Here is a 144,179-nt window from a genome sequence, read left to right as displayed (position 1 = left end):
CCCCTCTCCATCCTCCTCCACCTCCATCTGTCTGTTTTCGTCTACCCCCCCCCCCCCCCCCCCCCTGTCTATGTGTATATGTGTGTGTGTGTGTGTGTGTCTGCATGCTGCTGATCAGCTGAATGATGCTGATGTTCTTCTTCCTCTGCAGTGAACGTGACCTGCAGGTCGCGCTGCAGGTCACACTGCATGCCAGCACGTCAGCTCTGTTCACACTGCAGGCTCTCAGGCTCGATCTGAGCCCGTTTCCTGTAAACTCTGTTCTGCTTTGTTTCCGCTGTGTTTTACAAACCACAGCATGTCAGAAACCTGCTGCGCTGTTACAGAAGCTCTGTCTCCTTTAGCTCTCAGCCTCGTATGATGCACAGCCAGCAGGCCCTGATCACATGACCTCAGGGACCTGATGGGGACTCTGAATTTAATGGAGCCAGTGCAGCTGGATCAGCAACAGAGTGACAGGAGAGAAGCTTTCTGAACAACCTGCAGACGTTCCAGTGAACAGCAATCCAAACATGAGATGATAAATGCATGAAGGATAATCTCCAGTTCAGAGCGTGACACAATGGGATTTAACTTAGCGATATTTTGAGTGATCCAGAGTGAAATCAGAGTCAAAACTTACCCCAAATTTGACAAGTGGGCCAAGAGTTTCCATGATCATTTTTATTATCATGATGGTGTGCTCCTGAAGCATTTGCAGGGCTGGAGCTGCCAGAATAAAGCGAGGAGGCAGCCCACACACTGCACTATTAGCTGTGATATTCTCACACGAGCACAACTGAACACAGACTTTGTACTCAGGAGCTGGCAGGCTGCAGACTCTCTAATAACTGATCATTTACACATAATGGGGCATCCATTCTGCTCATTCCCATATCCAGATTTTATTCTTGGACTCTGTTAAAGTAGCTTTACAAGATTCAACGTTCAACGTAATCCTCCGTCATCCCCTCGAACCGTTTCAGTTCCTCCCACTTTACTTTTCCTGTTTGAGATATTCTCGTCTATTTTAACTTTTTTCCTGCTGTAACGTGGGAATTTCCAAACTTCTGGGATAAATGAAATCTATTTTAACTTGTATAATAAGTTAATAAACACAGGTCGGATCAGCTCCACATGGAAATATTCTTCTTTGCAGCACTTTGTCGACACGCTTCCTGCTTCATCCGTGATTGTTGCTTTTATTATTCTAAGGAAGAACCACAAACGTGGATTCATCAGCTCCTCAGAAGTGCTGAAGTTGAGTAATTCACCCCCAGAATACGAGCAGTGGAATAAAAGCAGAACCATTTACATGTAAACTTCCTGTTGTTGCTTTAGCAGCTTCTGTGTGTGTGTGTGTGTGTGTGTGTGTGTGTGTGTGTGTGTGTGTGTGTGTGTGTGTGTGTGGGGTGCACACTGCTCTCTCAGCCTGACTGCAGGGTTTCTCCTCTGACGTGAGAGCAGGAAGCTTCAGTGTGAACAGACTGACTGAATCCAGCGGTTCAGTCTCACTGCGGGCGGTTCACACCGGCCTGCACTGACCTGCCGTCTCACAGCCAGCCTCCGCGCGCACGTTAACCGGCTCCGCCCTCACGAACTCCTTCGCTAACATGTTCTCGTCTGTGTCGCCCCCTCAGTGCCCACGGCCGGGATGACCCGGCTGGTTCGCTCCAGGACTCACTCGGCCTCCAGCGTGGGTTCCACAGACGGCGTCCGGAGCCGCGGCACCGCCAACGAGGGCGCCAACTGCGTTGGGCCTGAACTCGCTGCAGTGCACACCATCGAAATGACTACATAGGACTTCCTGTTTCCTCTTTCCCCTCGGTTCTCTCCTCCTCCACTCAGATCTTTTAGTTGTGAACGTTCTTCCTGAAAATAGAAAGCCCTGAAAAGCTTCACTTCCAGCCGCTCGCTCTCCAAATATCTTCCCCGTGAGTTTAGGGTTTAGATTTGAATGATGTCATAAATGTTTCGGTGTCAGCGGCTGCCATGTTGGCTCTGTGGGTGTAACTGCACATGGAGCTGAGGCGGTTCGTGTTCATACACAGCTGCTGGATTTCTTCACCGCTCTGGGCTTTTCCACATTTTCTCTTCTCCTCCTTCACTTGTTTTCTTCTATTATTACTCCTCTTATATAATCATTATTTTATCTTTGGTGGTGGTGTATGAAGCACGTTTCTTAAATGAACCCTTATCACATACCCGTTACAAAGTAGATGTTTCTGACCCAGATGTATTTTTATAACCACTCGAATCACATTGACAGAAGATCTGTGATGTGAGTCTGACCTGATTAACAACAGAAAGCAGCATCAGGACCTCTGAGTTTCCCAGTTTCCCCATTTCCCTCTGTGTTTCTGGGGTTTCATCTGTTTCCCCCTGTATTTCCTGTTTTTCCCTCTGCGTGCTGCATGAAGCTTGAATGTCAAGAATGACTCAAACACTGTTTTGGATAAAGGAGCCTTGAATCTGTTACAAATGCATTACGTGAGAGCGACACAGTGGGACTGATTGTGTGTGTGGGGTTAGGTTTTACTGGAGGATTCAGCTGAATTAAATCTAATAAACAGTAAAACATGTAAAAGTGTGACTGGACTGGGAGGATGTTTCAGACTTGCTGCCTTGCCTCATAAATCCTCTGATGCTGTTTTTCTGAAGTTAAAACAGGGCACGTCTCCCTCTGCTTTTTTTTTCTGTGGCCATGCAAATATTTGTGTCTGAACTCCAAGTGGAAAACCAATTTCCAGCGATCATTTTTTTCCGTGTAGTTTAGCGACACACCCTGAAGTCAGCCCGTTACCTCGATGGCTCCTCTTTTTGTTCCTGTACGCGGGGATCAAAGGAGGCGCCGGGTTCGTCCGGCCCGTCGACAGCATGCTCCTTGTAGAGTGTTGGCATGCAAACTGTGCCGTGGTGTCAGTGTAGTGAGTTATTCAGCTGTAAACCTGCTGCTCTCCACTCTGCTCAGGGCCTTGGTTTCTCTGGACTGAAGCTGGCAGCATGGGGGCGCTGCTGAGTCCACTGTAATGAGCTCAGACAAAATGGTTTGACTGGGTGAAGAGCAGGAGACATCCTTTTAACTAATAAAACTACAACCAGATACCACTTCGCTAACTGAACCTTTGCAAAACTTTCCTCAAAATTTCCAGAAAAGTTGCTGTTTCCAAGAAAGCCTGACATGATGTGGGGCAAATATTTGGGAAATGGAAAAGTTGGTAGATGCTGCAGATCCGTGGAAAATCGAGTAACTGAGTTTTCAAGAATGGAGAAAAAAAAAGTCCCTGGATTCAGATCAGATTTGTCTGACATGTTTTATGGAAGTTCTTTTTCTAAAAACAATGATAATTTTCACCACAAGGTGGCAGCACTTCAGAGTTTTAGTGAGTTTGTCCCTCAGGCCAGAATCCGTCTGCTGAGTATGATAGAAACATGAATTCTGTATAAACGTGGCACTTACAGTTAACAACAGGTCGTGTTTGGCTTTCTTGGATATGTCCCGGAGCTTTCAGCGGATTTTAAGGAAAGTTCTCTCGGAATACGATGGGAAATTCAGAAGCTGTGAGACGGACTCGTTTCCTGTGTTTGGCCGCAGTGACTCTGGTTGTAGTTGGTGCTGCTGCCCCCTGCTGGATGATTCAGAGCAGGAACTGAAAGCCGGTGTTTGTCAGCAGCGTTCACGCCGACTCTTCGGAAACATTCAGTTTACTGACGGGGGGGGCAGCAGGGTCGACCCACAAACTGTTCACTTCCTTCCTTCCTTCTCTATATTCTGACTGTGATTCTGTCCTCGGTGGTATTTATTACTTATTTGTGTATTATTACTTTGGAGATTTCTACTGAAGCTTTGGTAGCTGTTGTGTTACAGAGGTTTGTATTCACTGGCTGTTGTTCCACGATATGATCAAAGTTTGTAATGAAATAAAGGTTATTATCCAGAGACACGAGTCCCAGCTGAGTACTTCAGGAGATGGTGGGAAAATCCCAGTTTTCTTTAATGGGTAAATATTTAAGAAGTGAAATTAAGCTACATAACCCAGAAAGCAGCATCTGTTTGGCCCAGATGTGGTGATCTTTGACTCGAGCAGGGGTCTTTGTGGACTTCTGTGCTTGATCAGGTTTTCTCTGGGAGCTCCACTTCAAATAAGTCAGCACTACGAAGTCCAAGTCATGATCAGTAATCTGACATATTTCACAAAAATCCCACCTTTATTTTCCAGAACATCTCTCTACACCTCAAAACATACAAAATACTTCTGCTTGTCAGTGACACAAAAATAGACTTTTTAACAGCTTCTGAGGCCTGAATTTCAACCTTTAAGTCATTTTAAGATGTCCAGTTATCAAATAAACTGATCGAAAACTTGAAAACGAGTCTCACTGCTAAAAACCAGAAACCAACGAGCCCACGCTGCTCGAAGGTTTATTCCCGGTGAGGCAGCCTTAAGTTTCCCTGCATCATTTTGTAAGATTGTGTGAAGTGCTGTTGAAGTGTCGACTCTGTCAGCAGTGAACAGTCTGATTCTGAGCGGCGGCAGCAGCTTTGAGGCGGTTGCAGGTTCGTCGGGGTTTAGCTGGCCGCCGCGGGCGCCGTCTTGCTGCAGAGTCGCCCGAGCAGACCGGCCATCTGCAGCAGGGAGTTCACACCTTCAGCTATCCGCATGTGGGTGTAGCCGATCTCCTGCAGGAGACAAGCAGTGAAGCGGAGATGAGCCGATACAAATTCACATGTAAGGTCAGTGAGAATAGCAAGGAAGAGGTGCCAGCAAGCTGTATGGTAAAACACTTAATTACAGCCCCCCCCTCCCCAAAGGTGTAATGGCACCACATTCCTCATGTGTCCTCAGGGAGGAGTCCTAAAGCTCACTTCCTTTTCTGGGAGCTTTGCCATTAAATTTGATTGTTGCTGGAAAATGTTTCTGCAAACCAAAATGAAACATGAAAAAAATGAGACCAGGAATACACCACACACGACTGTGCCACATTCCCACTCTGGTTAATGTTTGCAGTTCCAGTAGATGCTTCAGGAGGCTGCAGAGTACACAGCTATGCCACTTTTCAGAGAATATGAATGACAATACAAAAATATTTCACTGATGGTTTGTGGATTCTGAGCCAAAGCAAAGGAATTATCCGAGGATCTTTGGGAACAGGATATAAAAAAGAGATCCAGGGAATCGGCACTGTTCAAACTCTAAGACATACAGGACTCGGGTGTGTGTGTGTGTGTGTGTGTGTGTGTGTGTGTGTGTGGCTGTTTCAAGATGCAGAATAAGGAGGCATTTGAAGAAGAATGAGCTGCATGGTCAAGTCATCAGAAGAAAGCTGTCACTGCACCGATGCCACAGAGCAGCCCGCTCACAGTAAGCCAAACAGCACAGAGACGAGCCTCAAAGCTTCTGCAACAAAGTTATTTGGAGTGACGAGACCAAAATTGAGATTTTTGGCCACAACTATAAATACTACATTTTGAGTGGAGAGGACCATCCCTGCTGTGATTGCTGATGTTTCCGGGATCTGTGAGCTGCAGGTTATAAAATATTGGCGCATAATTTGCACTCATCAGCCTGGAAGCTGCACACAGGACCCACTTGGATGTTCCAGCATGACAATGATCCAAAACACAAGGCCGAGTCAGCCTGTCATTGGCTACAGCAGAAAGAAGTGAAGGTTCTGGAGCGACCGTCTCAGTCTCCTGACCTCAGCAGCACTGAGATCTCAAACTTGCAGTTCATGCAACACAGACCAGAATTTACAGGAACTGGAGGCAACTTTAAAAATAAAAGCACCTCATCCACAACAAAAGCCTTCAGGCTGTCACTGATGTTAATACACGGTATTAAGAACAAGGACAACAGTATGAGGAGGGCGGGAAATCGGACACATAAATCTGAAGCTGTGCAAACGACGTAACAAAACTGGGTCAGACTTCCTACATCAAAGACATCCAGCTGGTTTCCCCAAAGTTAGAGAGAGGGTGGAGCTCAGGCATTCAGAGTTCAGCCACTGCTCCACCAAATACAGGCATCTGAGTGGGCAGCCCACCTGGACTCCTAGGTGAGGTGTTTCAGGCTGGTCCAGCTGGAAGGAGACTGTGAGGCAGAACCAGGACACGCTGGAGAGATGATGTCTCTCAGATGGATGTAAGGGTGTCTGAGTCACCAGTTTAACAGAAACTTATGGAATAAATGGTAAATGGACCCGTTCTTATACAGCGCTTTTCTACTCTGAGCACTCAAACGTGTTTACATTAACACATTCACACAAGCACTTCCATGAGTAACTAATCTAAGTGCTTTTATTGTCTAACATTCATGCTCCAACACTTGCGTCAGAGAGCAGCTTGGGTTTCAGTATCTTGCCCAAGGATACTTTGGCATACAACCCGGAGCAGCCAGGAATCAAACTGCCAACCTTCCGATCAATAGGCGACCTGCTCTACCTCCTGAGCTACAGCCACTTATGGTCAGAAAGAATAAGAAAGTAAATAAAAATAAATCCCAACAAAGCAAACCATTTAAAACATACAGATCAGCAGCAGCATTGTGGAGGGGGTGTCTCTTTGGGGCCGTCCTGTAATAAATAATGGAGCTGTATAACAGTCATGTTCAGCACTTTGTTAAAACTTTAGTTTGCTTGTTGGCCAGCACCAGAAATAAAATAGTTATTCATGTTTCACTCCGGAGTGCTGATAGTTGTCTGCAGCCGGCCACCGTCAGCCGAGGCTGCAGCCCTGCAGACAGCAGCATCGTCCTTCCTGTTTCTCCACGTGACAGGAAGCCATTAAGGAAGGCAGATGACAGCCGCTCTATCCAGCACAGTTGACAGTACTTTATTTTCTAAATTTAAACAGCTGTAGCTGAGCCCGTCACAGTAAATTGACATTTAACCGCTCGACTGGAGCAATGAGTAACCACATCCTGCATGGGCGTGGCATAGCAGCCGCTGACAGTCTGACAAATATTTGCATGTAATGACTCAACCTTACAAAAGGAAGCAGCTCTCAGTCAAAAGCTTTCTTCAGAGTTCACAGCAAACCTCCAGCGTGTTAACAGCGGTGTCAGTTCCCCACAGGCGAGTCCTCCAGCTCTCTCATCAGGAGAGGATTTAGAGACAGACCTCTCAATGAAGCTACGTCTGAGTTTACTCTGAGATCTTCGTCCAGCAGCCTGAAACTTTACTTCCTGTCCTCAAATCAGTTGTGGTAAAAACCTTTGGTTGCTTTCAGTTTGTCACCTACAGCCATAAAAAAAAAATTTAAAAAGCAGAAGGCTCAAGAACCTGAAACAAGCGTGAAAGGAGGAAGAAAGTGTTTCATTGGGGGTGGTTTAAAAATAAATGCCTGAGGTCAGCGTGTCCTCTGAGAAGCAGGCTGTGGTTTATGTCACATCAGATGTTAGTGGCGATTAATGAAACTGAGCTCTGATCTCTGAGCCACCACTGAGAGAGCAGTTCTCAGGCAGCAGGCCCTGATCACGTGACCTCAGAGACCTGCTGGGGATGTTTGGATGCTGGTGCTGGTCCATACAGAGCTCTAAAAGTCACACCAGACTCTGAAGTTAACGGGGAGCCAGTGTGACCGAATGTGGCCCGAGTACCTGGAAGACAGCGTTCTGGACAACCTGCAGATGTTCCAAGGAAGCTTTACAGTAATCCAGGCGTGATGAAATAAAGGCATGAATAACCGTTCCCAGTTCAGAGCGCAACACACCAGAACTTAATCTGGCAAAATTTCTTAAGTGATAAAATCAGAAACAAACCAGAAATTTAACGTGAGCATCCAAATAAAAGCTGAGTCAGAGGTTCCAAAGGTTCCTGAATGTTAACTGTGCCGCAGAGGGAGATAGAAATGACACAAGGCCCCAAACAGAACCCTGTGCCACAAGAAGTGGAAGAAGACCTGAATGTAGCAGCAGAGAAGGATCATCCAGTGTCTCAGCCCATCAAGCAAAATGTGCTGCTCAGCAGTATCAAAGGCAAATGTCCAACACAGACCTCCCCTACGAAGGTAAGTTCAAGACTAACCCTGGGTTTCTGGACTTCAAAGGTGGCTCATCATGGTAACTTATGCTGTAGACCTAACCTGCTCACTCATTCATGTGTCCAGACTTTTCACTGGTACTGTAACCTCTCCGGCTCAGGGACGAGTTCCTGCCCCAGGTGGAGGAGTTTAAGTATCTCGGGGTCTTGTTCACGAGTGACAGCAGAAGAGAGCGGGAGATCGACAGAGGGACCGGGGCTGCTGCACCGGTCTGTCGTGGTAAAGTAAAAGCATAAAAGTGAAGCTGTTGATTTACCGGTCGATCTACGTTCCTACCCTCTCCTATGGTCACGAGCTTTGGGTAGTGACCGAAAGAATAAGAGCGCGAATACAAGCGGCAGAAATGAGCTTCCTATGGAGGGTGGCTGGCCTCCCTTAGAGACAGGATGAGGAGTGCCGCCATTCGGGAGGGGCTCAGAGTCGAGCTGCTGCTCCTCCACATCGAGAGGAGCCAGTTGAGATGGCTCAGGCATCTGACTAGGATGCCTCCTGGGCACCTCTTGGGTGAGGTGTTCTGGGCATGTCCTGCAGGGAGGAGGCCCCGGGGTAGACCCAGGACACGCCGGGGAGAATATATCTCTTGTCTGTCCTGGAAACACCTTGAGGTTTCCATTAGATAATGTCTCTGGAGTAGGTGGCACTCATAGGGATCATTTTCTGTGAAATAAAAGTCATATGACCCATGAAACACCCCTTTTAGATTGGTCAGATGCTGCCAGGTCTTAAATGTGCTGCACATTCATTCCCTCGTTATTCTAACAGACCCGAGTTTACAGTCTGAGGTCAAACGGGACTCTGAGGAGCTGCTTTTGGTTTGACTTTCCTGCTGAAATAAAACAAAGGAGGAGATATTAGTCTTCAACTCTCCTGTTTATAAGAAGACCAGAAAGACAATTTCCAAAAGAGTCGCTGCTCAGTTCTTGCAGCTTCTCTCCCGATGAGTTTGGGTTCACTCGCTGATGTGGTGGTGGTGTACTGCTGGTTAAAAGCACAGAGTGAAACTGGACTGACGCCCCCCCCCCCCCCCCCCCACAGAATCTAAACGCCCTCAGACAGCGATGGGAAATACTCAAACTGACTTGGATAAGGAAGCAGAGGAGGGCTGTGTGACAGCAGCGATGTTCATCTCTGAAACTTAGTGGACGACATGTAACCATAAATGACGCTTTGAGCCACACGCTGGAAGCGGAGCTCTTTACAACACATGCAGAGGAATGTTCTCCTCGTTGCACTCGTTAAGCTGCAGCTGTATGACGTCACTACCCACACTGAAAACAAGCGGCCTAGAGTGTGGGGATGTTTATGGGTTTTTGTTTTTAAATAAATGATATTGATATAACAAGCTGCACGTCTTCATAGTGAGGGGTCCTTTAAAAACTAGCTCCGCTCGAACACCAGTAAAAAGCAGCTGCTGTGTGCTGGAACCAGAATCACAATCAGCTGATTTTAATCCGAGCCGTTCCTGTCCGGGTTCCCGGACTCACCTTGATGAACTCCAGTTTCAGGTACTCGGACATCTGGAAGGTCTTACAGACCCTGAAGATGTTCCCGATGATGTCCTCTGGAGAGTAGCCCAGCGCCCACAGCTGCTCCAGAACCTTGTAGGCCTCGTCGATGTTCCCGTCCACACAGTGTCCCAGCATGCTTTTCACTATCAGGGGGTGGGGCTCGTCGCACACCTTGAACACATTCTCGCTGTTGATGTAACCGAAGCCGGAGTTGGTCGACTGCAGGTTGTTCAGCGCCTGGGGAAAAAAGAGAAACCGGGTCAGCAAAACTATGGCCAAACTTTGAGGTGAGTGCCTGACTCTAAGCTCCGCCCCTCACCTGTCTCATGTCCCCCTGTGAAGTGAAGATGATGGCCTCCAGCCCATCATCAGACACCGAGAGGCGCTCCTTCTCCACCACCTCCTGCAGCCGGGCGAGGATCTGCCCGTCGGTCAGTTTGGAGTATCGCAGCACGGCGCAGCGAGACTGGATCGGCTCAATGATTTTATCAGAGGCGTTGCAGGCGAGAGCGAAACGCGTCGTCTTGGAGTAGATCTCCATGATCCTCCTCAGAGCCTGCTGAGCTCCGTCTGTCATGCTGGGAGGATGGAAAGATGGCAGGTGTGAAACTGCTCTCAGATCAGTGTTCACACAGGATTTACCTTTTTACTGTGACAGTCAGACACAGGTGCTGCAGTCTGAGTCACATGACAACCTGAGCAGGTAACTGTCAGCCACGGCTTCCTGCTGCATCTGCTCATCAGGTGTTAGTTTAAATTTAAATAAATATTAAAAGGAGAAGTCACAGGCGTTCTTTAATTTCAGGCTCGAGTCTTTGCAGAAATACAACGTAACCTACATAAGAGGCCGATATTGTTGTCGGCATTATTCCTTATAGTGAGACGTGACTGCTATTCTCTCACTGATAAATCCAAAGATTGTGGTGAAAAAAAAAAATAGCTGGAAATGCACTGGAGGAACCGACAGGGCTGAACAGACCAATCACAATCATTGTGGGCTGCGTCGAACCGACGTGGAGTTACATTTCTCGGGAGGTGCAGGTCAGGTTACGGTGCAGGGTTCAGATGGGTTTCCATCGTACCTGTTTTATCCTCAGAGTAGGGGGCACCCTCACCAAAGGAAAGAGACAACACGACCAGCATCTGAATAAAATCATTCTCTTCCTCCTCAGCTCAACAACAATAAGCAAACATAATGTCAGTTAATGTTAGGCTTCATTGTCCTTTAAAAACAAAACAACAATAAAAACTTTCCCTCTGATTAAACAGTTTGATTACCTTCTCACATCGTATGAGTTTATTTGTAAAGTATCCGAGTCCAACAATGTTTGATCCACTTCAAAGAAGCTTCACTAACAGCGGCAAAAACATCAGCGCTTCCTGGGAGAAAAGTTCAGGAAGTTCTCAACAACTCGCCTCAGTATCACCGTCGTCGGTCAGAATGAGCTTCACTGATTCATCGACTCGTTTCGGACTCCTTTCACAAAGTTTTCCAATCTCCTCCAGAATAAACAAACGGACGATTCTCAGCCTGAACTGAGAGCTGAGGTCAACAGCGGGCTGATAGCCTGCACACGGGAAAAACTCCACAGTGGATCCGGTCCAGAGTCACTTCACTATCTGAGTACGCTCACTACAGCTGAAGGGTGGCCAGAGGATTTGAGGTGAGTCAGAGGTAAAACACAAAATGTTGCCAAATATTTAAGTGACGCATCTGTTTTTTATTCCTGGTTTATTGCTCAGTGTTATTATTCACATCTATTAAAATGTCGTGTATCCAAAAATATTTTTTCACACAGTAGCAGAAACACACCGGCTGCAGTCCTAATGAGGTACGGTCCACATTTAAAGTTTTTGATCTCGCCTGGTTGTGTACAGCACGTTTGTCCTACAGCAGCCACCGTAGACAGGATGATGCATTAGAACGGTTAAGAAAACAGAACTCAGTTGACTGCAATCTACTGACATCTAGTGGTGAAAAATCATCTTTAGGAATTACCAACACATCCTTATTATTATTCCATACTTCATGTTACCTTTAGGTTTTTCCATAGGCCATCATGATCCAAAGTATTCTAATTTTCATGTTTTTAAGAATTAAAAGCGACCGCATGCCTCGCTGCCATCGTCTTACCTGTCAGCTTCATCTAGAATGATGATTTTGTGCCGTCCTTTGGGCAGTGTGACTTTCTGCTGAGCAAACATCTTGATCTTGTTCCTCACCACGTCGATCCCCCTGCGGACACAAAGCTCACGGTCAGCACCCAGCCTACTTTCACCAGACAACCAGCGGTCAGCTGCAGTCCTGAGCGACACCTCACCTGTCATTGGAGGCGTTCAGCTCCAGCACGGCATCCTTCATCGAGGCTCCCAGGAGAGCGCGGGCCAAACACAAGATGCTGGTGGTTTTTCCTGTGCCTGGAGGACCTAATCACAACATACACGACTCACTTTCTGTCTGACGTCAGTGATAAATCTGACGTGTTTGTTAATATGTTTTGAAGGCAGCTAAGCTACATCAAGTTCATCGTATCCAGGATAACTTTTCCTTATTCACTTAACCTAACTGGCTGGATATTTGGCCGCTCTTCTTCAGAATTAGTAGAGTTTATTTAAATCATCTGGTTTCCTGGTACAGATTAAACTTTTAAGTGTAATCCACAAATTTTCAACAGTGCTGAGGTCGGGGCTTAGGGAAGCCCATTGCAGAAGCTTAATGTTTGCTGGATTTATCCATTCCAAACCCAGTTTGTGTTTGGGATCATTGTCCTGTTGGAGCAGGCAGCTGTGCCAAAGTTCAAATATCTAGCTGTTGATCTGAGGTAAAATTGAATAATTTGGAGGTAGTCCTCCTTCATTATTAATCCACCACCGGCAGCAAAACAGCCCCACAGGGTGATGCTGCCACCACCAAGGCCTCACGTTTACTCCTTCAAACATACCTCTGTTCAGTGAGCGTATGCATATTTTTGATCCTGTACTTTTGACCCTATGTGGATCAGAGAAAATCCTAAATAAATTCAAACTTGTGCACCCAGTTCTTATTTTTTTGTTTTTTAAGCCGTTAAAGATGTATGCTGTGCAATAATTTCAGCCTGAATACAAAAAACTGTTAAATCATTAAAAGCCAAAGTTACTCTGACAGTCATTCATTCATGTGTATGTAAACCTCTGACCACAGCTGTTTTTAGGATCTAGTTTTATAGGTTTCTGTCTGAGCTCAAAGACAGTGATGAACCGCTGAAACGGTGTCTGAATATTATACGGATTCCCACTGTAGTCAAAGCAGCTGAAAGCAACATGTTCTCACGTTTGAATAAACTCCGTGTTCCGGTGTGATGTGGGAGCTTGAAGTCAGATTGTGTCAAAAAACTAATGTGTAAATATTCACTGCGGTGGGTTTTGCTCTGAATGAGGAGGTACGGGAGCCATTTTAAGAGTTTCTAACCGGGGAATCAAACTTTGTGGGTTCTTTCTGTGAGGTTTCTCCTCTTCCACAGAGGCGTCCCGTCCAGCCTGGCAGCAGTCTGGAGAAGGATATAACCCTCTGAATGTTCTCAGCCATTATATGAGCGGTTCCCACCGTGTGGAGGTCCTCACTGACCTGCTATGATGATGTTGGGGACGTTTCCTTCTCTGGCGAACACCTCCAGCCGGCTCACCGTCTCCTCGTTTCCCACTATCTCGTTCAGCTTCAGCGGCCGGTATTTCTCCACCCACGGCAGCTCGTAGGCACTCCCGGAGCCCTTGGAGGAGGACTCTCCGGCCTCCGTGTCCACCTTCGGTCCGCTTTCTGTCGGTTTGTGCTCACACTCAGCCTCCGCCATCTCTACCTCCATGATGCCTGACAGCCCGCGAACGGAGCTTTCCCTCCCTGACAACAGCGCCACAACAAACAGACTCCTCATTGGCTGAGCGTTAATGGGCGAAGGTCTTGATTGGTTGAGGAAGACCTCGCGATGTTTTACGTCCACGACAGTAGAAATGCGAGATGTCAACAAAAACAAAACAAAAAAATTCCTAAAAGCGAACTTATTTTTCATTTCAAGTGTAAATATTTTTTATTTTGTAGATAATCTATTTTAAGACAATATGAATGATTTATTTTAAAGCTGCAACAATTAATCAATAGTGTGAGAACAGATGTGTTCATTAACAATAAATAAAAATCTGGTTCTTCCTGCTTCTTTATTGTCAGGATTTTACGCTCTTCTTTTGTCATTGACCAAAAAAAATATATGTATATTTTTTTTATTTGGTCAAACAAAACAGCATCTTAAAACTTCAGAAATCCAAATTTCTCACGAAATCATCTTTAAATGTTGTTGTGAACAGCCGCAACTGGTTGTGTGGCAGTTGTCTTGGCTACAGCAGTGTGACGCTGACGCTGCGGACACACACCTGTTACAGGTGCAGCGCGTGCTCAGCAGCAACACTCAGGTACACTGGATCTAAACGATGCTCAGTCGGTACTAACAGGCCCAAAGTGTAATAGGAAAACATGTCCTACACATCACAGCAGCAGCAGCAACCTGACCCGCTGGGGTGGATCCGTGCTTTCAGGCCTTAATCTGAGTGTCGCAGCAGAAATCGAGACTCGATATCAGGCAGGAAATGTTTTCCAGTCTTATGTGGCCCAGCTTGGGTGCAAAAGTATGATGCTCAGCAGCGGTCCGTCATCAGCAGAAAGGAGCAGGTTATGTTCAGAGTTTCGGTTTAAACTGGCTGGAGGCGCCACATTTCCACTGATTCTTTCATTTACAGCCTGATTTAAACGCAGTATGGATCCTCTGCTGGGGGAACACGTTTTCTATGTGCAGCTGGTTCAGCCGCACCTTATTAAACCCCCTGAATGACGCAATAATATAAATGCATTCATTCATTTACAGGAATACAGGGGGGTCATCAGTGACTTTGTCGGGTGGTGTGAGAACAACACACTCCAAATCAACGCCAGCAAGACGAAGGAGATGGTCATAGACTTCAGGAGAAAGCCACCCCCTACAGCACCGGTGAACATCCAGGGAAAGGACATTGAGACAGTGGTCTCCTACAAGTACCTGGGTGTTCATCTCAGTAACAAGTTGGACTGGACTACAAACACAGACGTCCTGTATAAGAAGGGCCAGAGTCGACTCCACCTGCTGAGGAGACTGAGGTCCTTCGGTGTCTGCAGGACTCTGTTAAAGACCTTTTATGACTCAGTGGTAGCATCTGCCCTTTTCTATGCAGTGGCCTGCTGGGGGGGTGGATGCACCGTAAGGGACAGAAGCAGGATCGACAAACTGGTTCGGAGGTCGAGCTCTGTGTTGGGATGTCCTCTGGAGCCTGTGATGGTGATGGGTGAGAGGAGGATGTTAGCAAAGCTTACATCCATCATGGACCCCCCATCACCCTCTGCATGAGACCGTGGGTGAACTGAGCAGCTCCTTCAGTCAGAGACTGAAACATCCTCGCTGCAGGAAGGAGCGCTTTCACAGCTCATTCATCCCAACAGCAGTTAGACTGTACAACACACCATGATGTCTTGAGTCACTTGGACACTTTACCTCCTCTGCCATCACTTTATCCATACAGTCCAGATACATTTTATTTATTACACTCACCCATATAATGCATACCGTGTATGCTGTGTACCTTACCGGCTACAAATGTGTATAATATTTTGATATCTGTATATAGTGTTCTGATGTGTGTGTATATGTACATGTGTGTATTGACATTGATATATATATTTTATGTATATAGTGCTTATGTATATGTGTATAGTGTTTTTCTATTTTATTTTATTCTATTCTATTTTTTAGTTCATTTGTTTTTAACTCATCCTTTCCATTTTTCTCTGTACTGAGCTGCTGTAATGCGCAAATTTCCCCGTCGTGGGATCATTAAAGTTTTATCTTATCTTATCTTATCTTATTTATTTTAATTAACCTGTTTTGGTGGCGTGCCGCCCCCTCCTGGTCAATCGGCATAGTGCGCAGGTATGCCGCAGGAAGTCGTCATCGTCCGGGTCGGAGCCGTTTCCTACTTCCGCAAACAGAGCCGTGAGCTTCCCCGTTTATCGGCGGATCAATGTAGCGGCGGACTTCTGCTTCTCGTTTCCTGCCTCTCTTTAATATTTCCGACACCTCCGACATTTATGAGTGATTGATCGGCGTGATGACGGCCAACAGCCGCTGCTCCGCCGCGGAGCCGCCGGGCCTGGAGACCCAGCGACGGGAGATCGAGTCTCTGCTGCGGGAGTGTGAGCTCCGCGCTGGGGACAGCTGGTGAGAGTTCGCCCGCCGCCCCGCTCCCCCCTCCCCCTCCAAACACACACACACGGTGACACTGTTAGCTTCGCACGGCTAACGCTGCTTAACGGTGATTAACCGGTTTAACGGCGGAGTGAGGCCACCTCGGTGCCGCTGTCGGAGCCTTTCTGGGGTGGTTAAACGGCTCCGTGCTGCGCGTTAGCCGCATTAGCTTGCGCTAAGCGGGTAGACGTTGGTGGGATCGTTAGCCTGCGCTGCTAACGGTAACGGGCAGCTGAGGCGTTCAGGGTCGCCTCGAAGCCCCCGAGCAGTGTTTTTATTTACCTTCTGAACCGGTTTCACCCCTCAGGGCGACCCCCTGCTCATTCAGGAGGTAAAGCGCGGAGCTGGGCCGGAGCTGCGGATATTTTCAGTTTCATTTTCCCGTGAAAGCCGTTTAACTGGTACTTGGCTGAAAGTGTAAAATACAGTTTTACGACTACAAAAAGAAAAAAGTGACAGAAATGTTTTAATCGGGGACGATCTCTTTATTTATTTATTTATTATTTATTTGTGTTTCTTAAATCAAATCTGTCCGGTCTCATAGTGATTTGTGTCCTTGTATAGAAACTTATTATTTTGCACTTAGATTAAGTGGCTGAAGGGGAGGGTGGAGGAATACACACAGATGGGGTCAGGCAGGAGGCTGTGATCTGTAGTGGGAGCAGGTGGAGGAGAGCCTGGAGAGGTGGAGGGATGAAAGTCAACAGAAGAAGACAGAAGACGTGTGTGTGAATGAGACTGTGTGAAGAATAGTGTGTCAGGGATGATGTGTGATAGAAGAAGCAGCGAGTGAAAGCGGGGATAGAGGATGCAGTGAGACCTATTGTGATGGAGACGGTAGCGCTGAGGTCGTTTCATGCTTGTGTGTGGTACATTGTATGTTAATTGCCTTGTGGTTGTCTGTGTTTTACATGTGATGTCAGTCCAATAGAAACAAATGAAATGCGTCAATGCGATGCGTGTTTACATTTCCAGGGACGTACAGGTCAGGTTATGACGTAGGGTACTGCGTGGGATTCCCGCTGAAGCATCTGAAGCATAAATCCCCAGTAACAAAAAGACAGCAAGCAGAGCTGAAGATGCTCAGATCTTCACTGGGAGTGAGCAGGATGGACTGGATCAGAAATGAGTCCATCAGAGGGACAGCTCAGGCTGAGATGGTTTGGACACGTGCAGAGGAGAGACAGAGGATACACTGAACACATTTTTTCTGTCCAGTGTATCCACTATTTGCTGATGTATCTGTACATCCCTAATTACTAGCAAAGTGAACTTAACTGATCAAAAAGTAAAAGTGTTTGCTCGGCAGTGTTAAATGTGTTTTATTAATGAATTAAAGGTATTTATTGCAAATTTCTGTGACTTAAAACAGTTTAAAAGTCGGGATGTGAAGGAGTGTGTGTGTGTGTGTGTGAGTGCAGCCTTCATCAAACCCGGAAAAGCTCTAATTCCTGTTTCAAATGATCACCTGGGAAAAGTCTCATCAGGAAATACGTCGGCTCCAATTAATATTCATGTAACACTTTTCTTAATTAAGTAAAAGATTATTTAACAGAATTTTAAAAAATGATCCTTCCAAAAAAAAATAGTTGAAAAAACGCTGAAAATAGAACCAAGAAAATCAGAAATCAGACAAATAATGAGAAAACAAGACGGGATAAAAACACGAGAAACATTCATAGAAACCTGTCACTAAAATAATGCTTTAATAACCGACTTAATAGATAATAATAAAGACGTTTTCATTCTGAGCTCTTTGTTATTGAGACGTCACAACACACCCAGGTAAACTGCTGCCCCCTGCTGGTGAAAGGTCAATTCTGCTGGTATTGATTACAGAAAGTACCTTTAAAGGGAAACTCAGGTGTGTTTACAGCTGCAGCGAGCTGCTGATTAACTGAACTGTGGATCGGAAATGACTGCATTTAATCTGACGTGTGGCATGTTTGGAAAAAAAAAAAAAATCAAAAGGCGACTAAAACCTCTTCCTCAGCTCCCCCCATGCTTCACAAACTTCTTCAGGGTCTCTGCTCTTAACCACGGTCTGCAGCTTTCATCTGCTGCAGGTTATCAAACGTCACTGGGATTTACTTCCTGTTCAATATTAAAATGAATTGCAAAGCAGGTCAGCAGCCACTGCCACGTGATCCCATTACAGGTTTGTGGTGAGGTCATCCAGGGTTGGTTTTTACTGCTTGTCCCAGTTTGCTGTTTTGGTTTTGGGCTTTCGTCCACTGAGGAAAACACAAAAATGTTTATCCAAGCAAAAAAGTTTTTTCTTTTATGAGGTGTTAGAAGGCATGGTGATCGTTAGTGAGATGGAGGCAAAGCGTGTTTCTGTCAAACAGCAATAAAAGAATAACGAGGCCTCAAAAGCAGAGCGGGTTCAAAAATCACAGTGAAGGGCTTTTAAAGTGAAAATCTGCGATGCTTCCTGCTCTCGTGCTGTGGCTCCAGCGGGAACGTTTTTTTCCCTGCTGTCAGAAAGTCTCCACTTTTTTCCAAACTCCTGCAGCTTTGATCACAGAATAATGAAACCAGATTGTTAATGTGAGATTATGAAGTAATGAATGTTTTACACTCTGTTGTATTTTCCTGTTAAAACCATTCACCAACCGATTAATCACCGACACGATCACCATAATTTGGTTTATGTATTTATTTTAGCAAAAAGTCCCATGTTTGCTGTTTCTCAGCATGTAATATTGGCACTTTGTAATCTATTTGTGACAAAAACAATTAGCCTATTAATATTTAATGAAAGCTTATAATTTTCTAGGTTGTGCAGATTTTGGTGTCTTTTATTGCCAAACTGGATATTTTGATGACGTCAGTTTGCTTTTTTTTTATTGGCCATTTTTTTCTCTTTTCTATACCAGACATTTGTGGCTTAATTGAAAAATGAAGAAGATGAATAATGAATTTAATAATCATTACTGGAAACAAATAATTTCTGTTTCTCACCTGATCAGAAGTTAAACTGTTTTTTATTCTAAGGTAAAGTCACAAGCCTGAGGTTCAGGTGATCTATTAGCTCTTTCTGGTATTTTATGAGTGTGTCCTCAGAGAGCAGCATAATAGTGTGTGTGTGTGTGTTGCAGGTACGTGGTGGATCGCCGCTGGTTTGAACAATGGAAGGAGTTCGTGGAGACCGGAGACCAGAACTCGACGTCTTTTCCCGGTCAGATCGACAACACGGAGCTGTTCGAGGGTCAGTTAGCGCTCCGCTGCTTCAGCGAGAGCCAACACGACATTTTTTCAAAGATTCACTTCCTGCAGCTTCCGGATTCAGTGGATTGTTGTGTGCTGCTTTCAGACCTGGACTCGTACCACCTGAAGGACCGTCTGGTGGAGAACGAGGACTTTGTGTTGGTGCCGACTGAGGTGTGGCACAAGCTGCTGGCCTGGTACGGCATGGTGGACGATCAGCCGCCGCTGGAGCGCAAGGTAACATCACCGCGTGCCCCCGTGGCAGCGTGTTTGGGGTCCAGAATGGGAGGGGAGAGTTTTTGCTGGGTGTGGGAATAAAGTCTGATCGAAAAGTTTTCCACACATAAAAATCAAGAACCGTAGCTGATCTCAGTTTGGCTGATCTCCCCGTGAAGCTCGTCTCCTCGTGCAGGTCTGGCTGCCGTTTTTAGATCTCTTCCTGGACGTCCCGTTCGGGCCCTTTGCTTTTTGTGTCTGTTCCTCTGAGCCGAGCATCCTTTCAAACCAGCTCTTTCACTGAGGATCAGCTGTTGGTGAGAGCGACCTGGAGCGCCGCCTGAGGTGCGATCGTCACTTTTTCTTTTTTTTTTTTTTTTTTTTTTTCTTTTTTTTGCACCTTGAATTCGTTCCTCATGCTCCTCTGTTCTCAGATGTTCTCAGGAGTATGCAGTATGCAATAAAGTCGATCACAATCAAAGATCCAAAGGAAAAGTAAACACAGTTAAAGCAGCGGCACAAAGCCTGAACAGGGCCAGGAAAATAAATCACACATTAGAGGGAAAATAAAAACAGTTTTACTATGAAAAGCTCTCACAAACCTGCACACAGCTGTCTGGTGACAGGCTCATGTTTCCTGCACATCGTTTTTGTTTCACTTCCCCATAAATGAACGCACACGCAAACATTTGAAAATCACTACCGTCGGCCCCAACGCAAACATTCATCTGAGATTTTTCATCACAGTCTCGGTCATCCTTCAAGTTCACGTTGAAGGATCGTGTGTTTGAGGTTCGAGCTGTGACGGCAGGATTTCCAGAGCTGCAGGAGGAGACGACCTCGAGGGGAGATCAGCCAAACTGAAATCATGTGGTTTGGATTTATGGGCGGAGCCACTGAACTTTGATGACGTCGTGATGAGCTGTGTCTGACAAAAGGAAAAAGTCCCTGCGCTGTAACTCATTAACTTTTAGTGTGAAGAATCAGTTTAATGTCAGATCAAAGGGTAGGAGGCAGTGTTAGTAATGGTTACGGCTCAGATAGGTCACTGTAGTGTCCTCTGAAGTGATGGAACCACAACTGTGTGTACGTGTGTGTGTCTCTCAGGTGGTGGACCTACCCAGCACTCTGAAGGTGGAGGTTTATCCCGTTGAGATCTTCCTCTGCCTCCACAGCAACATGGAGAACGTCATCACTGCAAAGTTCAGCCGAGCCGACAGCATACGTGAGTGTCATCACTCCGTCCGCCTCCTGTCAAAAACGTGTGCGTGTGTGTTATTTCACGCTGTCCTGTAACGTGAACAGGGACTGCTGGCTCTTCGGTGGGGGCGTTAAATCAGTCTGAGCCGCTCACGCTGCTTTAGTGGGTTCATGTTGTTGGTTTTTGTGTACTTTTGCTGCAGTGTGATCAGTTTTCCTAAAAGCAACAAAGCGAGACAGAAATTTCTTCATAATCCGATTAATTTTTCAGCAAAATCTGTGAGCTGAATCTCCAGAAGTTAAAGCAGGACGTTGGTGCATGTTTGTATCCATGTTATCCAGACCGCCTGCACAGGAGCGGCCTCACACAATGTGACGCAACAGAAACACAAACAAAGGCGGTGGGCAGAGTGGCAATTCAGAAATGAGCGAGTAAATAACAGTCGGTGAGGCGACCGAACCTGTTTCGAAACGACTCGGCCGCTCCTCCATCGAGTCAGAGGCCACAGAAGCAGAGCGCTGCTGCTTCATCCACAGCTTCTGCTCAGCTTCTCACCTGTGCAGGTTCACCTGCTGGAAAGTCAGTCAGTCAGATTCAGTTTTAAAGCACATTTCACAGCTGTGAGGATCACAGTCAGCAATCACTGATTATCTAAAGCAGTGAGTATAATTAATGTATATTAAATCACAGTTATTCAGACTTCAGAAAAAATGTGACAAAAAAAAAACTTGTTTTTATTTAAGTGGATTTCCACAAACTAATAATAACTCAGCAGAATAAATGAAATAAATACATGTGAGCCTCATGTGGAGGGAATCTGGACTTTATTAAAAGGTTGGTTTCATTTTTTTGTTTAAAGAATTATGAAAAAAATACAGAAAAGGCTCAAATGGATTCATAAAACTGGTGCTAATATGACTGCAGCTGAGGGCAGATTCCTCTTTCAGCAGTCATCTTGAGGTTTTGGGCGGTTATTTTGAAGCATTATTTAAATGAATTTTAATGGTCCCTGAGACATAAAAACTGCATTTGTAGACTCAGCCAAGTTTGACTTCATGCACCGTGATTCTCCCGTAGGTTTCAGTGCAGTGAAGAAGGCAGCGTCCCGTCACGTGAGCCTCCTGCTTACTGCGGCGTTTATAAGAGTCTGTGTTAACAGGAAACGTATGTCGGGGCGCAATATGTGGCTCAAGGGCCGCTGTTTTCCAAACCTGAGTCAAACACTGTGTGTGTGTGTGTGTGCGCGCAGATTCGATCCAGGGGGCGATGTGTGAGGCCTTCTCGGTATCGCCGGGCTCAGAGTGCCGTCTGTGGATGAAGAGTTCGGACAGCAGCTGCGAGCGTCTCAGGAACGTCCACATGAGCGTGTTGGACGCCTGCTTGAGCTCAGGGATGGTGAGGACCCACTTTCACGCCAACGCCACAATCTTACTGTCACCGCATGTGTGGTGTTTCCAACTTCCTCATAGCACCACCTCTGTGTTAAAACAACAATCCGTCCACCTCAGAGATGAGCTGCAACATGCCTCTGTCTGTGCGTGTGTGTCTGTGTGTGTGTGCGTGTGTGTGTGTGCATGTGTCAGACGGTGATCATGGAGACGAGGAATGCCGACGGCACCTGGCCGAGCTCCAGGCCTCAGATAACGTAAGAGCCCACACCCTCTTATTGCTGGTTCCTGCTGTGTGTGTGTGTGTGTGCTTTGTGTGTGTGTAGGCGTGTGTGTCTTTGTGCTCTGTGTGTGTCTTTGTGCTCTGTGTGTGTGTGTGTGTGTGTGTGTAGGCGTGTGTAGGCGTGTGTCTTTGTGCTCTGTGTGTGTGTGTGTGTCCGTGCTCCGCCTGTTTCTTTGTCTCTTGCCTTCGTCTGCTCAGTTTTTTTCTCTCTCGTGATCTCGTTGTTTTTTCTCGTTCCTGCTTTCCTTTCGTTTCCCCTTCGAGGTCGCCTCTTCCTGTTTGGAGACGTTGCTCTGATGGTTTGTGGTGATGTTGTCTGCTCTACATCCAAGTCATCTGTCGCTCTCTTTGGAGGAAATGTTTCCTTGAATAGAGGATGAACTGATGAGAATCTGCTGGTTATGATTGCATGTTGGATAAAATGATGAAGTGATGGCATTTAATATAAAAATCATTGAGGGGGATCCATCTTTTCTAATGAAATCCAATAGTTTCTAATTATATGAGAACAAAGATTCACTCTGATCAAAGGACATCAAATACAAAACATCTAAATGCAGTTAATTTGCATCATTTGGAGTAAAAAATGACCAAAAACTGTGAAGAGCTCAGGTGCTGCAGCAGGTCTGCAGTGTTAGCTGCTTATTGGGATGAGTTATGTGACCTGAGCCTCAGTCCAACACAGAAGTGTTGAAAGTGGAACCTTCCCACCTTGCAGATAAAAATATTACATGTTGATGAGGACTAAAATCGCTGCTGGTCACAAACCTGAGTGTGTGTCTGAGATTTCAGACGTTTGGGATTTAAACGGCACGATCACACACCAGCGGCTGTAAACAGAAACTGAGTTTTGCTAAAATGAATGAAACGGTGATGATTCTGAAATGAAAGACTGCAAAGTAGATGAGTATGAAAGTTCTAACTTTAGACTTTATTGTTCAGCTGTTAGAAATTTTTTTCTCTTTAAGCTCAGTCAAAGGCCTGAGGGTCTGAGGGTGTTTGAATCAGGCAGGAAATGGACGGCTTTCCCGCATCTTTGATTAGCTGGCTTTTGTTTTTTCCTCTTCTTTCTGTGACGCGGCTCACATGTTGTAAATATTGTGCATTCTTGATTGCAGGAGGAACTCTGTGGAGGAGCAGGACTCGTACAGAGGGCAGCCGGGGGTCTGCGGCCTCACCAACCTGGGAAACACCTGCTTCATGAACTCCGCTTTACAGGTTTAAACCGATTTCTTTACTTTGGTAACGAAGGCATGGATCATACAGACAGAGCAGTGTCAGATTGTGCCTGGCACAGGTGATAATTAATGTTGGTGTACTAAATCGGGCTGCACGTCCTGATTTATTACAGGACATTAAATATGAATAGCACATATTGGAAACATACAGTAGAAATACAAACCCTGAAAATGGAGGAACGTGGCATAAATTTAAAAACAGAACACAATGATTTGGAAATCCCATGAACCATATTTTATTCTCAGCAGAACACAGAAAATATGTCAAAGGTTTAAACTAAGACGTTTTTACTATTTCATGAAAAATATCAGATGATTTTGAATTTGGTGGCAACAGCAGCAGCAGGTCACAGAAAAGTTGGGATGGAGCAGCAGCATCTACAATACATAATATCATCAAGAGATTCTGGAGAGACTTCGAGGCTCCAATCATTATTTGATGTTTGTGATCTTCGGGCAGCAGTGAAAACAGGCCTGAGTCTGTCTGAAATCACGGGCTCGGGAACACTCCAAGAGGGATGGCCCCTTCCTGTTCCAACATGACTGCACACCAGTGCACAAAGCAGCTCCATAAAGACATGGATGAGCCAGTTTGGTGTGGAAGAACTTGACTGTCCTGCACAGAGTCCTGACCTCAGCCTGATAGAACACCTTTGGGATGGATTAGAGTGGAGACTGTGAGCCAGGCCTTCTCTCCAACATCAGTGTCTGACCTCACAGATGTGCTTCTGGAAGAATGGTCAGAAATTCCCTTAAACACTCCTAAACCTGTGGAAAGACTTCCCAGAAGAGCTGAAGCTGTTACAGCTGCAGAGGGTGGGCCCACATCATATTAAACCCTCTGGATTAAGAATGGACATTACTCAAGTTCATGTGTGTGAAGGCAGACGAGCGAATCCTTTTGGCAGCATCATGTATGTTTGACTGACTCATTGCTGTGCTTTGTAGAGCTCAGGTTGGCTTCTCCAGATGTCACTTTTCAAATAATAATTCTTCAGGAATCGCTGGTTCATCAGAAAATAAACGTCTCTAATGAGGAGCAGGAGGTTTCTGACGTTTCTGCGTCCTTGAAGTTCTCTAATGGGACTTTAGCAGGTTTTCAGTGTTACAGCGTGTCAGGAAACCTGCTCGTTGCATAATTAACACCTGTTTGGTGTCAGTGTTGCTCCTCAGATTTCTACACAGCTGCTTCACTGAACGCATTTAAGATTCAGCTTAAAAACATCACTTCATCCATCAGAGGCATTAAACACATTAAATCAGGCATTTTTCATACGCCCCCCCCCCCCCCCCCCCCCCCCCATCCCTATATGTTTTCACTATTGTTTCAGTCTTTTTAACGGCAGCGCCTCCAGAAGAGGGGCAGCATGGCCACAGTTCACCTATCTCCCCAAACTGAAGCAGTTTTGCACGATTCACAGTTCAGCTTAATAAAATGAATTCCTGGTGCAACCCCTCAGTTCATCCTTTTTCTTTAAGCGATCTCTTTTAGCACCTCCCCTTTAAGCAAACTGTTTTCTGATTGGCCGCCCCTCACAAACAGAGAGTTATTACCTGGTTAACTTATGGTCCCTTATTTGAAGCCGTTCCAGAAATCTTTAACTCACCGGCTGCTCCCGTAAACATTCAGAAAAGTTCTGACAGCTTTCTCTCTTGTCTCTCTGCAGTGTCTGAGTAACACTCCCCCCCTGACGGAGTACTTCCTGCGGAACGCTTACGTGGATGAGCTGAACTTCACCAACCCTCTGGGGATGAAGGGAGAGATCGCCGAGGCCTACGCTGACGTCGTCAAGCAGATGTGGTCTGGGAGGCATTACTCTGTGGTGCCGCGCGTTTTTAAGGTAGCCACGTGTTAAACTGACAGGTGTCTCGTTACACTCACCTGTGGCAGGAAACCAAAAAAAACACACTAACATATATTAAAGCTCAAGGCTGCTGCTCATAGTCCAGAAGTAGGGCTGTGGAGCCTGAGCTTGTGGCTCATAGTGCAGCTGATACCCACTTAATCTAACATAAACATAAAACTAATTAAAATTCAATGCAAAAATTAAATCAACATCTATATTAGATAGTTGTAGTGTTTTCTTCTTACAATAAAAGGAAAATTCCTCTCAAGCGTCCTCTACCAGAGGAGTGTTCCTTTGTCTTCCACCTCATTTTCACCCATTTTGCAACTTCTCGATGTTGTGCCGTATTGCAACGTTGGGTCAGCTTGGTCATTTCCAGCCTCTTCTTCCTGTCATCCATGGTAAAGGTGGCTCCCTTCTGTAACCTCACTCACCGAGCTGCTATGTTAGCCAGGAGTTCAGTTAGCTTCTTTCCTACTTGGTACTTATTATAAATAATATATTTCATCCCCAATAATAATGTGGGGATGATGAATGATGATGATGAATATTTGCATCCATAATTTCCTGGTGCAGAAAGCTGCAAACATAGAAATACTTCAATAAGTACATTAAAACTGTACTTGAGTAAATGTACTAAGTTACATGCAGTGGTCTGGGGCATTGTACAATTAACAGTGCTGTAGCCCAAAGGCATTAGCGAGAGGCTACGAGGAGGGCCAATCATATTTGAGTGAGGCCTGACCCTCCCCTCCCCACACCCCTGCCACTGTAATCTTGCTGTCATTGATTGATTTAACTTCCTGATAACTGCACAGATTTTCAGGAAGACAAACAGTGAGATATTACAGGGTCAGTGGGCGGAGTCTGATGGATAGGACAGAAGCTTCGGGCTGATAGAAACTGAAGTGACGCGTTTCCTGCTTCCTGTTTGTGTGCAGACGAAGGTGGGCCATTTTGCGTCTCAGTTTCTGGGTTACCAGCAGCACGACAGTCAGGAGCTGCTGTCCTTCCTGCTGGACGGGCTGCACGAAGACCTGAACAGGGTCAAAAACAAAGAGTATATCGAACTGCGGGACGCCGACGGCCGACCAGACCAGGTGAGCTGCTCTGGATGCACCCGAGCGATGACTGATATTAAATATCTAACATTTTAGCCTTTTAATAACTTTCTAAAATTCAAAGTGAAGCTTTGTTGGTTTTAGCAACTTTTGATTGAGCTCATGTTTAACTCCACAGGAAGTGGCTGAGGAGGCGTGGCGTAATCACCTTCGGCGGAATGACTCTGTCATCGTCGACACGTTCCATGGCCTCTTCAAGTCCACGCTGGTCTGTCCCGAGTGCCACAAGGTCTCTGTGACCTTTGACCCCTTCTGCTACTTGAGCGTCCCACTTCCTGTCAGCAGGGAGCGTGTCATGGAGGTGTTCTTCGTCTCTCTGGACCCGTACGCCAAACCCGTCCAGGTAACTGTTTTTTAGTTCTCCTCTCTGCAGATAATCTGGGACAAAATAATCCCATAAATGTGTGTGTAAAATTAAATATCAAATGTTTTCGTGTGTGTGTGTGTGTGTGTGTGTGTGTGTAGCATCGTGTCCTGGTTCCTAAAGCGGGAAAAGTGTCCGACCTCTGCTCTGCGCTGTCAGACATGACCAGCGTACCGCCCACAGAGGTCAGTGTGCATGTAATGAGCTGTTAGCATGATTCATGATTGAATCACACAGAATAGAAACCAACGCAGGCACAGGGAAAACATGCAGACTCCCCCAGGAACTCCCCCCCCACTCGGGCTGTAGTGTTCTCTGAGTTTCAGCTGGACACGTTGAGTCGCTTAAACTCAGTAAAATTGTTTCATCCTCATTTCAGAAACGCTGAAATCTGACTGAAGCTGAAATATTGATGCTTACAGTTAATTTTTAATCAGCGTTTGCTTGGGTCATGCTAACTTTGCACTGTCGGCCTCGATTGTTGGACGTCCATTTGTCGCACGAGCAACAAAAAATGTTCCCAGAAGAATCTGAAACACAGAATTTAGCCGTCCAGTGACGAGTATCTGGGAAGACTACAGCAGGCTGGAGGAAAAAGAAAAAAATCAGACCATCCTGTGTTTCAGATGGTGGTGGCTGATGTCTTCAATCATCGTTTCTATAAGATCTACAACATGGATGAATCTCTGAGCTGCATACTCGACCGAGACGACATCTTTGTGTAAGAAAATAAAAAATAATTAACTTTCCACCAAACAGAAAATGTCTGACTCACCTGCTGAGCTTGTGTTCAGGTACCAGCTGAGCGTGCTGGAGGAGCAGCCGGAGGAGCAGGTGCTGCTGGCGCTCTACCTGAGGGAGCGCTCGCACTACAGAGACTACGGCTCAGGCGGCAGCTCGTACGGCACGTCGCTGTTCGGACACCCGCTGCTGCTCAACGTGCCGCGCAGCAGCTGCAGCCAGGAGGCGCTCTACAACCTGTTCCTGCAGAGACTGGCGTGAGCAGAGCGCACTCGCCCACACATCCAGGAATCGAAGCAGACTTTCTCAGTGTTTTTTTATCTTGAGTTTTACTCGGGCGACTCTGCTCTGTGTGCAGGCGCTACGTCAGACTGCCTGATCCCTCCGAGGAGTTGGAGGAAGAGGAGGAAGATGATGATGAAGAGGAACTATACAAGACTCAGACCAATGGCATCAGTGATGGTATGAATTGGATTTTTTCTGGTTTAAGGTTCTAAGATGTGAGGATTTGCCGCCTCCTCCTCGTTTGTTGTCATAAATATATTTGGCTTTTGCAAAGTTTATTAAACAAAATTTTTTTTGTTTTATTTTTTCTAAAGCAAATAATTTAGAAAAAGCACTTAAAGGGAAATCTTTGCTTAGTTGTGTGGCTTTTACACATCTTGAGTTCTCGCCTGCTGAGTGAGGTCTGCTGATGGTTTCTGTGCCGTTTCTCAGAGGAAGAGCAGGAGGACGTGGAGAGTGCTGGACCCCCCCAGACAGAACCCCCCCAGACAGAACCCTCCTGTGGTGACGCATCCCCCAACAGCCAATCAGATGGCAACGCCACAACTGGGCCGCAGGCTGATCTGAACCACGCTCAGCCCTTGCTGGACCATGGGGATGCAGAGGCCAGTAACGGTTCAGTGAGCCAGACTGAGCCCGTCTGCAGCGCAGACACCAACAGCACCGACGACATGGAGCCCTGCGAGCACTCGGACGGCCCCGCAGAAGCCGATGGCGCCTCAGAACTGCCGGCGCAGCAGCCCTGCGAGACGGCAGAAGAAGAAAATGAAGAAGACAAGCAGGAGGAGGCGTGCTCTCCCAGCCCGTCAGCCAATGAGCATCCGGCTAAGAGGAGGGCGTGTCACGTGAGGAGGAAATGTCTGTTCAGCATTCAGGCGGTCAACTCCAACGGGACGACCGAGAGGGGGATGGGAGAGGGAGGAAGTGCCGTGTCCTTCAGCTGTGAGTGTAAACGCACAAGTAAACACAACAGCAGGTCTCTGCTCTGATTTCTGTTCCTCATCAGAACCATGACGGGAGTCGGTGACCACAGTCAGGCTGTGAGTCCGAAGGTGATGAGGGACAGACGTCTCAGCAGACAGTTGGTAAAACTTTTTCCAGGGCCTTTAACAACCTGCCCTGCTGTAAATAAACTCGTGATCATAAACTCTTCAAACATGTTCAGAAAACAATAGGCAGGAAATCTTTCTGGTTCCTTTCTTCTGGGAAAAGAGAACCAAAGATCAGAATAATTTCAGTGCAGGTTTGTGTGATTCTCAGTACAATCTAAGCCTTCTTTGTACTTCACTAGTCCTGTTAGCTGCCCCATCGTTCTGCCTTTAAGTAAACTTTCTTCTGATTGGCTACCCCTCCCAAACTGTAGGTTGGAACAGCAAACAGATGGAGCTTCTCTCAAGCAGAATAGGTCCACTCAGAACACATCTTGTTGTAGTGCATCGTAATATAAGCCGTTGTGTGGCTCCATCAGTGTAGTTCAGGTGTCTTCTGTATGTGCTCTCTGCAGCTCAGCCCTACGTGGCCATCGACTGGGACCCCGACATGAAGAAGAAATTCTACAACGAGAACGAGGCCGAGGTCAGCGCCAACATTTAAGTCATTTACGCTCCACGCAGCATAGACTGTATGTAATGTGCTCACAGGGCATGTTCTGAAGCTCATACAGTAACTGATAATGTTTAAATCAATAATCCATTCAGTCTGTCACAAAAACACACAACATCACATCCTTTGGTTTCATTAAGAACATTAAGATTTTGGTATATTTGTTCTTATGCATCAGCCAACAAAAGCTGATATTGTAGGGAATTATCTGGCCTGTGTTCACAGCACGGAAAGTTTGAGGTTCTGTGAACGTCCAAGGTGCAATAACAGGGTTCCAGTAACAGTTTAACAGAGGGGAACCGAAGACTGCGGGGGTTCGAGAACTTGGGCAAAGTCATAATGTGACAGTGAAGTGTAACCTCTCAGGTGTAAATAGAGCGATTCTGTGTGGCAACCTGAATGACAGAGAAACTGCAGGAACAGGACAAATACAGCCACAAACGATAGTTTCCCTCTGACATCCACGCCTGTCGCTCCTCCTGCTCTGTAGAAGTACGTGAAACATGCCAGCATGGAGGTCCCTCAGCAGCAGATGACCGTTCAGCTGCAGGAGTGCATCGAGCTGTTCACCACCGTGGAAACGCTGGAGGAGGAGAACCCATGGTAACACACACACACACAGCCTGACTGGAACAGGAACAAGCTCGATTTGATTAGACTGTTTGTAGCCTCTGAGGTTTTTACCGGTTTAAGACGCTAACCAACACGAAACATTTGTGGTTCTCTTTGTGGTTCTGCATCAACAATTCTGTTTTAGGCCCCTGTTAACCTGTTGTGAGTCCTTTCTTTAATAAATCATTAAGATGATTGTTTAGCTCTATCTGTCCTCTGCTTGTCCACCTCTACGATGTCCGGTTGGTTACCCGTCACCAGTTTGTCCGTCTGTATCTGGAAGTCCCACAGGATCTTAGCTCGGGCATTCTTTGATTCATGGTCTCGTCATCTTGGATTGAATCATGAAAAGTTTACACACTGCAAAGCTTCCTGTAACACAGCCTTATTGGAAACACACACATCCACTCCAGAGTTTGCCCTAATGGGAGGTGTGTGTGTTTGTTTCAGGTACTGTCCGGTGTGTAAGAAGCACCAGCTGGCCACGAAGAAGCTGGATCTCTGGTCCCTGCCAGAGGTTCTCATCATCCACCTCAAGAGGTTCTCCTACACCAAGTTCACCAGAGAGAAGCTTGACAGTATTGTGGAGTTCCCCCTCAGGTACACACACACACACACACACACACTCTGACAGCAGGGTCACACACTGAACTCTGACATGAGTTTGTGTTACAGAGACCTCGACTTCTCCGGCTTCCTCCTGAGGAAGACTCTCTCCAGTGAGGAGCCTCCGAGCCGCTATGACCTCATCGCTGTGTCCAATCACTATGGAGGACTCAGAGACGGACATTGTAAGGCGCGTTTGGTTCATGTCGCGGTCGTGTTTCCTTTTGTCACATGACTTTTACTTTTTTGCTTTAACCATCACGTGTCTCTGCAGACACCACCTACGCGAAGAATAAGGATAACGGTCAGTGGTATTACTTTGACGACAGCAAGGTGACCTACGCCAGAGAGGACCAGATCGTGGTCAGTAACACATGCTTGTGCACACACACACACACACACACACACACACACACACACACACACACACACACACACACACACAAATATGATAAAAATCAAACTGGTCTACAGGTTTAAAATCTTTGATATTTGAGGAAAAACAATTAGGAGGATGGAGCATTGTTTACAGGGTTTTTATTTAACGTTCTTCATATATTTTCATCACCATTTTCTCATCGTTGTCCGATGGCCTCTGCAGACCAACGCTGCCTACGTTTTGTTCTACCAACGACAAGACAAGATCAGAAAACCCACGCTGCCCGCCCCCAACACAAGCCCCGCCTCCTCAAGCCAGACAGCCAACGACATCACTTCCTGCAAAGACAACGAGGACGATGCGGGCTCGGGCGCTGCCGCCACCACCTCCTACATCACCATGGATACAGAATGAGTTGGATTTTTGGTAATTGGTTTCCTCATCAGAGCAGCATTTTTGTGGGTTTTTTTTTTTTTTTTTTAGATTTCCAATTTTATTTATTTTTTCAAATTTTTTTTTTTTGGTGACAACACTTGAACTTCCTTTAATGACTCTTTTTCATTCCGAGTTACCAAAAGCAGCAAAAAAGCACACTGACAGGCTGGAGCTCCCGGCTCCTTTTCTCCTCCTCTACCGTTTGCTGTTCGCTCGCTGAGGTGAACTGTTGATACTCAGGTAGTTTGGTGCACAGACACTGAAGGGGCCGTTTGCTGGAGGGAGGAGCTGAATACAGAAACTTCCCTCTTCAGGGAGGAAACGGAAAGTTTTTAATCCTCCGACTGTTCAGTTATAAGTTATGAGTGTTTGTAACTCTGCCACATTTACAGACTTTATTTTTATTTAGTTACCACATTCAAAAATTTCTAAAAAGCTGTTATACAAATTAAAATAATTTACATTTGAAGCGCTCACCCTGAGTAATTTCTCTAGAGCAGTCAGCCAATCAGCATCAGCTCTGTCAAAGTCAGCCGACCGACGAGCTGAGCAGAAACTGTGCGAGCGGCTGAATTCATTCACATCGTTGCGTTATAAATATTCAAACTGAGTGTTTAGTGCAATTATTCAGGCTGAGCAAATAAAGGCTGAACGTCTGCCGCTTGTAGCGGCCGCGTGTGGTAGTAATAAAATTATTTATATAAAGTTTCAGTAAACTGAGGCAAACTTTGCTGAAGTGTTTCTGGGACCTTTGAGTGTTTTGTGACGTCCTGCACAAACAGCTGCTGGCTGGAAAAAAAAGCTTTTAAATAAATTTTCCACCTTTTCCCGAAGCAGCATGTTGGAAGTGTTTCCATCTCATGCCGTGATTACAGAACAAAGGAAGCAGAATAATTAATCTGACTTTGAGATGTTAATTTAGTGATTTTTTATTATCAGATCCTGTAAAAACTACCCCCCCCCATTCATCCTGAAGCAGATATCAAATCCAGTGATCTGCCTTTAATTAAAAATCCAGCTCTGAACTACAGTTTCACTTCATTCTGAGAGGAATAAAAACTATCAAATACTAATCTATAAAGCATAATTTAACGTCTTCTGCTGGCAAAATTATTAACCAGTAAACTTATTTCTTCTTTTTGAATGAGCACACCAAGATTGTTCACTGAGGGGGATTATGGGTAATCAGAGGATGAACAAATCTGTCAGGGATGAGAAACGAATTTTTCTCTGTATATTTTAGTTGTTTTCTTTCTGGTATTTATTGTTTTAATGGAATAACTGCAGCTGTCACATGACTACAGGTGGGGCGGGACATTGAGAAGCTTATTTTTCGTATTTAATTCAGGCTGAAAGCAGACAGGATGGTGTGCACGTGGGCGCAGGGCGAGCTCCTCACTGATTTTTAAAACCAGCGCTGTGTACAGTATTTTTGTATTGTAAGTAACATGAGATTAATATGATCATTCCTGGGTGGAGCAGCAGGGAGGCTTGGGGTGATTTTTTTCTTTGGTCTTCCCTGTCAAATATCAGATGAATATTTTATTGTACTTCCAATCTTTTGATATGAATAAAAACCATGATTATTATCAGACACTGTTTGTTGTGCTTTGGGTTTCTGTCAGTATTTTAGCTTTAAGACGGGAAGGACACGTCTACGCTCAGAAACACACCCATCAGGGTTCCTGCACCATTTTTAAAATTCATTTAAAATCAGTGCTTTTTTTTTTTTTGTGTGACACACCTGGACAAAACAAAGCTGCATCACACACACCTGCTAATCAGTAACATCCAATCACATCCCAGAATCTCACTCAGCAAACTGGAGCTCCGCCTTCTTGGACGGTCTGTTAGTGTAATGACCACAGCAGCCACATTATTGGTCAGATAACTGCATTAAAAAAGGCTCCAACAGCACCAACACAGTCCAGTTCAGAGACTGCACTCTCTACTTTCCTCCTCCCGTGTGTGAAGCTGCACTGAATGTGCCCCCACCACCACTGAAACAGAGTCAGCTTACCGGGTTTCGAGGTAAAAGCAGAAAATAGAGGCCGGCAGACCTGGGGGGGGGGGGGGGTTTCATCCTGCTGGATGAAGAAAGGATGAGAGAAATGTGATCAGTTGTGGTGCCACCTTTATTTAACTCACTCCACACCTCACTACAGCGTACGCAGTACATCCAAAATGTCTTTCAGGATGAAAACACGAGACCTCCACCTGCTTCGTCCTGTTGAAAACGTCCTCACGTTATCGTGAACACAGCTTTGATTTCCTGCGCCGCTCAGGAGAAACGTTTAGGACCGTGTCCAGTCTGCTGGTTTGTGGAAAAGGATCAGCCGGGAAACCTTAAAGCAATTTTTCACCGATGATTTTAAAGACCTGAGCTGTGTCCAGAGCCCCCCCCAGCCATCATTACTACCCGTATAATGGATTAGGACTCAAACGCATCAATTAAATGTGAAAAGCCATAACTTAAACACCCACAAACATCAATTCAAAGTAAAATCAAGTTCTTTTAGATTTTTCTAAACTAAAAACCAACAACAGTGAAGATCAGGCTGGAAAACTCGAGGAAACGTTGAATTTGGAGGTTCGTACAAAAGCAGAGAGCGAGGCGTCCGAGGCAGCGAATGGATGATTTCAGAGGCAGCGCCATAAATATAATTCTCTTTTTTTAAATTCTATGTTGTGCAAAACTGTGTCCCAGAACCTTCAGGAGAGACTGAGGAGAGAGGAGGGGGTTCCTGTACGTCCTCGCCGTCCTAGAACCTGGTGGACGCGATGTCCTGGCTGAAGAAGCCTCCGAAGTTGAGGTCTTTGGACATCAGCTCGTCCTCCACATTCTCCAGCGCCCACTTATGTTCCACGATCTCCAGCGCCTCCCACTCGCTCTGGAACATAAACAGGAGACACGAGTCCCAAATTTAACCTCGTTCAGCCGGCCCGGCGGGTTTCTGAGCAGCTACAATAATTTTGGCTCAACAGATTTAAGATGAAGCGATCAGAGTTAAAAATATTCCACGTGTCTAAAGCTGAAAGCAGCGTTTTTGTGGAGCTGTGTAAAAGTCACCTTAAAGGCCTTGTTGGGGTCAGGGGGCATCGCCATGGCCGCGCCTGTCATCTGGTCCTGCATGATCCGTGACTGGTCGGCAGCTGAGAGGGAACGTCAGCGTTAATCCACGAAAGGAAAACGAGCTCAGCTTTAACGATGTTTTACTCGTGAACTGAAGCCTCACCGTTATCCTGACCCAGAATGAGGCTGTACATGCTCCTCAGCCCGAACACATTCAGGAAGTACCAGGACGCTGAGCTCACCCTGCAGCACCACATCGGATGGCAGGAAGTAAGTACAGAAGACATATCAGAGGAGACTTCAGGTTATTTTAACTGCTGCAGGTTTCACTGGAAAACAGTCTTTTATCAAACTGAACTTTAATCATATTCATTCACACTGAGGCAGCGTCCCAGCTAAGGGCCAGAGCAACAGACTGTAAATAAAAGATGGATGTTTGAGACCAGATAAAGCTGACCTGAACTGCTAATGAACGGTTTATAATATGCTGCGGATTATATCAGCCCAGCCATATAAAAAGGAGGCAGTGTTAAACGAGCGTATTTACCAGGAAGCGTCCAGCGACAGCAGGTCGATCCCTCTCTGCAACATCGGCTTGAACCTCAGCGTTAACGGGAACGGCACCTTAGCTGTAAAAAAAACAACAAATCAGAAACTAAATGATCAAACCTGCTTTGCTTACACATTTAAATTAATTTCTCTCATGTGTCGCGTATAAAACTGTAATCGTTGCTCATCCGGAAATGTATCTGTTTTATACAATATGATGTGGAAGAACTCACTTATGACGAATCCAGAGAAAGCCCAGTTGATCCATCCACCAATCAGAATCATGGGCAGGACATTGGTCAGGTTTCCCTTCATCATGTCTACCATCATGCTCGAGTCTGAAACACACAACACGCACACAGCTTAGAGCTTTTCCTTCCCACTGTCACCAACTGCAAGTACAATATAAAGTACAATATAAAGAGCCTTGAGGCGACTGTTTGGATGTTTCGCTAGATAAATAAAATTGAATTGAAAGATGTGCTGCTCGTGAACAGAGCTGATCAACAGACTGGTTAGTTTCTGGGGAACTTTTGTCTGTTCAGAAAAACCAGAGACATTAAAAAGGTGAGAACCTCGGCCAACGGAGGAGACACGTGGAACAGAAACAGGTCATTTACCATCTCCCACAGACTTTCTGTTAGTGAACACAGGCAGACCTGATTAAAGGTCACATTAAAGGTCACACAATGACTGCAGACGGTTCTGATGTCCTAAATCAAACACAGACCTGTCATGGGGTTCTTGGGGACAACCTTCCTCTTGACCTTCTTGAAAAAGCCAGTTTCTGCGTTGTTGAAGTAATGCTTCCTCATGGCGAAGGACTAAAACAGTGGAGACATTTCACTCAGCATGTTTTACACCATAAAAGCTTTACAGCACGCACTCACAGTCAGACTTAAACCAGCTGATGGAGGGAAGCTGAACATTACAGGAGGGCTGTTCATGTCTGTGACGGCTGGTTAGTTTACTCTGGAACAGTCAAACCCGCTCTCACTCAGAGGACAGTTATTTAATCAGAAGCAATAAGAGGATGGAAAAAATTATCCCTTACTTTGTAAATGAGAAAAAAAAAAAGGACACTAGCAGTACAATTTATAGAAAAATGACCTGCAGCATGAAAAATATGGAGAATGCACTTGAGAAAAATTAAAGATGGCTTTAATTAATTTGATTCTTTATACATGGGACACACGCATGCATTACCACGTGAGTATATAAGCAGGGTTAAAGGTCAAGCTGTACCTTAAACTGAAGGAGGACTCACCTGTTGGGGAATGTACTTTCCGTTCTCTCTGAGGATGCGGCTGCGCAGGAGCACCTGGCTGAATGGAAACATGAACACTGCTTTATGTTTGTGTTATTTAATGGGGGCTACAACTGAGATCAGCTGTGTGGTGCAGGTGAGGGGTCACTTTCATATAAATATGGGAGTAATACACATTAAAATGGTTCAAACACGTGTGAGGTTTTTATTACAGGATAATGTAAACACACATGGCTTTAGTTTTGTTATGGGTCCAAACTGAGCAGATTTACAGACTCTGTTAAAGTTTCTTAACTGGGTAAAAACTGGGTGAAAGGTGAAGAGCTGCAGTTTTCATGCAGAGCAGTTTATTAACGTGCTCCCAGCCTGTTCGACCGGCGAGCGCAGCGCCGAGTGCAGCAGATCTCAGCCCCGTCGCTCAGTTCATTATGTAATTGTTAGATTTTTGCTTTGCCGCGACCTCCACGAGAAACAACACAAGCTCACAGTAATTCGTCATCAACATACAAGCATCGAATTATCCCGTCATGTAAATGTTGTTCCCCTTTACACTCTGAGCCTGCAGAATGACACTGCCTCACATTACAGTTTTATACGTTATGATCTCTGCTGCCTGTATTGACTCACGCCGTTTTTCATGAATCACAGACGAGATTCAATCATAGCAAAAACTCTCTGAATGTGTCTGTGCTTAGAGTCAGTCTCACCTGTCAGAGACCTGCTCCAGGTTGACCTTCTTGTCGCTGTTGAGCAGCTGGGTGACGTAGTGACGGATGACCCCGACAAAGAAGGTGACAAAGACGATGGGCAGGACCACCCACATCCGAATGCTGGAGTCCAGCAGGAGCTCCGGCCCGGCCATCGCTCTCAGTTCAACCCACGGATCCGAGCGCAGACAGGGAGACGCTGTGGAAGGTGTACAGGAGGAATCTCTCAGTATTGACAGACTGTTTGCAAAATTATGAAAACCTGAACATCAGCATGCTAAAATGAAGAGTCTCCACAATAATGGACCATCGCTCACAGGCGCATCTGCACATTAAATTAAAGGTTCAACAGTTCCTGTTTTATCACCTGATCTATAACACAGGAAAATATTAAACCATCACTTTCAGAAGCTGCAATAAACTCATTTACAGACCTGTCGAGGAGGTTTCTACTTCATTTCAAAATAAGAGCCTGGAGTGAGCAGTTTTACCCTGTTAACACAGAAGGCCTGTGGACATCACAGCGCCTCCTGCTGATCTGATCTCACACTTTTACTAATAAACCTCCTCGTTGTTGGAGAATCACTGCATATTCACGCTGGTCCCCTGACTCAGAAATTAATGATATCAATTAAAACCCGCAGGTGAGCTGACGACTGAAACAGCACGACACCTGCTGCTTCCTGTGACGGCCCGTTACTGCCCCCTGACCCCTGCACCACCCAGCAGCTGCAGGTAGCATTAGCTGAGCCGGCTAACGCTGCTCGCTGCTGTGGTTAAATCTCCACCTTTAAACGAGCGTCTGTACAAACTGACAGCTTCAGAGGCGGCGCAGGCGGTTTGCAAAGGTCCGACAGGTCCCCAGCCGGCGAACGCCGCCTGTATCTGCTGTTTAAATGAACGAAACTCACCACATTTATGAACTTTCTCAAAGCAGCAGCGGAACACGCGCAGGAGTTTACCGAAGCACTTCCGGCTAAACGGAACCGGAAGTTCATTAAAAAAATGTGCAACGACATAAAATAAAATAACATCACATAAAAAAGACTGTTTCAAAAGCATCACATTGTATCGTTTTTTCAGTTTTTAATTAAAAACTTCCAAAAAATGAATAATTGTGAAAAAGGGAGCAGACTGGGCTATTTTTAGACTTAAAGGCTGCTGAAAAACTTTAAAGTGCATACTGCTCTCATTTATTCATTCATTAAAATAAAGGAACAGCTGAACAATATTTTCTTTGATTTTGAATCAAAGGAGGGTGATGCTGGTTTCCACTGAGCTGTTACAGCATTTTGTTCTCAACAGATGACACAGTGAATGTCTGCAACAATTGTCAGCGTGAATATTTCATTCATCAAGATCCAGTCTGTGATTTAAGTGTTCGCTTAATGGTCCCTTGTGGTCATTTTGATTCACAATACATCACAACACACATGGGTCCTTGGGGGGCAGGTGTGTCACCCAGTGGTTGATGGGTGAAGCCACTAAGGTGGACCCACTCGCATCGTCACTGCTCTGGCTCTGGGCGGTGTGGATGGGCACCACTGATCGGTGCTCATGTCTGTCATATCTGTCCCCTTTCACACAGTCATACACATCCTTTCCACATCACACACTCACATACACCAGCACATACACCCAACCTATCACTCCAAACACTGCAGAGTAGGGTGAGGGGTGTTTGGGTCTTCCCACTCCCCTGTTTCTTACCCTGCCCAGGGTTGCTGCTGGCTCTGGGGTGGTGTGCACACCTTCAAGGGAAAGGTTGATGAGGATGGGTGTGTCTTTCTACATCCTTGTATGATTGGTTTATATGGGTGTTTGTGTGTGTGGATATGTGGTCTGTGTGTTTGTGTTGGTGTGTGAGTGTGTATGTATGGCTGGGCCTGGGTCTGGGGCTTGTTCAGCTTTGGCCCCTGTGGGACATAGTTGTGGAGGGTGGGGGTTACCCCCCACCCCCCACACACATACACACACACACACACACACACACACACACACTGGTCATTGCTGCCTCCCCTGGGATGTGGGTACCTGTTGGTTCCGGGGTGCGTGACTGGATATCTTGGCGTGGTTGTTGGGCCTCAGGACCGTGTTCTCAGCTTGTGCTGGGGTGGCTGACCTCCTGCCGGGTGGGCTGCTTGTTGCCTCTGGCTCTTTGGGGCTCTTGCCCTTTGGCAGTGAGGGCTCTGCCATTGGCCTCCCTCCTCCCTCTTCTGGGGTGTGCACGCAGTTGCCATCAGGATGTGTGGCCTCATTTTTAATCTCTTTCAGGTGCTGTATGTATTTTTTTAACAGGTGCAGCAGTTGTTGAACTGTTGTGTGTTTTTACCTGTGGTCTGTCCCCTTATACTTATCTTTTTTACTTTCTCTCTTTTCTTTTTTCTTTCTTGCCCTTTTTTTCCTGCCTGTCAGCCCTGGCAATATATCACACACGCACTTGTGTAAATATTAATAGAAATAAATAAATCAAATATAAAGAAAAACACTAATAAGAGGAGTCTATTGAGAATTTATAGAACTCATCTTGGAAAAGCAAATGTGTTTGGCCCAACAGTGCACTCAGATCATTATTGCAGAAGCTGCCAGAAAGGACAGGCTTTAAAAATAGTTTAAAATCCTTCAAAATTATCGAGACAATGTGAGAAACAGCTTCTATGTTTCCATGTTCAAAAGATCTATGTGTTATGATGATCAGATATCGACATAATCCATACAGTGGTGGGTGGCCTAGACTGGTGGTTAGTTGTTCCACACAAAAAAGAGAAAACTGATTTTCCTCCCTCACAAATGTTGTTAATCTCCTCACCACTAATCACACATTTTGATGTGTCACACTGTAATAACTCCACCATCTGAAAACTGCCTAAATGAACGTGGGCTCCTCTTTAGAAGATAAAAATTTGACTCCATTTGCTGTAAAACAGGTTTCTAATGTGAGGCTCTGTTTTTACTGGACACTGGACATGTTTGAACTGTGTGAGCCGTTACCAGCAGCCAGTTTTCAAATCTATACGCAGGCAGATGTCAGGGGTGGGAACCCTGTAGGGCCACACGTCGTTTTTCTTTTTCTTCATTTGGATTCGCTTCCTACGAGTTAACAGTTACCTGGGAGACCATCACAGGTTGTATCCTGATGCTGACTTGAAAAGACTTCCACCCACGAATGTTCCCGAAGCACTGAGGAGACCCACAATGCATCTCTTTCCTTGCATTTCTATGAAACATTAGAAGTATAATTAACCATGAGCGCTTTAATTTCTTTCAGAGACAGCGGCCTTAAAGAGGGCGGAGCTGAAACAGCTGGTTCTGTCACAGTAGAGTAAAATAGGATGGTGAACACATCAGTCGCCCCATGATTGCATTTATTTTTCTTTTTTTTTTCACATTTGGTAATCGCCTTTCCATCAAAAGTGGTCACCCAGAGGATGAGCACACAACACCCTCTACCACTGGGTGAACACTTTTGATTGCAAGGCAATAGCGCTGGTTGGAGGACACTTGTCTCCAAATGTTGGTCCAACTCAGAGCAACTGCAATCACTCTCACACAGATTGGGGAACATTTGCAAATAATAACCTTCTAATTTATAAATGCAGACAGGCACAGAAACATTGCAATCAGAGTAAATCAGCACTGATGAGCACAACTCCTCTGCAACAGGAGACTTGCCTCAGTTGGTTGCATTCTGGCTATATTCCTATACGAAAGCAACGTTGCCATCCAGCAGCAACTACGTCACTATTTGTGGAGGAATTTCTGTTTCAGATTTATGAGGTTCTGGTTCATGTGAATTCATTTGTATTTAGGCAGCAGCAGATTTAAATTTCCTGCCTGTTTATCATAGTTAATCTCTGTATTACCACAAACACATTGCATGTAATTGCCAGCTTGACCCCATTCAGTCACAGACTGACAGCAGACCCAAGTGTGAGCGCAGCATCAGAGAGAGGATGTGCTCACTACATAACAGAAATAAGGATCATTTTGAGTTGGCATCATGCAAAGTTCCTTAAATAAAGGAATAAATAAAGCTAATAAATGTATTTCCTGAGTTTTTGATGAAGTTTCTTTAAGTTTTAACCAAAATAAGCTTCTTTATGATGCTTCTGAACTACTAAAGAGATCAAACTGTGATTTCGGCCCACTGTAATGCTGCACTGTAACAGGATGTGAATGAGAAATCAGCAAAACAAAGAGGACACGTGTTTCCATCCACATGAACAGATTTTTATATCTTTAGAGCAATAAATATTTCCACTTCTTCCATTTCTCTGCAATTTCAAAAACAAAGTACAAGTAATATATATTTATATACACAGCTAAAATTTTCCATACATAATTTTTAAAATAATGTCGTCTCTGTTGACACATATTTGACACTTTACTGATACAATTTTACAAGGACTATTCCAGTCTCTCTTTGCTCTACATTATAAACAAGAAATATTTTCTCTCCATGAAGCGGTCCAGCAACCGCCTGGCCAACACCACTGTATAGATACACACAACACAGACTGTCTTTACACAGGAACAGAAGCATCCGACATTTTTAAACGTGATTTGAAGCAGATCTGATGTGCTTTGAATTTTTAAAAATGTTCCCTGTTTTGTCTGCAGCAGTCAGACCAGATCTGCTTCTACTGGTGTTTAACAGAAATCAGAGCTTCCATTCCCGACGTAAACCCAGGCAGAGACAAACTGAGCAAAGTGGGTACTCGCATTGTTATTTTCATTTAACGACTGCTATGTACATTCATGTTTATAATACAGTTTCATTCAGTGCAGATACTGTAATAAATACCACATGCAAACCGATAGTGTAGAGCAGACCCGGGCAGAAAAAGAAAATACTTAATTTGAGCATTTAAAGGACCATACCTGGTGTTTTCTGCATGTCCATAAACTGCATTTACTGTAAAATACTTCCACAAGACTCCCAATTCAGTTTAGACAGATTTGTGTCCTCCCAGACCACCAGACGCTTAAACCCTGCTGCAGATAAGTAATCAGTGATTTTTGCCCTTATCTGTTGCGTTTGAGAATTGACAAAAACGTTGGATTCATGTGCTCCACAATCCCAGAATTAACAAATCAACAAACAAAAATAGTGACTTTGAAACATGAAAAGCAGTTTGGCCTCAAATGTGAGCGATTCCTTACTGTCCTCGGGCAGGTGAAGGTAAAGCAAACCCACAAATGATGTTTTAAGTGCTCATAGAAGAGCAACAGCTCATCAGGAGGCCAGTGTGTTTATCTGGTTCCTGCAGGCAGTCTTTGTCCACACAGACTAAATCAGGGGCTCCCAAAGTTTTGATGCCAGTTTCATGTTTCACAGTGCGAGTGTTACTTTTTTGTTAAGGTTTGAAACGTGCTGATTCAAAGGATGGTGATAATTAAATGTTTAATTACTTTCTAACCATTAGTTAGGTTGCTCTTACATTTCTTCACACCAGCCACATGTAGGAACTTTCTTATTTATTCCAGTTTTATGCTGCATGAAACATTGCTGAGGGTGGTGGGCCGCACACTGAGAACCATAGGGCAAAAAAAAAAAACACTAATTAAAAACGCAGCAAATACAATCCATTTCCATCACTGCTGGTACTTAATAAATGCTGACAGTGATGGATGACTTATCTGCAGCAAGTGTCGAGTTCTCTGCAAGTGAAGCTAAAGCCAAAGCGTGGACGTAGGAAGGTAACAAATCTAAACACCGTAGGGCTGTAACGTTAAATAAATGCAGTTTGTAGCTTATAAACATGCAAAAGCTGGGTATGGAGCTTCAAGATGGGAGTTTTACTGAGGATGTGTTTGGGCATGCACCGAGGCAAAGTGAAATGCTGTGTATTCCTTTACGAGGTAGGTTTGATCCAGTGCTCCTCGAGAACTATGTTTGGATTTCAATGGCGTTTAACTTTTTAGCCTGGAGTGGACGAGGTTACTGTAAGGCCTTTGCAAAGTGTTTCTGCAGGTGATTGTAGATGCATGCGGTGACCCTACGGTCCAAAAATTCCAAGCAGCTCAACATGAAGTGTTAATTTCAATGTTGTTTGGTAGCAGAGGTGTTGCTTGTTTCCATTAAAAGGTTGAAGAGAGGCTCTGTGATGATTCAGAGGTGTGCGGGCGTGTGTTTGCTTGAGCATGCTGTGGGTTGAGTCAAAGTAATTATCACAGTCTGTATTCAAAATATTAGAAGTTAGTCACAGAAAATCATTGTTGTTTGTTTTTTAAATATACTAAAATTAAAAAAGGATTTAATACTTCCATAAGATGCCCAAATCAGAAAAGAAAAAAAAAATCTCACATTGTAAGCACATAACAAAATTAAAAATGCTAAAAATACAAAACAGCCCAAGGAGTACTGTATGTTAGTAGAAGCTTGTCACACAACAATATTGATAATAATATCAGTAGCACACTCTAAAAAGTCAAAGGGGTTCTTCAGATTGAAAACAACAGGGGACCCAAGATGGTTCCCTGGGGAACCCCGTCAAATGATTGGAACCTGTGACGGTATTCCCACAAACCTCGCACACTAAGGACTTCTGCAGAAACATTTTAGGGGCTTTTATTGTTTTCTTTTTCTCCCTAAGATGCCCAAATGCCCTGAAGAACCCAGAAAAACTTTGGTTTTTAGAGCACACATTTTGTTAATTCAAGCAATTCTGAACCTCAGTTACAGATCGATGCTGTTGGCCCCACTGAAAATAGAACACACTGTACAGTTAATATCTACAGTTGGTGCATTCACGTCATCACAGGGAGACTAAAAATGTGTCTTTAATGTTTGCATTCAGAGGAATTTCCCATCATCCACCAGTTAAACTCTGGTAAATATTTATATGAGGCTGACTAGCAACCAGCACTGAAAGTTTTATTTCTAGTCAAAAAATGCAAATGGCTGGTAAAATCGTTCAAACGGTGGAAGAACTTTCTACCAGCCATCACGGGCCTCCTGCCCTGACATCCGGTGATCTTGATTAAAGGAAAAGAAGAAAAGGAAATACACTTCACTACTGGTACATGGTAGATTGGAACTCAATGTGCAAAAATGTGTAAAAATGAGTTTGTTGAACTTGGTGCTGTGTGAGAGTGAAACGTGTTCTGCACTTCGGTCCTGTGAGATGTTAGCAAGTCCTTCAGAATGAAATTCGGTCCAGGTTTCAGGTTCCTTTGTGTCTTTGTTGGATGAACAAGGCGACGAGTGGCTCAGTCCTTCAGCCAGACTTTTAAAAAATGCAGTAAATGGCTTCATATTTGCTGTTCTGAATGGACACAAATCATTATATTATAGATTTAGATGCTGAACGTTGTATTCCATGGAGGTCTTTTGTGAACATTATTTATATTGTACCATCCTTATGTCTGAAGGCACCTTATTATCTATTTTTCCACACATCAAATGGGATAAAAGTTTATTCACCCTCAGATTTTTTTTTTCACACAGTTTTCAGAGTCACTAATGCAGTTTGGACTGGGTGGGAAATTAACCGTTATTTCTCATTTGTTGTATATTTTACTAAAAATTTGAGAGCTCCAAACTACTGCTGGGAACCAGAGGAAGTGCAGAGGTCAATCTGAGATCATTTGGATGAGCAATTCTTGTATTTTGGCTAAAAGTTACTCTCCGCTGCCAGTGTTTCCTGCAGACTGTATATGAAAGATACACATAACAACAGTGCTGAAGTGCCTCAAACCTGCAGTCTTTCTGAGGATGACTCATCTGGTTGCAAAATGAAGGCCAGCTATGGGAAAACAACCCTTTGACCCACTTGTCTGTAACCTCAGTAAACACTGATGCGTTTATGGTCTCAGCTGTTAGATTCAAGTCTTATGGCTCAGTCACACTAAACTAAAACTAGGACAGTAACCTCCTTGTGACTAGGAAAAATTGGTGATTCCTCTCTGATCGCATTTAACTTTTTTTGTCGGTGACTGATTGGAAGTAGATGCTATTGGCCGACCTCTTTCAGTCACGAGACAGTTGCACAGGTCCAAACAATCAGTCTGACTCAGACTGATTGCAATCACTTTCACACAAGTTGGCAAAGGTTTGCAAATAATTGCCATCTAATTAACGCAGACAGATTGCTGACACGCTGCAACCAATCTGAGTGAGTCTGCGCTGATGAGCAGAACTGTCCTGCAATGCATCTCTTTGCAAAAAGGGGCTCGACTCAACCAGATACCCACTGGTTGTATTCTGGTTATGCTCCTACATCAAAGCAAAGCTGCCAGGCACCTCTGTCACCATCCTGCAGCAACTACGTCACTATTACTGGAGACATATCTGTTTCAGATCTGTGAGGTTCTGACTGGACTCTGAATCTAAGTAGCTAATGTGAATTTCTGTGTATGTAGACAGCAACAGATTTGCTCCAACTTATCATAGTTAATTGCCATATTATTATAAACACTGCATGTAACTGCCAATTTGACTCCATTCAATCACAGATAGCAGTGTGATTATTGCAGTTTTATCCACGTCCTGATGAACCAAAGCTGCTTTGAAGCTGACGTCAGCTGACTGTGAGCGGTCACAGAGCTCGCTCGTGTCTTTGAAGCAGCCATTTAAAGCTCAGTAATCACTGATTTTGACAGCAGCACGGTCCCTTCGTGCCACATTCTTGGAAGCAACATAATGTTCATTTTCTAAATTGCGGTTCATGAATGATAAGGTGTTTGTCAGATCTGCCTCTTGCTCATTCCCTCCAGTTCATAACATTTCCAAGCATCTTTAACCATCACAGCTAAACCCTAACCTAAACCAACTCCAACTTCATCCCTAAAATCAAATCTTAACCCTCAAACGTGCCCTCAAAGGGATGTAAAAAACTGAGAACTGGACAAAAAACAGTTCTAACACTTAAAAAAAAAAAAAAAAATCACTGAAACTTGTTATTACAAATAAAACTTGGCATGTTTTATTGGATTTTATTTCGTTGTCTTTGGTTTCCTGTGACAAACGACTTCAGCCACTCACTCATGCAGTTAAAGCAACACACAATCTGCACAGCCACATTCACACACTGAGTGTCCTTATAGCTGCCCTCTTTAAAGCAGTACCGCCATGATCACCTGTATGCGATGCGTTTAGGGGACATCTGTAAATTATAGACAGAATAAAAAAAAAAACAAAGCATGGACTACTCTCTCCTGAAATATTCACAGCTCAACTTTAAAAAATGTCTGTCTGAAGAAAATAACCTGTACTAACATTTATTTTCTTTTAGGGTCATAGGTGAGTGGAGCCTTTTTAGTCCTTACTGTTTTTATGGTTAAACGTAAGCCTTTTCAATATTAATTTCCCACCCAGTTCTGTTCAGATACCTGTTGAGAACGTTATAGAGAGTTACATAAGATCTTATTTAACGTCACCTGAATGAACAGTTTCGTCCCTTCGTTTAGGTGCTGCAGTTCCCTGGCTTCATCAAAGGTGGAGAAATCAGCGAAGCAAAAGACTCTTATTTCCCTGTTTGGCACCTTTCAGCGTAATCTCCTTCTGCGGCAACGGTCACGTACAATATGGAGCATGAAATACAGCTGATACGGAGCATACTATAATTTCTGACAAATTCAGGCTTATGTTTTCATATATACTGAATAATAAGGGAGAGCATTCACAGGTTTAGCACAAATTATCAAATAGATCTGCGTCACATGAGGAAATAATTGGGAATTCTTTAAAGTCCCAATCCAAAACAACAGCGTAGCAGTCCCTGCTGAAACCCTGTAATCCACAGACGCTAAAGGCTTTTAGTTATTTTTGCAAAGGTAAAAAGACACCTGGAGTGTTTGTTGTGATGGCTTATTTAAAGGTTTTAGAAAGTTTATTGTCCACCTAGAAGGTAAAGTCTTCCATAATCTTCACTTCTTATGGCCAAATAAATGCTGGATTGGGTCTTTAAATCACGACAAATCCCTCCCCTGCATATAGAAGTTTAACCATAGTCACACTGACACTTATTAGCTATTGCACAGGTCATGCATGCCTGTCTAGGACATAGAAACGGCACCATATTAACGCTAACCACCTCTGCTTCTCTGTAACGCCTCATGGCTCGTAAATATGTCAACAACCAAAACGAGGGTGCTTTTTGTGCGAAAAACAAGGTGGCGTAAGACGACTGTGGTTTCTGGAACACACTACCAGGACTCGCTCTGTTCTCCCCTCACTTCCACCAGCACTGTACATAATGTCAGGAATAATCCTTGTGTTATATTCTCAGGCACTGTTCCCTTCACGTCTGGTCCCTGAACCATTCTTTTCCCCCAAGACAGCGACACACAAATTCTTACACTGCGGCACAAACACTTCCCCTGTTGATGAAGAACTACAAACATGTCCTCTGGAGTCCCAACTCACCCCTGAAGGGCACTATGAGGGGAAGATGAGGACATTTTCACCAAGACACCAGGACTATGTGGGAGTTTTTTTCTTCATCTCCATGTGACTGAAAGCGGCATGATTTAGGTTCTGGGTGCTTGTTGCTCCGTGGGCAGGTTTTCTAGGAAGATTTGCGCCCTGTGAGGAACAAGTCGCCCAATAAACATCTGTGAGTCTGTTTACCTGCGGGGGAAGTGGATGTGAAAATAACACAGGCTGAGAAGTTTCCTCTTCCCCGCTCTCAGCGCTCTCCTCCTCACCAGGCGGCCGTTTTGATACGGCTGCATTTGTCCTCCCCCTCCTCCTCCTCTCCTCCTCCCTCTCCTGCTCACTACCGCCCCCCGGCGGCTCACTGCAGGGTAACGCACCACTGTCCTAGACTTCTGCCTCCTCACACGACTGTGCTGATCCGGCTGACAGGTTTGGATTTGGGGCCGCCCCCTTGGCCTCCCCCCACCCCTGGAGGGTGCGGGGAGAGCGGGGCGGTTGATGGGGGAGGTAAGGGTGAGTGAGGCGGGGGAGGAGGGATGGAGGAGAGCGGTGGGTATTGGGGAGTATATGGCTGTGGAGCTGTCTGGGTGACGAGGCGTGCCGAGGGAGTCTGGGGTGGTGGGGTGGAGAAGATGAAGTGGGTGGAGGGGGAGGCGGAGGGGGATGGGCTGAGGGGGGAGTGTGTGTGCACGACGTGGTTGTGAGAGTGTGTGTGAGCGTGGGGGTGGGGCTGCGAGTGCGAGATGGTCAGTGGGAGTTTGGTGCCTCCACCTGGCCTCCCCGCTGAGGGGTGCGAGTGGTAGAGTCCGTGTGGGGTAGTGGGGGTGACGGGGGAGTGCGGGGACAGCGGTGGGGGCGTGGTGAAGCCTGACACCATGTTGTAGCGGGGGTGCTGAATGGCGCCATGCTGCATCCTCTGAAGCTGCTGGGTATGAGAGGGAGCGCAGCCGGACGGGCCTTGCCGTCGGGGTGCGGAGAACCTGTGCGAAAGGATGTGGTGCTGCGGGACGCTCTGCATGTGATAACGATGATGGTGATGGTAAGGTGGGGGTGGTGTCTGCTGCTGCTGGTGCCCAGTAACACTGGCTCCGCCTCCTCCACTGTTGGCGTGGCAATACTGGGCGTGCAAAGCTTGGAGCTTGGAGTGTCCCCCTCCCGTACCTCCTGCCCCTCCAACTCCTCCCGAGTCCGACTGCCCGAGGTTGGGCGATGGGGAGGGGCATGGGGAAGGGGAGGATGGGTGGGGGATGGGAGGGGCGGGGGCGGGGTAGTGGGGGGGTGATGATATCATCAGGGGACTCGGGGGACCCTGTGGAGGGGGTGAGGTCATCGTCAGGGGACCAGGAACTTTGCCTCTGCGGCTGCCGAAGAAGTTCCCCAGCCGGCCTCCGCCAGTCGGCCCGCCCCCTGGCGGCATCCCTCCGCCGCCCCCAGCCCCTCCCCCGCTCACGAGTGGGGAGGTGGTGACCCCTCCCTGGTTGTGACAGAGCCCCGGCCCACCCCCCACCCCCGTACCGGGGCTCTGAGTAGGGCGGTGCGGCCGGTAAGCTGCTGGAGACGAAGGAACCATCATTGGGCTGTAGCAAAGACCTCCATCAGGCAGAGGGCGCTGCTGGTGAGGCCGAGGGCTGCTAATAATGGAACCCTGAGAGGAAGAAGAGAAGAAGAGTCTGACATGATGATAACAGCATTTAAAGCTTTCAAAGTCTCACAGACCTGCGAATCTTTCTCAAGGTTAAATAACATGAACATGAAACATGCAGACATCAGGACAAACATGCAGGAGAATCAATGAAATTTAGACTGTGCATGTTCTTGGAGCCTGGAGGTTACAGATGTGCAACATCCCAGTTCAGTGCAAGCTCAGATCCTGGTTTTGTCCCAGTTTAAGGTGTCTGTAAGGTGAAAACTTCCTTTTGTTCCAGGGGTGGGTGCTGGCCTGAACAGGAAGTTTTGAATTAGATAACTGTGATCATCTGTTTTGATATTCTGGCTATGATCCCAAAATCATCCCCGAGTCAGCAGACTAACCAATGGGACCCCAGTTTGGACTGGTGCTAACAAGAAACCCAATGAGTTTAACAATTTCCAATATGTCTGATAGAAACGCCTGTGAGTCCACTATGACATATACATATGACTCTATTTCATGTTTTACTTATTCCAGAGAAAAGCCCTGAATACTGAGGCTGACTGATCAGAGACTTCCTCTATCGAGGCAAACATGACGCATCAAATCTGAAAAATTAAGAAACATCACTACGTGAAGCCATGTTTCAGTTAGCACATGAATATTTTCACACACACAAACATGCACTGACAGTGAGTGTAACATGCGGCGGCGGCATGCTGGGAAGGCGTGTCATGCATTATTTCATCCCCGCCCAACTTACTTCAATGGTACTGTCCAATGAGCCCACACTGTTTCTACGACCTCGCTTCCCTGTCAGCCAATCAGATCGAGGCAGGTTAACAATTGTTTACAAATAAATTCTTCTAAAATGTACATTTGTTTGTGCACAGATTAAAGGAACAACATGATGATGGAGTTTTGGTGGTGCTGCTGGATGCAGTGTGAAGCTCATCAAAGGATTTGCTGACTGTGCTCTTCTTTAAAAACAGGACATCCTTATATGGTCATCAGCAGCCCCACCTTCCTTCTGTTGAAGCTTATCAGCTCCACCTCAACCTGATGTTTATATACTGCTAAAATATTTGTGCATCAGCACCAAAGAGCGCATTAGCTGTATCTGTCTCTGGTTAAATCACATCAGTAATCCACATCATCTCCACAGCAAACACATTTCAATTTTTAGCTTTCTGTAGTTCCTGCAGTCGTCCAGCAGGTGGAGACCGAGCATCACAGCATCACATTAAACTTCCATCTTGCTGTGGCATTTTCCCATTTTAGATTCCATCAGTGTTTCATCAGTTACATAAGAGCACAGGTTTGCTCTGACTCAGTGAGTCATAATAAAAATCTTCAGCAGAAACCTAAAGCTGCAGAAAATTGCCAATTTACTGCATTTCTTTGCAAAACACGCAGAAGAAACAAACGTGTTAGGAATGCGAGCCTTGCACCATCCACCTGTCCTCACCTGTCTCCGAGAGGTCTCTGAGAGACGAGCTGAGTGCCGTGCGCTTGAGTCCGTCCACCGAGGCGTACGTGTCATCGAGGCTCGGCCTTCCCAGGGTGCCATTCACCACCTCGCTCTTTAAGGTTCCTCCCCCGGAGCTTGCCCCGCCTCCTTGAGTGCCCATGCCTCCTGGTCCTCCCCCTGTCAACATCCCAGGACGCATCACACCTTTCTGCTTCTCGAGCTCAGCTGAAAGGAAAGAGGAAACCGAGAAAGTTGTCGTTAACAACAGTTAAACATAAAGAAGAAACATTCAACTCTGCTAACTTTAAACTGCTGAATCTGTCATATGAATCACTGTTTTGAAAGGCAGCACACACATGCTAAACAATGCATTCATAAAGTGCTCCTTTGGAAATATTTTAGCTGGAAATAAGAGAGCGATATAATCAGGCTGCAGCTGGATGGTCAGCAGCAAATATCCATAAATCCATTTTCTGATCCTTATCTTGGGGGTGGGGTGGAGGGGTAGCCCAAAGCAGAGATGCTCAGACCTCCAACTCTCTATACCCCCTCCAGCTCTTCTGGTTGGACACCAAGATGCTCCCAGTTGGACATGCCTGACACCTCACCTGGGAGGTGTTGAGGAGGCATCCTGGTCAGATACCTGTACCACCCTGACTGACTCCTTTCAGTGTGGAGGAGGAGCAGCTCTACTGTGAACTCCTCCTAAATGACCAGGCTCCTCACACTGTCTCTAAGGGAGAGCCCAGACTGCTACTTGTACCTGGAACCTTATTCTTTTGGTCACCACCCACAGCTCGACCACAGATTAAAGTCTAAATGTAGACTGAGCAGTAAATTGATAGCTCAGCTCTCTGCTCACCACAACAGAGAGGTACAGCATTACAGCAGACACCGCACCAATCCGTCTGCCGATCTCCCGCTCCGTCCTTCCCTCACTAGTGAACAAGACTGAACTCCTCCACCTGGGGCAGCAACTCATTCCTAGGTTGCTGAAACTAGCAGTGAAAGAACTTAAAAAGCTTAGTGCCTAATGCTTTAACATCTGATATATTATTAGCTGCAGTAAGCAGAAATCTAGGTAAAAAAAAACAGTTCCCACCATAGACGCATGGACATATCTATGTGCTCCATGTGTTTCACTCCATGTAGAATTCAAACCCTGCTCTCCAGGGTCAAAACTCTCTGCTCACCTCATTCCACATTACCTCCTCACTACCTGTCTGAACTCCTCTGATGTGCCTGGAAACACCTGTGATCAGTTTCTCCAAAGCCTGTAAAAAACTATTTCCTGCTAAGACTGCTGGAATTACAATATACTAACAACAACACTCGGCTGTTTTGGATTCGTGACTGGGGCGGGGGGTTGGGAGAATGTTATAGTAAAGTCAGTGAACAAGTGTGTGAGGTCTGACAGGTCTAGCTTGAACAGTACACATCTATGGTGTGATTTTGAACACCCTCTGTCACATCGTTCTCGAATTCTGGCCAATGACTTTAAGGAAGTAATTATTTGTACTGGTACTTTCCCAGCCTGTGCAGCACTTCTCCTGTAACTACCAGTGCCAAGAGCTTTTAAAGCTACTACCAAGGGTACTACTACCTTTGTGACCACTGCTGCTTTTAGTACTACTTGGTTTACTAATCCTTTATTTAGCAGGAAGGTCCCACTGAGCTTTAGTATTCGGAGCATCTGGCTGCTGTGACAGGAACACTTACACTCCACCCTGTACTTCTCCATTTCCTGGACCTCTGCGATGCTCTCTCGGAGGTCAGAGGTGAAGCGCGCTCGGTCCTGCTGGCTCGGAGCGTTGAACACGATCAGAACCTTCCTCTCTCCTCCAGGGTTCGCCGATGTCAGCCGGATGCCGTGAGGGTAGTCTGAATGAAACACAACACATAAACACATAAAACCTCAGCTCCAAAACCCTCTGATCGTCGGATGGTCGGAGTTTCTCTTTCTAACGTTGTGCGGTCTGAAATGCCAGAAGATGATTGTTGATTATCAGAATTGTAATTGTTGGTTAAAAGGTAGAAGAGATTACATGAGAGCAGGACAAGTTTCACTGATCAATGTTTAACATTTCTCAGAGCGTTATATTTGCTACAGGGTCACCATGTCGCTCACTTTATACATTCAAATATGAGGATTTTCCCGAGAACGACGTTTGTCTTTTGGATTATGTCAAACAGTCCATGATTTGGGGCTCCTTGGGAATCTTCTGACACAAAATCTAATCCTGATTTGGAATAATTTTGTCCCATGATGTGCATACCTTTCACATCACCATAAAATGTTTGAGTGACTGCATTCAGGTGTTGTTGCTATGTTTGCATGTGCACAGAAAGACCTCAGTACAATAAGAAGAGGGAGTTAAAAAAAACATGAGCAGCTGCTGAGGCTGGATTTAGGCCCTGAATGCTAACGTGCTCTGACTGACACCGATGGGTACCATTCCTGTTTAAGGCGCAAGTGTGTAGAATTGAAACTGAGGAGAAATTAACGATGGAAACATAAACGCTGTGGTCTGGCTCTTCTGTTAAGCACTGCGGTGAAGGATGACTCCCAAACTGATAACACCTAATGTGTAATGTTGACCATCAGCATTTGGCACAGCTATCAGCAGCATCAGGTTAGATTTGGGTCATGTTTGTGCAGCTCAAATAGTCTCAAAGTATTTAAAAAAGACATTTTGTAATGCCCTCTGTTTTCACCTTCCCGCCTGCCGCCTTTCTCTCTCCTCCGTCAGTGTGTGTGATTACACTGATGGAGGCGGCAGGTGCCCTGGAGCTGGGACGGCGTGCCACCAGCTGCAGCTGTTTCAGCAATCAAGCTCCCTTTAAAGGCCCCGCTCTCCTCCCTGCTCACCAGCAGAATGTAGTCTCTGCATCAGCAGTCGGTCTTGGTTCCAGCCATCTGTTATTATTTCTGTTCACTGTTCCATCAGCATTCTGTTTAAGGTTTCTCTCTGTCCGCACTTCTTTCGGTTGACCCACCCCCAGTTTCCAGACCTTCTGCTTTGTCTGTTCCCCTCTCTTTAGCGTCGCTCTCTTCCCTGCTCCATGTATCATTTTCTGTTTAGCTTCCCCATACATTCCCCTTCCCTGCTGGGCCTGAACTCTCCTTTAGCCCCAGCTTCGGTCTCAGTCTGAGGCTCTAATCTACACATGGAAGTCTTAACTCCCATTTTCCCAGCTTCCTTTTCTTGCTCCTTGCCCAAGGTCTTTTCTTTGCTTAGCTGTTACCAGCCCAGCTCCTCCTTTCCCAGCTGTCTTGCCGTTGCTAATAAACTGTCAGTAACCTGCTCCTCTGCCTCAGTGTTTGCTCTGGGGTTCAGAGCTCCTCCTTGGTACATGTCACTGTTTTTTGTGATTAGTTTTTCCTGGTGTTTTTGGTCAGTCCCTCATATCAGAGATCTGTGTTTGATAAATGGTCAAAAATACCAAATGTGCAAGTCAAACCTGAAGCATTGACGGTGGAAGCAAAAAGACAATGCTATGAGCCACTGTACGGGTAATGCTTTGAGGGAGCTAGAGGGAAGTAGAGTGTCTGATGCTCTTGAACTTGTTTTCTTTTTTTGGACAGTCAGCATGGAGAAAAAACAGGAGACACAGCAGAGCGACAGATCAAACGGCCTGCTGTGGACAGAACTCAGTGGCTGCAGTATGACATAAATAAGGTCTCTCTGCAGAGCTGAGAACAGGAATATAACCCTGGAGAAATGCACGGTAAGGTTTCCTTAAAGTGGATGAAACCGAGTCATAGGAGTCTAATCTGAGTGACGTTTCTTCCAGAAGGATGGATCCATTTAATGTTTTTTAAGGACTCGTTTGCACTGATTTCCCTCCAGCAAATACATCCTATCAGCTCAAAGCTCTGCAAAATAAATGAATATAATCATTATTTGTTGGAATGGCTCTGCTCTGGGTCCTCCTCCATCCTCAACATACATACATGGAAAGCCAGAGGCAGGTAGAGCAACAGCAATGGAGCAAACATCAAGGACAAAAGACAATAAGTCAGGCCAGGCATTATATGGAGGGGCTGGGACAGAAGCGGGTTGCAAAGTGGCTCGAAGGTGGGCATCAACTTTGTATGACACACAGGTGCATAGAGGGGCATCAGCTGCAGTTGTGAGGTCAGCTGCTGTTAGATGACCTGCAGGGATTGTGGCTGAGCTCGACTTCCAGGCCTGCCTGAGTGCTGTGTTCAACCTCCGGCTGAAAAGCATTATTTTAGCAGCTGCATTCATTTCTCTGGGAACTTTGATTTGCTGCTTTAGATCTCCACAGCAGTCTGCGTTGTTTCCATTTGAGTAGAAAACAGTGTTCTGATGTCTGACCATCAGCCCTCATCACTGAGTGCATTCATCTAATTGAGAAAATAAGTTTTACATACATGCATGCACAAACCTTCCTACTTGCCTCCCACACAACAAACGCACACACAAACACACTCACCCAACCACCCACACAGCTGATGTATGACTGCGCTGATGAATCACATGGGACAATCTGTCCTGGTCGCAGTCATCAGCACCCGAGACCCATTTAGCTCCAACTGGAGAACCAGAACTGTCAACAACAACAACAACAACCAACTGAACGAGCGCTGAGGCGACACTGGAACAACTGACCTACACATGACACAATGTGATGTGATGCAATCTAATCAAATATGCTGTAAAGAACAGAACACACAAACTATTACTCTCTCTGTTTCAGTATAAGTATACCTAAGGGTTTCAGTTTTGTTTCTAAAAGCTGCCCGAGTTTCATTTTTAGCTTAGTTTAGTTTTAGTTAACATTGATGCTGGGAACCATCAAACTAAACTGAAATAAGAACAGTCTGTAGGAAATGTTTCAGTTTTAGGCTTCAAGGAGGCTCAGATGTTTATTGTCATGGCTGTGAATCCATGAACTTAATGTGTGCCATAATACCCATTCTGAACACACTACATCTTAGATATTATGACTAAAACTATCACTAATACTGAAACTATTAAAAAAAATAAGCCAAATCTCTTCTCTAAAATCGCCTTGTATTTGTAACGCTCTCCATTTATTTTAGTTTTATTTTCTTATTTTTGAACAGATGTGTTCAAATGTCCTGCAAAACAAATAAAGGTACACTAACTTTTTGTTATTCAGGAAGTTGCATGAAATTATTTTGCAGTACTGTGATGAAGTTTAGTAATACTCTATGTTGGACTGGTGCAGAGCAGCTGCGGTGTTCATGGTCAGTGTGAGGTTAGCTCATTGGTTGTAGAAAGTCAAATTAAATTTAAGGTGACGACACTGATTAGATTCAGCCACCTTAAATTTAACCTGTATATTAGCTTCACACTGTTTAGGGGTGGGAATCAGCCATGATCGCTGATGTAACATCTGCTTATATCTGGTTGAATTCAGCTGGTTAAATCAACAAAGAGCAGCAGCAGCTCAGCTGATCACGGCCTGTACACAGAATGTTCTGGAGCTCACAAAAGAAATCATTGTGACTTACACCAATCAGGCATATCATTATGACCACTGACTATCTCCTCATCATGGCACCTTTTAGTGGGTGGGATATAATATTTAAGGAGGCAAGTGAGCATTGTGTCCTCAAAGTTGATGAGTTAGAAACAGCAGAAACTGGTGAACATAAGGATTTGAGTGAGTTTGACGAGGACTGTGATAGTTAGATGACTGGGTCAGAGCATCTCCAAAAGCTCTTATGGGGGATTTCCACTCTGCAGTGGTCAGCATCTATCAAAAGTGGTCCAAGGAAGGGACAGAGGTGACCCAGCAACAGGGTCAGGGATGGTCAAGGCACACTGATGCATGTGGGGAGCAAAGGCCAGCCCGTGTGGTCTGACCCAACAGATGAGCTACTGTAGCTCAAATTGCCGATAAAGTTTATGCTGATAGAAAGGTATCAGAATACACAGAGCATCACAGTTTGTTGTGTATGAGGCTGCATAGCTGCAGACCAGTCAGGGTGCCCATGCTAACCAGTCACCCACTCAAAACACCAACAGAAAACATCAGGAAAATCAGGATTATAATGTTTTTATTGTGTATGCTTTTTACGTGATTTCTGCAAACCCGTTAGTGGAAGGAAACAGCACTCTGGGACACACTGAATGCATGACAACTGTAACTCCGCTGGTTTATATGCAAAAAGAACTATCACTCTATCCAATAAAGCTTGAATTGGAGTTCTGCATCGGTCCTATATATGTAACCGGAAATCCCACACATACATAGGACCTAGGACCACATCAGGTTACGACATAACCTGATGTGGTCCGCTCCAGAAATGTAACTACACATCCACAAGGATTATGATCACCGCGCAGGCTTCAGAGGTGATTTCCGCTTAGAAAGACCTGAGGCAGAAGTCTTATTCAGGCCTAACTTCACATCACTCAATTAGCAAGTGGGTGCAACATTTAGTGTTTAACATTAGCAAGCTAATGCTAATTAGCTAAAGCTATGCCCCGGCTAATCCTGCTGTGCTGAAATTTTTTTCTGGCTAGAACCCTGGTCCCCATAGACCCTCATAGTGAAATGTACATTTTTACAGCAGAAATAAACATGTTTACAGCCTGATACAATAATAGTTTTGTCCGTTCATAATAACTGTACGGCGGGTTTCCTATAACACATCCATCTGGGTACTGGAGTTACAGCTGTGTAGCTGCTTAGGCTTCCTGGCACTGTAGCCCATCACTAACTGAGGCCTCACCGGCTCACTGAACTGAACCTCTTGACCATCCTTGTGCTGTTGGTGCCTTCTGTTTAATGCAGTTATCTTAAAAATAATATATGTGGTCCAAGAAGTCTGTGCTCCAGTTTTGGTGAGTGAAACTGTAGCATTTAATTAGTCTGTCACTAAGCACTAATTAGCAGTCTGTACAATGCTGACCAAGCTTGCTAGCTTTTAGCATTTAATTTAAATATGGGGAACGCTGGTGATTCCGATAAAACCATCGGATAAATCTGATCACATCTGACACAGGGATTGGAACGTGCATGGTAAGGACTGATTCCTACACCCGACAGTGGTGGTGATGTAGACACAGCCTGGAGTATAACTGCAGCTATTCTGCTCAAACTCAGCAATGTAAGGTCTCTTTAAGGAGTTCAAATGAGACTTTAGTTTTGGGTTGATGTGGTTTTGTGGGTGGTTCTGCATCATTACACACATATATTTATACATGCAGGCTTGTTGAAAGAAAGTGGTGGGTTTGTAATTTCAGAGCTGAACTCTCTCTCTGAGTGAGGGATCCTGTTAACAGGTGCTGAGGCAGATTTGAAACACCTCCAACTCCAATCTGCTGCGTGGAGCTGAGAGCCAATTCATCTCTGCTGAAGAAGTAGAGGCTTGGAAACCACACACGCCCCCACGCACAAACACAGCTCTATAAGACTGCGTTAGCGTTGTTATTGTAAATGCTGGTTGAATGAGTCGTGCTTTGAGAGCTTGTTGAGCAGCCTCGTTCTCAGGTTGACAGACGTATCTTTAGGAAATCCTGTGATGTGCTTCCACCGCGCTCCTTTGAAGCAGGCAGTTGGTGTTGATGCTGTCCTGACTGACGCCGTCTTTCTTTTAAAGACACGGCTGGCAGATAATTGTAATTGGAGCGGGAAGTAAAACAATGTTTTGCCAAGTGATTATTAACAGATTGTTGAGAATATTTCCAAATAGGACAGAGGCTCCAGTTTTTTTTTTCCACACAAATTTTTTGTTTTCATATGAAATACAAAATAAAGTGTCATGCTTACAGCAAGCAAAGACATACGAGCTATTATGTTTTAAACACAGCCACTGCAGCCCAACTTCAAAACCCGGTCAACAGCAACAGCGTCTTATTGAGTAGTAGTTTTAATTATTAACCCACTGAGTCCATATCTGCCCAGCAGTCTTTTGTTTTTTACCCCAAATCAAAAGTGTTTTGCTGCCATATTGAAACCATAATTTATGTTCACTTCCCAAAAAGCACCGTGAACATGTCCCATGCACTTCGTTTTGGTGCAGCTGCAGAGCCTCATGTGCTGCAGTCCTTAAGGATGACACTTTCTGAATGTCTGAACTCTGATGCAAACTATCCGTGTTGCATTTAACACCGAAACAACTCTTACTCACACTAAACATACTGTACATAATGTGACCTAATGCTCTGTCCTTCGCTGCAACCTCTTCAGGTTCTGTGTCTTCCTGCAGTGTTATAAAGCAGGCTTCACCTGTCCAAAGGCTGCTGAGGTGTAATGTAAGGGTGGCAGCTGTGGGGTTGGTTCACCACCACACAACAAATACTGGATGGACTGTCATGAAGTCATGAACTTTCTCCATGTTGGATGTTTCGTTTCATTTCATCTGGAGCATCACAGCATCTGACACACTGACACACTGACACAGGTCCCTCACAGGGTTCCTTCTTAAGTCATTCAGCCCTGTTATCAGATTCTGACACTACTGGAGTTTTTGTCATGTAACTGGACCTGTGCAACTTTTGGGCTTTTATACACGGGTAATGGTCTCTTTAACCACTGCTAACAGCATGTTAGCACAGACAGAGAGTCTGACATTGTGATCAAAGTGGATCCCAAAGAAAGCAAAAAGCTCCATTTTTACAGCTCACGTCATTAAAATGTTTAAACGTAGGTGGCTGTAAATGATATTTGATCATGAGATCATTGTTTATTTGGAATTAATTATAAGAAGATCAACACAGATTATTTCTACATTTTTTAAACTAATATTTCACTTCACTACATAAGCCCCCCCCCCACCCCCCCCCCCCCCCCCCCCCCCCCCCCCCTTAAAAACATGAATTCACCAAGCAGGTATTTGCTCACTGAAGCAGCTAACACTTTCTCCATTTCCCTCTAATTACCAATACCAAATTACGTAGGATGTTCTTGGATGCAGACCTGCAATTATGTGAAAAGTTGCCAGAAAATTAGCAGGAAAATGCAGGACTGTAAAATTAAACTGTGATATTTCAGAGGTTCACTCTGAGAATCATATCAGCATTTTCAGATTTAGAGAAAGAACAAAGTATTCGAGCAACTACAGACCAGCAGCAACTTCCTAAAGGAGGCCGAATGGCTGCTGAGAGCACGAGTGAAGCGTATTAAACACATGCAGTATATAAAACACATGCAGTATATAAAACACATGCAGTATATTAAACACATGCAGTATTATTGGAAATGTCTTTAAATCTTACCAAGCAAGGCACTCAGCAATGAGCTGGCAAATACACACAGCACATGTGCAGTGATGAGCGTATTTTTTATATATATATATATATATATATATATATATATATATATATATAATGTATACACACACACTTCTCAGCACCATGTGTTCCATGCATATCCGCATGTGTGTGTATTCAGTGTGCCTGCTGACTGCAGGGTAAAAATAGAGAGTTGAGCAAGTGCAAAAAAGAAACGGAGACATGCAGAATCAAACTGAGGGAGGTGCAGGCAGATGGAGGGAGCAGATGGACGAGAGGAGTCAGAAAGAGAGAGAGAGGGAGGCAGCAGCACACAGAGCAGTACTTACAGGTGTTTTGGAAAGTGTGGACCTGCATGTCGACCAGAGGAAATGATTGTCTGAAACTGTACGTCACCGACGTCTTCTTCTTTTGGAAGATCTTTGTGACCTGAGGAGGAGGAGGAGACCCGAGAGAGTTTGATTAAATTTTTAGTCCTCAGGCTGCAGCTGTTTGATCTTAGAGGGATCGCATCAGTAAAACTGTGGATAATAACCTTTAAAATACATTTAGAACCAGATTTTCAGTTTTTCTTCCACATGTGCATTAAATTTACAGATCACAGGACAACTAAAAAACACACTTTCTCATGTGCTGCATTATTTCAATTAAACAACAAACACATTTCACTTTTTATTGATTGTTCCTGGTGGTTTTTATTGAAAGACTCATAATTAATTCTTTCTAGCAGCTGTTCACAGGGCAGGACTGGACTCAGGCTGCTTCTGTCCCACAGTTCATGTCTAACAAAAAAACACACCAAAACACTGACAGGTACTCGGCTGGAAACAGTGTGTCTGTAAATAACATACTGTTCATATCTCAAAAAATAAACAAAATAAAATATAGTTATTTCTGCTGTACACTGGAAACATTTGGGTTTGACATTAAAAGATGAAAAAAATCAACGTCTCTGCTTTTATTTCCAGGTGTTCACATCTGGACCTGATGCACAGTTCAGCACCTGCTGTATGAACACACCCATTTTGGAACATGTGACTGACAGGTTACATTGATTATTCAAACAGTAAATAGTGCTGAATGTCAGTTTCAGATTTGGGTTCTGCCTGTGCAGACTGTCTGTGGGTGAGAAACAAGCAGCTGTGAAGCTGATTGGAAAATCAGTCAGAGCCATGAACAAACATTAGCCATAACCAGTACAGCCGTCTGGAGGGTCCTGAAGAAGAAGGGTGGTCACCGTGTAATATGCTGAAGAGATAGCTCGAGGAAAACAACAGCAGCTGATGACAGAAACATTCTAACAGCTGTTAGTGACATCAGCAACAACCTCCAGAGGGCAGGAGTGAAGATATCACAACCTCACAACCTCTTCACAGAAGACAAAAGCACAGAGGCTTCACCAGAAGATACAAACCACTAATTAACAAGAAGAGCAGGAAGGCTGAAACAAGCCTCAGAAACTCTGGGACAAAGTTTGATGGACTGATGAGACAAAGATGAACCGTTACCATGACGGCAGCAGTACAATGACCTCAGAAGTCTACAAAAACATTTTGTCTAATTTAAAGAAAGATGACACCAAACTGAGTGGGATATCCTTCATCATGCAGCAAGATAATGACCCAAAACGCACACAGGAGCTCATCAGGGGCAGGAAGTGGAAGGTTTTAGACTGGCCTAGTTAGTCTCCAGACTTAAACCCTATCGAGCGTTTTACCTGCTGAAGAGGAAAAAACACCTGAAAGAGGCTGCGGTGAAAACCTGGAAAAGCACCGCAGAAGATGACTGCAAACGTTTAATGATGTCAGTGGGTCACAGGCTTGATGCAGCAAAGGCGGTGTGGCAGCCATGGTTTAGATCCCAAACGCAGTAACTTAAATGCTTTATTGTTGCACTCATAAACAAAACCTCTGCGAGGCAGAACCAGAACAGGTAATCCAGGAACTTAAGGCTGAGGCAGACACAGGAGCAGACGCCACACCACCATGAAAAGACCAACTGACACAACGACAAAGAACTGACAAGAACACAGACATTAAATACACACTAGGCAACGAGACAAAAGGAAACACCCGGGGAGAAGAGATCAACACGATCACACCAACGAAACCAGGAGAATCAAAACTGAACACACTGAACAAGATACCAAACACTACCAAAATAAAACAGGAAGTGAAAAACACAGAGACCAAGACATGTGAACTTCACACACAGACCAGGAAATAAACAAACACGGAGAAGAAGGCACACAGCAAACTCAACACCAAAGAACCACAGCTAAACACCCACGACAGGACCTCCCAAGTAAGAACACAATACTGAAAACACTGGGCAAAAGACCCAGGACCACAACAAAAGGATTTGCTGCTAAATATTAAGTCTTATTCACTTTAATATATTTAAAGTTTATCCAATACTTTTGCTCACAAGAAAAATGGGTGGCTTCAGACCAAAGGTTCCACTTCTGAACTGTGTATCAGATCCAGATGGAAATACCTGCAAATCAAAGATGTTGATTTTTTTGTCTCATGTTGATTATTTGATGTTTTAACCCTATAAAGGGACTGGCCTCACTGTTCCAATACTTTTAGAGCAGAGTATGATTAAATGAGAGGACACTCATTCCAACAGCACAAATACAGTTTCAGGTATGCATGTTGGTGGTGTGTGAGGCTGCTGGTTATTACATTAGTGAATGGGGACGTCACTTCCTGCTTCTCATTTTTCAGAGAGCATTATTGGTTGGTCAGCATACATTTAGCAGACACACAGAAACACGATGGCACAAATATTCAGCATCTTTCAGCTGTGGTTTGGTCTTCACGCCCCCAGAGAAAACAATCCCAGTTCAGCAGCTAAACGCTGCACTCTCACTCACAGCTGTTTGCCGCTGAGCAGGTCGAGCGTGTTGGAGCTTGTATGATGAAAACAGCGAAGAAAACATGAAACATAAAGTCTCAGCGGGAAAACACGAGACTCAGTGGGTAAAAGTTGCTGACAAATCCTGTTTTGTTGCCTTTTCTCTTAAAGCCACACTCTGAGATGTCCTGACATTTCTGGAGCGCTGCATTAAACATCAGAAGGGCATTATGGGATAAACTGGTGCTCCAGTGATGCAAAAATCCCTTTATCTCACACACAAGTAAATCTTAAGGCTGTGTAAGAATTAGTGGTCAAACGTGTCCTAAACTAGAGCAATAACACAAACACACAGTGTGTGTAATGACACTAAATTCACAACTGACAGACAAGAAGTTCAATACAAAACCTCCAGCCTGCAGCTAATCTCGATTCACGCTATGACGAGCTGTTCTGGATGACTGTGATGTGTCTATATGTGCCTATAACAGGAGCAAGAACACACAAAGAGTGGATCCAGTACCATCAGCAGGTCGTTGAACAGGAAGACTTCTCTCTGGTGGACGCCGCTCCTCTGAGCTCTGTTTGGATCAGGAACCTCGAACAGCTGACAGCAACACACCAACCTGCGATGAGGCAGGGACAGCACCTGCAACACACACACACAAGTAATGGTGTATTTTGTGTCCTGAATCAGTTTATGGTTTTTATGTATTAAACATAAGTCAGGCATAAAAAGGATGAAAACAGCTGCTGCAGGAATCAGTTAAACTGAGTCTTTGTAGCCAAATTTATGATTTATGTTAAAGCACGCCTGGTTTTTGATCCCTAAAATGAAGCTAAGCCAGAGAGACATCACCTCTCACCCTCATGCCTGAAGCACCTGAGGGATCCTGCAGATACCTGAACCACCTCAAGTAGTTCATGAGGAGCAGCAGCTACATGACCCCGCCTACATGACTAAGGTCCTCCCCTTGCTTCTAATGCATCGTATACACTGACAGGTGACTGGTGCAGAGCCAGTTTGTGTCTTTTGAAAAGTGGTCCACCTTTCAACAGGTTTGAGTACTGAAATGTAAAGGTTCTTCTCCAGGAAGGAAATCACGGTGGACGCGATCTGCAGCTGCCAATTAAACTTTTCTTTTGATGCATCAAACATGTTCTAGATGCAGTACCAGAATGAGCCACTAGTGGAAAAGAGGTTTATAAGAAAAACCCTTCATGGTGTCATTTTTAAAAGCATCCTCACTTTTCTGTCAGCACCTGAAACCATTGTGCAGTGTAACAGATATTTTCAGATGTTGGTCTTACAGGCTTCTTGCCGACCACCATCCTCTCCACCGCCTGGACCTGGGACACGTGGTCATCGTTGGTCCGAAGCTCCCACTTCTGGATTCTTCCATAGATCGCCACCAGCAGGTCCCGGGGAATGTCCTGACCGTTATCAACACCTGATGGGATAAAAGTTCAGATTCTGACATGAATCTTTCGCGCAGGCACAGACGACACTTTACAGTCTCCTTCACTCCTGTTTTAGCATCCAGCTGTAGCAAAAGCTTCCCATCCCCATCACTGCCTGCTGTCTGTGATTGTGATCTCAGTGACTGCGTCAGGCTTAGTCAGATTTGTTCCAGCCATCGCCAGACACAAATGTGTCATTCCCTAAAAATCTGGCGTTAAGTACCCTGCCTGAACAAACACAGGAGCAGCATTTCGGGTTTGTTTCTCTGCACAAACACCAGCAAAGTTTTCAGTGTTAGTGTCAGAGCACGCCGCAGTGCTGCGCAGGGTGTTTCAGCGTGGATGGAAAAAGAGAGCTCATAAATTAAATTACATGAAAATGGAAAGAAAGCTGAACATCCTTTAACCTCTTAACAGAGAGGATCCACCTGAGATTAGAGCTGCTTTAGCCACATGGTAAAAGGCAAATTTACTGCTTAAAACAGGAGTGGACATTATCCAAAGCAGTTGAAGTTAAGAGCGTACAGCTCTTGTAAAGCTTTCTAAATTGTAGTTTTACCATCTTTTTGAGTTCTTATTGCTGCATTTCTGCTGTGAAGGAAGTCTGACTGCTGCGAGTAACGACTGCAGCCTGCAGCATTTCTGCTCCTTTCAAACTGAGTCCTGACTTTAACATTTTCCAGACCTGCATCATTTCAGACTGATTACAGGAGCAGCTCTACTGACTGACCACGCAGGTTCTTGATGAAGTCCTCCAGCTTCATCTTCCTCTCCGGCTTCACGTTGGGGCTGTACATGTCCGTGTTGAGGAGGATGATGGCAAAGGCCAGGATAAAGATGGTGTCCGGATTCTGGAACTGCCGGATCAGCACCGGGTTACAAACGCAGTACCGCTGACTGCAGAGAGAGAGACAGGGGAACATCACAAACTCCACAGATGAATCAGGTCTCTGACGTTTGATTTGAACCCTCTGGGATGCAGTTTAATACCTGAAGGCCTCCACCAGTCGCTCCACCCGCTGAGCTTCACCTTGAACTTTAATCTGAGCCTGGAACTTCCTCAGAGCGTCATCCAGATCCATCCCTGAGAAATCCATCTCATCCAGGACACAGCTAAAGAAAGAGACAGACAACGCTGATCATCATCTATGAAAGCATCTCTTAACCTCAACAGTGTGGAAGCTTCTTCAGACACTCCTGAGCAGCTCAGAGGCTGCACTATGAAGAAGACCTTCGGGTTTGGTGAGGCCCCGTCAGGTTTAACCCTGTGGTTCAGTATTCACTGGGGTACATCACCACTTACACTGCTGACCTTACATGTTCCAGAGGACAGTATGTTTGAGATAGGAGACAAAACCACCGCCAATCGACCCGTTAGTTCTCTGGAAAACAGTGTCAGCATTCCTAGAAGATCCCTTGGAGGTAGTTCTGAAGTTTCAGAAACTAAAGTCTTGAAGAAATGTTGTTCTATGATTCCAAATAGTGATGTATTACAAGCTTTATTCATTTTTATTTGTTACTTTTTATTCTGTACTTTCTCTCAGTTGAAACTATCCTCAAACACCAACTTAATTCATTGGATATAAAATTATAATTACAGTCAGATCAATAATGATAAACAGCACTGTTATTGCCAGCTTTCATTCCTGCCTTTAGATAGATTAACCTGCGTTCTTCACCCGGGTCAAACCAAAACTGTTTTGAATAATTACCAATCAATTAAGCTAAGCCTACCTCGGACCCACATAAACAGACACCTGGTCACACTAAACATCCACTGAAACTAATGTTTGCACTCACTCAAGGACGTCTTTATTGAACTGCTGTCGGCTGCCCAGGAACTCTCCGATCATCTGCCTGCTCAGGCCTTTTCTCTCCAGGATGAACCTGGCGATGCCCACTGGTGTGTCGGACACAAAGCCCCTCTCGATCAGGTACTGGATCCCCTTCTCCGGCTTCCTGTAGACCAGAGGAAACACAGCTTCTTAGCTCGTTTGTTCAGTGACTTTTTATTGGTCTTCTTATCCCAGATCTCCCCCTCGTGTGGTTTCTGCCGCTGAGATGTCTGAGCCTGTTTGCAGGATCTGCAGATGTGTCAGTGCATACTGTTAGTATACACATACATACACAATAACTTTGCTAAAATAGTGAACCTGTAACCTTCTACCTTCTATCTGGTCCTGAGCTCATTTAACACGTTTCTTTGCAGCCATTCTGACACAAAAACCTCTGGAATACATCAGTCTTAATGAGGACATTAATTAAGGCTCTGTAGTGTATTTATTACACCTGACTTTACATACTATTTCATGTCGACATGGCTGCTGTGAAATAGACCTGTGGTCGACTCAAACTCAGTCATGGATTTCAGGCTAAAGAGGAGAGCTACCGTCCGACTCATTATATCAGCTGGATTCCAGTTCAAAAGCAAGAATCTGTGATGGTAACGTACACATTTGTGAAGGCACCATTAATGCTGAATGATATATACAGGTTGCTGCCATCCAGATGATGTATTTCTCTGGAAGGTCATGTTTATTTCAGCAAGACGATGCAAACCCACGTATCCCAGCAGCATGGCTTTAAAAGAGTCTAAACTCTCCAGTCTGCAATCCAAAAATGAAGACTACAGCACACAATTAAATATAAGCATAATAATAACTTGCAGATTATTGCTTTATATTTACATCTAATGTAATATCCAGCTTATACGGACCCATCTTCAGCTACCAGAAGAACAGGCGTCTGACCGTCAGAAGCCCTGATCATGGAGTCAGTCTGGGTTACGTATGAGATTTTGATTGCTACAGAATGAGCAGATAATTCCCTCCATGTTGTATATTTGTGTCTGACATCAGGTATTATTTATCCCTGACTTATGTCTGTTGGACTCACAGGGGAGAGGGAGATTAGGAAACTGAAACTGAGCCTTCCTGTGGATCATATTCGCAGACGTTCTTACTTATTGAATAAGTTGAGTCCAATCCGGTACTGTCGCCGCTGCACCACGTCGTTGTTGAACGCGGGTGAGTCCCAGCTGTGACGGCTCTCCCTCTGATAGGTCTGCTTTCCCAGCGTGGCTCCTCCGATTGGCTCCCGGAGGCTGTCTCGGGACGAGGAGCCAGAGCTGCAGTTGTTGACCGTTGTGTCATCGTTGGAGTTGGTGGTGGTGGAGTTGACACTCTCGTTGTCTCCATCAGAGCAGAGCAGGTGGTGGTGGTGGAGGTGGGGGAGGTGAGCGTGGTGTTGCTGTTGTGCCTCCATGTTTTGGAGCGCTGAGGAGGAGGAGGACAGCGGTGACGGCGTGAGCGGCGGCGGCAGGGGGGAGAGAGGTGTGAGGGGTGGTACGGGAGATGGTAGCGGGGAAGAAGGGGGTTCTGGGTAAGCGTGAGGAAGGTGGTGGTGTTGGTGGTGCAGGTGGTGGTAGTGGTGCTGAGCGAAGTGGTGAGCGTGTTGCATGTAAGGGCTGCTGCCGTGTCCGTGGTGCATGTGCATTATGTGATGCTGGCTGTACTGAGGGTGGTGGTCGAGGATGGTGGGGAGGTGGGGGATGGGTGAAGGGTGAGGGTGGGGGTGAGAGTGAGAGTGAGGATGAGAGTGGGGGTGCTGGAGTGGGTGAGGGAGCGGGTGTGAGGGCAGAGTACGGGCTGAAGGCATCGGTAAGGGGACGTTCGAGGGGCTGCGAGTCTGCCCCTGTGCCGTGGCGACCGAGCGCCCGTTCGGTTTGTGTTTGATGGTTCCCTGCGGAGATTCGGCTTCGCTGCTTCCTCCACCCCCTCCTCCTCGCTCATCCTCTCCACTTTCACCTTCCACTCCTCCTCCCCTCCGTTCCCTTTCCCCACTTCCTCCCCGCTCGGCTCCCGATGGCTCCTGTTCGTACACCAGGCGTCCGATAGACCCTCGCTCTGACCTGAAGATTTGAATGGTAAAATTAGTAACTTGGACTGCACACCCTCACCAACCAGTCCGGTTAGAGTTTACGTCTGTGGAGTGAAGAGTTTGAAAGACGAGATTCTGAGTTGTAATCATAATGTTAGAAAAAGAAAAGAAGTTATGAATTCAAAGGTGGGGACGTTTTTAAACATAGCATTAGAAGATCTACAGAATCAAGCTGATCACCAAAGATTAGCCTCATTAGCATCACCAACGAAGCAAATGCTCCAATACTGTGATGCTCTCCCTTTCTGTTCCTGGCTTCTGTTCTTCTTGGACACTAAAATGCTACATTCACCTTTTGAATATAAAATTGTATCCCCTCATGTTTTTTGAAGATATTTATTAGATTTAGCACAGTGAAGGGCCACGGTTGGGTCGCCTGCTCACTCACTGAGCCACTGGACCATAATATGGTGAAATTAGTGACTGACACCTTAAACAAAAGTGTCATAGATCAAGTAGGAAATTTGGTTTCCACTGCTGGCTGTTAGAAAAACGGCAGGTTTCAGGAACTTTGATATAAGTGTCACTTTTCGAGCCTGGAAGCTGCATTAAACTGTGAAATTCAGTCTACATGTAACATGCGCTCCCTGGCTGGAATCAAACAATCATTATGAGGGATGCACGGCACTCATCACTTTGTTCAGTCTGACAATAAACGTTATGTTAATAAATAATTCCAAACATGATGAAAATTAATCTCACTGTTCAGACTTCAACTTTGCATGCAACCCTATTCTGCAGCGCCCCCTGGTGTGTGGATGCTGGTTTCTGCAGGGTGTTTACGTGCAGTATAATTGAACTGCAGATACCAGCAGCCAAACACTGGAAACACTTCATTCAATGAGTGAAACTAGATGTTTCAGTGCTGCTGACCTGTCACTCATGTCCACCGAGCTGTCGCTGGGCGGTTCGATGGTCAGGACGGGGAGATGTCCTCCTCCTCCACCCCTCCCTCTGTACTCCCCACGACACTCCGTGCAGGGTGTGCTGCTCCTCCGGCTTGTGTTGCTGCCTCCCTCTGTCTCTCTGCTGTCTTCTCTCCCCCCTGCACTTCCTCCTCCCCCTCCTCCCCAGTACTCTGTATCGGAGCTGGAGGCGGGGCGGGAGAGCGGTGAGGAGGGGAGGCAGCCTTCATCCATGTACAGGGTGACATCACTGAAGGAGGTAGCGGTGCTGTCCTCGTGCATAGAGGCACCTCCTCCTGCTCCTCCCCTCCCTCCTCCTCCCCCTGTCCGGCCTGCAGCACGTCGGGAAGACGTAGTGGTGTTGCGCCACGCGCACTGTCTGTAGTCTTCCTCCTCATCTTCCTCCTCGTCCTCTTCCCCTTCTTCCTCCTCCTCCTCTTCTTCTTCATCTCCCTCCTCCTCGTCCTCATCATCATCCTCCTCCCCATCTCCTCCTGCGTCCTGTGAGTCTTCACGGCCGGACTGGCAAGTGAGCGAGTCGTCCATGGAGTCTGCCAAGGACTTCACCTGCAACGCACGAACACGACGTCACAACACACAAAAATAAACAGCTGAAAAATCCTGAGCTGATGTTGAGAAGGTCAGAACAAGAAAATAACACGGAGGAAAAACTCCTGTCAGGAGAAAGATGTTTCTTGCTGTTGGTTTGACCTTTGCTGACAGACGGCCAAGAATCTGCTGCAGGATGGGAAGAGACTCAGGAGGATCAGTTCTAATCATTTCTGATTCATTTTCATTTAGCTCTAGGAGATTCTGGGGGATCCAGCACTTCATAACAGATAAACAAGATATCAGCTGGGCTGGGCTTCTCTGTTGGTTTTTAATATAAGAGACATCTCTGGGTGTAATTTGCATAAAAAGGATAACATTATTTTTGCCAGTAACATGAGCAATTGGACGCACAATAACAGAAAACAGAAGATGAACAGAAAAATTATTTCTTAATAATTACTTTTCTGCTTATCAGGAAAACAATGAATCCACTGATCATCATACTGTAAAGTGTTGTGCTATTTATTTGTTTGGTTTTAGACTTTGATCAGTTAAAGCCAACAGTTCCTGTACAAACCACAGGCCAACAGGCCTTTTATTGGTGGGCTTTTAATGTGAAACATCTTTGAAACACGTCTTCTGTCTCAGAGGATATAAATTCCTCAGCATCCATTAACCATTGCTCTTTTATGGTCAAAGTTGCTGAACTTTAGCAAATGTTTCTTTGGTATTTCAATTGGAGTGCTAATTCTCACCCTGACAGCTGGGACAGTAGCTGGTAAAGCAGCAGCCCGGTAGTTAAAAATGTATTTTTGGGGTTCCACAGGGATCAATGTGTGGGCCATTTAACTTTAAAATAATCAAGGCTCTTTTAAGATCATCCAATTTTATGTTCTTCACTTTAAAGTGCATTAAGAATATTCAGACACTGGTGCTGGTTAACTGCTTAAAATAAAGTGAGATCCCCCCAAACAAACTCAGTATCACTTAAATCCCCAACAGTCAAAACGACCCCCTATGAGCAGCACTTGGTGACAGTGGAAAGGAAAAACTCCCTTTAACAGGAAGAAACCTCCATCAGAACCAGGCTCAGGGAGGGGGGTCATCTGCTGTGACCAGCTGGGGCTGAGGGGAGGTAGGGGAGGACAAAAGACACAATGTGGAAGAGAGCCAGAGATTAATAATAACTAATGATTAAATGCAGAGTGGGGTATAAACAGGGTAAAAGAGGTGAATGAAAAGAAACACTCAGTGCATCATGGGAACCCCCCAGCAGCCTCGGCCTATAGCAGCATAACTAAAGGATGGTTCAGGGTCACCTGATCCAGCCCTAACTATAAGCTTGATCATAAAGGAAAGTTTTAAGCCTAATCTTAAAAATAGAGAGGGTGTCTGTCTCCTGAATCCAAGCTGGGAGCTGGTTCCACAGAAGAGGGGCCTGAAAGCTGAAGGCTCTGCCTCCCATTCTACTCTTAAGTATCCTAGGAACCACAAGTAAGCCAGCAGTCTGAGAGCGAAGTGCTCTGTTGGGGTGATATGGGACTATGAGGTCTTTGAGATAAGATGGGGCCTGATTATTCAAGACCTTGTAGGTGAGGAGAAGGATTTTAAATTCTATTCTAGATTTAACAGGGAGCCAATGAAGAGAAGCCAATATGGGAGAAATCTGCTCTCTGTTTTAGTCCCTGTCAGTACTCTAGCTGCAGCATTTTGGATCAGCTGAAGGCTTTTCAGGGAGCTTTTATGACAGCCTGATAATTTCTAATTTTAGAAATATTTTCCAAATGCAAAAAAAACAGTAAAACCAGAGTGAAAACCAATGCAAACATGAGGAGAACACACAAACTCCACACAGAAAGGCCCAGCCAAGGTGGAATCAAACCCAGGACCTTCTTGCTGTTAGGCAACACCATGCCACAGTGCTGCCTGATGTTAAAATCACCTGTTATAATTATTTTATCTGAACTGAGCACTAACTCAGTCAAAAAGCCTGAGAAATCAGACAGAAATGCTGAGTAAGGACCAGGTGGATGATAGATAATAACAAAACAGGTTTTGAGTTTTCCAATTAGGGTGTACTGAGCTGGCCTTGTTTTCTTGTTGCCTGTGTCTATCTCTTTCACGTAATCAATGGGTGGAGCTGCTTAGCTGACAAAGACACATTCTCACTCATACATCCTCAGTGCATTCAAACATGGTATGCATCCTTATATGCCGACAATCATTCAAGCTATTTCTTTGGTTTCTTTATTTTATTTAATTAAAATATGCAACAATTTTCCAAGTCTGTGTGTGGCCTCCCTCAAAGTCTGTGACCATACAAGACTAAGAGTCAAGCTTTCAAAGGAATGAAAACTTTGTCTGGGTCTGTTATTAATTAATAAGCTGGAATTGAAGATTGCAGCTACTCCTCCTCCTCGACCTGTGCTTCGAGCATTCTGACAGTTACTGTGACTCGGGGGTGTTGATTCATTTAAACTAACATATTCATCCTGCTGTAACCAGGTTTCTGTAAGGCAGAATAAATCAATATGTTGATCAATTAATAAATCATTTACTAACAGGGACTTGGAAGAGAGAGACCTAATGTTTAACAATCCACGTTTAACTGTTTTACTCTTTGGTGCAGTTGAGGATGCTACATTATTTTTTCTTTGTGAATTTTTATGCTTAAATAGTTCTTTGCTGATTTTAGGTTTGTTTTTTGGTGGTCTTGTCACTGGTGTCGCTAACTTCACATTTCTCAAAACAGAGTCGCCAATAACCAGAGTTTGTTGCTGAATGGGGAAAAACGGTTAGAGACGTGAACGGGTTGATGGCTCAAGACTGTAGGTGACTCTGCCAGATGTTTTGTAAATGAAAAAGCTTTTTTGGATGAGAGGTGAAACTTCTTCACAAACCTAAAAGAGCTCAGTTTCCTTCTTTAGAAGTACTCAAAGCTACCATGCCCTGGATGACTGAGAACCTACACAGACACAGACTTTTTAAATTACTGTATTAAAGATGCTCAGAAAGAACAAAAACATGTTTACCTGCTTAGAGAATGAGTCGTCCACATCTCCTGCATCCTCTGAACCCTGTTGACCTGCTGGTCCCTGACCCTGTGGTTGACGCTCATCAAAGGAGTACTGGACCCACCAAAGAACAGTCCAAACAAGGCATCATGAGATGCTACAAGCTGAGCTGAACCTTGTGAGTTCCATCATGTGCTGTGTGTGTGTGTGTGTGTGTGTGTGTGTATACCTGCAGCCTCATGTTGGATAGGATGATGCGGCGGGTCATCCTGCTCTCTGAGGCGGAGCTGCGAAGCCTCTCGAAGTTCTTGTTCATGCGGTACTGCCTGAACGCCGTCTGGATCGTCTTCGCTGCCCGCCGGGACACGAACGGGCCCCCGTACTTCCTCTCCAGCATCTCCACCTATCAGGCCATATGATCACACACGGGGAACCAATCAGAGAGGGAAGAGCAGAAAAGAGCTTTGCATTTGCAGGAAATGTCATTTGTTCTGAGTGTGCAGGTTTGTGTTTGTAGTCGACAAAGAGAAACTGTCTGCGGCTCATACTGTTAAACATGGGAACCATTTTTCCATCACAGGAACTAGTTTTAGGTCTAATGTTCTCTCCCACTTGGATTTTACTAGCTGGAGTTAGCTACAGTTAGCTGATAGCAGTCCTGGGGTAACTCTGAATGAAACATTCATCATATAGGTGAATAACACACCTTTACTGCCAGTAGCTAAAATAAATTTCTTAACTATAAATCATTTTGCAAACTATGTTGTGGTACATCTGGTGGTTCCTACACTGGAAACAAAAAGGCTGCACGGACCAATGAGAAGGTCCACCTGCAGCTCTGCTCCATACATGCTAATTTTTTAAACTCAAACTCACCCTGAAACCATGCACATATTTATGCCTTTACCTTGATATTATACAGTGTTAAAGTACTACATGTACATACTCCATATGTTTGATTATTTTTCTTTATTTTAGAGTAAATTAATATTTGATTAAATATTTTTTCTTTTCTGCTATGCACATTTCCTTTCTAAGGTTTGCTTCACCATTATTTCCATGTTGTTGTGTAACTGAGCAGCCAGCGTGTGTGTATTTCAGTTAAATAGGACACACATATCCTGATGCAGCACTTAGCATTAACTCAGGGTGTCTGCATGTAACAATAAAGGTGTTCTGATGTGTATTCTGCTCTGCTGGTGTGCAGCTTTGTTTGAAAGGCTGCTTCGTAACAGAAGTGATTACATAAAAAAACCTCACAGGAAGTGCCCCAGTGATGTTTTAGAGGTGTGACTTGTGGGGCCGACTTGTTGTGGCATTGTACCTTCTTGTCCTGGAGGTCTGTAGAGAGCTCATAGCTGTCAGATAGAGCCTTGCAGCGTTTGCTCTCCTCCTCCTCTTGCTTGCGGAGCGCCAGGCTGGCCGGCTGGTGTCGGCTGCGCTGAGCCCAGGCGAGGCTCGCCGGGCTGGGGGGCGAGATGGGTGAGCTGCCCTGGAGGAGGACAGAAGACAAGTAATCAGTTTAAATTTACTTTACTACAGAAACACTACAGAAACATTCGGTTTCTGCCAGCTGAAAACATAATGGACTACTTTTAATGGCAGTAATTTTGTAATGCTGTAAAGTTATTTTTAAAGTTAGCCAGGATGTCCAGGGTGTATCCAGACTCTCGCCTCAATCGCTGGGAAGTCCTCCAGACCACTGCAGCTGGGATAAAAGTGTTTCATCACAAGATGAAGAGGTTCACTTCCCAGAGATGATTTTGATGTTGAATAACCATCAGCTGACCGTCTTTTCGAAATAGGACTTTGCTGTAAAATAGTTCCAAAATGAAAGTCGTGCCAAAGTTGTTGATGTACGTTTCTCATCAGCTGGACACAGTTCTGGACATCGTGGTTGGACTTGCTTTCATATTATCCTTTTATTGATTAGAATAAAATGAAACAAACAAAGATTTTATATATATATATATATATATATATATATATATATATATATATATATATATATATATATATATATATATATATATATATATATATATATATATATATATATATATATCAGTGACGTGCGGTGAGGGTCGTGACTGGTGAGGCACTGACGTCATCACATCAGATTTACAAACATATAGCTTATTCACCATTTGATTGGCAACAGTTGTTTTGTTTAACATTAACATAGTCTGAAGCAAACCTTTTAGCTCCGGTGTTGGTCTTCCTTTAATTATTATCTTCTGCTTCGATTGAAAGTCCAGTTTAGAAAATTCTTTCAGTTGAGTTATGTAATCTTCCATGTTGAACATAAGGCCAAGCAACAGGAAAAACTAACTGGCCTTGCTAACTGTTTATGGTAGCTTGCCGCCGAGGAGTCGTAGAGTCCCTGGGATCACCAGCGCCCCCTACCATGAGGCACGAGAACTGCGTGCCTCACCTAGAGTCTCTTCGCAGCAGTTTCATGATCGCTCAACACAAGAATGCATTACACACACATACAGTTGTTAATGAAAAAAACAAAAAATAAACTGTGCATTATATACACCAGCTAAAATATGGAAATTTAGTTCATATAGTAAAAGTGCAGTGAGACCGGAAAGTAATCCGGTCTCACTGCATAGCATGCCAGCACAGTTAGTAGTCATTGGCAATGACTATACTGAGCCGCACCACGGATTGCGCAATCCGTGGTGCGGCTCGCCGGGCTGGTGCCTCACCGTTCGTCTCTTAGTATTTGACCGGCAAATGCGAAAATTCAGCGATTTTGAAAAAACTAATCTAAAAATGGTGTAGTTAAATGGAAAAGAACTTTAAAATACAAATCACTGAATGAATATAACCATTTAATTTATTTTTTAATTTTATATTTCCACGATGACAGGTGAGGCCGTGCCTCACCTGCCTCCCCTGACTGCACGTCACTGATATATATATATATATACAGGAGTCACAACGTCAAAAGATTAATCTGTGGGCGATGTCCAGACCTCCTGGGTTCTCTTCCTGCAATGAACCACTTGCATCGCATGTTCATAAAGATGCCATTGGGGGGCAGAGAGATGATGGTTGTGACAGACTGACCTGTTACATCTGCCAGAATTTCCATGTAGAAAAAAGTAAAAGGTATAAAAGTGTTTTTATTTCAGGTGCTGTAATATTTGAGCTGGAGCGAACTTCGTGAGCCTGTCTCGTTACAGCCTTTCAGCGACCAAATTAGCTGTCAATCAAATGTTGTCGGACTAGCAAAAAACACAAGACACATGCATTTAATTTCCTCATTGCAATAATCTGATCCATAGTTTGCTCCTCTATCATAAACCATCAACATCTGTTTGCAGATGTTGGTGCTGTAGTTGTTGCCATCAACTGTGAGCAGTTTGTCCCAGGAGGCATCACTGCTGTCACCATGTTTGCTGGGTCAGATTAACTTTGTGTTGATTTTCAGTGACACCCCACTTTCAATCTGAGGGGGGGGGCAGGTGGATCCACACCATGACAGATAAATTCCCCACTCCTGTATAACAGGGGTACCGAGCCCTTCACAGTAAAGGATTAAGAGTCAACATGAAAATGAAAGATGTCTTAATATCATAAAAACAGCCTGAATACATAAAAAAATTGGTTGCTGAAGGTGACACTTCCTGTCATAAACTTCAGACACCGCGAACGGCTGCAGACATGTTATTGTGCGCGTGTGTGTGTGTGTTTTAGGGTTAGTACCTGTGTGTGTGTGTGGGAGGCTCCCAGGGGCCCACTGGAGGAGGGAGAGCCGTAAGGGTCGCAGGGGCTGGAGAGGGGGCTGTTGCTATAGCGATGGAAGGGAGGCGGATGGCCAAAGGACGAATCAGAAAAAGTGAGAGCCTCCGGACACTGAGAGTCGCCCTCCACACTGTGAGGAGAAAAAAAAACAGAGAGGAGGGGTTATCCATCTGCAGATGCTGATGAGTTCAGGTGAAACAGTTTGTCTCCTGTCAGGCTGAAATAAAGAAAGTGAAGGTGGGAGAGAAGCTGTGGGACGGAGAGAGGGAGAAGGAAACTTGATCCAAACAACAGAGAACAGATTCAGGACGACATGGAGGATGATGAGTCGGAAAAAATGGACAAAAAGATGACAATAAGGAGGAAAAGAAGAGAGGAAATCTGTTGGACAGAAGAAGAAGAAGAAGAAGAAGAGGGGCTGGTGAAGTGGGGAGAAGGAGAAGGAAGAGGAGTGCAAAGTGAAGGAAAGGAAAAAGGACAGGAGGAGTACAAATAAAAAGAGACAAATTCAGACAAAATAGTTGTTTACTGGTTAAAGCAGACAAAATGGAACAAAAAGACCAAATCTGGGCTAAACTGGAAAATATCCAGTAAAAACAAACTGCACAACACAACAAAGAAAAAACCGAACAAGACTAAATGGAACCCAATCAAACAAACTGAAATTACAGACCCGCTGCACCAAATCACATTAAACTGGATCAAATGAGACAAAGTGGAACATCTGACTAAGATGGAATAAAACAGAACAAAATGCCAAACCTGACAAACTGGACCAAACCAGAATCAACCGGCCTCATCATGACAAACACGAACTGGAACAAACTGGTTCAGACTGACCAAACAAAGAGGAAAAAATGACCAAATCTGGACACAATTGGAACTTCTTCTTTTGGCTGCTCTGAACATCAAAGTGGATGATCTCACCGTATCCCAGCATCCTCCTCTGTCACACCAACCCTGTGCATGTCCTCCATCACTACATCCATGAATCTTCTCTGAGGTCTTGCTCTTTTCCTCCTGCCTGGCAGCTCCATCTTCAACATTTTTTGTCCAGTATATTTCCACCCCCACAGAAAACCTAATGCTGTTTCAGTACTGTGATGAATTCTGAAACCTGGTTCCAACAGTCCAAAAAAAGTGGAACAAAAAGATGAACTGGACCTAATTTGAAGTCAGCTGCAAACTCTAATGTGATATTTAGAATCCCCGTATACCAGCATCATTTCCTAAATACTGCTGATACAAACAAAGGCAGTAGAATTTTAAACACAGTTTAAAAAATAAAAAACATTTTATGAGAATTTGACCTTGGAGGAGAGGTCAGAGATCCAGACAGACAGAATGACACAAATGTTACCAAAAACATAACCTCCTTGGTGCAGTTACCTAGATAAGATTAAACCAGCAGGGTTCTGCGGCCAGCTGACAGCTCAAAATTGTTTATTAGCTCCTCAGAGAGAAACTTTACAATGTCAGCATGAAGCGTCTCAGATGGACCACACGCAGATTACAACTAAGTGAAACACTGTGACGCAGATCAATCAACTTATTGATGAATCAAGGAGCACAAGAGAGGAGAAAAGAGGAGCAATCTGTGCAACGGCCGTGTGTTTCATCATCAGAGAGGCTCTTCGGTGTTAATCTAAGACACCCGTGAAGCTGGCACAGAAGCTAACGTGGGCAGTGCCAAGCTAGCGCGTGCACACACACACACACAGTCACATGAGGGTGACTCATGGCAACAGCAGTGCATGCGTGCGTGTGTGTGTGCGTGTGTGTGTGTGTGTGTGTGGGTGTACAGTATATGTGAATGTGGGTGTGCAGTGCGTGTTTGCGAGAGGCACAGCGTGAGTGTGTGGGAGACAATGTGTGTGTCTGTGTGTTTGCACAGCTAGCTTTGTGAGGACTGGAGTGAGTTTAAGACCTTGGGAAAAGGACATTTTTTCAAAGTAAGGACGTTTAAAGCGTTCATATAAGAAGTGGATGTGGTCACAGTGAAGTCACTAACAGGCTTCTGAAATCTCATTTTAGAACCTCCACGTTAGCTTTATGGCTCGTTTCATCTTGATTTTTTTGGGGGGGGGGCAGAGGTGACAATATTTGTATGAGAGGGTGGAGCGGAAAAAGGGAGAATTAACAAGTTATCAGCAAGCAAGCTGCATCCATAAACTATGAGTGCATTGCACAGACACAAATATCAATACAACATCCAAACAAACATACAGTTTATAAGCAACAAGTCATTTTCAAGCCAGAATATTTGTCAGAAGATAAAAATCAAGTTAAGTGACTCTAATTAGCTGAGGTGAAAATTCAAATAGGTGAATTTCACTCCCCATACAGCCGTTATGAAAGAGAAAACCAGCTATAGACACCAGAACCGTTGCTGTATCAGGCTGTAAACTCTCTGCTGTAAGTTGGACATTTTTATATGGGAGTCTATGGATCCAGCCTCAAGAGGACATTGGAGGAACTGCAGTTTTTGACAGTGGTATTATACCAGTAACGGTCTCCACACAAACAGTGACTAACTGTGCCACTGAAGTCCATGAAAGCAAGTTCAGACGCCTTTTACTTTGTTCATTATCTGGCTACAAGTGGCTACAGTTATTAAACTGTGGCCATACAGGAGTGCACATTATCAACAGCAATACTGAGGCCAAAGTGTGGCAAGGAAAATATGACTGATACATGTTAAAGAGCCAACAGTGCAGCAAGAAAAACACAAAGCCTTACACCACCACCAGTCTGGACTGTAAGCACAAAGCAGGTTGGATCCACTGATTCACACTGTCAGCAAATTCTGAGTTGTCAACAACGGCTTTGCAGCCTCATCAGACCACACTGTAGACAACGGTGAGCCCATGCCTCATATTTCTGTTTCCTCCTGTGCACGGCAGGCAGATGTGTCCATTCTGAGATGCTTTCTCGCTCAGCACCCTTGTAAAGAGTGAGTATCAGTCAGTAGTCAACAACAGTGACATCTGATGTTTTCCCATTCTGATGTTTGTGGACATGTATGGCTTTGTGCGCTGTTGTCACATGGTGGGATATGCATGAGTGAGTCAAGTCACAACTAAAAGAATGAAACTATAAAAGCAATAAAAAAAAACAACACGACAAAAAACAAATGTCAAGACTCAGCCGGGTTTAAATACCAAGGAGTAAAAATAAACGGTTTTTGAAGATGTCGAGTGTTGGTGAGGGCCTGTCTCCTGAAGGGGAAGGTTGCCAGTGCGAAGAAGCCAAAACAGAGGAAATATGGTCTCACTTATGTGTGCCTGTCAGGAGTCAGGCAGCTGCATCTTGGACAGGCTGCAGATAAGACAACAGAGCCCAGCTAATTTCCCAATTAAAGGCTGCGGTAATAATCAAGTCTGGAAGAAATGAAGGCATTAAATACTTTCTCAAAGTCACTGAAGGAGAGAAAGGATTTAACCTTTGCCAGAACCCTCAGCTGGAAAAACAAAACTAACTATAAGAGCATTTATTTGTTTGTCAAATGAGAGCTGTGATAAAAAAAATCACCCCCTGAGTTTTTGCAAAGACTGATTTTGAATTTTTCACAGGGCTGAAACCACTTTTAAAGGAGAAGTGAAGGTCAGGAGGTCCTGACTTCTGTTACCTCTGTTATTTTGATCATTCAGGTTCAAGTAGTTTAGTACCAGCCATAATTTTATGTCAGCGAGACAGTCCAAAGATAACAGAGATAGATTAGTGAGTCATCTGCATAAAAGTGAAATGAAGTTCCATATCTTTTGAAAACTGATCCTAATGTCAGGATATAAAGTGAGAAGAGTACCATATAAATATAAAGGTGCGTCCCCTTTATAAATATAAAGGGGACGCACCTGTGAGGGGAGCTGGTGTTGATGAAAAGCCACCCGACCTGACAGAAAGATTTAATTCCAGCACAGCTCCAGTCTCCAGACTCAGATACCACCATCCACTGTATCAGATACTTGTGTCTAAAAGTATCACAATGCAGAATCCCTGAGTCAGCAGTTGATTAAAGATCAATAAAACCCCTAGAAGTGCTGATTCTGTGCTGTGCTGTGCTTTAAACCCAGACTGAAATATTTCAGTGATACCATTAGTTTCCAGGAAGGCCTGGAAGTGGAGGAAACAACTTTCTCCAGCACCTTGGACTGGACAGAAAAAGGCCGTTCAGACTTTGGTCTAAAATGAGAAAACTGTGGGATCAAGAGTTGATTTAATGATAGACGGCTGCACTACGGCATGATTATTAAAAATCAGACCCTGTCAGGAGGTGGGTGTTAATCATAGTCAGCCTTTCTTAAAGAAAAGAAGAGGCCCAAAGTGGTCAGAAATGATGTAAGGACTGACACCAGCAACGTTATCAATAAAAGGCTGTTGATGAGTTTGGGGTCTGTGGCAGTTATTAGAGATAAAGTCAGATAAATACTTCCTGCTGCTCTAAAAGCATCCTGGTAATTAAACTGTGCTTTCTTTAACATATCGAAGGAATTCTGAAGTTGATCTTTTTTCTATTTCCTTTCAGTTCTCCTACAAATAAGCAGGTGTACAGGTGTTCCTCTGCTCTCCTCAGCCGGCCGAGGACGAGCCAGATGTAGGTGGGGAGAGGCGTGTTTGATTTATATCCCAGCTGTGTGCTGAGCCCCCCCTCCTGCCTCTTTTGGCAGGCTGCTGGACACTGAGGTCAGACAGTAAACTTCAGGTGACCCTGACATTAGAAAACCATCACATATGTGCCAGATTCTACTTTGAAAACTTCGATCTCTAAAAGATCCTCCTTCCAACTCTTAACTAGGAAACACGGGTTTCCAGAAGAGTTCACAGCACTGCAGGAAAGGGCTGCAACACTCCTGCATGGTCCTGTATTTGTGTGTCTGAGGTTTCCGAAATAAAATTAACTCACACATATTGTGTGAGCAGTCTGTAAGAACTGAAAAAATGAAATGTTTGCATTGGATGTTTTTGCATTAACACATTAACAAATGACAGTTGAAGAAAACTGAGAGAAACCAGCTGTTATTTATGGTTTTAAACTGTGGTTTATTCATGTCTTGGTAGGTATACTGTAAATTTATCCTCCAACATTAACCAGACTGCACAGAGTTTGTACTTGATTTGATTGCAGTGTGTTATGTTTTTTGGAATAAATAATTAAGAAATGTCTGAAATAAATTTACATAATTTTTCCTCCGGCCTGTTGTGTTTTTTATCTGACTGTTTTAGTGTGAATGCCCACTTACCCACTTTTGGAAATATCAGCTGTTGCTGTTTGAATTCTCTTGAATATAATAGAATTTAATAGCACTCCTCTTGTGCTTTGCAGCATTGTCTATTTCCAGATACATGACCACAGTTTATACCACCAACTGTGGCGCTACAGAAGGACGCCTCCAACCACAACCAGAGGCTCACGTTTGTGACAGCGACAGGATGTAAATATTGATGATTCTCGCTCTCTGCAGAGCTGTAAGGTTATATATCTGCATGCTTCCTCTGGTTGGCGGATGTTGACAGTAGAAAGCAAAGAGTTCCTGCATAAAACTGCTCAGAACAGGGTGAGAGGTCAAGATGAATAAAAAGCACTACAGGCCAGACATTTTGGGGACAGCTGTGCCTTTAATTGTGATGGAACATTTATGATTTTGTATTTTTCTTACATTGTGATTATGAATGCTTCCTAGAACTACTTACTCCCACCCCTCCCCTAGGGACTCCCCAGATAATGTCGTTATCTAACATTATGTCTTTGCATCATCTTCTTCTGCGCAGCAAACAGCACAGATTACATGAAAGACTCGAGCATCACTGACTGCAGCCGGGCTTCTGCAAGTCGTGCACTGAGGCTGTTTGCAGGCTTGTGGTAAATCCCCCCACACAGAGGAGGGTGTAAGCTGTATAACTGCAGATCAGGTTAAAAGAATTAGATGAGGAAGGCTTGCTGTCTCTCTATCCAGATACAGTATATGATGAACCTGATACTGACGAGTATGAGCCAGACAGTAAAAAAAAAATATTGCAGTGTTTTTGCTCCAGTGCTGTTAAGCTTGACTTGCAGAAAAAAGGATGTCAAATGTAGATTTTCATAATCTGAATACAGCAGTTATGAAACTGGCTGTGAAGCCCAGGACCTCAAGGTTATATATAAATACTGTAAAAGAAAGCAGAGGAGGGGACAGAGTGAGACATCCTGCTGGCCTATTGGCTGAAGGTCTAAACACACAGCTATAACCTTTGTCATGTGTGAAAATCTGGCATCTTATTGATATGTTCTTGGCACTAATTAGCACATCTGTGTGTGTGAGTGTGTGCGCAATGCACAGAGTCTATGGATGCTGCTTGCTAACTAAGGCCAAAACGCTGAAGTTTGAGGTTTCACGATCGGCCTTTATGGGTGATATCATGGTGGTACATTGATCTTTTATACACAAGCTAAGGTCTCTGCTTCTGAATCTGTATTAAACATATAAAATACCACAAAAATGACTGGATTCAATCATAAAAAGAGCCCAGTGTACTGCACTGTAGAATAATCCCACAAAAATCTGTCTTTACAACCACAGAAACACATCAGACTGCAGAACAGAGGAGAGTTAACTCACATTAACAGTGCGGCGCATTTAAACCTGCTGCAGCACATAAACACAGTAACACATGTAAACCTTAGCTCTGCTCAGCAGCATGTTTTTCCTGAGAAACCACATGAGTCTGGGGGAAGGACACACACACACACACACACACACACACACACACACACACACACACACACACACACACACACACACACACACACACACACACACACACACACACACACACACGGTGATTAGAAATCTGATTTATGCAAGGTACAGTGTCAAAGCAATGACTGCACTTCCTGCACAAACCCACACTGATACACCCGAGCATGGGCACAATCTCATGTAATTAATAACACACACTGCGTCTCTCTCAACTGCTGTCCTCCCACGACTAGCAGTCGCCTCCACCAAGCAGCCAAACAGACACAGAATATAAAGACAATCAGTCAGTTAGTCAGTCAGCTGCCCACAGGAGCAGGAGTCCTGAAATATTCACATCACGAAGTCAGTTCTGGGATACACCTCCACTTCTTTATGCCACAAAGAAACTATTTGATACCCTCATTTTATGAACCTCAATTTAATGCTTAATAATGGCTCATGCAGACATCACAGTTAGCTAACTCTGATACTGAAGCATCCATCCATCCATCCATCCATCATCTGCTGTTTATCTGGGTTTGGGTCGTAGTAGCAGCAGTGTGAACAGAATCCAGAACTCAGAGGAAGCTGGAGGTCACCACCTGATGAAGACAACTGAAATATATCATCGACAAAAAGCAAATATGAGACCCTGAGGCCACCAAAGCGAAGACCTCCACCACTTGGCTACACCCATTAATTCTGTCTATAAAACACTATGAACAGAATCAGTGCCGTAGAGCAGCCCTGGCAGAGCCCAACATCCACTGGGAATGAGCGACTTCCTGCTGGCAATATGGGACGAACACTTGCTGCAGTTGTACAAACACTAAATGGTCCACAGCAACAGTCCAGATACTCATAATCCCAGAGCACCCCCAAAGAACTCCCACACTCCTTCAAATATCCTCAAGAGAATCAAGAGCTCAGTGTTGTGTGACAGGATGAAAACCGCATTGTTCATCTTGAATCTGAAGTTCAACTAATGGATGGACTCCATCCATCTAGTTCCTTGGCACAGACCTTCCTGGAGAGGCCTGTAACTGAACCGCACCCTCTGGTCCCCTTTTGTTGAAGAGGAGAACCACCACCTCAGTTTGCTTATCCAGAAGCCTCAGACCTTCATGCAACATTGCAGAGATGTGTCAGCCTGGATAGGCTCACAACATCCTGAGCCTCTAGGAATTCAGGGTGAACCACGTCCACCCCAGGCGTCCTTCCATCAAGGACTCATTTAACTACATCAGTGACCTCCCCCTCATCCCAACACTGCTTCCATTATGAAAAGTGTGTCAGTGGGACTGAGGAGATCCTTACAGCATTCCTTTCTCTGCCTGACTATATCTTCTGGATGGGGTGCTGCTGATCCCCACTGTATACAGAGCGAGGAAAACACTCACACAGGAATTGCTTCGAGGCGACTGAAAGCCTCCTCCCACGAGTTTTTATTTCAGCAATTGCCAGAGACACACTCTGCTCGGTTTGTCGGTACCTGTCAGCTCTCACAGGCTAACCAAGCCCAACAGGACTGCTGGACAGCTCCCTTCACCTCTGGTTTCTATCATCTGATTCTGGGATTACTGCAGCACTCACCAACAAACCTGCAGCTTCATGCAGCCACCTCAGCAGAGGAGATGTGGAACATGGTCCACTCACACTCAGTGTCCCTAAACTTCCTTGGAATGTTGTTCTTCTGGAGGCGAGAATTGAAGATCATAATTATTGGGTTACTAATAATTCGTCTGATCTAGACCTTAGTTTTTATTAGAGAGCAACATAATTTACACCCTGATATCTGTTGGCATACACTCTCAGAAAGAGGACTGCAATAATTTCGGCATTATTTCTTCTGGATTTTAAGTATGTAATAAATTCTATTAAGTTTCATTCTGTATCTTGTCTTCCTGTAGCATTGTGGTGCACAAATTAGCTCTGTCATCTCACAGCAGAGGTCTGAGGTCTGTAGGTGCAGATGTGAGATAAATAAATCTTTGAATGGTCAGTAAAGCTAGAAAACAGCTGCATAAACAATAATCCAAGTATAAATAACCAAAAAGAATAGAAAATAAATGGATACCCTGCACCAAACTTTGCATCTGTTTAAAGACTTTAATTTTTGTGAGATTACGGTCTTCTATTTCTTCTTTTGGCTGCTACCTTTAGTGGTCACCACAGTGGTTCATCTGCCTCCTTCTCACCCTATCCTCAGTATCCTCCTCTGTCACACCAACCCTCTGCAGGTCCTCCTTCACTGCAGCCATTCATTCTATTCTATTTCAGTCATATTTTATTTATATAGCACAAAATCACAACAGTCGCCCCAAGGTGCTTTGTATTGTAAAGTAAAGACCCTACAATAATACAGAGAAAAATGACCACAGCCACTCTCCCTCCTCTGCACATGTCCGAACCATCTCAGCCAAAACTGGTCTCCATAAGACACAAGACTACAAATAAGTGCCCCACACGACACACCAAAATACAAACCCCCTCTCATGTGAGACTCCTCCACTCCACTCTGCTGCTGCTGGGTGTTATTATGATGAGGTTCAGGTCAGTAATGATGTAATGATGACAAATATGACAGCTGTCATTGTTACTGGCTGCTTATTTCCCTGTTTGCTGTTTGGTGGAGTTCAGCTTTCACATCACTATCATTGTCTGACACACACAAACACAAATACCTTTGCCAACACATGTTCCTTCATACCTTTTTAAAATATGAAAGAAAGACAGAATCAGGAGCCGAGTTTCTGAATCGCTCCCTGTAGGCCGAGTGACCGCAGGAACTCGACAGGCTGCGGCGTAAACAACAGCCATGACAAACAGGAAGTGAGCGCGCAGCGGGGTGACACAACAGGCAGCGACTCCCAGTGAGACGAGGTCGGTGTCACGGTCTGACACCAGCGTACGAAGGAGGAGGAGGAAGAGGAGCAGGGTGAAGAGGGGCAGGAAAATGACCAGATGATGAACCGACCTGACTGTATCACTGACTCACTGACTGCTTTCAAACTGACAGACCAACAAATGCTTTCCTGCTCCAGGGTAGCATGAAATATGAGAGACTAGAGGAAGAAACGCAAACAAACGTTTCATTTCTTAACTGTTAAAAAAAGAGAGCTCTGGGTAGATGAAGGTGATGCTGGGGTCCCTCCTTATTTTTCGTAGAATAGTTATTAGAAAATGCAAAATTCTTTCTTTCCCCCTTTTAATAATCAGCATCGTAATGAACATTACAGCCTCTAGGTGTTACCAGCAAGGGCGTTGGATTGAAATTATTGTAAAGTAAATTAACAGTGGCTCTAGAAGGGCACTTTATTTGGCTACTCCTTCCTCCACTGCAAATGTCCCCTGTGGGCTTCTGTAGCCTCCAGCTACAGCAGACTGCTGTAGTTTATAACACTGAGTAAGTGGAAGTAACTGATTTATAAACCTCAGAACATGGAGCCACATGGGAACACACACACACACACACACACACACACACACACACACACACACACACACACACACACACACACACACACACACCTGCAGCTCTGTCAAAGCTGCTCACACAGGAGGAGGTCAGTATATCGCTCTGCTGTAATTAATAATGTTCTGTGATTAACTGTTGAGCTCAGTAATTACACACACACATCAGGGCTACACCTGTTCATTGTGTGTGTGTGTGTGTGGTTGTGTAACTGTATTGTTGTGGGGACAGAAATCTGGGTACACACTCACACTGTGGGACCCCGCCTGCTTGTCCTCATGAGGTAACTCACTGAACTTTAGGGTGAAGAGTTGGTTAAAGGTCAAGCTAAGGTCAGGTTCAGATGATGGTTATGGTCAGAAACACTTTGGGCCACTTAGGCTTAAACATGCTGATGTGTTATGATGTGACGTCAGTACAGAATGAAAAAGCAGGGGGAGGGTTTAGAGGGCTGTCTGCCAGTCAGAAGGTCGGCGGATCGATTCCTGACTGAGTTATTATTGTATTATTGTACCTACAATGTGAAACATTGTTTTTAGCCTCCTTTAACTTTATGCCCTTCACAGTGGTTCTGTGATGGTCACACGCAAAGTTATTAAACATTAACAAAGTACTTATTAACTCATTTTTCTTTCCCATAACCAAGCAAACTTTTACTATTGTAACAATTACATTATTTTTTAACCCCAAACAGAGCGAGTTTTAGTTGCTTTAGGACGGTTATTTATCAGCAGACTGACAGAGGCACTCTCCAAGCTTGCTTTCATCCAGAAATATAACCAGAACACAAACAGTTGAGCTGAGTCCACTATTGCAGAGAGACAAGTTGCAGACAAGAGCTGTCACTGGTGCAAACTGACTCAGACTGAGTTTATGAATTAGACAACAATTAGTTCGACTGCAGTCAGTCCAAGTCGTATTGTGACTGTTTGGAGACAAGTTGCCTCCCATTAGGAGATTGCCTTGCAATCAAAAGTGGTTGCCCAGAGACTGAGGGCAATGAGTTTGTTGCCACAGCTACTTGCAACTGGTCACCTAGTGTACAATAAGTCCATGCAGTCACCGAGCAACCGCTGACAAATACTAGTTGCCTATTTTTTGCGGTCCTATTTTTACTTTAGTGCAGCTGAGCCATAATGTGGATTTTACCCTCCTGTGTGTTGTATGCAACAGGCAGAGACAACAACCTGCACAGCTCTTTGAACTGGAGGACCCCCCCAACCAACATTTTCATCTAGCAGCCATTAAGACACTGCAGCAACTTAAAATATCACTGTATAACATCCCAGTTGCCATGTCAACATTTTGTTCCAACGTAATGGCTGCATCTAAGAGAAAAAGAGAAGGGAGTGAAAGCAATGTGATAATGAGAAACTCAAAGCAGAGTAATAATAAAGGTAACTAACGGTGACTGAAAGGACAGTGAAATGCACATGGACAGTCTGCAGACAGCCAAAAGTGGGTCCACATTCTTAGGACATCATTAAAATCATGAGCGATGAGGTGATGGAGGGGATGTCTGAGGCCATATTGTGTGAGGGATGGGAACCAGCAACCTCTCTGCTCGTCTGCCCGTAGGCTCGCAGCGCTCTACATTAGGACACTCTGTGACTCTCCGGGAAATGTGTGTTAGTAAGACACGACTCATCGAGGCCTCGTTTTACCAAAGAGAGCGAGTGTGTAATTGGTTTGTGTTTCTGTGTGTGTGTGTGTGAGTGTGTGCATTTTGTGTGTGTGTGTGTGTGTGCGTGTCTTTTCTGTTGCTGGTGGTCCAAACAGGCACCAAATGGCACCAAACCCTGAGGCCTCGAGCTGCTGGTCACAACAACTACATGTGTGTCATCCCCACCTCGCTCCGGTCTTGTGTTCATTCTCCCTACAGAAGGCCTCGTGCTTTTCCTTTTTAGTGCCTCTCTCTTGTGTATGCATATGCCTCTCTCTTGTGTATGCAAATTGCAGCCAGTTGTCCATCCAACAGCTCAGCTTGGATACATAAAACTTGGACATTCTTACAGTTACATACTGCAAAAACCCCCTCTGTCTCTACAAATAAAAATACTACGTTCAGCAGTGAAAAGCTTTAAAAAATCTGCCCTGTTACCGTTCTGTCAGCTAGTGTTTGTTTAGGAAAGTAGATAATTTTTTAAAAAGATAATAAAATACCCTTTTTATTATATAAAAGATGGATGTAGCCATCATGACATCATCCAACTGGTTCTGGACCGCCATAGTCGTTCTAAGTTATGAGCTAACACCAGAAAGTGCCACACTAATAAAACACTCACCAAAAAAAAAAAAAAAATCCTTCCATTATAAATTACATTAGATTTCAAAAGTCACCAACAACACACGACAGGTCCAGAGGTGAGGCAGCTACAGCTGCTTATGCTGGCACCCGTGGCCCCAGGGGTGGCCCCCAGCTGTAGTACCGTACGGCTGTTATAATACTGACTGAGACCAAAACTGCTTTTTGTAGCAGACTGTAAATATACTTTTTAATGCTGCTGAACATTTTAACATGGCAGTTTATGAGGATTTTTGGGTCTCTCCGTGTCAGCCACTGGTAACCTGTACAGGCTGCACCCCACCTTTCACCTCACGTCAGCTGGGATAGATTTGAGCTGGTGAAATAGTTGATAAAATATACGATGGAGTGAAACCTTTCATAACTTCCAGCTCCTCGTTGTTAAAATTGTAAAAGTAAATAGGTTTTGTTGGCTTTTGGAACAGTAAAGCGAAGCTTTGAGAGCTTCTCCTGTCATTTTCCACATACTGAATGAGGCTTCCTGCTTGAAGCAGGAACAGGACTGAGAGCACATCGAGGACTGCACCAGTTTTGACAGAAAATACAAAACGTACTCATATTGCAGTTATTTGACGTGGTATACCCTAATATTTAATGCTTAAAAAGTTTAACATTTACATATGTATTTATTTGTTGTATTTAATTCAATCATTCAAAATAATTTCTTCAATTTGCCTCCACTGAGTTATGCTTTATGGCCGGTGAGGAGCCTCATGTGCGGCCTTTATTAACCGGCTGTCACTGGTTGTTACCGGTCAATTATGATGACAAATGTTAACAGCACAACCGGCAACCACTGCAATAAGTTAGACAATGCAAGAGAGACCTGACGCAGCTATAAAGAGATCCCATATTGTGATTTTAATGGTCCTGACTGCTTTAAGCTCCAAACACAACGACTAATCCCACAATCCTTCTGTTCCCCATCCTGTTTCCACCTGAGCTGCACTAAACACCTCTGCACACTGAGCTAACAGCTGTCGGCCGCATTCCCGATCCACCAATCAAAGAACAGCCTGTAGCATGTTTTGTTTGCCTGTTTATATATTTTTTGTTTTAGTATTTATATTTCACATTGAGCCCCTGGTTGGGCAAATAAAGCCGGGCAGCAGAATAATGAACCGTAAAACTCACGTCTGCATATTAATACGGGCGAGGTGGATCAAGTTAAGACGAGTAATCTGACTGGCCACCTTTCAGATTTGCCCTTCTCCCTGTCTGCACAGCTGGCTGGTGGAGTTAATGAGAGTGGACAGAAAGCCGTGGTTGGTCAGATGAGAGATGGCAGAGATGGGACTGGATGAACAGGGTAAGAGATGACGTTTGATGAATCAGCCTCAGGTTAGTGCAAATGTATGACAGCTATAAACAAATAACCAACTCACAGCTGCTCTTTTCCTGACAGACAAATATGCAGTTTACAATAATATCTGAGCAATAATATCAGAAGTTATACTTGAAAATGTGGGTCAATTTAACCCAGAGGTAGAAGATGAGTGCCTTCAGGTTCTGTCTTACAGGCTGAGGGGTTTAGACTTCCAGAGAGAGCTCAGAGGAGCTCCTCTGTGGTGGTTTCAGATTACGATGCTTCCTCCTTTAGAGGTTTTTCGGACACTTGCCCCGTCAAGCTTGATGGAAGAACTGCTTATGTGGACTATTCTGCTGCAGTGACCCAGCCAAGCACATGGGGAAGAAAATGGACAGATGGATGCTCTGTCAGTTTGTATGAATTAAAAAAGCTTCAGTATCCGACTGTGAGAGGCAGCAGCAGAGGAGCAGAGCAGCTGCTGACTCGAGTTGTCCAAAGACACGAATGTTTGTAAGTTCTAAAAACTGGAATCCATCCCATCATCATCTTCCTCACGCCTGACGTGAATTTGGCATAAATCTAAGAGCTGAGAAAAAGTCACTGTTTTTTTTTTTTTAACCACAAATTCAAATATTAATCAAGTTAAAACAAAGAAATTAAAACAATACTTCTATTTGGCATCCCTATTATTCCCTATCGTTAAGTATTCATAGCGTTAGCTTGCCAGCTACAAACACCATAATCCAGAATGACTGATGAAGTCATCAGTTCCTGTCTGATCTTAGCTTGTTTGATTCTAGAGTTCGTGTTCTTCATTCAGTCTAATTCAGGTCTCTGCCATCCATCCATCCATCCATCCATCCATCCGGCTCTCCCAGCTTCAGCCTCTCCACTGTGTCATTATGAGTAATGGCTGCTGGACATTTGGTCAAACCACTCTTAAAAAATAGTATCACATCATCGACTTCAGCCTGAAGAAGATGGATGCAAAAACAGCTGTGACTTTTCCTCTGCTGCCTTTATTTTTGACTGCCACTGAGGGATAGAAATGCTGATCAGTGTTTGTGGTACGTGCCAGCATGGAGAGCTGTGACTCGTGTCCTGTGGGAACGCCCCCTGAAGAACAAGTGCTCCGCACAAAAACACGGAAGTTATCCCGTGAAAACAACTGGGCCGTGATTTGACGTTTGTTCTGTGCTGCACACTTAGACACGAGTCCCACATGTTTTCACCCTGTGAGGTCAAAGATGTAACCCTAATGCTGTTTTAGAGAGAAAAATGCTTCAAGAACGTTTTTGTCCCCTTACAGCCCGACGGTTTCGGTCTGTCTTCAGGGGTAACTGTAGTCAGACCTCACAGGATCAGAGCAGATGGTGACTAAAGTTACAATTGAACAATAAATCTGTTTGAACTTGGAAAACTTTTGGCACTCCTGCTGTTTATGAATGAAACGCTCATTTATTTATCCATTTATTTGCTGCTTTTGAGAAAGCCGTGTGGTGTTTCTGGATTCCTGTCAGTTTACACTTCTAACATCCACAAAGACCCACAGCGACTCGTCCAGCGTTGGGGATGACTTCCGCTTTGGTCTCGTGCTAAACAGGCACATTGTTGGTGTTACAGTTTTTCTGTGAAAAATGTTTTTATTTGGATGTTTTAGTCTATAAAATGAGGTGGACATTAACCGAACCCCAACCCAAACCCTACCTCGTAGATTGGTCACCAATAACCCAGTGGATGCTAAGTGGTTAACAGATGTGTTTCTGTTGTTCTGAATTCTAACCTACACACGAACAGTCAGAAACTCGATCTCTTAAAGCAGCATCTCTGTGGTGTATCCATGGAAATAATCAGAAAGCTGGAATATTTAGAAACCTATAAAGTTCTGACATGTAGCTCGAGGGAGACATAATTCAGATTCTGCTTCATATCAAAGTCTCCAGTCAAACTGGATTAGATTTGCTATTTAGCTGGTGGATATTACCAGGTTCACATATTAACTCCTCTGTTCAGAATGCTGGATTTCCCTCCATTGCAGCAGCATTTAGATGGCACTCAGGTGGATCTGATGGAGTCAGAGGCTTGTTCTTCTCAACAGACCTGCAGCCAGTTTTCACCTATTAGAAACACAGTTGTGCCTCAAGTTTCCAGCAGAACATTGCAGACTAAGCACTATGTTGATGGTGGAAAACTGAACATCAGAGCTAAGTGTAAGTGTCAGAAGTCAGATCGTTATTCTCAGTTAGGAGAAGCTTTCTGTGAGTCAGGCACAGGACTCTGAAACACCTCGTGGACACTGGATCAGTTAGATCCAAAGCAAACCAAAAATTCACTTCATCACTGACAGACTAAATATTAAATAGAGCATAAATCCAGTCAGAAGAAGGCTGTTTGGTCACAGCCTCAGAGAACAAGAGGTTTCCCCAAAGCAGTTACCAGGAGGAGAAATAAGTCCGAACTCTCGGCCCAGGCACAGACATACCAACAATTAGAGATCCTGAGAAATGTCACTTTTACTGATAAATCTCAGTTGTGTTCAACGCTTTGGAGACCAAAGAAGACCACAGAGTGCTGACTGTAACGGATTGTCCCTGGGAGTTTAGTCACATGACCTAAACCCCAGTGACCAATGAACAACAGCGTAAAGTGTGATTGGCTGTGAAGTGCTGCGGATGTCAGACAATAAGCTTTTTCTGCTGCCCAGCTGTGCACAACTGTAACCCCGACAAAACGAAACGAAGTCGCAGGTGTAGAGAGGTGGGAAAGGAGATGACAGCCTGCATCATACACACCACCTGACAGCATGAGCATGATGCTGTCATTAAAGGAAAGAATTAGCAAGCATTTTGTAATTTTTAAAAAATTCATTAAAATCACAAACATCTTCATTTGTGTGTATATTTATGTGGTTTTTTAATCCAGATGCTGCCACATGGAAAGCCTTCTGCAGTGGGATGAAGGTTTTTGTCTGCATTATAAACCCAGCAGCACTGCTGCTCCCCCGGGTGTCGGCTGACGCAGGAGGGATCAAAGTCAAAAAGCTCACGTTATCCCAGCGAAAACACTTCGATCAACTCTGTTTTTGAAATGAAAGCAGTTGTAGAAAAACTGTAAAAATAAAAGGATCCCTCTCAGCATGTCATTGCACTGTCAGCCTCAGTTATATAACTCCTTGAGCTGACTGAAGATGGTGACGGGGCCTGAGGTAGAATGCGGGGTTTTTACACTGACGTCTGAATAGGCCATTAGACGACAACAATTGCAGAACATAAGCAGCTTAGAATAAAACATGACTTCAGGCAGAAAGAGGTTCAGATGGAAAACATGTAACAAATAATAAAGAAGCAAAACTCAATTTCAATGTTTTAGATATACCATCGTCTGGGCTCTGGACCATAGACTGTATACAAAAGATGGGGGTAGCCACCCACTGGTTAGTGACTGCTGTCAGGCCTCAGCTGAGCCTCCTCACAGTTACAAACTGAGGATGTTGCATGTCCACCTCATCCAACAAGTTCAAAGAGAAGCGACCACATCACTGGCTACCTGTCAGGTCCAGACTCTTGTTAATTACTGCTAAACCCTCCTCGAGCTTGCTGCTGCCTACATTATAGATTTATTCATTCCATCTGTAAGAACTACACCCATCTTTTATATACAGTCTTGATTGTGACTCAAAGTGATGTTTGACCTTCAGTGGCTAAATAATAACTCCACACGTTCCATGAGCTTCCTCATCAGATAGAGTTTGTCCAGTGGAGAGGGTAAATCTGCAAATTGGACCTCGACTCGACGTCGTTTTGTCGACCGCCGTGTCCATGATTAGGAATGAACTGCATTTCTCAAGCAAGGCACAAACAAACACACTCAGGTTTTAATTCCCCTGTAACAGGCTGTTATCTCTCCCTCTGCAGATTTACTTATCAGCAAACAAAGCATTAACATTTTATTTTTGCAGAGTGGAGCAGAGCTGCTCCGAAAACACACACACCAAATAAACCATTACTGCCTGTTGGCTTAATGAACAATGAAGGCCTCCAAGATCTGCAGCTCTATTTACACTGCAGATAAAACTCAGTTCTTAATAAGAAAAGAATCTCTGCTTTTGAATGAGTTTCCTTTCATCAGCAGACCAGGAGAGCAAACGCTCCCACTTAAATATATGTTTACAGAAGAGATTAACAGAAGAATCCTGACGTGATGAAGGAGGTTTCTGATGTGAGACTGATGCAGGGTGAAGGTCGTCTACAGCTGGGGGCAAAGAAATGAAAGGTGGCATTAAACGGCTGCAGGAAGCGCTACAACAAATGGAAATGTCACGTTTTGATGCAAAATATGGAGCAAATCTTGGTTTTTAATAGATTTTCTTCTGTCCACAGAGAACCATGAAGATAAAACTGTGTGTGGCACTAGGAACATCAAATCCCCCCGAGAACCACGCCGACCTGCAGAGTCAGGCTGGAATCTGATGAGCCTCAGCGATGAGGTCAGGACTGTCACCTTTCATGAAAGATTATGAAAGACCGACTCTGCATTTTGAAGCCTCAACGTTAACATTTTAGCTGCTGTCACGCTGCTTTATTGAAGCCACAAATGAGCACACTGGGACGAGAAGCTGGAGGGCTGAACTATCAGTTAATGCTGCCAAGCTTGGTTATCAAGCTGCATCCGTGAACCGTATGGGTGCCACGCACAGCCCTGCTAAAACACCTGCTAATAATTTGTAAGGATAAATGACAAAAACAAAGTGCAAACTTATTGAAGGTGTTTGTCGGCTGGGGGGAAACCGCCTCCTCACTACAGTTCCAGCTGGATCAGTGATAAAGAAGCTGGACTGAAACCTCCTGTGACTTCCTTTCCTTCGCAGCAGCACTGAGCTGATCCTCTTTGGTGTTTGTAGTGTTGATGCACATTTTTACTATTTTCTGACATTTAATTTCACAGAAGATGAATTCAAAAGATCATTTCTCAGTTCATCCTTAATGACTTGATTTGATGCAAATGAACTGTTCGTTTCAGCCTCCTTTGTGCAGAATTTCATGGAAATCCATCCAATAGTTGTTGTGAGTTTCAGTCTGGCGTTGCCATCCCTTGAGCCATGCTGCTAGCGTGGCTAAAAATAATCAGGCAGCAGAGAGACCCGTTACTGAGCTCCAGTCCAACAGAAACAATCACAGATCTGAGAGCGACGCCTGCATCCTCAGGTCTGCGTGACCGACACAAAATCAAAACAATGTGGCCGGATACGAGCAGATGGATTATCAACTTAACCTCGGTATAAATCACAGCGACATACACCCTCCGACTTCTTTATTCTAATATTTCTTTGTCCTGTTCTCTGCACAGTATCAGTGTTTGCTCCTTTACCGGCTCTTTGTTTTTTGCTCGCGGCCATAATTTGATTTCCTCTCCGGGATTCAGAAAGTTCATCTTGTCTCATCACAGGACAGCGATCTAATTTATATCCACTCATTCATTAGAAGGTAGTAAGACAGAAAAATAAAAATCAATATCACAACACTATTATATCCAGCATCATTAATCTTAACGACAGCCGTGAGGCAGCCCCGAGGAGCGGCTGTGCAGCGAAGCAGCTTGGAAGTCTATTTCAGGAGTTTGTGTGGCAGCCGAAATCATTTGGCTGGCTCGCTTTGGTCCAGCATCGTTGCCCTCTGCTCCCTCTGAAACGGGATGAATCACGGCTGTGAATGTGTGTGTGCGTGTGTGTGTGTGTGTGCATGTGAGGAGGAGGATGAATCCAAATGACAAAACAAGAAATGTCAGATTAGTAAAATATCCTGTAAAAGCAGGATTTTTCTGACCAGTGCTGAGAAGAAAGCAGCGTGGTCCCTGGGTGTTCCTCCTGTAGATGCTCCTTCTACACTTTTCACCGCCTGCTTTCACTCATAGGTCACCACTGTTGTTTCAAATGGCTAGGGTCAGTGTCACTGCTGGCAGCATGAGGCCATACCTGAACCCCACAGAGGCTGCACAGGTAGTCCAACTCCTCCAGGATGGCACATCAATACGTGCCATTGTCAGAAGGTTTGCTGTGTCTCCCAGCACAGTCTCAGAGCATGGAGGATACTCCAGGACACAGGCAGTTACTCTAGGAGAGCTGGACAGGGCTGTAGAAGGTCCTTAACCCATCAGCAGGACCGGGATCTGCTCCTTTGTGCAGGAGGAACAGGATGAGCACTGCAGAGCTACAAAATGACCTCCAGCAGTGTGAATGTCTGTGACCAAACAACCACAGGTCTTCATGGCCTGCGGGTTACAGATGCAGGGTTCTGAGTTTTCTGTAAATTATGACTCTTTTGGTTTTGAGAAGTGATTTGTCTTCAAGCTTTATATCATTTGTAGTTCTCTGGTAATGGTGTTATTTATTTGTTATATGTGCTTCCGGTTCTTAGCTCAGCTCCAGGTGATGTTGGGTTCGATCCCTTTCATGCCCGTTGTCTCCTCGTCTCGTTTCTGTCTCAGTTTTGTCTTTGTATTTTTGTCTTTCTTGGTCTCCGTGTTCAGTTGTGTGTCTGTCTCCCTGTTTTATTTTGGTGGTTGTTGCTCCCTGTTCTCTCAAGTTTTACGTCCTCTTGAATCATTATGTTAGTTTCCCTCAGCTGCGTTTCCTCCTGTTTCCTCTCCCCTCGTTATTTTGTGTTGTCTCTCTCGTTGTGTTGTGTTGTCTCTCACAGTCACGTGTCCTCTTGGTCTGTGTTTCCATGAAGATTGCGTTTGGCCTTCCACACAGCTGGTTTATGACAGTCTCTGCGTGCTCCTCACAGAGGCTCAGCTGATGGTCGGGACTCTGGTTTCCTTTAAAGTATGAAACACCTGAGATATCTGTTATTGGGAGCTGTTGGGAAAAAATCTGAATCAACAGAATGGGGAATAAAATTACAATGTCTTGTAAAAATAATGGACATTGTTTGACTTTACTAATTTATGAAAACACTGCAGTGTGTAATTTAATAATCTTTACACAAACCTGCGTCACTATGAATCACCGTCAGTGTAAATTTATTTTACATTCATAACTGGGATCCTAACGTGGATTTTACAGCATAATCGAGTAACTTTTCCATCCAGGTTATAAAACCTTAGCTTCGAGGTTCTTCAGGAATAAAATTAATAATGAAGTAAATCTATGAAACACTTACAACTGAAAGCAACATTTATTTTAATCTCATGACACCTCCCATGCTCCATTTTCTAAGAAACTAAGTGAGCACCAAAAACCTTCCTGAAAATGCAGATTTGTATTTGCATATATTGTTAGCTTGTTGAAGCTCGTGGGGTAAAGCGTGGGGTTACCGCTGGGTGTGAAATTGTATCCGGCACCAAACTGCAGTCTTGGTGCTTTTAGCCGTGTAATGAGCCTCCAAGCGGATGCTGTGGTTTGCATTTTTTGTTTGGAAATTCATGGCAGGTGAGCATTTATCATCTTTTAGCCAGTTAATTATTCACCACTATGCGCCTCGTGTTATGTGCCAGCCCTGCACGCAGATATCATTTGTGGGACTCTTTTCATGTTTTATTAACGCTCTGACAGAGAGGACTGGTGACATCACGTGAGAACAGATTGATGAACGGCCTCCTGCTGCTTAAAGGAGCTGTCTGGAGAGGGAAAAAAAACGCTGCAAGCTGAGCGCCGAGGGAGTCGAGGTCGACACGTTACCATCACCGCAAACAACAAACAGCCCGGCGGACAAAGGTCAGAGAAGGTCAGACTTCACAGAAACAATCGTCAAAGTGAGAGCGGGAATAAATGTACATTTCTCTTCCTCTGGGCAGACAGTTGTTTAAGTCATCCAGCTCACCGCTGAGTGTGGTCATGGCAACCAGCGCACTTCCTGTGGTTTTCAAATAAGCTCAAAAGAGATGAGTGTTTGCCATCCAACCAGCATGAAAATTAAACAACCAGCAGCTGCAGAACGGGAAAAAGGTATCTGAAACCAGGAGTGAGGCTGAAGAGCAAGTGGACTTATTCTGCTTGTTTCCTGTCATATATCTTCATATAGCTCCATCAGACCATCAGCTGAGCCTCTTCATATAGCTGGATGGTCATATTAAGCATGATCAAAGTTCCTAATAATGAGGTCAGCGTATGAACAGTAATGCCTGTGAGCTCGGACCGCAGACTCCTCTAAACGCTCAGCGCCACTGCTGACCACATCACAGATAAGTGGTCTCATTGACATCAAAGAGATTCAGAGAGTGGAGGAAAGTCTTTAGAGCACAGGCTGCCTGTACAGGACGGCCTTTGCCACGATGACACCATCCATTCGTTTGGAAAGTCCTATTCTTGGAGCCTCAGCATGACGCAGATCTGACTGTGAAACAGAGGGACGCTGCACACTCAAACAGCAGCATACTCTGCTTTATCATCCTTCTGGGCTCTAATGGCACCCTATTTAACAAAATCAACTTCATGTTTTATTCTATAAGACTTGAAGGTAGCAGCTGAGACAGTAGATCCATCAGGAACGTGAGATCAAGTGAGCAGCAGGTTCATTTTCTGGCTCCTTTCTGCAGTCAGAGGCACTGTCCTCTGCTGACTGCAGGACCAAAAGAGGACAGCCTTAATGCACACTCTTCAGGCCTGGCAGCTACAGCCATCTTTTACACACAGCCTACTGAGACTGAGCTTTTGTCACAGAGGAATAATTTGAAACTTTTGCCATATTTACTCTGAATATCCACACTGGAACAATATTTATATGGCAGAAAAAAAGGAAAAGCAGAATAGGCCCCTCTAAGAATTAGTCATCTAAAGAACTAGCAGCATTGAATTTATCTTTTGGGAGTTTATTTTCCACAGAGCCACTCCAAATGTCAGCTGAATTTGATTCAGAGTGTTTTCTCCCCCCGTGATTATAACGACAGGGGCAGGCTCAAAGAGCCATCGACATGCTGCTGCAAACAGTTTTTATTCAGCTGGGTGGAGATCAGGTGACAGAGGGCCACTTCACATGACTCACAGCAGTTTTATACCTATTGTGTTTCTCTCCTCACGTTTCCTCCTGCTTCTCTCCCGTTCAGCGTGATATGTAGAGTATGCTATACTAAAAGTGGAAAAGCTCCACAGGATGACAGATTGTCGTATCGTTTTGCTCTGGTGGTGATTTTATTCATTTATTTTTTACATCACTCGGTGTTGTCGACGTGTGCGTTGGCCACTTTGTCGACTGATCCTGGGTGCTGCTAAAAATAAGTCCTCTCTCTGTCTTCTGTTCACAAGCTGCACCATTGCCAAAACACTACCTGCATCTATTCAGCAGAGTCGCTGTGGGTCACCGGCTGCACACGCTGCTGCTGCTGCTGCTGCAGGAAGCAACGAGACACCGCCGACTGATGGCCGAGCCTCAAAACAAGTCTCTGCTTGTGCTGACAGAGGGCGGTGGCCAGAATGAAGAAGAGGATGAGTAGGAAGGAGAGAGAGGCCATAGATTCAAAAGGACTAATGAGGGAAAAAAATACAGCAAGGAGAGGGAGCAAGGCTGCAGGTTTAAGGAGAGGAAAGAGACACAGGGATGTGGCTGGATTGTACGAGCGCAGGGATGAGAAGAAAAAATAAGAGGAGGAGAAAGGGGAGTGTATGGCAAGAGGTTAAAACAAGGATGATGAGATGAAGGAGGGGCAAGGAAAAGGCAGAAGGACAGAAGTAAGGCAGGACAAAAGAGGAAGTGGGGGAAAGAGGAAGACGTGTTGCCTTAAGTGAGAAGAAAAAAAGGAGGTTAACGAGGATGTGGTGAGACGATCGTAGATGAAAGGAAAGGCAAAGAGAAAGGAGGAGGAGGAGGAGGAGGCATCATAAAGAGGAAGCTCGTGGTAGCAGAGAGGAAGATGGTTAGGTGAAGGACGTGAAGATTATCTGAAGAGTTTCAGTCAGGTTTCAGAATTCATCACAGCACAGAAACAGCATTAGTGAAGGTTACCAATGATCTGCCTCTGACAGTGGACTCATCTCTGTGCTTGTCCTGTTGGACCTCAGTGCAGGTTTGATACTGTTGATCATAACATTTTATTACAGAGATTTAGAGCATACTATAGGTATTAAAGGTGCTGCACTGCAGTGGTTTGAATCATATTTATCTAATAGGCTCCAATTTGTTCATGTAAATGGGGAGTCTTCTTCACACACTAAGGTTAATTATGGAGTTCCTGTCACGGTCCCCGGCTGTTTGTAGTGTTTTCGTTTTCTCCCTCTTTCTCTCTCTCTGTCTGGAGTGTGTTTGGTGGGCGAGTCTCTCTGGAGCTGTGGGGAAGTCTCCTCCCTCGTGGGCCGGCCGTCGGAGCAGCGGTCTCCACACCTGTTGCCGATCAGCTCATCTTCCAGCGTTACTGGCAGTAGGCTGTCATTCGTTGTTGGATCGTTGACTGTGAAACAGTTAGTTTCGGCCCGTGATGTTCAGCTTTCCTTGCTCTATCCCCGTAACTTACCTGTGTTTTCTTGTACTCAGACTTTGCCCGTCGAGCGGAGATTTCCCGGAAGCTCACCCCCGGATCCCACTCTCCAGCGTCCACCTCTCTGCCTGTCCGCCACACCGCACCCGGAGCTCCACTCTCCCCTCCGTTCCCGGCCTGCCTGCTCTGTGCTTTAGTATTCACAGTAAATAAACCTTGCACTAAACCCACTACCCTGCGTCTGCTTCAGTCCACAGCACCAAACCGTGACAGTTCCACAGGGTTCTGTGTTAGGACCAATTCTATTTACATTATACACTTCACTCTATAATGTATAATTGCGGCTTCACTGTATCGCAGATTAAAAAAAAATCGAATTCTGTTTCGCTAAATTTTTCCCTATATTACGGGATTTTGTGGTGTTTCTGTAATATGCCATAACAATGTTCATCTCTCAGACGAAGAAATAAGTCATGCCTACGCCTTTAGCAGAAATAGAAGTTACGGCCGAGGGTGAAGATACTGCACAGCTGCATAACTCATCATCTTCATCATTCAAGAGTGGGAAAGGTTTTTAGGAGTGTGGGAAGGGTTTATAAAACCTTAAAATATATATAAATAATAAAATAAATATATAATAAATATAATGCTGCTACTTTGTGGATTTTCACCTATAGGTGAGGGATCACTGTACATGCTTCTTCTTCCCACTGTCACCAAGTGCTTATTCATCGTCTGATTGTTGGGATTTTCTCTGTATTGTTACATTTATGATCCAAAGCACCCTGAGGCGACTGCTGTTGTGATTTGGTGCTATTAAAATAAAACTGAAGCGAATTGAAGAAAGAAAAGAACAGAGAAGAGGCTGGAGGGAAAACGGAGACCAGATAATGAGGTATGAGGAGGAGATGGACGGGGGATGATGGACAGGAGCATGTTTGATTTCACTAAACTGTGCTCCAGTCCATCATCTCTAGAATAAAAGAGAATAAAATAGAACTTTATTGATTCTTTGCAGGACATTGCTGCAGCAGCAATACCTAATACTAATACTACATATGATACTATAAGAAACACAATCTAAATACTACATACAACTGTGTGTTAAAATTCACGGTTAGCATTGCTCATTAAGGAGTCTCCTGCCGGCAGGAAGGACTTCCTGCTGCGCTCCGTCCTATGCCGAGCTGGTATCAGCCTGTGACTGAAGGTGCTTTCCCAAAACACCTCCAGGTCGTGCAGTGGTTTATTTATTCTTTTTGGTAGTGGAGATAGGTTGTAGTTGCTAGGAGCAGTTTTCATACCTTTTAAAGAATTTTTACTCCTGTAAGTTCCCTCAAAACAACCTACACAGCTGCGTCATCCTGTTCATTATGTTTTTGTAGACTTGTTTGGTAGAAAAAAAAGGATGACATGACAGCTGTATGAAGGTCAGAGCAGCCACTGGCTTCATTTTTCCATCACACATGTTGCCATGGTGTCCTGTTTGGATTTGAATGGTTGTTTAAAAGCAGCATCTAAATAAAGGGGGGGGGGGGGGGGGGGGGTTTAGAAGAAAAAGGCCCCAAATCTGTGTGTGAAATAAGCGGCTGAGTTCAAGAAAACATTTGATGTCATGAAATATTTCCTGTCATTCAGTCACTCTGTCAGGAGAGTCGCTGCACAAACGTCCACATGGACTCAAAGATTTAAACATACACATGCTGACCTCCTGTACGTGCAGTCTACACACACGCATGCACGCACACACACTAATGTGCATGATTCTCGGGTCTATTTCTGAGCTGACAAGTCAGATGAATTTCAGGTGAGAAAGTGGAAGTGTTTTTACCGGTGATGAGTCATTAAAATAAAACAGATTTAGATTGATCACCGCATCTCTCGGGTAATTGTCTCTGTAAGCACTCCCATTCTGTAACACGCTCATTGAATCATTACTGACAGTAAAAGGTAAATGTTCCACTCAATAACAGGACATCTCACAGTCATTATTTAATTATGTGTTTGAAAAAATAATGCCAAATCTACAATGTTGCACTCAGCCTTTCGGGTGTGTTATTAGAGCTTTTTTCATGGGTAAAGTTTCCTTTTCTTTTCTAAGAATCCAGCTGATATGTAAGCCTAATTTCCACAACAGCTCCCGAAAAGGAACGTGCCACTAATTACAGGGAAAACCGGGATTCAGTCAAAGCACACACAAATTCCCTGATTAACGCTTCTGAACCCACAGCTTTGCCTTCCTGTAATCATACCTGTGCTGCATTTCTGGAATTGTTAGTCCGCATTACCATATATGTGGTAGGATGCACAGTGCAGCAAGCAGCTTAAACCTTAGCTTTAACTGAAGCTTAAACTGAAGCTTAAACTTGCGGATTTTTCCTCTGCAACAAGTGAATTATTAGCTAAACTTCGAATATTTTGAGATTTAATATATTTTGTGAGGCACCAGCACCACAAACTACACTAAACATCAGCTCAGATCACAAAATTATGCAGATGAATATGCAAATTAATGTGCATTTACTTATAAATAACGTAAATTACTTCATGGACAAGAAACACGTGACGGTGCTTATTCTCAGGTCGCAGGTGAAGATGGTGAAACTCAAACCTCAAATAAAACAAAAGCATAAAAAACCAGGTTAAAAAACCTGCTGCACGAATGACCTCCTCGAGCTGTTTTATGGCTCATGTGTGTTATATTATAATCTATCTGTTGTATTATAATCTATCTGTAGTCTGTTCCCACTGAAGTGATGTCGGCCTCCACTTTAGGTTGTGACCCACAGACTCAACACTGATCCTGAAGCTGGTTATGAAACTAACATGCATTTTATTACTTCATTTTAAGATGACCAGTTAAAGTTCATGAATGAACTTTCATATTTTAATATTTAATATTTTTCATATTTTAAAGTTTTTGGGGTTTTTTTGCTGAGAGTTTCTTTCATATCAGGGTTTCCTCTTAATTCGCAGGTGGAGCTCCTGAGGCCTCCAACACGCTGCACTCAGACTGTAAAAGACGTGGAAACATTTGCTCGAGCTAACTTCACTCTGAAACAGCTTCTAGAGTGAAGTAAGAACAATCAAATCTGACACAAACATCGCAGGTCTGAGTTTCCACAAAAACCGCCGTCACTGGATTCTCTCCTGTTTCTAGGCCTAATTTTCCTTCCTGGCTTTTGGAAGTGTTTTCTGTTGGTGATTGAAGGTCTGCCCATCTGATCCTGGTACAGTTCCTGGACAGCTACACACTGAAAACTAGGTCACGTAATGATTACCTGAGCTAAACTGATTCAGTGGAATGCATGTTTCCTTTCAGAGTAAAAATAGTCATGTTTTAAAACTGGCACATGTTCACTGATGCTCCTGTTTCAGATCTTATGACACAGACTTTCTAATTCACAAACCACTAAAATCATTCAGTGTGCGACTGACCAACAAACAGAGACACACACACACACAACATCCTCATCCTCATCACTAACACCTGTTTGTTATGTATAAATGGCGGGGGAGTGGAGAGATTTGGGCCGTGAGACCCGTGCAGCTCATCATACTTTGTAATGTCGTTAAACAGCTTCCAGGTGGCGGAGCCGCCTCCAGCGGCCATGTTGGGAGGCCCACGCTCCTGAATAACTGCAGATCTGTGTGCATTTGGAAAGCTGGTGATTTTAAAACCAAGCGTTAGCGTGCTGTGGGAGTGTTGGGTTATTTGTTAGCGTTCATGTATAAAAACAGCTTCCCTCCTTTTTGCCGTAACTCTTCGGACAACAGCTGTCATTTCATCACAGCTGCTTCTCAGCCCGGGCCAAACCTTCAACCACACAAGCATCCAAGAAGCATAAATAAATGAACAGCTATCAGCACTCATGGCTCGTGGTCAGTGTCGCTCATGTGGGAAATGTGACTGAGCCTTCAGCGCCTATCTGCATGTAAACGTGCACATACACACAGACTGTTTCTGAGGAAACGAAGATGAAGCAGAGTGAAGCTTCTGCTCATTTCCAGCTCCTGAGTTTTATTCGTGGGCTCTACTAGAGATGATTCACAGTGAAATCAAATGATCCCTGTTTATGTCACAGCTCTCAGTTTATTCTGTCTGAAACCAGACTTTTTTTGCTCCTCCCACTTCAAGCCAGCTTTCTTCTGACTGAAGATTTGAGCCACAGGTGGGCGGGGTTTCTGCGCTCACAGCCAGAGCTGTTTACCTGACATCACCATATAAGGATATCCCCTCTCTATGATGTCATACAGATCCACAAATAGAAATAAGCTGTCAGAACCCACGGTGGAGCTTTTGGCTCACAGGGATTACTGTATATTAACTGACTCCAGTATGTGAAACCATCACTCAGTGCTGAGAGTCAGTGAGAATCGAGCAGGTCGTCCACAGAAACCTCATGTGTCCATGCTCATCTACACCGCACAGCATATTTCACAGTGTGAGTGCTTCTGATGCAGACTGCAAAGTTTTAAAAGACCCCTCAGAACCAATTTTAAGTGGCATTTTTCACAGTGCAGTGGCATATTTCAACCTGAAACCTTCCTAAAACCAGGGACTGAAACTTAGGGAGTGAAACAAAAAGAAAACACAAGGCTGGAAATCTGGAGGTGAACCTCGCTCTCTCCTGACTGACAAACTCGCTTGCTTTGGGCTTTCAGGCAGGTCTCTGTCCTCACAGGTAAGAGAAAAAGACTGAAATCCACTCTGAGGCGTGGAGATGAGCTCAGTGGAAAAAACACAAGCACACGCAGGGCCTGTTTAAAGGAGGGCCGTCACACTGTGACCTACGTCACCTCCACCCATGCAAACTTCTAATGTGGACTTCATCACTGTTTCACAGATGCTCTCAGGATCCAGTGTTTCTGCAGCTGTAGCATCAGGGCAAAGAACAGCCAAGGACACCTGGTGCATCTCTGTGATGTAAGCAGCATCTGGCTGAACAGCAGTGCACGTGTTGGTGAGCCTGCGCGACTGTTTTCAGTGTTTTTGTGATCATTTGTTTTTCTCTGCATTTTGTTTTTCAGTTTAACCTCCTCAGAGGCAGAGCCTGGTGTCCTTACTTCTTTAAGGGCCCCTGGGTCTTTGCCTGGCACACCCACTCAATAATCCATCAGGAAACAGCACGGACGGCCAACTGGAAGCTTAAACTGAAACCTCGTGTGTGGCTCTCAGAACCAGAGAGATTGTGGGAACGCCACAGTGTGTTTATGGGAACTGCAGCAGGAACATTCAGAGTGTTAATTTAGCCAGGTATTTTCTAGCTGCATTTAAACATGCAAATACACACACACACACCTGAGCACCTTCAGGTTGCTCTGTTATTCTGGGGGTGTTTGAAGCCCACAAAATACTGCAGAGCACAAAACACGGATTAATCTCCCGCTCGCTCACACACACATTTTACAGTTGTAGCAGTGCGGCCTGTTTATATGAGCCCACCTCTTTTCTTCTGCTGCAGTAAAGCTGGTCGGTGCATGTATGGGATCTGAGCTGAGCAGACATAATAAGCCCTGATCATCCACCCACAGCCCTCAACACACACACACACACACACACACACACACACACACACACACACACACACACACACACACACACACACACACACACACACACACACACACACACACAGATACTGTATAGTGCAGGGTAGTTAGCATTTTGCTGCATCATGTCTCAGTCTGTCTGAGGAAACAGGAGAAGCAGAGAGAAGGACTCCACACTGAACCTGCCAACAACACTTTCTATCCACCACAATGAGTTCAGCCTCTGCTGTCCACTGTTTCCAGTCTATTTATCATTAGGACATTTTCCAGTGTTTTAGGCCTGTCAGCAGAGATGTCAAGTTTGGTAGGGTGATAAATATGCCTGCTTGATTATAGCAAAAATCATAAAATTGATTCTTTAACATGAATGAATCAAATTTCCTTTTTATGGGATTGTTCATATAAATGAAAAACTAAAGAAATGAAAGGTGGTGGTGGTGGTGGGGGTCTGGCTGGGCTCAGAATGGGGGTGTTTTTGCCTATAACGTGTGCACATGTTGGGCTGCTGTTGTACTTGTGGCAGTAGTGAGGCGGGGTCAGTGTGTCTGTGTGTGTGTGTGTGTGTGTGTGCGTGTGCACACCCACGCTTTCTTAGATGAAATAATAAACAATACCTCCTCTACTCTGTGACAATGAATAACGAGCAAATATCAACCAGCTGCCTCTCCAATAATTTCTTCTTCCCGTGATCAAACTCTAATTCTCCCGTCTTGGTCTGCAGGTGGTGACAGTCCTCCTCCTTCTGCTCTGCACCCTTGGTGAGCTTGGTGTAATTCTCCACCTGCTTCAGGTTCTGCTTAGAGTGGCCGTCCAGCCAGCAGCAGAACTCAGAAGAAGAAGGATGCTTCATCGCCAGCTGCAGCTCAAGACAATGAAGTCAGAGTGTGTCCAACCTCAGGATAAAAGACTCACAGACCAGTGCCACGCCAGCAGCCTGACGAAAACTGAGCAGCAGCATTTTGCACCAGCTGCAGGTGAGCAGTGAGGCCTGGCTAATTCTGGTACTAGCAGTACAGAAGCCAGTGCACTCCTAATGCTGATTCCAAGCCCAGATAAATGGAAAGGGTTGTGTCAGGAAGGGTACCCAGCATGAGATCCTGATCAAATCAAACATGTGGATCATAAAGAATGAGATTGTCTAGGATGATGAAAAACTAAACAAACTATGGAATGGCAGCCTGACAGTCTCTGAGTGGGAAACAATAATCAGTGCAGTTGAAGAGAGAGAGACTCTATGGAGAGGCAGCTGAATGATGAAGATGAGAATGCAACAACAACCTGCTCAGCCAGGAAATGCAACGGCGGTCAGCAGCGATGCAATTTTCAGAATCAGATCAAAGAAATTATCTGCTAATAAATCCAACAATGCCACCACTGTCTCACATTGAGGAGCCTGAAATAAGTTGCCTGCTGTGCACTGGCAGCCCATCCAAGCACGTCTGAGAAACGGTGCATCTTTTCACTTTAACCCCATCTTAGAGAGCGAACTCCTCCTACTCACAGCAGGCTCCTCACGTTCTGCAGCGCAGCTGATTCTATTAAAGATCTACCAGCAGAGTCGAGCACACTGACTGACATTCAGAGAGCTGCGAGCACGTGCGACACATCCTCAGAAACCCGACCCTGTGATCTGTGATCTGACTGTTTGAGGAGCTCAGAGAGAAATGATAGCTTAAATGCTCCGTCAGCAGAGAGAGCGATAGGTGAGGCTTATACTGAACCCCACTCAGGCATTTTTAGCTTTAAACTAGAAAACTGGAAGTGATGGTGGATATTGAACGAACACAGAGGGCTTCCTCCGCTGATTTATTGTCTGATTCATAGTCATGAATGACAGCGAAATTAAACTCATCAAGCTGAAAGTGTCTGTTCCAAAGAACCCCGGGGCAAAATTAATATCCTGACCACGTCTTCAGGTTTTGTTAAAACTGAGGCCATTTTGTAGCTGCTGCCTTCTTCAGATCTGTGTTCACTGCTTTAACAAACCTCACCATGTAAACTGCTTTGGTTGATGTTATTTCTGTTATTCCTCTTCTGGACGAGATGTCAGCTTGTGAAAAAGCTCATTACGTCAAACTTTCACTTTTCCAGTTTCCACCTGAGCTCTGCTGAGATCCAGGTTAAAAATCAACATGGACTGACAGGACCAACGCACTGCTCCAGTGCACCATAACGTCCTGCCCCTTACACACCAGGTATATTAGGAACACCTGCTCAGCTGCTCATTAATGCAAATTTCTAATCAGCCAGCCACACGGCAGCAACTCAGTGCATTTAGACACGATATGATCGACCCTGAACAGGACAAGTGGAAGAGAATGGATGGCTGGACGATCGAGACCACCTGCTTAAATTCGAACAGAACGGGGACGAAAGGTGATCCAAGTGACTCTGAACATGGCGTGGCTGTCTGAGTAATTCAGAATCTGCTGATCTGCTGGGATTTTCCTGCACAACCATCTGTAGGGTTTACAGACAATTACATATCAGTGGTTCAGGCTCGTGGTAGCAGTGTAATGCTCTGGGGGGGTATTTTCATGGCACACTTTGGGCCCTCAGTTCCATCATTTAAACCCCACAGTGCTGACCACATCCATCCCCACAGTGATTTCTGCTTCCAGCAGCATAACGCACCATATGAAGAAGCTCAAACTGGTTTCTCTGCTCTCTGTACTCAGACGGCCTCAGCAGTCACCAGATCTCAGTCCAGTATCAATATGGACCTCTGAGGAATGTTAAAAGCACCACGATGACTCTGTGCCATGAAGAATTAAAGCACATCTGAAGGCAAAAAGGGTCCAACCCAATACAGGCACGGTGTACCTAATAAAGTGGGTGGTGAGTTCATGTTACCTGTTCTGTCTTTGAGGTCAGTAAAAGAACCTTGTTACCTTGTTACCTTGCTTTTAAAAAATCTGTCTTTCAAGGTCTCCAAAGAGAGATTTCTATCTCATGGAGCTTTCTGGCTAAATAAAGGCTAAATAAATGCTAAATAGAGACCTAATAGAATACACCGTGTGTCCAAGCGCGGAGCCAAAGCAGCGCAGATCTCTGAACAAATAACATCTGCATGATAATGAATTCACTGTTGATATTTGCGGTCCCTGAAGGATCCACTGTTACCCGTAGCACCAAAATGAGAGCCAGAAATATCAAATCATCTACATATGAACAGATCACTTCCTGCTCCCCAGAGGATGGACCCTTCAGGTTCAAATGAACAGACTGTCTTCAAGCTTTGCATCTTTTGGAAGTAAGGCTCAGACAGCAGCTACTGTGCGTCCTCAGTATGTTCCTTCTTACATGAGATACTAATGTCTGCATTGAGCGCAGCAGCCTGTAGGAGCCTTCGCCCCGCAGCGTCTGTCCCGCTCAGCGCTTCTCGCAGGCCTTACAGCCCGAGCGTGTCCCAGAAAGCCTGAGCGAGGCGTCGGGTCAGAATCAGCTCGGAGGTATCCAGGCAACAGCCTCGCTCCTCATGGGATTAAAGCAACAATGCCGCTGAGTCAACTCCTTCAGCATCGCTCCTCCAACAGCCTGCGTGACTCAGTTTATGTCTTTTCTTCCTCAACACTCCCACTGGCAGAGCAGAGAGCTAATGAAGCGCAGCACTGCTGGGGCTGAGAGCCGAATTCCCACCTGTGCTGCCAGGCTGAGCGTGCCTCCTCGAGATACTGAAATGAAGCTACGTCGTGGATGCTTAGATCACCAACGAATCTACTTCTGTGCAGAAATTCTAGAGTTCCTCAAAGGAACAAAAATACAAGAACGAAGCAGCAGTTAAACACAGTTCTGCTCCAAAAACATCTGCTCTGACAAAACCACCTCAGCAAGCGTCCTCTGACTGCACCCAGGAAAACAACCCATATTTTATGCTGTTTTTAACAAGCAGAGGTTCTGATAACAAAAACTGAAGGTTTGGGTTCATTTTAGAGTCAGAGTTTAGAGTGAGGCGTGCAGGTGTGCAGTCTGAATGCAGATGATGTCATCTTTCCATAGCAGTGACCAACTGTTACTTCATAATGATCAGTTAAAGTAAAAATGCTCAATAAACACGTCTGTAAACGGCCATTAAAAAAAACAAACATTCGATTATTTTATCTTAATTTGTATTTTTTTCAGACTTTTTCAGGAAACTGTTGTGTAACTTCTTTTTAAAGTATGTGGATTATAATGAGTGTTAAAGGAAAGTGTTAATATGTGGCTGCTCTGTATGCTGCAGACAGTGGAGGGCTATAAACAGCTGATGTCTGTGATTACACGCACTGTGACTGTCACATGATCCAAACTGTGGATCTCAACGTCTGTCTGTGGCAGGAAGGTGTCCAGCAGACTGTTAGCAGGATCACAGTGAGAGCGTGAGATCAGAGAGGAAAATGTCAAAGCAGCGATCGGCCTCTCAGCCGTCTGATTCTGTACGCAGCGACAGTGAACTCGTTACTGAAGCCCATTAACCCACAACCTCGTATGACGAGAGGGGGCGGAGCAGCACGGGACCCTCGACTTATACATTCAACTCACAGAGAGGAAAAAAATAACCTGAGCATCCATTTAGAGAAGAATGCGCACACACACACACACACACACACACACACACACACACACACACACACACACACACACACACACACACACACGCACACACACACACACAATGCTAACCGTACTCATGAACTGCTGTTTCACTTTCTGCCATCTACAACTGAGAGGTTACAGAAGGAGATGATTGTGGACGGGGCACCTATCAGTCTGTGGATGTAACACCTGTCTGTGGGAGAAAGGTGTCCAACAGGCAGACCGTCTGTCGGCTAAGATGATTTTTAAAGACTTTTTTGTAGTTGATGAAAACCAAGTTTGACCGATTTCCTGTCACTTCTCTTAAATAACCTAAAATTCATTAACATTCAGTCTGATACTGTTGACCTGATGGCAGTTTAATGTGCTGATCTCACATCAGGATGAAGCTCACTTTTACATAAAAGCCATGACAGCAACATTTCTGAATCACTTCCACCACAGTAAGTGACTGTCTGGGGGCCAAAAAAGTGAAACATAGAAATAAGAAGTCTTGACCCAAATATGAATTAGCTCCAATGCTGATATGCTGGCTGCACAAGAACAGTCCAAAAAACATACACTGTCTCCAGAGTGTGACTATCTTCCAGTTTGAACCTGACCATAAAGGATAGCTTTGCAGTTTTTCAAGTCCTTCTTTGAACAGTAGATGATCGGCTCTCCCAGAGGTGCAGGATTTTTCCTCTGGCTCTTCCTTGGACACTGTCTCCCTGTCAGCAACACAGAGAAGATAATATCCCGACAACCACAAAGCACAAACAGGTGGAACGATTACTTGAAAAACTGGGAGCAAATGCCAGAAACACGTCCCTGTGGAAACACTGTTCCATCCATTCATCCATCTTTGTCACAAGTGGCTGGAGCTTATCCGAGCTGACACTGGGCAAGAGCACCACGTACAGTTCCCCAGTCCATCATTGAGACAGAAAACCATTCACGCTCACATCCACACCTACGGCCAATTTAAAACCACCAATTAACATAAGAAGCATGCGAGACTGTGGGAGGAAGTTGGAGCACCTGGAGAAAACCCACACAGAGACAGAGAGAACGCACAAACTGCACACAAAAACCTTCAGATTCTTTCTGTGAGGCGACAGTGCACAGCTACACGGCCAGCAAGACTGTCCCACATCTGAGAAACACCAACATGCACACACAGCTAACACCAGCTTAGAGCTCAGAGCAATCCACCACCATCCTCAGTGCAGCAGCAGGCCAGCTGCTGCAAAATGCACCTATGAGGAGGTTTCAGGGGTCGCCATAACCAACAACAGTCACTGAGGCGTTTCACAGCGCTGAGGATGGATTTTCAGGGCTTGTTTGTTATCCTACACTTTTCTTGTTGAGCCTCATACTTGTAATGGTAAATAGTTGTAATTTTCCATCCTGTATAATCTCTCTGAGCACCAGCTTTTGCTGTTAAATGTGCCATTTACAATGATTGGTTATAACTGTGAATAAACCCTTCTGAGAATAATGTTGCATTTCTGACATTATCAACACACAAATATCCAATAAGTGGTCCTGTGAAACACCTCTCAAAATAAAATCACATTCAATCTTTTATGCACAGCAGACCTCCAAGAGAACTACATTTATTGATTTCATTCGTCCTCTTTATTTATCTTCATGTGAAAATAAAATCAAAACAAAGCACTCGGGTGCTGTTGGCAGCAGCTGGAAACAAAAACACAACAGATCCACTGTGTGTGCATGGATGGATTACAGAACGAGCCTCAAAACCCCAAAACGACCAGAACCATGTTCAGTCTGAGCGCACAAAGCAAACGCACACATGCAGAATGACCACAAAATAACAACAAAGTGATTTTAGACAATCAGACATTAAAATGACAAAAAGACATGCAAAAACATCACAAAATCACCAACATAAATCCCCCACAGAGAAATCCAACATGGCCACAAAACGTCCACAAACTAATGTGAGACATCACACAACCATTAAGATCCAACAAGTCCTTAAAATGACCAAAAAATGGGAAATAAACAGCTGATCAAAAATGTCAAATAAGTGGCCCGAAAGTGATTCCAAACAACCACCCACAAAAACAGACCCCAACAACATGCAAAGGACCACAATAACTGTTAGAAAAGAACCACAAACTGACCACAAAGACACATTTATCAACACAACAAAATGCTCACAAAGTGACTCAGATAAAAAAATGACCAGAACGAGAAGCAAGACAGACGTTTGAGGCTGCCTGATGGTGCCTTTGTATGTTCCCACAGGGGCACTGTATCATAATCCATCCATGAAAGTGCCGGCACTGGGATCGATCCTACATCTAATGGTGATCCCAGCTCTCTGTGGATGCAATCAGCTGATGAACCCGAGGCCCATAACTGAGCTCATCTCTAAACGACCTCCCATCAGGAGAGAGGCGGTGCCGCTTTGGCTGCCACTGTAATGTCAATAAAGCATATTTGAGTCTAGATTTACACACAGATTATATGAAGCTGCTCTTTGGCCTGCATCATCTTACTGTTTGTCAGCAGATCATTATTACTGCAGACCTCAGTGCTTCAGGTTTGGGACAAAACAGCTTCAAAGTGTCCTTTAACACGCCTGATAATCACTTCAAACCGCCTAATTCAATGACTTAAGTTCCAAAGATCCTTCAAACCTGATGCCTCAGGTCCACTCAGAGCTGATTGTGGGGTTTGATTCTCCTTCACTCCTTAATCTGAAAAGTTTGAGAAATTATGAGCTGCAGCAAAGACACACCTAGAACACAAAGGTAGAGAGACATGCTGCACAGGGAGACAGGAGAGAGAGAGAGCGGCAGGGAGAGAGACAGGTAGGCAGGAGGAGGCGGCGCACAAGCGCACTGTACACACGCAAAACGGCAGGTCATTAGTGGTAAAACATTTCCTCTGCGCACAAATAATAGCGCAACCAGTCCCTGATGATCCATCACTAACAGCAGCAATATTACTTCTAATGACACTATTAATCTCACTAATAAGAGCAGCAGCATCAGCACTTCTGAGACTGAGACCAGCAAACACATCCCGGAGCACTCATGTCGCATTTCATTAAGATTTACAACCATCAGCTGCTCGGAGGAGACACGACGGGGACAGGAGACCCGCGCAGCAGTGCGCCACCACGGGCGGAAAACACGCAGTCAGTCCGCCAGTGTGGAGGAGGCAGGGAAGCAGCGCGCGCGGACACGCGCGTGCGTCTCCGGTTGTTTTCTTACCAGTAGAGCAGCTTGTTGTGCAGGATGGCGGGCGTTTTGTCCGAGGCGCAGTTGATGCACCACATTGTTGCTGCTGCTGTTGATCAACGCGGCTGCAACAACAATCAGGAGGAGACCGACCGAGAGAGAGAGAGAGAGAGGAAGGGAGGGAGGGAGAGGGAGAAGGAGTGATGGAGAGCCGAGCGATGATCCACTGCTGCCTCAGCCTCTCTCTCCTGCTCTGTGCCTGCCTCCCTCCACCGCTCTCTGCTACCCTCGCGCCTCGTCAGAGACGCATCATCATCATCATCAGCCCTCCTTCGTCGCCTTCTTCCCTTCTCTCTCACTCTCTCTTCATACTTTTATAGCTTTTAATCCTCTCCTCTGTCCTTCCTTTTCCCTCCTCTCACGGTCTTCGACTCCAGCCCCGCTGGACCCTAAAATGAGGCACTAAAATGGCTCCTGAGCGCAGTGATTATTCATATAATCCAGAACGGAAACATCCGCAAAGTTTCATGTGAAAGTGTCAGAAGTAGTTTGAGAGAGCAGCAGGTATTAGAAGTCTCAGTGGAAGTATTAAACACAGCTCTGAAGAAACCAGCACCAAATGCGACGCCTTTCCTCACGCGCGTGTCCGAGAGGATTTGCACTTTGCTGCTCTTACATGAATCTGTCAGAGGCAGAGCTGAGAGGTGGACACAAGGTTTCTGCACCGTTTCTCTTTGACTCGTTGTAATGATATTTTTGGCTTCATCAACACTTAATGAAAGACTCTAAAAGAGCTCACTGGTAATGAGTCTACCTCGGTGTACCTGCCAGATGTGCACAGATGTTGGTTTCTGGTCTTCTCGGTCAGTCGTGGCCTTTAAAAGTCTGTCCTTCATTTAGCAGAAAACATAAAGGTGAGGATTCTCTTTTGTAGCTGGTATAAAAAATCGAGTTCAGCCTAATTTCAGCCACGAATTCATTTTTATCCACCGATCACTTTTCTGTTGACTGGAGCTCTAAATGCTTCACAGCTGTCAGGCTCAGAATCAGGTTACATCAGGTAATTATAACTGAAGAAGGAAAATTATTTTTTATTTTTATCAATTTCAATTTCACATATTTGCAGTTCATACAAATCTAATGATTTTGAAAGTTGTTTTTATAATGCAAACCAAAAAAAAAAGCACCTTGTTTACCATGTAAACTTCAGGCCATCGTTACGGCATTAATAGAAAAATGCAGTTAATATAAGAAATGGTTGATAGATTATTGATCTGAGATAGAGAGCACCATGCAGGAGTATTCATACCACACGCTTCACCTCTTATATCAAAGATGCTTCTTCTCTGCAGCACTTAGATTGTTTTGCATGGACTGTAAACTGTAAATGCAGAAAGTCTCACAAAACCTCTTTATCACTGTAGCTCAGTTTGATGCTATTTATTGGTATAAACAAAGTGTGATGAGCTCTCGCTCTCATGGACACAGGAATCGATGGAACTGAGAGCAGCAGAGAGGATCGATCGGGTCATTGTTACACAGCAAACGAGCATTTAAAGTGTTTACACAGACATCTGCAGGCAGCGCCGTTTCAATCAGAGCTTCCTGTCGGCTGTCGTCATAAAACAGGTTCATGCTTTTTGAAACCATCTTCATGAGCACTTTAAAGAACACAACAGGAACTGTTTGCTGAGCAGCATCGCATTAGTTATCTCACTTCACCAAGGAGCTGGAGTCTTTATGCGAAAGTGAAGCGAAGCTCCTCCTCTGTGGAGACGTTCAGGGTTTTCAGTTCAGCATGTTTCTCAGTCATTTTTATCTGCGGGACAAACATAACGCTGCTGTTTGCATTAAGGTTCATCGTGGCTTTCTTCACACGTGTTAGCACAGGGTCAAAAAGAGGTCAAAAACAATGCCCCACATCCAAGAACATCCAAAGGTCCCAGCTCGGTCCGGACAGACCACAAACCTCTGAGAGCCACGGTTCTTCATGAGCTCTTAAACTTTATGAAATCATATTAAACAAACGATTTGGTCTGTTTTGCATTTGTGAGCTGCTTAAAATGACTCTAGGACCCCTCCAGGGTTTACACGAGAAACATATCTGTTGGGAGTTTGAAGGTTAGGGCTGCAACTAAAGATTCTTTTGGAAGTTGAATAATCTGTCAGTTATTTTATCGATTAGTCAACAATTATTTCAATCTTACCTCACCTGTTCAAGTCTGCCCACCTGTCAACATCACCTTGTCGTGTCTTCTCACAATTAAAATAATGAAACTAATCCAAAGTATTTTTTTAACATTAATGTGACCACCACAATAAATATTAAATAAACAATGCACATTAAAGTGAATTAAATTTTTATTTTTAATTGAAAATGTGCAGTTAAATAAAAATGGCCTCTGTCCAAAAGTTCAAATAAGGCTTCAAATTAAATCAAAAAGTTTTTTCTGTGTAAAACAGCTGAAAGGTTTACAAATGATTCAGTTCATACAGAGGTTTATTATTCAGAATGAATGCTGATATTAATGCGAGAAAACAAATAGGAGCCAGCGTAGCTGCTCCTGCTGTCCTTCACTCGTTAGCTAACACAACTGAAATGGTGGCAAACATCATCCATGAGAGCTTGTTTCAGGTAAACTAACATTACTGTGATTATGTCAACGAATCACTGCAGCCCTACTGGAGAGGGATAAAAATAATATTTGATATAAATAATAACAATATGAAGTGGTGGAAAATAACTTGTTTGCTCAGATGTACGTTTGTCTGTTTTTATACTGCTTGTTACTTTGATTCCACTGTGCTACAGGAGTTTAAATCCTCTCTATTCTAAAATGACACATTCTTTTATTTACAGTAGACGATCCATATGTTACAGATACTGTTTCTATTCACGAATGAAAAGAAACCGTTCATGGAAAAATAAGAGAAACTAAATGATGTGAGCTCAGACTCTCTCTGTGTGTCTAAGTGTGGATGAATATTTCGTAGCCGATAGTGCTCTAAGTGTGAGACTACATCCTGCTAACTGCAGTGTGACTGGCAGGCTGAGAGCTGCTCGTTAGCAGAGAAGCTGGAGCTTCATTTTTAGCTGAGGACTACAAAAAGAAGTCACAGATTTATTTCTGGTAATTAAACAAAAACAGCAATAAATGTGAGACTTCTGAGAATTTATAGATGCTGCTGGTGTCTCGCCACCGTGAATCTCACAGATCATAAAAGGAAACTGAGCCCCGTGTTTGTTATTTTGGTGAAGCGATGCTGACTGGCTGCAGGGAGCAGCCCCTGGCAGCTTCACTTCTCTGACAGTGTGACAGCAGCAGAGTGATGTGTGGCATCTGACTGACTGACTGCAGCCAAAGTGGGCGAGACGCCAGAGGCAAAACGACCCAAATATTCAAACCGACCCCCCCTCTTGGGGAATGCACTCATTTACTCACATCAAGGAAAACACATGCATTTAATTAAAAAGTGCAGTTTTGATGAAGTTATACAACAGACCTGAAATGTGCAGGCGAAGCCTGTCGAATGGCTGCACTGGTTATTTATCAAAGACAAACTGCACTCATGTAAGTGTGTTTGTAGGTGCTCAACAGCAGCACCGATTTAATGTGAAACAAGCAGTAAAAAGTGTTCAGTGTATTCAGAGAAGCCTGTGCGATAAATTCAGGTAATGTCACCTGAGTCGGTGTCGGCTGCAGCTGAAAATGTCAAAATCTGCAAAACATCAAGCTACATTAGCCTCTGCTGCCATTCCCGTCTTCAACTCAGCTGTCAACAAGTCCAAATTTACCGCACATTAGCCACAGTTTGTGTTACAGGTAATGTGACAGCAAGCTCAGACAAAGAAGAGCGCACACATTTAAAAAAAACAGCCTCTCACGTCCTGCAGCATTATGAGCTTTTCCTTATTTAAAAAACCGGTGCTGGTGCTTCCAGTGCTACAGCTCGAAGAGCCGCATCAGCAGGTGATGATGCAAAAGAAGCTTTATGTCTGATTGATTGATAAGAAAACAACACGCTGTCACAGTGTGAGGAGCTGTTTAAGGACCCACTTTGTTACCAAATATCGGCCTGACTGATAAAAGCTGAAGGTTAAACTTCAGGAGAACATGGAAACAAATGTGACGTTTTCAGCGCGATGTTGAAACTGATGCATTTTAACAGGAAGCATATTTCATGTCTGAACAACACCATGGCAACCAAGGAAACAGCTTCTTTTTTTTTCATCTTTTTATAACCCTAACTATGTAGTTTTTATTACCGTTCATAGCAGTTTATAGATGATTAATAACATATTTTAAACATGATACAAATGAAGAGTAAAAGTCTGTGATGTCCAAGACTCACTGTGATCTCTGGTGAGAGCAGCAAAATGATTCCCACCTCTAAATCTGGACTATTTTGCACTTTATAAGTTGAAATATAAATAAAGTATTTCACATGTACTCATCTGTACGTGAAATGAATATTTTTCTATTTAATAAAATATGAATTTCATGTAGTGATCAGGACATATGAGAGGACTGACAGATGGGTTCAAGGTGGGGGTAGGAGTACATCAGGGATCTGCTCTGAGCCCCTTCTTGTTTGCAGTGGTGATGGACAGGCTGACAGGTGAGGAGGCGTCTCTGTGGAGTATGATGTTTGCAGAGAGTGGGGAGCAGGGAGGAGAGCCTGGAGAGGTGGAGGTATGCTCGGGAGAGAAGAGGAATGAAAGTCAGAAGAAGACAGAGTACACGAGTGTATGAGAGTGTGTTTGTGCACGAGAGAGGCGAAGAAGAGAGTACAGGCAGGGTGATTTGTGCCTGAAGGATAGCAGCAAGGGTGAAAGAGATGGTAGTGAGACCTGCTGTGGCAGAGCTGAAGAGGCTAAGATCTTCACTGGGAGTGACCAGAATGATCAGGATTAGAAATGAGTCCATCAGAGGGACAGCTCAAGGTCAGAGAGGCTGAGATGGGTTTGGACATGTGCAGAGGAGGGAGGGTGGATATACTGGTTAAAGGATGTTGGAGATGGAGCTGCCAGGCAGGAGGAAAAGAGGAAGACCTCAGAGAAGATTCATGGATGTAGTGAAGGAAGGTTAGTGTGGCAGAGGAGGATGCTGGGATAGGGTGAGACGGAGGCAGGTGATCTACTGTGGCGAGCCCTAAAGGGAGCAGCCGAAGGAAAAAAAGAAAATCAGTATATACGAGGTACAGACAGAAGAAACAAAAATCCACAGATTATCGGTCGTGGTGAGACTGTGCTGGGCTTCCAAAGCCCGACTGCTGCGAGACACGTCTGACCAACACCTGTCTGCTAAAATTATTAAAAATTAAAAAACACTGGCCTCTGGCACTGGTAAATCATATTTGCAAATAGGCCAAAATCATCTAACAAGGCCAATAATGGCTGATCCAGATGTTCACTCAACATACTGGGGAATCACTGCCCACAGCGAAAACTCTCCAGTTAGTAATCAGTTATTATCTTAAATATCAGGCAGAAATATGTAAAATGGTTTTTACTGTTTCCTGAAAACGACAGCAGCTCCTGACTGAGACAATAACCAGTTTTAAATATGAAATCACGAATGATTTGCAGTTCATATTCATCAAGAGAAAATATTTAACGTGTTTAGCTGAAAAACTGAGAACTAATACATCTAATACAGTCTAATACATCATCCCAGAGAGCTTCCTGTTCCTGAGTTTAATGGGAAAACCCAGCAGCTCCGCCCACTACCTGCTATCAGCTCTCGAACCCGTTTCAGTTCCAGTTCACAGGATACCCGCTTCACATGTCAGAGCACATTATAGTATCTGCGCATTCAGGTGACATCCTGTTTGAGGAAGATGCAGGTGGGACTGTAAGTGTCAGATGAGGAGGGGCCGAGTGTCTCTGTTTCAGGGCTGGATGCAGGCCAGCTGCTTATGTTTCAGGACGCATCTGAATCCAGACTCGGGTTCCTCTAAAATTACGGCCTCAGTGTTTCTCTCGCTCGTGATAGTTACCGTGGGCAACAGCATTAGGCGTGAAACACGAAAGAGCTTTCCCGGTTTCCATGGCAACGGGAAATGGAGCTTTACATAGTTTTGTGCTCTGTAAGAAAATGCACTGACCCACACATCCTCCCCCCGCCTCCTGTCAGTATCCTCTCTCTGACCAATCATCCCTCTCCTCCTTTCATCCTCTGGCCTGACCCTCCCCTTTCTCATTTGGCTTTGAGCTACTTCTTTTTATTGGCTTTTTCCGTCCCCTCTTTTCCATCGCACTTCATTTCTCCGTCTTTCTCTCCATCCGTCATTGACCCGTCCCTCCCTCCCTTCACAGTGACTCTTCAGCCTGGGGACGAGCTTCAATAATTCATCATTACTTCTCATAAGCTGCCCTCATCTCCTCCACTTTGTCGTTCTTTCCTTTTCTCCCTGTTTCCCCTGCTCATCAGAAAAAACAAAGACAAGTAAAGAAATCTGTGTCGACATTGGTTCTTATAGTTCAGTGGGGTTATTTCAGGTTAAAAGTGCCATATGAAAATATGAGACCTCCTCCAAATCTCAGTTTCTCCGACAGCCTGAGGAGGATTCAGACATTGTCCATGAAAATCCAAATGATGTCATGTTTAGGCTCAAGTCCTCGTTCTCTGCTCCCCTCCAGCACCAACGACATGCAAAACTAGATACTGTTAGCTTAGAAACGGCCCCCAAATAATGCCCCCAGCACAAGACCAACCCCACATAAAGGACAAAAAAATATCCAGGCAATTCCTCCAAGCTTGCAGGCAAGCACACATGAACTAATATTAGTCAGCAGAAAGGTGACTGAGGCTGGGGCAAAGCCAGGGTCAGCATCAGCAAGGCATTCATGGAGGGACCTTTGTTTGGTTCTGGAGATTCAAACCATCACTGGGCTGGATTTTAAGCTATGCTGCAATTTAGCTGTAGATTTCTTTAATAAAGCAAAAAAAGAAACTTTAATAAGAAATTTAAATAAAATGCTCTTGCTGTCTAAAACACAGACAGGATGTCTCAACCTCCTCACCGAGTCTGTGGTTTTGTGTATTCATGCATTCAAAAAGTCAGCATCAGGTAGACGCCTGCAGATCACATCTGATACCGTTTGTGCATCCAACTTGACAATTTGAACATCTATTTAAACTGCTTTTAGCAGCTGGTGAACATCTGATTTCATCCTGAGTCTAAAACAGTGTCATATCTGTTGTCACTCATGCCTGTTCTGCTCTGTATGGGACAATATTATTTCCTGAAAACATATGTGAAATTAACCCGGTAGCAAATTAGCTTCTACAAGACCTCTGAAGGTGACCCAGGGTAAGCAGCAGATCCACTAAGACCTGAAAAGCCCTGAGGGTTAGGCCACATACACGCTTGCACCCAGTGGCTGGTTCATGGTGTGTCCTCCTCTCACTACTGTCAGTAGATACTCAGCACTGCTGACGAGGAGCATCCTGTTTCAGCAGCTTGCAGTTTTTGTCTGGCCCAGCCTCCCAGTCAGAAACCCTTACTGTCATGGAAACCTCTCAGGGCTTTACACCTACACATCTGTCCCACATCTGGCACTACGAGGTGACTGCAAGAAGCAACTATGCACTTAACATGTGAGCGGTAATCATGTTTTGTAATGTCAAGCGTGACAGCTCGGCTCGGTATTACATCCATGTTGGGCCGGTTCTGGTCCTCACAGCTCTGCCTTTTCCTCTGTTTTCCCCTCCGCTCTTCCTCTCCTCTTCCCCTCATCCATCCTGTTTCCCTCCCTTGTTCATGTTTCTAATAATCAACTTGGCTGAGACAATTATAGAGAGAGAGCTAGAGATGGGCGGGAGGAGGATGTTGCTGGGAGACAGTTGCTGTGTAACAGGAGGGGAGGGGCACTGGGAAGGCGGGGTGGTTGCAGGAGTCAAGTGAGGTGTTGCTATGACAACGCGGGTTTCATGCTGTCACTCTGCTGGTGTGTGTTGCTGATTTTACCGTGTGTGTGTGTGGGGGGGCTCAGAAGCATATGGAGGAGAACTGCAACACACACACACACACACACACACACACACACACACACACACACACGCATACACGCATCTTTGTAATTTCTAAAGACATCTCACTGGAGTTTTAACCTCATCTAAAAATAAGTCTTTAACCTAAAATTAATTAAATTACATTATGAGGACCTGCTTTTTGTCCTCATAAGGAAGTCAAGTCCCCACAATGTGTCCCCACAACATCAGTAATACGAGTGCGCGCGCACACACACACACACACACACACACACACACACACACACATCTGGGAGGAAATGCAACGTAACTAAAATATTCTGGCAGAGCAGAGTGAGAATTAAATTAAATGCTGAATGCACACAGTGCCGAAGGTCATTTATAGCATTTGAAGCACAGCGCCACCTGCTGGCAACAAATGGACTAGTTCTTATATAGCCTTTTCTACTCTATCTGAGCGCTCAAAGCACTTATACAACACGCTTGCATTCATCCATTCATACAAGCACTTCTATGTGTATCCAAGCAAAGTGCTTTGTATCACATTCATACTCCAACGCTTGCGTCAGAGAGCAACTTGGGGTTCAGTATCTTGCTCAAGGATACTTTGGCATGCAGCCTGGTGCAGCCAGGAATCAAACCGCCAACCTTCCAATTAGTGGGTGACCTGCTCCAACTCCTGAGCCACAGCCACCCCAAATAAAAGCAAGCCTTCAGTTGCTGAACTCACTTAATAAAAAGCAAAACAGGACTGTTGACCTGTGTGATGACTGTGAGGCTCACTTCTTGTACTGCTGTCATGACCTGCACACACATAGCAGAAGTTAATTAAGTAAAACAGCATTAACAGTCTGTCTCAATTGAAAAGCTTTCCTTACTACACTGCCATGTATGCTAGCTAGCTACTACATTAAACAAGACCACAGCACAGCACGTAATGGCTCCTGAAAAATCAGCTGCTCCTAGCTAGCTGCTAGCACTGGTGTAATTATTGCTACGTAGCCCAGATGGTGACCGCAGCGCGACGAAGTGCCGGCACAGCATTCCACACTTTTGACCATTATGAGTATCATCCAGGTTCTCGTAGAACACTTCATAAAACTATACTCAATCATATATACTCAATAGAGTGCGTTGCTAAAGTCTTGAGCAACCCTTCATTTCTTAGAGTTTGCTTCTAAGAGTTTCGTATATTTATCAAAAGTTGCTATGAGCTGCAGTTTTCCAGCTTTGTGAAGGTCGCTCAAATTTCTTCTTTGGACATCGGCTGCTTTTTCACTCATTTTCAACCCAGTTCTTGTTCCATAAATCATTCAAGCATAGTAAAGACTCCTAACTCACGGGATGAACCAGTGTTGTGTCTACATACAACAGACAATTTAGCAAAGAACACGTTTTAAATGGTATCTTTAGGCTCTTTGTTACTCGCAGCCTTTCAAAGAAACACAATTTGTTCCTATTTTTTTAATTGAATCTACAAAAATGACAAAGTTAACAGTTTAAAAGCTATTAGCTGAAAACTTGATATATTTTAGCATGTGTGTAATGTGTCCTTAAAAAACTGAGGAAACTGGAGAATTGCAGAAGAAGTGACAGGCCTAAAAAAACCCTCTACAGCAGATGAACAGTATATGAAAGTCATGTCTTTAAGAAATAGGAACAAATCCAGCAAAGACCTGACACAGGACTAGGGCTGCATAAATCGATTATTTTAGTAATCGAGATTATTCCATCGATTAATCGAGTAATCGGATAAGAAATACTTTCTTTATTAACAGTTTATCTGCATATTTTAACTTCCGTACTGCAGTTTCTCGCCATGTGAACAAACAGAGGTGGATGGAGCAGCTACAAAGTTCTCTTTTCTTCACCTTAACACTTGCTGATCAGGTGCTTGATGAAGGACCTCCAGCTGTTTCACAGATTTAATGGTGGTTACTAAAAGAAAAAGCTGCTGTTTTGGACGCTGGAAAAACGTTTCATTTTGCACTACTTGAACTCACCGTCTCTTTGCGGTTGCGCAGTTAAAACCGCTGCCTGCTATGAGTGTTTTGAAAAACTAGTGGCTGTGGGAGCCATGGCGCATGTGTGAGTAATGTTGTAATGCTTTGTATTCACAAGCATTCTCGAAAATACGTTTCTGCTGCAGGTCTATATTTAGTCACTAATAAGGGATTAAAGTATAAAAAATACTTTGGCGGAGCCCCTCGGTCCTGGGGGGCCTTCCGGTACCGAACCATCGCTAGTGCTAATGGCCTGCACTCGCTAGCAAACCAGTTCTGGTAGCTACAGCTGAAGTAAAGACAAAAATAGCAGCTGAGATTCTCAGCGAGCACAACACACACAGACACACACACACACACACACACACACACACACACACACACACACACACACACACACACACACACACACAGAGAGAGCAGTGGAGGCGTGGAAATGCGTGTCAGCGATAGCTGCCACCCGTCCCATAAAGTACGGAACCCCACATGTTACGGAGCCGTATTCCACGGAGTCCCGTAACATACGGGGTTCTGTATTTTACGAGACAGGTGGCAACTCTAGATGATCCACTCTGTGTTAAAGGAAATCCATCGCAGCGACGGAGAGCTTTTTAGAATCTGTGTGTGTGCACACGCGCGCGATTCATACTCCAGTAGGTGGCGGTAATGCAGTTCTATGTTGGTTTGCCAGCCACCAATAAACCCACAAAAAGATGACGGAGCACTAATGCTGCTAATGCTAATGAGGAGCGCCGCTTACACCGAGACAGCTGAGCGCTGCAGAGTTTAAACGAAGCATCGACACAGTAAATTTGTGTCGATAATTTTTCAGAATCGATTTAATCGATGAATCGTTGCAGCCCTACTCAGGACCATCCGAACCTCCAGCTGATCCATCTGCTGTTCACTGAAGCTTCATCAGAAATGGTCTCAGTGGAAGGGCGGCTGTCAGGAAGCCGTTCTTAATGAAGGGAAACAGGGAGGAAAGGCTGAGGTCTGCCACATTACACAAGAACTGCACTGAAAATCAGTGGCAGCAGGTCTGATGGAGCAATGAAGCAACATTTAAAATTTTAGTCTGTGTGTCCACTCTAGTGCCTGCAGCCACCTGTGAAACATGGTGGAGGCTCTGTCGTGGTTTGAGCTGCATTTCAGCCATTGGGGATAGCTTCTGATTGGCAACAGCTTCATTTTTTCAGCATGAAAATGATCCCAAACACACTGCCAATGCATTAAAAGCATACACGAATAGAAAAACACACAATGGAGCACTATCAGTCATGGATCGGCCTCCTCAGAGCCCGGACCTCAGCATCACTGAAGCAGTGTGGGATCATGCTGACAGAGAGCAGAACCAAAGGCAGAACCATCCAAAGAAGAGCTCTGGATGTCCTTCAGGAAGCTGGAGAACTGTTCCTGCAGACTGCTTAAAGAAACAACAGGAAGCTCCTCACAGAGTTCAGACTGTGTTAGAGAATAAATGTTTTCATACCAAATACAAGTAGAATTGTACAAGCTCTGTTTTTACCTTATATGCTGTATTTTCATATTTGTTTGCACGTTTCCATAAATCATTGCACCTGTTTCCCATTTTGCCATCAAAGAAGTATAAAGAAAGGAGGGGTAGAGCCAGACTGCACAATACTGTATGAACAGCAATTAAAATATACAACATACACCTGCAAATAAAATGGGATTCCATTTTATTCATGTTGACATGAAGAATAAAGTAATGAATTCAGTGAACCCACCTTTAATGCTGAGGATGTCTAAACCTTTCAGGTTTTGATCTCTTTTCATTGTTTCCTGCATCAGTAAAATTTGTGCTGCACAAAAAAAATCATTTAATACAAAATATTTTCAGACCACTCTTCACCTCATACCTGCAGAAAAGACCAATGCTTTTTTTTTCAAATTTCAACACTGTATTTATGTCTGATGGAATTTTTCTGATTTCCTACGGGTCCCCATCTGAATGCTTTTTTGGTCCCCCCCCCCGGGTTTGGCATCAGGTCCTCAAGCAGCTTTCACAGAAGAATATCACAAATATGAAAACAGCAGGAGGCATCTAGACAACAACAGTACTTACTTCTTTCTCTGCAGAACAAACACGACTACAGCACATCGAGACAGCAAACTGAGCAGCACATCAGACACTGGAGACGAACAGGTGTGCGCTCAGCCAGGTCATCACCTACAATCACACTGAGCAAACAATAAATGATATCGCTGCTGAGAACAATCTGACCTGAATGAAATGTGATCAGCTGGAGATTCACCGCAGTACTGCAACACACACACACACACACACACACACAGTACTGTAGCACTTCAGAGAACATTACACCGTTTACCTATTCCCTGGGCACTTCACTAACCATAGTTAACCTGACATTTTTAACACTTACCGCATTACTTTAAGCTAATTTGAAATGCTAACTTAACGAGTCCCCTTACAGCAGTAGCTGTCGAACTGTGGAGCACAGTGCCAGTGCAGGCAGGGCGTGCACAGCCAGGGGAAAATCCTGGAGTGAAACAATGATATTTTGTAGGGAAAACACCTGCTGATGCTACTGTGCTGCCCTCCATTTCATTACAGTTCAACTTGGGTCCTATTTTCCTTGTTAATGACCAAAGATAATTTTGGGGTGTGAGCATGAACATGAACAGGAACTTGCTTTTTGTCTCTAAAGGATCTAATCTAAGCAGAGATGTCCTGATGTCCACCTCTCTCTGTCCACCTTCTCCAGCTCTTCTTTGAGGAATGCTGAAACTTTGGCCTCAGGATCTCCACATGGTTGGACACGCCTGCAACACCTCACCCAGTTAGAGTCTTGGAGGCATCCTAATAGGATGCAGTTGAGCTTAGTGATTTCACACTCTAAACCATTAAGTTCATCACCTGATCTCTAAGAATCCAGAAATCCTTTGGAGGAAGTCCATTTCTGTAGCTTTTTTCCACAATCTTGTTCTTAGGCCAGAGGTGAGGGTAGGAATTTAGGCCAATCAGTAAATAGACAGCTTCACCTTCATTTCTCTCTTTACCACACTGACCACATCACTGCAGACGGTGCCCCAGTCATCTACCAACCTCCCACTGCACTCTTCCCCCAGAAACTGCACCCTGGGAACCGTGGGGCTGCTTTGGGTAATGGGTCATGTTGATGTGATCTCTGACTGCCCAAAACTGTACAACAACGTGAGTAACACAAGCACACAAATGTCTGACATTAGCCCAACATCATAACTCAGGTCTTCAGTCCAACCTTGTCCCTAACCCTGACAGAAGTCTGAACCCTGAAACAGCTGCATGAGGAGCAGCAGTCATGTCCTCATGTCCTCAGTCATGTCCTCACTTTACAGAAACATCCTCATTCCTAAAGTCTAAAGAATGAGCCTCCTCACACAGACACACACTCTCACACACAGAAGTCCAACCACTTTGTGTGTATACAGTACAAGGTTGTTGCATATGTGTGTGTGAATCTGCAGGTGTGCGTGTGTCACTGGTGCAGATATTGTGAGCACACCTGAAGCCTCAGGTGTGTGTATATTGTGAGCAGAAGCTGGGATCACGCCTCAGGACGGTCGGCTCCTCTCAACAGCGAAGCTTTATTACAATTTCTCAGCGGAGCTGTTTTTAAAATTCAAGCTGCTGAGCTCCGGTGCCGAGTCAGATCTGTGCCTCCCTGCAGGAGGGGATTAGAGCAGACGCAGCAGGAGGAGACGCGACCAGAAACAGTAACAGGAAGTAGTTTGATGCAAAAAGTAAAAGCCCCTTCAAATGCTGCTTGCTGAACTGTACAGAGAAAATCAGAACTTGTAAACAGAATCTGTTATTTTCCAAAACCTGCACCTGCGTACGCTAACATCTAACATCTTTAGGCAGTGTCGGTGAACAGAGACTCAGACATTATAAGAAGACATCAAATTTAACAACGCAAAGCAAAATTAGACTTAAATTACTGAGAATTAGATTAATATAAAACTCTGGCTTCACTGCAACAAAGTAAAAGACCTCATAAAGCTGTGAAAGGCAACAGATTCAAGAAAGGTTTATTGTAATTCCTAAATTTGAATTTAACAGGTCACCTGCCCTCTGAAACATGAATGCCACTGGCTGACACTGATAACATGCTCGTTTCACACTACAATAACATTTTCATGTAGTTTTTACAATATTCTCATTTCATTTGCCTCCCTGGTCTCGGCACCTGCTGTGCCAAAATATACAGGAACCACCCTGCAAAGGATGATTCAGTCGACTTCAATTTCAGAAGGCTGCATTGAGGCTGAACCTGAGACAGATGGATCCTTTCGGTGAAGAATCCATTTAGTATGTTTTATACTATAAATGAACGTAAATTATTATGAGATAGTGCTGTTTGCATCTAGCAGGCAATGCAACTTGTAATTGTTCTTTAATCCAACAAATATACTGCCGGTTGCAGTTTTTACATTGTGGGGACTGTATGGAGATTTAATCAGATTTGAGTGGATATCAAAACTCCCAGAATGCATCTGTGGCTCACACCAATGCCTGAAGGCAGCAGATGAACTTCCTGAACATATTGAACATGACCATGCGGTGTAAACTGATGTATTAAAATTGCTGTATAATGTGATGTGTTTCAGTTACTCTGCAGCTCAGGTTCAGACTCAAAATGAGCACTTTGATGAAAGAAACAACAAGCATGGAAATTATATTTTATGGTGGATTTTTTTCCCCTTTAATTTGGTCCCATTTGCCAGTAAGTCACTGCTATCCTGAAGCCAAAACCCATTAAAAACCATTTAAGGCGTCCCAGCTGACACCGAGGATGGAGCTCATTTCTGCACCAAATTATTTCAGTTAACTGCTCCCTGATGGAGGCTCAGCATGTTGCTCAAGGGCACTTTAGCACCAAGAGGGAGTTAAACCTCTGACATTTCTGCAGTGGTCCGTCATCTCCGCTATCTGTGCGGACCTCGCAAATGTTTCCCGCACCTCCACGCCTTTGGCGAAGTGCGTGCCTCTGTGTTTGAGGCTCCTTTGTTGTTTTAATTCTAACTACAGGAAATGATGTGGATTTTAAAAATAGAAGGAGCTGGAGGGAGCAGCACAAACAGATGGTAAAAAGAGGTTCAATTCAAGTGTGGAAATTGTTATTAAACAGAATGAATATTAAAGAGGAAATGTGCATTTTAGGAATCCAAATAAAAACAAAGCAAAGGAAGAAAAAGGAAAATGGGGGTCTGGAAAAGGCTGTGTTCTCCCCTCATGATCGCACAGGAGAACATCAGGACAGCCCACAGGTCTCTTCTGAGTCCCTATGGGTGAAATGTTCAAATAACAGGTAATACATTCAAATTAATCCTTTAGATCAGGTTCTTTGCAGTTGCAGCCTGTGAAGTTTGACAGTGTGCCACAAAATATTCCTTCTTATTAACAAAGCCAGCTGAAAAGCATCTGAAACAACATTCAATTCATCTTATTAACAGGAACTCGACTTCAAACACTGTAGTTTAATTTGACTCAGGTCCACATAAAGCATCCTGCTGTCAGAAATACTCAGTAGAGTAACCAACGTGGATTAATCCTCTGAAAGTAGTCCCCAACATATGGAGTACGTCCATTTATTGGTGACTACTTGTAAAAGGACCAGGTGTTAGACAAACTGCATATAAAAGAACTACAGATCAGCTGCAGCTGTTCACTATAATTACTTGAACCATTAGAGACTGCCAAGCAAAGACTCACAGCCTTGGCTCTCCACTTGAGGAGGTATACCAAAGATACAGAAGCCAGAAGAACAAACCAGATGAACCATCCCAGGTGTACTCTTGGTGGCACGGGAACAATACAGCCACCCCACCGAGGCTGGAGATGGAGCAATACTGGAAGAGCACATGGGAGGAGGATGTAACCCATAACACCAATGCTCAGTGGCGAGTGGATCTAAAAGCATACCACAGCGACCTCCCTGAACAGGCTCCAGTAACCATCACAGTGGCAGACATCCAGGAAAGAGTCTCAAATATGAAGACTTGGACAGCATCAGGCCCTGACATGATTCACATCTACTGGCTAAAGAAGCTAACTGCACTGTCTGGGAGCACAAATGAACCAGCTGCTAGAGGCTGAGACACACCTGGAATGGCTGACTGATAGCCGGACGGTCCTGATTCCCGAGGACCCCCAGAAGGGAACGGCCCCATCCAACTACCGGCCAATAACCTGCCTCAGTACAACATGGAAACTCCTGTCAGGCATCATAGCAGCTAAGATGAACAAGAACATGGCTCAATACCTGAGCAGGGCCCAGAAAGGAACCGGAGGTAACACCAGAGGAACAGAACACCAGCTACTGGTAGATAGAGCAGTCACTCGAGACTGTAAGACCAGACTGGCTCAAAACTTTCTTAAATTAAATGAGCAGAAAACCGAGGTTATTGTGTTTGGTACCCCTGACCTCTATGACCTTGGCCCCTTAAAGATATATAATAAACCCTGTGCAAGGAACTTGGGGGTGATCCTTGACACAAATCTTAGTTTTGACAAGCACATTAACCCCTTAACTGGCAGCAAATAAAATCACCTGAAACAACTACATAACACCCTCTGGTTATTATTGGCTCTGAACAACCCATTTCATAGCCTATTAATCGGCTGCGTCTGGTCCGCAGGCCGAATGAAGTGCATTTATATGGCAGGCTAGACCCGCCCATTTTGACTGACACCTCATTCGGCCAATCATGTTAAGAAATGGGTTTCCCAGAGCCAATAATACTCAGAGGGCGTCACGTAGCTTTGTCAGGTGATTTGGTGCAGCCAGTTACATGATTGGCCGAATGACGTGTCAATAAAAATGGGAGGGTCTAGCCTGCCATATAAAAGGGACTACAAACGGCCCGTCACCGGGCCCTTGCCAGTTAAGGGGCTACTACCGTCATCAAATCTAGCTTCTTCCATCTTTGTCTGCTTGCAAAGGTGAAGCCATTTCTCTGTTCCACGGACTTTGAGAAAGCTATCCATGCTTTCATTTCATCTCGACTCGATTACTGTAACAGTCTCTATTCAGGTGTCAGTCTGTCGCTACTTCGTCGTCTGCAACTGATTCAAAATGCAGCAGCACGATTACTAACCGGCACTCATAAACGAGACCATATATCCCCCATACTTGCATCCTTACACTGGTTACCAGTCAGTTTTAGAATTGATTTTAAGGTTTTATTATTTGTTTTTAAGGCGTTGCATGGGTTAGCACCTACCTACCTCTCTGATCTTATAAGCCTGCACACTCCCATCAGATCACTGAGGTCTGCTGAGCAAATGCTCTTAACTGTACTGAGGTCAAGAATAAAACATAGAGGTGATCGGGCTTTTGCAGTCGTTGCTCCGAAATTATGGAACAAGCTGCCCCTTCACATCAGGACCTCCCCTACAGTTGACATCTTTAAATCTCGTTTGAAAACCCATTTTTATTCTTTGGCTTTTAAATCAAAATGAGTACTGGATACATTACTGATGTTGTTTTCTTTTATTATTGTTTTTGTTTTTATAATTTTATGCTTCCTGTTTTAACTATCTCTTTTACATTGTGTTTTAAGTTATTTTATTTATCTTAAATGTACAGCACTTTGGTCAACTGCTGTTGTTTTTAAACGTGCTTTATAAATAAACTTGACTTGACTTGACTTGACTTGACCAGACTGACCAACCTGTGGATTGATTACAAGAAAGTCTATGACTCTATACCATACCATACCATCTTTATTTATAAAGCACTTTAAAACAACCAATGCCGCACACATGGATCCTGGAATGCCTAGAACTATAAAAGATCAACAGGACCCTCAGAGCCTTCATGAAGAACTCAATGTGGAGAACAACATTAGAGGCCAACTTCAAGCCAATTGTACAAGTCACCATCAAGTGTAGGATTTACAGAAGAGATGCTCTGCCCCCACCGCTGTTCTGCATAGGCCTGAATCCCCTCAGCCAGATCATCAACAAGACTGGCTACGGATACTGACTACAGAATGGAGCAAACATCAGGCACCTCCTGTACAGTGTAGTCAGATGGTAACAAAGAGAGGGAAGGTGGTCAGAACTGAGGGGACTGCATTACCAGAAGGCAACATTGTAGACACTTAGGAAAACTACAAGTACTTTGGAATTCCACAGGCAAATGGAAACCATGCAGAGGCCGCTAGGAAAACTGCAACCTGCCAAGTACCTGCAGAGAGTAAGGCAAGTCCTGAGGAGTCAGCTGAATGGGAAGAACAAGATCCGGGAGATCAACACCTATGCCCTGCCAATCATCAGTTACCCTGCTGGGATAATAAGCTGGCCAAAGGAGGAGATAGAAGCCACTGATGCCAAGACAGAGATGTAGAGTTGTCACTGAGACAAGCCAGTTGCATAACAGCAGGGCATACATGCATAATAAACAGGAACATCTGTGTCGAGTATGACCTGGAAGTCCCAAGGTCAAAATGGGATATGCCCCCGAGGGTGGTTGAAAATAACAGAGCTAAGATCCTGTGAGACTTCCAGATACAGACAAACTGGTGGTGGCTAACCAACAATAGTTGGTTGAGTAGTGGTGGATAAGCAGAGGAAGAAGGCCGTAGTGATAGACGTAGTAGGAACACGATATCATAAATACCAAAGCTCAGAGAAGAGCTTATCGTGGTTGGGGCAGGAATAGGGTTCAGGTTACAACACCCAGGTGGTCAGATTTCTCAAAGTAATATCGGGCAAACAGATGCTTTGTGCTGAACCTGAACATAGTATAAGACCTGTATTTGTGTTGTGGCCTCAGGACTCTCCTGTAGGGCAGAGTGCTCACAACCTGGTCTAGTTTGTATGCTGCAGTGTGGAAACACGTCAGCTATCAGTTTCAGCTCATTTAAGGAGCAGCAGCAGTGTCAGACATCCTGCAGGACGGCTGAGGGAGTATTTGTCTCAGAAACTCTCACTGATCCAACAGGCCTTAATCACAGCAGCAGGATGGATGCAGAAACCCTGCTAGAGACTCAAAAAGACAAAGCTTTGATCTTTTCTTCAAGGTCAGAACTCTGTGTGGGTGTGCGTGTGTGTGTGTGTGTGTGGGGGGGGGGGGCAGGTCAGATTTTAGCTGCTGAAGTCTGACAACAAGATTGCTTCTTCCCATCAACCACTTAAGGAGCTGCGAGGAGCGTGTTTGCATAAAGACCTTGAGTATGTGCAACAGGCACAACATAATAATACTTTCAATCTGCAACATACACAAAATTCATTCATTACATTAATTATTATGTTAATCTGCTGGAAAATACTCAGAAAAGAGTCATAAGAGCTGCTGACAGTACTTTTAAAAATTCTCATCCTCTATTTATTCAGATGAAATAGTTTTTCTAAAAATCAAATTTATATATTTAAAAACAGAAAAAAGAATATCACATTGATATAGTTTTTTATAATTTCACATTTACTTTATTGCTCACATATTTTGCCACATTTACAGATTTTATATTGTTGTAAAGTTCGATTGTTTTAAGGAGGATTTTCTAATCCCTGCTGTCCCTCTGATTAAAAAATATAAACTTTTTTCTTTCAAATCATCACCATGCAAAACGCATTTTTTTTTTTTACATATAATCATGTATCTGTATAGCTACAAGATAAACATCAGGTGTAGCTGGACTTACTGGACAACCCCCACCATCATCAACCCCCCCCCCCCCCCCCCCCCTACAACTTTCAAAATAAAATATCTGACAAAAATCTAAACCTAATCTAAACCTTCTGGGAAGTTTGGCTGCAGGTGAGAAGAAACTAAACACATGTAATGTTGAAAAATGAAAACATTACACAGTATCTAACCTGTTTCTGGTGAAAAGCCACTTGTTTGCAGTTTATACTGCTTAATGTATTTGTTTCTTTAAATGGTAAGAGATCTGAAGCATGAGTACAATTTAAAGTTGAGATCTGTGGAGATTAAAGATGCAGAAACAGGGAAAACAGCACAAAGCTGAGAGAGAAAAGTGTACATGCCAAATTAGTGCAGAAAAAAATTCAGAGGACAGTGAGTTTATGTAAAATGTATAAAATAAAGCAACTGCAAAAATCAAAACTCCTCCTGAAGTGCAGCAAGAGGCTCAAACATTGATGAGAAACAGCTCCACCTTCTGCAGGATGGAGGCACAAACACGCAGCAGCTCCTCGGCGTCCCCGCCGCTCTCTGTGGCTGTGTTGTTGTGCCGTCCATCAGCGTGGGAGGCAAAAGAAGAGGTTTTCTTACAGTGGATTCCCACCTCTTTATCTGTCGCTCTGTTTTCTCTCTGTCACTGCCCTCCTGGGGTCACAGCTCTCATTCCCGCCGTCCTGCTGCAGGATGTTTTGCAAATTTACATAAATTGCATGTTCTGCTCTCCACATACTTATGGATCTGCACATACTTCTTTCCTGTCTGTTTCTTCCTCCCCTCTCTCCCCACGTCTTACCAACCAGTTATTTATTCTGATATCTTTCCTTCTCTCTACCTGTCTCCCTCTCTCTCTTCATCCCTCTCTTTCCCTCCATCATCTTCTGTAATTACCTTCTTCATGTAAACCTGAGAGGATTTGAAGCGACAGGAGACTCGTCTCGCCCCCATTTGCTGCTCTTTTATCTTCTTCCTGTTCCTCTGTTCTTCGGCTCCTTTTCTTTCCATCTCCTCCTCTTCGTTTCCTCCATTCCTCCCCAAACAAATTCTGCCTCTCTTACAGCTTTATATACATGCAACCTTGTTTATTCCTGACTCGTGTCTGCGGCTGTTTCTGATCTTGTTTCCTGGATCTGGTTTTTTTTTGTTGTCTTATCTCAGAATCTTTTCTGAGAGGAAGACAAGACATGAACAGAATCTGGAAAGTAAGAAAATGCAGTTTGTTGAAGGTGCATCACTGTACAGTCACTTCAGTAACAAACAGCGCTTTACCAGATGGCTTAATATTTCACAACTATGATTACGACTGCGCTTTTTCTGCTGGAAACAGCACACTGGGTGATTTATCCTCATGCATGGGGATGTGATGTTACCGGCTTTATCTCTGTAATAATCCTCAAAGGAAAGATTTCGTCTCTGTCAGTATTCAGAGTTCTGCTGCTAATGCCCACTTACATGAGATCTTAGACGTCACTATTCCAAGCTGCAGTGCATCCTGCTGTGAGATCTGACTCTGTGCAGAGGACTCACAAACGAAGGTCCAACCTTAGTAACCGGGTCCAAAACTCCACTCAGTGTAATCAGGTCATGGAGCCACTGGGTTCAGTTCTATGTGCTAAAATCCCAATGGTCCTGTGCTGTTAATGTATTTAATTATGCACAATCCTGCTTCCACATATTGGAGTTAAAAAAAAAACAGTTTGAAATAATTTGCTAATCATTTAAAGCTTACAGTACTCTGCAAACTGAAATCTAAAGAAATAAAGTCTTTCTGTGGCTTCTCTTTGTTTTGGCTGCTTTTTCAGAGCTTTTCTCAGAGGATGAACCAGTGTTGTGTCTATAATTTAGCAAAGAACCAGTTTTAAACTGTATCTGTAGGCTCTTTGTTACCGACAGCCTGTTACAAAATCACATCATTTGTTCCCATTTCTTTAGTAGAATCAACAAAAACAGTAACAATAACTCAGTTTGACAGCATAAAATTGTATTTTTGCACCAACAAGGTGATTCCCAAAGAGCTTAAACCTTCTTAAATCTCAGGATGGGTTGTGTCTTTAAAAAATTAAGAAAACTGGACAAGTGGAGGACTCCAGGAAGGACATGACAGGACCTGAGAGATGCATCTGGACCTTCAGCTGATCCATCTGCTGTTCACTGAAGCCTCATCAGAAATGTCTCAGTGGCAGGGCGGCTGTCAAGAAGCCGTTCTTAATGAAGGGAAACAGGGAGGAAAGGCTGAGGTCTGCCACATTACACAAGAACTGCACTGAACATCAGTGGCAGCAGGTCTGATGGATCTGTCCAACACTGAGTGTCTGCAGCCATGTGTGAAGCACGGTGGAGGCTCTGTCATGGTTTGGGCTGTAGTTCACCCAGTGGTGCTGGAGATTGAGTCAAACTTTATGGACTTGTGAATACAAAAATGCACCATCAGATTTTAATCTGCCATATCAAACCATTATTATTTTAGGAGGGTGACGATATGGAAAACATCTGATTGGCAGCAGCTTCATTTGACAAGGATCCTAAACACACTGTAAAAGCATCCCTGGATAGAAAAACACACAGTGAAACATTATGAGTCATGGATCGGCCTCCCCAGAGCCCGGACCTCAGCATCACTGAAGCAGTGTGGGATCATCCTGACAGAGAGCAGAACCAAAGGCAGAACCATCCAAAGAAGAGCTCTGGATGTCCTTCAGGAACCCTGGAGAACTGTTCCTGCAGACTGCTTAAAGACAGGACATCAAAGTTTCCCTCAGAGAGTTCAGACTGAAGAATGAAGGTGGTCACACCTTATATTGACTTTCAAACTCATTAGAATTGTATAAACTCTGTTTTTGCCTCATCTGCTGTAGTTTCATGTGTGTTTCCATGTTTCAATAAATCACTGCATCCATTTCCCATTTTCCAAGCAAAATAGAAAGAAATGAAGGGTTACTCAAGACTTTTGCACAGTACTGTTTGATATATTGATTTTTGAAAAAAGGACAAAACCTGAGAATGGGCCCCCCTGTTTGACCCTGCTGAATGACCACAGTAATGGGAGGTGAGACTTTTGGTTGGTTACTTGGTTAACTTGAAGTACGAGAAAGCACAGTCACATTTCAGGTGTACTTTTTTACATGGCCACTAGATGTCCACATGATCTGTGTTGCTCTCTGTTTACTACTGATTATAAAGGCTGGTAACAGCCTCTTGAGGCTGCTAGAGGAGGGTGCCTACAGGCAGCATGTGTGAGATTGATAATAACCGATGACAGCTTTTTAAAGGGCTCATATTATGCAAATAGGGTGAATTTATTTGGGAATGAGATGCTGGTGTTTAAAATGTAAAACGGCACTTCCACGTGATGCAGCGGATTCTCCAGTTCATCAGTCTGTCCCCTCCTGCTGCAGTCATTCGCTCTGACTTCCTTTCTGACATTCAGTCTCTCGTTCGCCCATCACTGACAGCAGACAGTTGTGCAGCGTCAGGCTTTACATTTATAGTTTAGGTTTGATGGTGTGTGTATGCGGGATGTGTGTGGTTGCAGATGCACGCTTAAGAAGCTCAGCAGTCTTCAGTAACCCTGTTATGATCCTGCTTTTTCCCCGCTGCGGAGAGGCTTGATTAAGGTTCATTAAGAAACATTCACGTCATTGCTGCAGAAATAAAAACTGACATAATGGCTCCGTTCAAAGCAGCTGTCCTGTGTAATCAGAAGCCACGGACAATCAAAACCTCCAGGACAGAAGTTAGACAGCTGTCTGGTGTTATCTGTACACAACGGTATCACACAGGCACAACATTAAAACCAAAGACAGGCAAAATTCATCATATTTTTACAGTGTAATATTCTACTGGGAAACCTCGAGTCCTGTCATTCATGTATCAAAGACCTAAACAGACCAGGAATACAATGGGGCTCCCTGATGGCAACGATCAGGCTGCAGCTGGACGAGTTTCCTCACAGCATCACAGGAAGTGCTCAGGAGCAGTTTGAGGATCTGATGGAGCACGACATCCAGGCAGTCTCTGGGAAATGAAGCTAGCATCGAGGTAACACAAACTGCAGTTCCTCTAATGGCCACTGGAGGCTGGCTCCAAACGCGAGTCAGTCCCCATACACGCCAATGTTGAAATGAACACCTGCGACGCGTCACCTCAACCAACTCCGTCACTCACTGTGAACCTGACAAATGTCATGGCTCACTGTGTGTGATGGAGCCTATCCAAGGAGCTTGAATGAGTGAAATTCTTTATTTTATTTTAGCATTTCATTAGTTTTCTATGCAGCAAGTCCCTCAGTCTGTGCAGACACACCTGACTGAACCAAAACACCTGCTGCAAATATCCCGGTGCAAGATTTGGCAGCACAAGGGGGGAACTACACAATATCCAGTATCATTTAATGATGTGAGAAGCTAACTGAGCAGCTCATTGCCTTTCCTGGTCACTGGGTCATTCAGCCTTAAAGTTAATGGCAGCAGTGAAGGTCTGCAGTGCGAGCAGCCAGCAGCGCATCTCACAGCTCAGGCCACACGGTTCAAGACATTACACCCATTTTCTGATGCATGCTACTGTAGCTTAGCACAGGAGCTTTCATGAAACTGCTGGGCTACAAAGCAAATAATAAAGGATTGAACTCTGGAAAGAAACGTCGTCAATGCCACGTGTCGGTTATTTCAAATGAAAGCTCCTCTGTCTCTGCTTTGCCACCAAACCCCCTCCCGGCTGTCCTGCTAGCTGCTACAGAGGCTAGCAGAGCTCCCAGCTCGCTCGCTAAATAATTAAGCGGCTGAGCACTTGAGTGCCATAACACTTCACTTCACCGTAGCCCTGATGGGAACAACTTATTTTTGTTCTGCAGCCTCCACTTTCCAAATTCACAGAAATGAAATGCTAAGCAGCCAATCTCAGCGATACTTCGAGCTGAGATTCAGGAAACCGCACCAGCAGCTGTTTATCAGCTCAGCTTTGGAGAAGAAATCATCACGAGAGTCCGAGAAGAACTGAAGCAGGAGGTGGAAATGGAGACAACAGCTGAGTATTTATGCTGGGAACTCTTCTGTAGTTTGGGCTGTGATATGTGGACGTCTGAGCTGGGACACAGTTGTGTTTTCATTGTTTTTCAGGTGAGCTGCTGAGTAAATAGGTCAAGTTATGAATTTTTCATTATATTTACAATTTTTCTTCAGATATGCTGAGGGTATACTGCGCTGCAGAAAAGTAAATGGAGAGCAAACACTGATGAAATGGACAGTCTGTATTGATGCCTGCTGGTTTCCAGAGGAGCTTTGCATGAATTTAAACCTGTGTTGAACTACATCTCCCACGAGGCTCAGCGGTGATCCTGAGCATCACACAGCAAACCAGCACAGGCACAGATCAGAGTCAAATACAAATCTTTGGAAGCTTAAACTGAAATCACAGTTATCTGCTGTCCATCTGTGGCAGCTATATTTGACTTTCTCAAAGAACCAAAGCAGGAAAATGTGCCGCATACGCTCCAATGTGAGACCAGTGATTGTTTTCATTTCAGTACAAGCAGCAGTTATTTAACTTGTTCCCATCCAAGTTTTTATTGAATTTTCACCTTTACAACAAGCTCATATGGAAAACGTACAAAATGAACTGTAGGAACAGAATGCATGTATAAACACAGCCTAAGCGAAATCAGTTCAAATATCAAAAATGCTTTTTTGCCTTGTCTACGATCAGTCATATCTGAGTCACTGAGAACTATGAAAAGCTCCTCATACTTTCCTCATCCTGTTATCTGAAGCTGTGGGACGTTTCCACACCTACCTGGTTTTCCAGGTAGGTCTCCAAAAAGTCTCCAAATTGTGCCAGTTTTACTCCCTTCTGTGACAGTGAAAAACAAACTGATGACATAATCTCTGCATCTGTTGATGCTGATTATGCTGTGAATAATGAGGGCGTAAAACAAGGGAATTCCCAGAGATACGCACTCATAAAGCTTGGCTCAAATCCAACCAGACTACCTATGCTTCCTGCTGCAGGAGAGGGAAAATGATTGGCTGCAGTGATGACTGACTGACACTCAGCAAACAAACTGTCCTTCCAAACTGGGAGCGCTGGCTGTCCCACACAGGACGTCCTGCCGTGACCTCAGCAGAAAATGGTGGGAGCGCTTCCCAGCTAACGAAAACAAGCGCAGCCAAAAGACAATCCGGGAAGCCGAGGAACGTTTATCAGACATGTCACACAGCTGTACATGGATCTGACCTGATAATAATAACCAACGTCTCACACATAAAAAAAAAAAGCTGCCGGTGTTCACACACCAGGGGGCGCTGCAGAAAGGGTTTAAAAGAATTCAAAACATGCCACTTACTCTGAACTAGCATGATAAAACTGTACGCTGGGAGCACCCAGCTGAGACAGGAGCAAAACTCATACTTACAGCTGACCTCGTGATGCGTTCACTGGGGTCAAGCTGCTGAGTTTGTGGACGACGTTGTCTCAGCTGTCTTTGTTCATGTTCTTGTAGGATTCTTGCATGTTTCTGCTTCTGTGTCTCTGACAACAAGAAGATTTTGTGGAGAGAATGAAACTCAACATGAAGCCCTGGATGATGCAGAAACACGTCAGCCATGTGGGGACAGCGGCCCTGCTGCCTGCTTTGCTCCGGTTGTTTGAGCCGTGGGACGATTCGACTGCAACACACCTGAAGTAGGTCAGATGAACTGTTGGAGCATCCCGCCCACACTGCTAAAAAGGAAGCATCTCTTCATCGAGTCACTGACTAATCTGGGAAACCACATCTTTTTCATCACTTTTAAATGTTTGGGGACTTTTGTTTTTGTTTTGCTTCCAAAATATTTTGAATGAATTTAAAGTTATCATGATGATTTCTCTGTGCTGATTACTTGACACAGAAAAGAAAAAAAATGGGACGTGGCACGCTTATTTTATTCTTCAGGGGCTCAAAATTCAAATGACTGCTGTGAACCTTCTGAGGCTCTTCGGGGGCCCCCGAGCAGCCACTGCTCTGCCGGGTTAGCAATCCAGCCTTGCCACGAGCTAATGCCGAAGCCATCATATTTCCCTCTTTGTCAGAGTGCCACTGAAAACATCTCAAGAAAGCATAAAAGATGCAGGATGCTGGAAGAGGCAAATGGGTCTTTTATGCCCCAGTTGCTTCGGCGTGCTGGTGTTACTGGTCGCCTCGTTGCGACCTTCCTCAGCCAAAGAAGACGAAGGAGTCGAGCTGCTGCACTCTGTGTTTGCAGTATTTAACACGAATTCATGTTTGATTCAAAACGAGTTGCAAATTTATTCAGCTGCTGCTTCACTCGAGTCTGCTTGATAAGGAGGGGGGGTGGGGGGTGGGAGGATTACTCTGCTTCTGAGGACCCCGTTGGAAAATGATGCACCCCTCAGCAGCTGCCTGTCACAGCCACGCTAACCTCGGCCTAAACACCGCCTGCTCACATCGACACTTATAATCTCACAGATTAATAACAATAATCATCTTAATGAGAGATAAAAGTCACCCCCCTGGAAACTGTTCAGAAATTATGAGATTTTTGATCAAAGACCGACAGACCTGCCATAAAACACAAGCTGCAAGCTCAGTCACAAGTTTTAAATGAATTATTATATTAATGTGTCAGAGTTTGTCTGTTCCAGTCAAAGCACACAGGTAACACACAGGTGATGACGTGGAAACATTCAAAATCATTTCCTCTCTGTGATGTCACTGAAATAAGCAGCGAAACCTGAATCTTAGTTTCCCTCAGCTTTTCTAACCTCAGCCTAAATCTAAGCTCGACCTCCACCTGTTTCTAACCTCAGCCTAAGTCTCTCCAAACCTGTTTCTAACCTAAATGTATCCCTCACCCTGTAAGGTTATTACTGTATCACTGCCTGCATGATTGACACGTCACTGCTTCCGCTCGCTGAATGAAGCTGAATGAAGCTGAAGGCAGCGGTGGGTGCTGCCACCTTGTGGTGATGGTGTAACTGGTTGCAGTAAGCGGGGGTTCCTGCCTGCTGCCGGCACCAGTGTGATCCAGACCGACTAACTGGCCACTTATCATTTTATAATTATAATTAGCACTTAAATGGCTAACTTGCTAGCTCTATATCAGCACTTTAATGAAGCAGAAATGAACTTTAATGCTGTGTTATTCTGACACAAAGCTCCAGCTTCCTGCAGGCTGAGACGTCTGCAGGCCGTTTTGGTAAAACTCTGGTTTTAAGAACAAAATCTGTTTTAGTCTGGACGAAGACTGAAGGAGGATTTACAGAATTAGCCAGCTAAGCGTTTCAGATCGGTCTTGGGTTCTTTACATAAATCTTGCATTGTCTTCAGGATGTACTATTGCATAAGGGTAGTAAATATTTTATTTGTGGATTAAACTGCAGCCTTGAGACTATATTTGTGTGTTATCATCCGCTCAGTAATTACAATGCAAATAGAAAACGGGTTCAAAGAAAATGCTAATTAATGCCTGTTTTCCGCCCACAAATATCAGAGGCTGGTTCGCTGGTTGGCAGAACGCAGCCGAAGTTCACGCAGTGAAGCCATTTACTTCGAGAAGGTTTCCTCCTCACGCCCCACAGACCTGGTTCTTCACCAAGTCCCTGGATTTGGTTTTTACTGATTCGACAAGTTTTCTACTTCAGTTTAAATTCTTTATGTGAAAACCAAAAAGGCAGAACAAGCAGTCTGCCTGAACTCATCTTTGTTGGTCCTCATTACTGTCATGAAAACGCTCAGTGAGGTCTTCCTGATTAAGCATGTGGAATTAATTAAATCAAATATCTAATGCAGACTCGGTCCAAGGTCCAACCCTCAAACTGCACTTCTGAAGGTCTTCCCCAAAGTGACGGCTGTCCTCACCCCCCACAAAACTCCTAAAATTTAAAACTCAGCCTCACAAAGACCAAACTAACCTCATCCTGACCCGAGACCAGCCTTTGGACTACACTCAATTATTCATATGATGACTTGCTTTTTTTACCCAAATAATTCAAGCGCCTACACACACGCAAACACACACACATTTCAGCTGACTACTGTTTAGTTAAACCATATGCAGCAGCACGCTCAGCATAGATTTAAATACAGTTCATATTTAGCTCCCAAATCCAAAATGCATACACACACACACACACACACACACACACACACACACACAGTTATGCAGGTATTACATACATGATGAACTTGTGACCACACACATGCGCACACACATGCACGCACACGCACACGCACACACACAGAGACAGCGTCCTATTATTAGCAGCCAGATGCTGTGCAGCAGCAGCAGCAGCAGCTTCTTACCGTTCTGGAGACAATGGAGACGCCTTCCATTCATTTACACTGGAGAGAATAAAACACACACACCTCCAAACACACACCTCTCTCTACCACTTGCGTGCACTGTCTCCTCCTTCTTCTTCTTCTTCTGCTTCTTTCCCTGAGCTTGCCCTCCCTTTACTCCTTTCTTCCTTCACCCCCTTCCCTCTCTCTCCTCTCTCACCTCCCCTCTTTGCTTTGTCTACCTCTCTCGCCCAGCCACTCCCCCAGCTCCTCCTCCTCCCGTGCCTGCCTTGCCCTCCCTCCATCTCTCTCTGCCTTTTCTTTCAATTTAACCTCTGTCCTCCTTTTCTTTCCATCCCTCTCTGACTCTCTCTCTCTTTCCCTGCCCCATTCTCCCCTGCCTCTCTCGCCCGCTCTCTCTGAGTGTATCCTCCATGGAGATGCATGGTTGCCTTCTTGACAGCCTCTTCTCCACGTGTCTGCTTGTATGCGAATGTGTGTGTGTGTGTTTTCACTCTCTGGTGCACACACTCAGCCTGTCAGTCACATTCATGTGCACTCAGCCATTTGCGCAGACACACAAAGCAATATTCCTCCGGTCCCGGTAGCGTGCATGCACTCATTTTCTTTGACACACATCTGAGAGCTCCTTGCTCCCCACACACACATCCTTATCTCATTAACTCGTCCTCTCTCTCTCTCTGTTTACACACCTCTCGCTTATTTTGCAGCTCATGGCGGAGCAGCTGGCAGCCTCACAATTCCACATTTCGTCCACCGTCACACCCTCAAAACACACACACACACACACACACACACACACACACACACACACACACACACACACACACACACACACACACACACACACACACACACACACACAGAATCAGGGATACGAGTGGGTAAAGGCTCCAAATTGATGCATGCATCATGATCACGTGATTGCTGAGGATGTGTGCGGCGGACGAATTAGCATGCATGCTTCCAAACAGGCACACGCAGAGAGCCTGGGTGACAGGTGTGGCTGAGTTTTGGGCTGTAAGCCTCAATAATGTGACTGCAGACCGTAAATGCTGCGGCAGCTCAGCTCCATCTGCAGCATAAACCAGCTCAGAAAAACAAATCATTCCTGTTTTTCTACCTGCTTCTCTCTTTTATCTTCACCTGTTCCACACATGCCTCCTCCCCTCCTCTGCTGTACCCTTTTGTCCTTTATTTCCTCTTCCTGTCCTTGCTTATCTGTGTCGCTCCCCCTTCTTTCTTGTGTCCTCACTCTTTTTCACTACTGCCCTGTATTTCCTGCACTTCCTCTGATGCCTTTTAACCTTCTCTTCTTTCCAACCAGGTTTGTGCAGAATGTGATGGTGCCTGCACAATACACCTGATTTACACTGTACTTATGAATGTAAACTCAAGGTAAAATACAAAGTTTAATCCTTTTTCTTTTCAACCTATTAAGACCGTGTAGGAACTTTTGATTTCTTACTTTTAATTCAGGGTTACAGGACCATTCAATTCAATTTTATTTATAAA

The 144,179-nt window shown here is 44.5% G+C and overlaps 5 protein-coding genes across 8 annotated transcripts in view; 2 read left to right on the top strand and 3 right to left on the bottom strand.

Moving 5' to 3' along the window:
• The window catches only part of LOC115782581 (protein NDRG3-like), a 22,258-nt gene extending 18,339 nt beyond the window's left edge, over positions 1-3,919 (top strand). For all 3 annotated transcript variants that reach the window (XM_030732827.1, XM_030732829.1, XM_030732830.1), the window contains one exon: positions 1,620-3,919. In XM_030732827.1, the coding sequence (XP_030588687.1) occupies positions 1,620-1,780 (161 nt within the window). In that variant the 3' untranslated portion in view covers positions 1,781-3,919. The remainder of the gene's footprint in view (positions 1-1,619) is intronic.
• Positions 1-15,600, bottom strand: part of rfc2 (replication factor C (activator 1) 2) — a 17,906-nt gene extending 2,306 nt beyond the window's left edge. The window contains exons 1-7 of one of the 2 annotated variants that reach the window (XM_030732831.1): positions 15,463-15,600; positions 13,133-13,402; positions 11,850-11,955; positions 11,663-11,764; positions 9,848-10,106; positions 9,505-9,765; positions 4,170-4,660 (exon numbers count right to left, since the gene is read on the bottom strand). In XM_030732831.1, coding sequence (XP_030588691.1) covers positions 4,550-4,660; positions 9,505-9,765; positions 9,848-10,106; positions 11,663-11,764; positions 11,850-11,955; positions 13,133-13,367 — 1,074 coding nt within the window. In that variant the 5' untranslated portion in view covers positions 13,368-13,402; positions 15,463-15,600 and the 3' untranslated portion in view covers positions 4,170-4,549. Of the gene's footprint in view, positions 1-4,169; positions 4,661-9,504; positions 9,766-9,847; positions 10,107-11,662; positions 11,765-11,849; positions 11,956-13,132; positions 13,436-15,462 lie in introns of those variants that run through there. The other variant, XM_030732832.1, reaches the window with a different exon arrangement.
• A 56-nt stretch (positions 15,601-15,656) lies between these two features.
• usp11 (ubiquitin specific peptidase 11) lies at positions 15,657-32,943 on the top strand. Its single transcript, XM_030732822.1, has 21 exons — positions 15,657-15,800; positions 18,929-19,038; positions 19,144-19,274; positions 20,361-20,478; positions 21,704-21,849; positions 22,038-22,099; positions 23,244-23,343; positions 25,031-25,204; positions 26,152-26,310; positions 26,450-26,674; positions 26,797-26,880; positions 27,322-27,416; positions 27,490-27,693; positions 27,795-27,898; positions 28,154-28,663; positions 29,226-29,296; positions 29,814-29,926; positions 30,386-30,535; positions 30,611-30,726; positions 30,816-30,904; positions 31,143-32,943. The coding sequence occupies exons 1-21, from the start codon at positions 15,691-15,693 to the stop codon at positions 31,332-31,334; spliced, it is 3,063 nt and encodes a 1,020-aa protein (XP_030588682.1). The 5' UTR covers positions 15,657-15,690; the 3' UTR covers positions 31,335-32,943.
• Positions 32,944-33,472: 529 nt separating this feature from the next.
• Positions 33,473-37,928, bottom strand: LOC115782583 (ER membrane protein complex subunit 3). Its single transcript, XM_030732833.1, has 9 exons — positions 37,863-37,928; positions 36,952-37,150; positions 36,245-36,302; positions 35,708-35,801; positions 35,211-35,315; positions 34,976-35,057; positions 34,592-34,671; positions 34,426-34,508; positions 33,473-34,246 (listed from the first exon to the last, which is right to left on the bottom strand). Exons 2-9 carry the CDS (start codon positions 37,104-37,106, stop codon positions 34,118-34,120), a joined length of 786 nt encoding a protein of 261 aa, XP_030588693.1. The 5' UTR covers positions 37,107-37,150; positions 37,863-37,928; the 3' UTR covers positions 33,473-34,117.
• Positions 37,929-48,079: 10,151 nt separating this feature from the next.
• Positions 48,080-106,773, bottom strand: LOC115783118 (IQ motif and SEC7 domain-containing protein 2-like). Its single transcript, XM_030733776.1, has 19 exons — positions 106,547-106,773; positions 76,117-76,285; positions 73,724-73,891; positions 72,629-72,802; positions 72,418-72,513; positions 68,802-69,400; positions 67,659-67,899; positions 66,952-67,502; positions 65,790-65,948; positions 64,980-65,102; positions 64,720-64,886; positions 63,840-63,979; positions 63,052-63,177; positions 59,999-60,098; positions 52,153-52,314; positions 50,431-50,658; positions 49,726-49,775; positions 48,162-48,977; positions 48,080-48,115 (listed from the first exon to the last, which is right to left on the bottom strand). The coding sequence occupies exons 1-19, from the start codon at positions 106,771-106,773 to the stop codon at positions 48,080-48,082; spliced, it is 4,332 nt and encodes a 1,443-aa protein (XP_030589636.1).
• Positions 106,774-144,179: the final 37,406 nt, after the last annotated feature.

This window comes from Archocentrus centrarchus, chromosome 7 (assembly GCF_007364275.1).
Source record: "Archocentrus centrarchus isolate MPI-CPG fArcCen1 chromosome 7, fArcCen1, whole genome shotgun sequence".
Classification (NCBI taxonomy): Eukaryota; Metazoa; Chordata; class Actinopteri; order Cichliformes; family Cichlidae; genus Archocentrus; species Archocentrus centrarchus.
Note: the sequence above shows the minus strand (reverse complement) of the source record. Positions and strands in the feature narration are given on the sequence as shown.

Excerpts from the sequence above, each read along its gene's own strand:
- usp11 (XM_030732822.1), top strand. The coding sequence starts at position 15,691 with ATGACGGCCAACAGCCGCTGCTCCGCCGCGGAGCCGCCGGGCCTGGAG. Across the intron at positions 27,417-27,489 it reads GACCGAGACGACATCTTTGT|GTACCAGCTGAGCGTGCTGG; the intron begins GTAAGAAAATAA and ends GCTTGTGTTCAG. Across the intron at positions 30,727-30,815 it reads AGGACTCAGAGACGGACATT|ACACCACCTACGCGAAGAAT; the intron begins GTAAGGCGCGTT and ends GTGTCTCTGCAG.
- LOC115782583 (XM_030732833.1), bottom strand. The coding sequence starts at position 37,106 with ATGGCCGGGCCGGAGCTCCTGCTGGACTCCAGCATTCGGATGTGGGTG. Across the intron at positions 35,802-36,244 it reads GAAAGTACATTCCCCAACAG|TCCTTCGCCATGAGGAAGCA; the intron begins GTGAGTCCTCCT and ends CCACTGTTTTAG. Across the intron at positions 34,672-34,975 it reads CTGTCGCTGGACGCTTCCTG|GGTGAGCTCAGCGTCCTGGT; the intron begins GTAAATACGCTC and ends GTGGTGCTGCAG.
- LOC115783118 (XM_030733776.1), bottom strand. The coding sequence starts at position 106,773 with ATGAAGCATCCTTCTTCTTCTGAGTTCTGCTGCTGGCTGGACGGCCAC. Across the intron at positions 63,980-64,719 it reads CTTCATCAAGAACCTGCGTG|GTGTTGATAACGGTCAGGAC; the intron begins GTCAGTCAGTAG and ends TTATCCCATCAG. Across the intron at positions 63,178-63,839 it reads TGGTGGTCGGCAAGAAGCCT|GTGCTGTCCCTGCCTCATCG; the intron begins GTAAGACCAACA and ends TGTGTGTTGCAG.